The 121896-nt window shown below is 41.1% G+C and overlaps 4 protein-coding genes, 1 long non-coding RNA gene and 1 pseudogene across 8 annotated transcripts in view; 3 read left to right on the plus strand and 3 right to left on the minus strand.

The window, feature by feature from the left end:
* Positions 1-242, plus strand: part of nucks1a (nuclear casein kinase and cyclin-dependent kinase substrate 1a) — a 40023-nt gene extending 39781 nt beyond the window's left edge. The window contains exon 8 of the mRNA XM_088337384.1: positions 1-242. This exon is cut by the window's left edge and continues 2403 nt beyond it. The gene's annotated coding sequence lies outside the window, so the exon portion shown is untranslated.
* LOC148363489 (uncharacterized) overlaps positions 1-15143 on the minus strand; it is a 72702-nt gene extending 57559 nt beyond the window's left edge. Inside the window, exon 1 of the mRNA XM_088337389.1 lies at positions 13366-15143. The gene's annotated coding sequence lies outside the window, so the exon portion shown is untranslated. The remainder of the gene's footprint in view (positions 1-13365) is intronic.
* A 157-nt stretch (positions 15144-15300) lies between these two features.
* pdrg1 (p53 and DNA-damage regulated 1) lies at positions 15301-32093 on the minus strand. Its single transcript, XM_088337388.1, has 5 exons — positions 31744-32093; positions 22122-22194; positions 17483-17557; positions 17124-17204; positions 15301-15739 (listed from the first exon to the last, which is right to left on the minus strand). The coding sequence occupies exons 1-5, from the start codon at positions 31852-31854 to the stop codon at positions 15657-15659; spliced, it is 423 nt and encodes a 140-aa protein (XP_088193514.1). The 5' UTR covers positions 31855-32093; the 3' UTR covers positions 15301-15656.
* Positions 32094-37083: 4990 nt separating this feature from the next.
* smpd4 (sphingomyelin phosphodiesterase 4) lies at positions 37084-98702 on the plus strand. Of its 4 annotated transcripts, none has more exons than XM_088337383.1 (20): positions 37084-37233; positions 39881-39964; positions 40032-40118; positions 48045-48181; positions 48263-48338; positions 50646-50754; positions 50829-50881; positions 52391-52542; positions 52616-52748; positions 52818-52889; positions 64129-64218; positions 64850-65001; positions 72966-73056; positions 73125-73228; positions 73301-73464; positions 84809-85014; positions 85088-85315; positions 90622-90753; positions 92538-92666; positions 98346-98702. In XM_088337383.1, the coding sequence occupies exons 2-20, from the start codon at positions 39926-39928 to the stop codon at positions 98652-98654; spliced, it is 2463 nt and encodes an 820-aa protein (XP_088193509.1). In that variant the 5' UTR covers positions 37084-37233; positions 39881-39925; the 3' UTR covers positions 98655-98702. The 4 variants fall into 4 exon arrangements, with proteins under 4 accessions (XP_088193509.1, XP_088193506.1, XP_088193508.1 ...); XM_088337380.1 differs by having other exon boundaries at positions 37184-37478; XM_088337382.1 differs by lacking the exon at positions 64129-64218 and having other exon boundaries at positions 37185-37478; positions 52818-52883.
* LOC148363493 (uncharacterized) lies at positions 67976-90767 on the minus strand. Its single transcript, XR_015850655.1, has 3 exons — positions 90509-90767; positions 75650-75683; positions 67976-68003 (listed from the first exon to the last, which is right to left on the minus strand). It is a non-coding gene; the product is annotated as an uncharacterized LOC148363493 (long non-coding RNA).
* Positions 98703-100293: 1591 nt separating the features above from the next.
* LOC148363494 (U2 spliceosomal RNA) lies at positions 100294-100411 on the plus strand (annotated as a pseudogene).
* The last annotated feature ends 21485 nt before the right edge of the window (positions 100412-121896 follow it).

A 121896-nucleotide genomic window follows, 5' to 3' on the forward strand; every position in this document is an offset into this window, starting at 1 on the left:
GACTTGCTGGGATTTATTTGCTGTATCATTCCTACCCATGCTCATACCCTGCTCCGTCATGTTACAATTTAATCATTCATTCCAGGCGAACACCACTCAACACGTGTGTGTGTGCGTGCAAAGCATTTCTTCCACCAAATTTGTGGTTTATATTCTTGGTCTCCGTATTCGTTCTATATTGTTTTTTGTAATGTTTGTTTTTTAAGAAACAAAATAAAATGATACCGTGATTTTAAAGATAACTGTTGTAGTCCAATTTTACTCAATTTACTTCCCCTGAAATTGTATTTATTGTATTTATTTATTCAGCCAGTATAAACCCATTAACATGATATATACAGGAAATCATTTGACACGCGAACCTCTCGACGTGACGCGTTGTCTGTTTAGACCCAACTGCTGTGTTGGGAGTCATTCAGTGACCAAACCCCCCAATTCCAACCCTTAATGCTGAGCACCAAGCAGGGAGGCAATGAGTACCAATGTTGTAAGTCTTAGGTATGACTCGGCCGAGGCTTGAACCAGCGAACTCCCAGTCTCGGGCAGGCGCCCTACCATCTAGGCTACCGAGCTGGTTTTTGTATGTGATTAAAAGTTGGGGTGTGTCGTTTGAGGTGTCCTCAAAAAGTTCAACATTTTCTCTTTACTATGTGTAAACAATGATCAACTTTTCAAATAGCCCTTATGCAATTTTGCCCTACGCTTATCGGAGCTACACGAACAGAAATCTAATCCATTTTACAATGTGACGTAATGCCTTCTTGTAATCACAAGACACTGCAGTTTTTTCAAGGATTTATGGACAGCAACCCCAACTAAGCTTCCCAGAAGAGGACACTTTACTAAAATTTAACCACTAAACAATCGTGCCAAAGAGCCCGTGCTGCGCAGACGTCTTTTGAAACGGAATCTGAGTTAGACAAGATTGTATAATCAGTGACAAATAAAACAATGACTGGTGGATAATAAAAAAAATCTGTGAGAGATAAGCTCGGCCCGACCCAAACGAAATGTTTGACGATTTAACCTGGCTTAAGATCTAACGTCTAGGCTGATAGTGGCAAATAAACCCTTTCCTACCTGTGAAATGCCTGCTCGTTTCAGAGGTGTCCGACCTTTCGCTATTAAAACAACACAGTAATATATTTCCCTGTGCTTCTTGGTCTCTTAAGTTTAATGGTTGTTCCCAAAGTCCAAAAGCAAGAGCCTCCAGCCGGTACAAAATGCTGCAGCGAGGCTTTTAACTAAGACGAAAAAGTTTGATCACATTACCCTGATTTTAGCTAACCTGCATTGGCTCCCTGTTAGCTTAAGATGTGATTTGAAGGTTCTGTTGGTATACAAAATTATGCATGGACTTGCTCCCTCATATCTTTCAGATTTAATTTACCCCTATGCTCCGGTCCAAAGCCTTCGCACTGAAAACGCTGGTCTACTAGGATCCTAAGAGCCAAGAAGAGATCCGCTGGTTAGAGAGCGTCCTCCATCCGGGCCTCGATGCTGTGTCAAGTCAAGTCATTTTTATTTGTATAGCCCTAAATCACGAAGAGTCTCACAGGGCTTCACAGATTATTACACTATATTACACTGACTATTTTTCAGCCGACGAGAAGAGTAGGTTATTCATATGCTATGGAGTAGAAGTGAGTTTTAAGCTTAGATTTAAACATTTCCACTGAGGTTGCAGATCGGATCTCAGGGGGAAGAGCATTCCACAGCACCGGTGCCCGGATGGAGAACGCTCTCGAACCAGCAGAACACTTCTTTGCTCTTGGGATCACCAGAAGACCGGCACTCTCAGATCGTAGGCTTCGGACCGAGACATAGGGACAAATCAGATCTGAAAGATAAGAGGGAGCAAGTCCATGTATGATTTTGTATAATACTAAGAGAACCTTGAAATTACATCTTAGGCTAACTGGGAGCTAATGCAGGTTAGCCAAAATCGGTGTTACGTTATCGTACTTTTTTGTCCTAGTTAAAAGCCTCGCTGCGGCATTTTGTACCAGCTGAAGAGACTTGATTCTAGACTTCGGGAGACCAGAGAGTAGTGCATTACAGTAATCGAGACGGGAGGTAACAAACGCATGAATTATAATTTCCGCATCCGACTGAGACAGTATTGAACGGATTTTAGCAATGTTACAAAGATGGAAGAAAGCAGTTCTAGTAATTTTCTTTACATGCATTTCAAAGGATAGATCAGGGTCAAATATGACACCTAAATTTTTAACTGAGTCACTCTGTGTGATGTGACATTTGTCAATGTTTACAGCAGTTTTTGAGAATAAGTCACGGCATTTAGATGGAACAATGACTAACATTTCGGTCTTTTCAGAGTTAAGACGCAAGAAATTGAGTGACATCCACTCTTTTATCTCAATGAGGCAGACCTCCAAATTTACACAGTTTAGTGTGGGAGATTCCTCCAACGGAAGATATAGTTGAGTGTCGTCTGCGTAGCAGTGGAAGCTGATATTGTACTTGCGAATAATATCACCTAATGGAAGCATGTAAATGCTGAAAAGAAGGGGGCCAAGCACTGAACCCTGCGGAACACCACAGGTAACATTAAAGGGCTCAGATGTCATTTCACAATATTTAACACAGTGCGTCCTATCTGAAAGGTAGGATCTGAACCACGAGAGGACGGTTCCTGAGAGACCAATCAATTTTTCCAACCGTTCTAGTAGGAAATTGTGGTGCACTGTGTCAAAAGCAGCACTATGATGCAGCAGCAGCAAAAGTGATGAAGCGCCAGAATCCATTGCCAGTAGGAGATCATTTGTTACCTTGATCAGAGCTGTCTCAGTAGAGTGGTTAGCCCTGAATCCTGATTGCATGGATTCAAAAAGGTTATTCTCGGATATGAAATCATTCAGCTGCTGTGCCACTACTTTTTCAAGTACTTTAGAAAGGAAAGGTAGGTTTGACACAGGTCTATAATTACTTAAGATTTCTGGATCAAGGTTGGGTCGTTTCAGTGTGGGTTTAATAACGGCGGACTTAAAAGCTGTTGGAACTACACCTGAGGAGAGTGATATGTTTATAATATTTAGAACTGAAGGTCCAAGGACGCCAAAAAGACTTTTAATAAGTGAACCTGGGAGCGGGTCGAACTGGCAAGTTGTCGGTTTGGCCGCATTCACCACCTGTTTGAGTTCATCAAGTGACAGTTAACTAAAACTGGACAATTTCCCTGGACAGCCACCCTGTCGTGTATCTTAAGATTTCAGCCCTTTAATATGTGTGGTATTAATAATGTATTTAGCAATTTCTTCCTGTATGCATTGAATCTTCTTAGTAAAGAAGACCATTAAGTCATGAGCAGAGTGCGTCGAACTATCTGCGATAGTCTGTTGCCTTGTAAGCGATGCTACAGTGTCAAAAAGGACTTTGGGATTGTTCTTTTGAGACGCAATCACCTTCGAAAGGTAGGCCGATTTTGCACAGACAAGGGCCGCTTTATACTTTAACAAGCCGTCACACCAGGTTTGATGAAAAACCTCAAGCTTGGTAGCGCGCCATTTTCTTTCCAATTTCCTGCATTCTTGTTTAAGAGTTCTAGTTTCATCAGTAAACCAAGGCGTGCGTCTTTTAGGACGTGATTTTAGCTTTATGGGCGCTATCGAATCCAGGACATTAGTCAGGGTAGTATTGAACTCATTCATGAGTGAGTCAATCGAGCTATTGTATGAAGGAAAGGACGCAACTGCTCCAGGAAGGAGTTCAAAGAGCTCAGAAACTGTGCCAGTGCTTATATTGCGTCCGCTAAATCCTTCAGCTTTTTTAACACTACATTTAGCTAGCACCTCAAATGTAACTAAATAATGATCCAAGATAACGGTAGTACACGGTAACACCATAATGTTTGAGGTTAAAACTTCTCGAGTCAGAACCAAGTCTAGCGTGTTTCCATCTTTATGGGTTGGCAAATCAACCAGTTGATTAAAACCAAATGCATCAATTAGAGACCTAAACGCAATAGTAAGTGAACTGAGTGGGGAGTTCATATGAATGTTAAAGTCCCCCATAATTATAATTTTGTCTGCATAGGTTACTAGTTCAGACAAAAGTTCAGCAAATTCATCTAAGAAAGTTGTGTATGGCCCAGGTGCGTGATAGATAGTTATTACATAAATTGACAATAGAGAGGACCGCATCACAAGAGCCTCAAACGCCTTGTAATTAATAGAGGTACGAGGATTAAATTTGAGCGATTTTCAGAAATGAGCGCGACACCGCCACCCTTTTTCAACGTGCGTGCTACATGGCTACTCGTGTAGTCAGGGGGTGAAGCATAATTTAGCGCTAAATACTCATCCGGGCGTAACCAAGTTTCACAAAGACCGATACAGTTAAGTTTATAATCATGAATAATGTTATCAACAAGTAAAGCTTTAGGAGCAAGCGATCTAATATTTAAAAGACCAAATTTTAGCTTTGCTGAATCATTTGACTTAGCTGAAGTCTTTGTAGAGATCGTCAAAAGATGTCGCCGTTGGGGCCGTTTGTGAGCGTTGAGTGTAAAGCGTCGGTTGTCCGGCGAGGAATGAATGGTGGAATTAGTCACATCCTCGCGTCCTTCTGGCTCCTTAGACTTCGCACGCTTCACACATCTACCCGCACGGCAACCACGCTTCTGTTTTCTGTCTTTACGGCGCCGTTGTCGTCATTTATTAGGAGGAATAGTTGTCCACAAGGATGCCGGATCTCTTTGAAGTTCACTCGGTATATCATAGGCGGTGTAAAAAGTGCCCGAAAAGTCGAAATTTAGACACCCACCCAACCGAATAAGTTCGTCCCTACTGTAAGTATTTTTGGCCACACATGTGTCCAAAAATGAAAGCAAAAATACAAGAGAACGGCAATAAATAGAAGATTAGCTGGAGAGCAACTAGCCGCAACATCAATGCGCGGCGCCATGTGGAATGCTCTTCCCCCTGAGATTCGATCTGCAACCTCAGTGGAAATGTTTAAATCTAAGCTTAAAACACACTTCTATTCTATATCATGTGAATAACCTATATTTTATGTTGGCAATATCTGTGTATTATTTGCCCTCATGTAGGTTTTAGATGAGGGGATGGTGTCATCATAGTCTGTAATAATAGTTTGCAATAGTCTTTGATCTGTGCAGCCCTTTGAGACTCTTTGTGATTAAGGGCTATATAGATAAACACGACTTGACTTGGAGCCATCGGTTTGAGCGCTTAGCGCTGTCGAGCCAATCATCATTTCTGAAATGGTAAGTGGTCTGCATTTATATAGCGCTTTTCAAGTCAATGAAGACATCAAAGCGCTTTACAATGTGCTTCACACTTACCCATTCACACACACACTAACACACCAATAAGGAGTCAGCCATGCAAGGCGCCTACCTGCTTACCAGCTCGGTAGCCTAGATGGTCCCATCTCTGAGACTAGGAGGTCGCTGGTTCAAGCCTCGGCCGAGTCATACCTAAGACTTACAACATTGGTACTCATTGCCTCCCTGCTTGGCGCTCAGCATTAAGGGTTGGAATTGGGGGGTTTGGTCACCTAATGACTAAAATGGCTGCGCCCTGTTTTGATGCGGCTGCATCATCTCGCTACAGTTTAACTTTACGGGTCAGGTGTATCGACATTTCGTTCTGTGTGCATTGTTACAAAGAATGACAATAAAAGTAAATTGTATTCTTCTATTCTATTCTATTACCAGTGACGTTTCCAATGGCCCGCTTGCTGGACACTGATGTTATGGTACACAGCCTTTTTTTGTGAAGGCCTGTGGGTAGATTTCCAATCTTAGCAACAATAATTAATGGCTGAAATGTAATTGCCCTAAATGCTTAAATATGAAAACTTGTCAGGAATCAGCGCAAACAGGGAAAGGCAAGGAAAGGAAGCTGACAGACAGTTTGGAGTTATTTCAGTATTGATGGACAAAGTATAATTAACATCACATGATTCAGTTATTTTTAGGCCAGCACAGAATAAGAGGCGGTGAATTAGTGGTCTTACTTGTCCCCTCTATTTTTTGGGTGTCTTCTTTTGGAATCAGGACACCACCAGTAGCTCAGCTGGTGAGGTACCTGTATTTTAGGATTTGTATGAGTGCATGAAATCCTTAAAACGCTTCAATTGTAATTAAAGGTAAGGAAAATGCTTGAAATTTGGGTGTTAAGTGCTTTAGAACGCTTGAAATCTTTGCGGGATTGGGCCTTCACTCCAGTTTGAATTAGTGACGTTTGGGATCGAACCGGATTGTTTATAAAAAGGTTAAAAATGTTTTGTATTCTTTTTTTGTACATCCGTAAATATTTTAATTTGTTCCATGTGATTTTCATTTATTGTGTTTTACATAAAAAAATGTAAAGTGTATTCTTCATTTGTGTAGTTTATTTGTTGTTGCAATTAATAGTCATTATTTTAACATTTGGTTGTCTGTTTATCAGATATTCTGCGTTACTTGACGTTGAAGTTGCTTAGCATAAACAAGTTCAAAGTTTGAATGAGTTACACAACACAGCAACATCTTGTGGTAGAATGAATATATAAATGCTACTATTATTTAGGACAGGGGACTCCTATATGGTACCCGCGAGCACCAAGGTGCCCGTTAAGGACAGTTGTGGTGCCCACAGACCTTAATTTTTCGGGGGTTGACGGAGTTTTATTAACCCTTCTTCCATAGGAACCTGGTAAAAGCATAGCCACAAAATAGTAATAATAAGTTTTTGTTTTTTAGAAATGTAAATCTAACTGGGTGCCCTTTGCACTAATTAGGAACAAAATGTAGCTCACATCTTGAAAAGGGTTGGAGACCACTGATTGATTTAGCAGAATAACATCCATCCATCCATTATCTGCACCACTTATCCTCAGTAGGGTCGCGGGGGAGCTGTAGCCCATCCCACCTATCTCCGGGCAGCAGGCAGAGGACACCCTGAACTGGTTGCCAGCCAGTCGCAGGGCACACAGGGACAGACAACTCACTCGCTCATTCACACTTAGGGACAATTTGCACCAGCCAATTAGCCTAACATGCATGTTTTTGGAATGTGGGAGGAAACCCGAGTGCCCGGAGGAAACCCACGCAAGCACGGGGAGAACATGCAAACTCCACACAGGAAGGTTTGATCTCACGACCTCAGAACTGTGCCGCACACGCGCTAACCACTGCGCAGCTGTGCTGCCCCCAGAATATCATATTTTTTCTCAATTATTATTTTAGTATTCATTTATACAATAGTTTTTGTGTGCATAATGCTATATATATTTTTTATATATTGATTAAAGCAGGGGTCTCAAATGTGAGGCCTGGGGGCCAACTTGGGCCCCTAGGATGAGAGCTTAATATAAAAGTTGTGTATTTTTGGTCCACAAGATGTTGCTGTATTTTGTTGTGCTACCAAAAATGAGTGCTAAAAGCACAATATAAGAAGACAAGGTATGAAGACTCAAGGTGACCAAAACGCAGCATATCACTTTTGAAAAGAAGGGAAATAAGACATTTTTTAATTTTTTTTTTAAAAGGACGAAAATGTAATGGACAAAAAGTTAAACGAGCAAAAAAGGAAAAAAAAAAATTAAAAAAATATATGAATATATAAATTTAAAAAATTAAAAGAAAAAAAGTGAGAAAATGACCTTTTGTTTCATTTTTTTCTCCTAATTCTGTTTTGATCTTCACTTTTTTCCATATTTTTCTCCATTTTCCTCTTTTTGGCTTTCTTTTCCCTTACTTTTCTTTTTATTAACGTTTTAATTTTTGGACTTTTTTTCTTCTTACTGTTTTTTTTATTCGTTTTATTCTTTTTTCTCCTTTCTTTCCTTGTGAAAGGCTGAGTAAAAATCGGATGGAAAAAAAAGGATGCTTTTTCACTTCCATTCTCCGTAGTTTGTAGTCTTTATTGGACTCATTTTAATTTGCACTGCACCTTACAGCGACAACTATTGCGGAAATATAAAACACTGTCCTTTTAAGAACAGCGGAATGTTTTTATCAGCGCTGCTTTTGTGGAAAACCTCATTTGGCCCAACCTCACCCATATTTTAGATACATATATATATACTGGACTGTCTCAGAAAATTAGAATATTGTGATAAAGTTCTTTATTTTCTGTAATGCAATTAAAAAAACAAAAATGTCATACATTCTGGATTCATTACACATCAACTGAACTATTTCAAGCCTTTTATTAGTTGAATATTGCTGAATTTGGCTTACAGCTTAAGAAAACTCAAAAATCCTATCTCAAAATATTAGAATATCATGAAAAAGTATACAAGTAGGCTATTCAACTAATCACCTGAATCATCTAATTAACTCGAAACACCTTGCGAGGGTTTCCTGAGCCTTAAAAACACTCAGCTTGGTTCAGTAAACTAAATCACTGCTGATCTGACTGCTGTCCAGAGGACCATCATTGATACCCTCCATCAGGAGGGTAAGACACAAAAAGAAATTTCTCAAAGAGCAGGCTGTTCACAGAGTGCAGTTTCAAAGCATATCCACAAAAAGTCTGTTGGAAGGGAAAAATGTGGCCGGAAACGCTGCACAACCAAGAGAGATGACCGCAGCCTTAACAAAATTGTGAAGAAGAGCCGCTTCCAGAATTTGAGGGAGCTTCAAAGACAGTGGGCTGAAGCTGGAGTCCAGGTATCAAAAGCCACAGTTCACAGACGTGTCCGGGAAATGGGCTACAATAGCCGTATTCCCATGGTCAAGCCACTTCTGAACTCAAGACAACGGAAGCAGCGTCTGACTTGGGCTATGGAGAAGAAGCACTGGACAGTTGCAGAGTGGTCCAAAGTCCTCTTTTCAGACGAAAGCAAGTTTTGCATTTCATTTGTAAGTCAAGGCGCCAGAGTCTGGAGAAAGGCTGGAGAAGAGCAAAATCCAAGTTGCTTGAAATCCAGTGTGAAGTTCCCACAGTCAGCAATGGTTTGGGGAGCCATGTCAGCTGCTGGTGTTGGTCCACTGTGTTTCATCAAGTCCAGAGTAAATGCAACTGTGTACCAAGAGATTTTAGAGCACTACATGCTTCCATCTGCTGAAAAGCTCTATGGAGATGAGTATTTCATTTTCCAGCATGATCTGGCACCTGCCCACAGTGCCAAAACCACCAGTAACTGGTGCACTGACCATGGCATCACTGTCCTTGATTGGCCTGCTAATTCCCCTGACCTGAACCCCATCGAGAATTTGTGGGGTATAGTTAAGAAGAAGATGAAAGACACCAGACCTACAAATGCAAATGAGCTGAAGGCCGCTATCGAAGCATCCTGGGCATCAATAACACCTCAGCAATGCCACAGGCTGATTGCCTCCATGCCACGCCGGATTGATGCAGTAATCCGTGCAAAAGGATTCCCAACCAAGTACTGAGTGCATCAATGGACATTTTCAAATGTTTGATTTAGTTTTGCTGTTATAAAATTATTTTTTTTACTTGGTCTGAGGAAGTATTCTAATATTTTGAGATAGGATTTTTGAGTTTTTTTCAGCTGTAAGCCAAAATCAGCAATATTCAAATAATAAAAGGCTTGAAATAGTTCAGTTGATGTGTAATGAATCCAGAATGTATGACATTTTTGTTTTTTTAATTGCATTACAGAAAATAAAGAACTTTATCACAATATTCTAATTTTCTGAGACAGTCCAGTATATATATATATATTTATGTGTAAATGAGGCTTCTCAAGACGACGTGAGCTGTCATGTAGCACGCTCTTTGAAGAAGGGTGGCGGTGTTGCGCCAATTTCTGAAAAAAATACTCAAACGTACTCCCCGTAACTCCAATAATTATAAGGCGTTTGAGGCTCTTGTTATGCAATCCTCTTTAATGTTAATTTATGTAGTAACTATTTATCGCGTACCAGGACCATACACAGTATTCTCAGATGAATTCTCTGAACTGTTGTCTGACTTAGTAACCTATGCAGACAAAATAATATAACATTCATATGAACTCCCCACTCAGTTCACTTAATGTTGCGTTTCGGTCTCTAATTAATACATTTGGTTTTAATCAACTGATTGATTTACTGACTCATAAAGATGAAAACACGCTAGACTTGGTCCTGACTCGAGGAGTTTCAACCTCAAACGTCACGGTGTTACCGTGTACTACCGTTATTTCTGATCATTATTTAGTTACATTTGAGGTGCTGGCTAAATGTTGTATGAAAGAAACTAAAGGATTTAGCGGACGCAATATAAGCACTGGCATGGTTTCTGAGCTCCCTGATCTTTTTTCAGGAGTAGTTGTGTCATTTCCTTTATATAAAGGCTCTATTGACTCACTCATGAATGAGATTAATGCCACCCTGGCTAGTAAAGGATTTTATACATTTGACTATAAAGGACTATATACGATTGACTCAGTTTAATCCAATAGAGATTCACTGAGTGGGCTTTAGTTCAATGCCAGGGCAGGCTGTTTGAAATGCATAATATTTTGTCTACGAAATTTTGATAACAGGTCTCGTGGATTTGCTGATGACAAGGCGCTGTGTTGTGAGATCGTTGGGCGCAAAACAACGCCTTGGCACGCCCATGGGAGGAGCCGAGACGCCATCTTGCAGGGAGACATGGGCCAATAAGAGAAAGCTAAAGGACACCAGAAGGGGGCTTCCCGCACACACTCCAACGTCACTACTTCTTTGGCCGTCTCCTGAGTACACTTAGTTCTTCTGATAGAAAAATAAACTCCTGCCCCCGTGTGAAAGGCCTTCCTGGTCATTTTTTCTCCCTCAAGAAACGAGCAGGCATGATTGTTGGGTGAATGTAGGTTATGTTTGGTTAATGGAGTCAGATAACTAATTCGAATAATTTGGTAATTGGTACATTTCGATAATTAATTTCCAACACTAGTGTCCTGGATTCAGTAGCGCCCCTACGGCTTAAATCACGACCTAAAAGACGCACGACTTGGTTTATTGAGGAAACTACATTGCTTAAAGAAGACTGCAGGAAATCTGAAGGAAAATGGCCGCTACCAAACTTGAGGTTTTCCGTCAAACCTGGTGTGACAGCTTGTTAAAGTATAAAGCAGCGCTTGCCCCTGCAAATACGGGAAGGGCAGTGGTCTTGGCGTCAGCGGCACAGTTATGAGGTCATGAAATCAAACTTTCCTGTGGGAAGTTTGCAGGTTCTCCGCCGTGATTGCGTGGGTTTCCTCCCACATTCCCAAAAAATGCATGTCAGGTTAATTGGCCGGTTAAAATTGTCCCTAAGTGTGAATTAGCGAGCGAGTTGTCCGTCTCTGTGTGCCCGGCGACTGGCTAGTAAGCAGTTCAGGGTGTCCCCTACCCACTGCCCGAGGATAGCTGGTGTGGGCTCCAGCACAGGACCCTACTACTGATAAGCTGTGCGGATAATGGGTGTATAGATAAATATATACTCTCTCTTCTTCACACACACACACACATATATATATATATATTACACACATATTACACACACACATATATATTACACACACATACACACAAACATATATATATATACACACACACATTATATACAGTGCATCCGGAAAGTATTCACAGCGCTTCACTTTTTCCACATTTTGTTGTTACAGCCTCATTCCAAATTGTATTAATTTAATCTCTTATCTCAAATTCTACACAAAATACTCCATTATGACAATGTGAAAAAGTTTTTTTTTTTAAACTTTTTTAATTTATTAAAAAAAGAAAACTAAGAAATCACATTTACATAAGTATTCACAACCTTTGCTTAATACTTTGTTGATCCACCTTTGGCAGCAAATACAGCCTCAAGTCTTTTTGAATATGATCCCACAAGTTTAGCACACCTATCTTTAGGCAGTTTTGCCCATTCTTCTTTGAAATAAATCTCAAGCTTAATCAGGTTGGATGGGAGACGTTTGTGCACAGCCATTTTCAGATCTCTCCAGAGATGTTAGATCGGATTCAAGTCTGGACTCTGGCTGGGCCACTCCAGAACATTCACGGAGTGGTTCTGAAGCCAATCTTTTGAGATCTTGGCTGTGTGCTTTAGGTCGTTGTCCTGGTGTAAAATGAACCTTCGCCCCAGCCTGAGGTCAAGAGCACTCTGGAGCAGGTTTTCATCCAGGATATCTCTATATATTGCTGCATTCATGGATCATAGATAAGGACAGTGCAAAATGGCACAAAGTAAGTGCTAGCAGCAATATACCGACTTTATTTTAGTCATCAAAACTAACCAAAAAAAAGATACTGAAGGTACTGGAAAATGTAAAAGAAAATTGGCCTTGAAGCGCTTCAAAAGTGCTTGAATTAGGCCATGAAAATCATGTAGAAACTCTGTATTAGTTGTCAAAACTCTGCAGTTTATGGTTTTGTTTTACTTTTGCTACAGTTACACATTCCTGCCAGATGTAACTGTTCTGTGTTGTATTTCTTATTGACATTATTACAGTAAGCCACCTGCATCCCCCAGCACACAGGAAGCTGTTCAGGGCATGTTGTGTATGGCCAATCTGTCGTCATCATCGGACAATTTGCAGGAAATGTGTATCAGCAAGCAGTCAACAATTGGGAATCACTCCAAGGGAATTCGACAAATGCCATGCTCAATGACCTTGGAAACGGCCAGCAGAGCGGTTGGCATCGGACGCAACAACAAGCATTCTAACAAACAGCTTGTAAAGAAAACCCAGACGAGCAGGACTATGGACCGTCTTGAATACAATAAACAGGACAAGATGGACGCATGCTTCAAAGACTCAGATTATGGTAAAAATTAAGATTGTTATTATCCATGATTCATGCAGGTGCTTGAAATTCTTGAAAATGCTTAAATTTTAAGGTTATGTTTTCAAGGGTTAAAAAGTGCTTGAATTTTTGGTGAAGTGCTTTTAAATGTTCGAAAATGGTAGACAAGAAATCTGCTTAAAAATGCTTCGTTTTGCCACTGCATTTCTTTTTCCTTCGTGTTATCTACAGCTGGCAAGGGTTTGTACGGCGTTGTCCCATAAAGCATAATCGCCCCCTCGATGGTTTGAGCTCATGACCTCAGAACTGTGCCGCACACACGCTAATCATTGCGCTGCCGTGCTGCCTATATATACAGTGTGTCCGGAAAGTATTCACAGCGCTTCACTTTTTCCACATTTTGTTGTTACAGCCTCATTCCAAATTGTATTAATTTAAGCTCTTATCTCAAAATTCTACACAAAATACTCCATTATGACAATGTGAAAAAGTTTTTTTTTTACTTTTTTGGAATTTATCAAAAAAACAAAACTAAGAAATCACATTTACATAAGTATTCACAGCCTTTGCTTAATAATTTGTTGATCCACCTTTAGCAGCAAATACAGCCTCAAGTCTTTTCGAATATCATCCCACAAGTTTAGCACACCTACCTTTAGGCAGTTTTGCCCATTCTTCTTTGCAATAAGTCTCAAGCTCAATCAGGTTGGATGGGAGACGTTTGTGCACAGCCATTTTCAGATCTCTCCAGAGATGTTCGATCAGATTCAAGTCTGGACTCTGGCTGGGCAACTCCAGGACATTCACAGAGTGGTTCTGAAGCCAATCTTTTGAGATCTTGGCTGTGTTGCTTTGGGTCGTTGTCCTGCTGTAAAATGAACCTTCACCCCAGCCTGAGGTCAAGAGCGCTCTGGAGCAGGTTTTCATCCAGGATATCTCTATATATTGCTGCATTCATTTTTCCTTCTATCCTGATTAGTCTGCCAGTTCCTGCTGCTGAAAAACATCCCCACAGCATGATGCTGCCACCACTATGCTTTACTGTAGGGATGGTATTGGCCTGGTGATGAGCGGTGCCTGGTTTCCTCCAAACATGGCGCCTGGCATTCACACCAAAGAGTTCAATCTTTGTCTATCCAGACCAGAGAATTTTGTTTCTCATGGTCTGAGAGTCATTCAGGTGCTTTTTGGCAAATTCCAGACGGGCTTCCATGTTCCTTTTACGAAGGAGTGGCTTTCGTCTGACCACTCTACCATACAGGCCTGATTGGTGGATTGCTGCAGAGATGGTTGTCCTTCTGGAAGGCTCTCCTCCCTCCACAGAGGAATGCTGGAGCTCTGACAGAGTGACCATCGGGTTCTTGGTCACCTCCCTGACTGAGGCCCTTCTTCCCCGATCGCTCAGTTTAGAAGGCCGGCCAGCTCTAGGAAGAGTCCTGGTGGTTCCAAATGTCTTCCATTTACGAATAATGGAGGCCACTGTGCTCATTGGGACCTTCAAAGCAGCAGAAATTTTTCTGTATCCTTCCCCAGATTTGTGCCTCAAGACAATCCTGTCTGGCAGGTCTACAGAAAGTTCTTTTGACTTCATGCTTGGTGTTTGTGCTCTGACATGCACATTCAACTGTGGGACCTTATAAAGACAGCTGTGTGCCTTTCCAAATCATGTTTTCAGATTTTCCCCCGTCAGCGAAGTAGTTCGCAGTGTATGCTGGGATATACAGCGGCTTGCGAAAGTATTTGGCCCCCGGGGCGGCAGTAGCTCAAGTGCTTCTTTGTGAGTGGTCGGAATGTTAAGGGGTTAATAAGTTTGACTGAACTATCCAACTGTTTGGTTGATTTTCCCACTGTAGCACCTAATAATCCGTTGCGCCTTATGTATGGAAAATACTATTTTTGGGGTGTGTGCGTTATAGTTGTAAAAAATACGGCGCGCGCACACACGCACGCACGCATACACACTGAGTGGATATATATATATATACAGGGGGCTACCAGCCTTCCTGTGTGGTTTACATGTTCCCCATAAGTTTGCATGGGTTTCCTCCAACAACATGCAGGTTAATTGGTGATTCCAAATTGTCCCTAGGGGTGAATGAGCGAGTGACTTGTCTGTGATTTGACGGACGGACAGACGGACGGACAGACGGACGGACGCACGCACGCACACAAACACACACACACACGATTTGACGTAGTGCAATTTAAGCAAAACACTGCGTTTTTTTTCGAGGATTCATTTAGTTTGTTTGTTATTTGAGTGATGAGTGAAGAATAGTCACATTTAGCAGTTAATAGCGCCGGCTAGTCAAAAGCACGCTTTAATGGCACAGACCAATAAAAGCGAGGCGAAGTTTGCATGATGTGTTTTCTCGACTTTGATAGGCTGGTATAAGCTGCCAGTAAGTCAAACGGCCCTTGCACAAATGGCCACCAAAACAAACGGCATACTTTCTTTTTTTGTCCAATGTTTCTTCAATATGAATTAAACTTCAGAGAAATCCATTTGTTTTTGGCTTGCACCCACCTTAAATACATCATGTGTATTGGTGGGATAAAAAATAATGATAACGACACTTAATCAATAATAATGATTAACAATTTACTTTTATTATTTTTAAATGTCTACTATATAAAATATACAGGCGACAAGGTGACTGAGTGGTTTGCGTGTCAGCCCCAGAGGTGGAGGCTTGTGTTTGTCCTTTAGAAGAAACCAAATAATTATCCAGTTTCAATCATTTTATAAAAATTGCCAGGGAGCCACTAGGGGGCACGACAAAGAGCCGCACGCTGCTTCATAGCCGCTGGTTGCTGACCTCTGCACTAATCCTTGTGCTACCAGGCAAAGATTAAACGGGACAGGATCTGTGCAACTCCACCCTATAAGCAGGCCAACCATCCTGCCCAGCTCAGAAATGCATACTTTGAGCAAGGAGTAATGTCACTTTTTGAATAAAGTTGAAATCGCTTTCATTTCATCGGTGGACAATGTTAAAAGATTGTGGGCCCTCAACTCAGGCAATCCTGCAAAAAAAAAAAAAAAAAAACAACACATAATACACAGAAGAAAAAAATGAACTATTCACCCTTGCCTGTAAAATACTATACATAGCCATAATTATTTAGTATATTATTAGCACTCAATACTACAACTCAAACAGCATTTTATTTATATCTGTACATTCAAGGAAACTGTGCGGGTCAGATGTATCGACATTTCGTTCTGTATACACGTGTACTAGAATGACAATAAAGTAGATCTGAACCTGAATCTGAATCTGCATGCGCCGTAACGCTGCCTTCCTTGACGAACGGCAAGGTGTACCCTAATGCACAGCACTGAAATGAACGTTTGAGTCGGAACAAATATCAATCACGACGATAGAAGAATAAAGCCACCACTTTTACCATGGTAATTTGTTCCTGTGCAGTGGCCTGTGCGAAACGGCAAGGTTGTAGCCTTATTTGGCATTTTATCGTACCCCTTTTGATGAAGACTGAAGATAGCGATGTTTGTCTGCAATATAATGGAAGAGCAGCCCTCATAGGTATTCCAGCATTTGGAGCAAGCATTTTTAACAAGGTATGTTTTTCCGGGCAATTTTATGTTATGTAGGCCAAAGACGCTCAATGTAGCTAGTGCTGACTAGCTAACATTATGTGTCTTACTGTTGCCATTTCTCACTATGTGAACAAGCTGCAATTAACCAGCGAATCAAAACAGTAATCTTCCAAATATCAAATGTATTGAAAACTTTTATTTAGACTATTTTAAAGCCTATTACTTCGAAATGAACGTTTAGAAGATAAGACGTCATTTTGCCAAAGTAATTACTTTCAACATGCTCAAAAGTAATTTCTATACAAGGTGCAAATGCCCTGAGAAGTTGTTTTAGTGATGTTTGTGTGAGGGGTGGCATTTCACGCCAGAGGTGCATTTTTCGGCACAACAAAGCACAGCATTGAGTACAAGCTATGAAGAACCTGTAAGCATCCAGACTTTTATACGCTTTTAGATCCGCACCGGTGTATTGGGATACTCCATTTACAATATAGTGGTACAGATGGTGTGGACTTAAGTTAGGCAAAACGGCGATTCAGTTAGATGTGCAAATATGTCGGGAGGAAGAAGGTATGGGTCAGTAGCTAGTCCTACTAGTCTCAGTTTCTCTAAATACAGTAGCGCTCTCTGTGTTTTACAACATGGTGAGCCACCTCATCCGACAGCTGCATAATATTCATTTGACTAGTCGTTGCCAATGTTATTGAATAGAATAGCTTTTTTGTTGTTGTAGTCTACCGTTTACTGGCCTCACCCACTGTCTACTTAGGCTTACTGCTGTCCGTCAAGGTGTCATCACGTGGTTATGTCATGTGTGTGCAAAGGGTCAATAGGTACATGTCTTACCTTGTGTCTCGTTAAGATGAATGACATTTGCTTTTAATTCTTTGTGAAGGTCATTTAACTCCTTGTCGAGCTGTTCTTGGTCTAAACAGTCAGAGTCAAGGTCAAAGTCAGCTTTAATGTCAATTCTGCAGCAAAAACAAGATAATTTAAATAACGATTCTCTCAGCTCTCGGTGTTGAGAAAATAAACACAAAAACACTGTGCCAGGACACACTACACTAAGACACACATGTAGACAATATAACAGATAAATAGACAAAAAGTTCTGAGTTGTGTGACACAAATATCGATCCAAAGAAAAATTTACATTTTAAACGTGGAACAGTTTCCTAAATAATTGGACGAGCAGAAATATTCACCTTTCAAAATCATGTCTTCTGCCTTGGATTTGGAGAATTTGATAAACATATTTGCAAAGCAAACCTTCACCTTTTCTGCATGAAACAGGGAGAGGATAATAATTCAATTGCACATGGAGTAACCTTTTAAGGCAGTGATTCTCAACTGGTAGGTCAAGACTCAAAATGGATTACGGGACTTTTCTTTGGACACATACTGCTTAAAAGAAAAAAAGGAGGTTCAATTACACCCCATAACAGTAAATGATGATAATGCTCATTATTCTACCTTTTCGGTTTGAGAGGGACCACATCTCATTTTATTGTGATTTTGTTGGTATTATTTCTTTCAATTTTTTCTTAAAGCTCGCCATGCAATGACTGCAGTGCGGGTAAACGGGTTAAAGCTTTTATTTGGCTTCTCAGGGTTGTGAATGTTTTTTTTTTGTACTGTGCATAAGTAACTAACAGATGAAGAGCAATCAGACACCATACAGTTGAACAATGATCTTTGACCCTAAATCTAGGCTTAAAAGGCTTTTATTCAATAGCTTATGAATGATGTTGAGGAAACTGTCACCTAAATTTCATGTTTATGATGATGTCTGTTTATTTTCAGTACAGCCCTTTGAATTATTATGATTAAGGGCTGTACAAATAAATATGACTTAAAGGGAAGGAAAAGAAAACAGTGAAATGACGATCTGGCATGATTTTTTTTCACGATTTATTTGTGTGATATAGCTGTAAAAAAAGTATTTGAACACCTGAGAAAATTAATGTTAATATTCGGTACAGTAGCCTTTGTTTGCTATTACAGAGGTCAAATGGTACTACGGACAGACTGAAGAGATCTTTTCTTCCTCATGCCATGAGGCTCTTTAACTCCACCCGGCAGAGTAAAGGCCCACATTAAAACACACCACCTACATTGGATATTACCGAATCTTACTGCAATATGTATTCTGTGTAGCACTATTTAGTTACTCTATATAACACGCTACAGTGGGCATTTGCACGTCACACTGGGTATTTGTATATTGTATTCTTTTGGCTTTATTATTGTACTGTTCTCAGCTCAGGGATGCTGCTGGAAATGTGAATTTCCTTTCGGGGATGAATAAAGTATCTATCTATCTATCTAAATTTTTCCTGTAGTCCTTCACCAGGTTTGGACACACTGCAGGAGGGATCTCGGCCCACTCCTCCACACAGATCTTCTCAAGATCAGTCAAGTTTCTGGGCTGTCGCTGAAAAACACGGAGTTTGGCCTCCCTCCAAAGATCTTTGATTGGGTTCAGGTCTGGAGATGGGTTGGGCCATGCTAGAACCTTGATATGGTTCTTACAGAGCCACTCCTTGGTTTCCTAGCTGTGTGCTTTGGGTGGTTGTCGTGTTGGAAGACCCAGCCATGACCCATCTTAATGCTTAGACTCCAAAATCTCACAATACACGGCCCCAGTCATCCTCTCTTTAATGTAGTGCAGTATTCCATGTGCAGGAAAAACACCCCCAGAGCATGATCCTACAATCCCCATGTTGGTGCTCTTCGGATTGTACTCTTAATTCTTCTTCTTCCAAACAGGCTTAGTGGAATTATGACCAAAAAGTTCCATTTTGGTCTCACCTGACCACAAAGCTTTCTCCCATGACTCCTCTGTATCATTCAAATGGTCATATGCAAACTTTAGATGTGGCTTGACATGTGCTGGTTTAAGCAGGGGAAACTTTCGTGCCAAGCATGATTTCAAATCATGACGTCTTGGTGTATTACCTACAGTAACCTTGGAAACAGTGGTCCCAGCTCTTTTCAGGTCATTGACCAACCCCTATCATGTTGTTCCGGGCTGATTCCTCACCTCTTAGAATCATAGAGACCCCACGAATCAATATCTTGCATGGGGCTCCACTCCAATTGAGATTGACCGTCATGTTTAGCTTCTTCCATCTTGTAATGATTGCTCCAACAGTGGACCTTTTTTTACCAGGCTGCTTGGCAATTGCTCCGTAGCACCTTCCAGCCTTGTGGAGGTATACAATTTTGTCTCTGATGTCCTTGGACAGTTCTTTGGTCTTCGCCATGTTAAAAATTAGTTTTACTGATTGTATGGGGTGGACAGGTGTCTTTATGCTGCTAACGACCTCAAATACGTGCATCTAATTCAGGATAATATATGGAGTGCAGGTGGACTTCTAATGGGCGGACTAACAGGTGTTTCAGGGTCAGAGTGTTAGATGATACGCAGGTGTTCAAATACTTATTTGCAGATGTATAGCACAAATACATCCATAAAAAAACATGCATTTTGTTTTCTGGATTTTTCTTTTTAGTTTACAGACGCTTCCCTACTTAGGAACGAGGGCTGTGTGTGCATGTATGTGTGTTGGGTGGGTGTGACTGTGTGCGCGACAGTGATTGACAGCATACACCAGCCAACAGCTGGGCGGGCGTACGAGGCAATGGGTCCACCAAAAAGAAACTGCGTACAATTGGTCTGAGTACAGACGCTGTCCTACTTACCAACAAGATAGGTTCTGGACGGTTGTTCGAAAGTTGAATTTGTTCGTTAGTGGCTTCAGTGCTATATTTTGTATGTTTAAGGTTTTTATAAGTATATTTAAGGCTTGTATACGTAACCTGTAATATTTTGTATTAAAAAAATAAACATTTTATAAAACAATATGCTCAATAAAGATAAACAAAGTTGATTTTAACTTACTTTTGGAAGATGAGCTTCAAGAGTTCCTCCCCCATGGTAGAGAGTGGACGAAAAAAAGCGATCCAACCATTTTCTCAACTGCATCAAGCTTTCTTATTCCACTTTAATTTAAAAATAAACGTCTCAACTTTCTTTACACCAACCATATTGAATGGATGCGCAAGATATTAAGGCTAATGGTCGTAAGAAGGGGAGCGTCTGTATCCCTCTTACAGTGGACATGCACCTACGAGGAAAATTTCAGACCCCTCCATGATTTCTGAGTGGGAGAAATAGCAAATTAGCAGGGTGTTCTAATATTTATTTACTTCATTGTAAATTATTCAGAATTATATTGGCTAACAGATAGGTCAATCAGTTGAATCACTATTGGCTAAAGTTATCTGAAGGTAAAGCAGGGGTTGGCTTTTTTTTAGAAATGCAGGCTCGTATAGGCTAATACAGGCTGTGGACCTAAACACAAACCAACAGTTGTCCAAAAAAGATGTCAATCAGAAGTTTGAAGGCTAACAGCTTATAGAAAATAATTGCATGAGTCTGTTAATTTGTAAATAGGGAGTATGTGGCTAAACAGACAGCTAGCAACAAGCAACGTCCATCGATGCAGAGATGCTTTTCTGCAGATTTTTCAAATCTGTCGTCATTATACTAGTTTGGTTCAGAGTACCCTAAATTGCATACTATAGAGTGCACATGATTGTAAGCCGCACCCAGTACATTTAAAAAATAAAAATAAAAAAATAAAACATTTGGTACATACATAAGCCGCACCTGACTATAAGCCACATGTTTGTTTTGCTTTTATTGGATTTTTATTGGATTTTCCAGGGTGAACAAATGCTTGAATTTAATTTAAAAGCTGACTATCTACTGTTTGCAAAATAAGACATACTTCAAACATATTGTGTTGTGTGGGTTTGGGAGACTTCAGAGGAATACAACACTTATTAGTCATGTTAGTTGTGTTGAAATTCTAATTTATTTACTGTGAAAGGTTTAAGAGCACTATTAAATTTTTATTTGAATTTATAACAAATATTCTTTGTGTCTTTTTGCATTATTAAAAAATGTTCATGCCAATTTTTAAGCTTTGACAGCAAATAAATAGCAGTCTCAAATGTAGGTTATCGGCCTCCTCTTAATATTAATAGTATCGCTATCGGCCCTGAAAAGCCCATATTGGTTGATCGAAGTGTTTATGAGGTGGGCGTGACTGCATGTGCAAATGTAGGCTGGTGTATGCTATCAGTCAAACACTTAGGTCAATGTCTCCAAACCAAAACACACTGGGAAGCATAGCAACCGCTAGCCTTTAGAATACTGTTATATTGGAAAGAAATCATTAAATTTGACTCGTCAGAAGAGCGCAAAGAAATGCGGATCCGGTGCTCTGGATTATTATCGGGTTGGTTTAGCCACTTAGGTGGCGTCTAGGAGAAGGCAACAGCTATGCGGCATATTGCTACAGCTAAGCTGACAACACTAAAAAGCTGCCCCTGCAGAGACTGTATTTCGCCCACGCCAGGTCCATTACCCATGAAACAGATGACATGCTTAACTAGTTGTCGTTGGTCCCAGTTAACCGCGAAAACCGAGGGATCCCTGTATATTAATCTTAGTTACCTACATAGTTAAATAATTGTCAATGTTTAGGTACACACTTTATTAATATTTTAAATTTCTTTTAGTTAGTTCCTATATTAAACCATTTTTAGGGGGTCGCTTATGTACGATGTGGGCTTTTTTTGGAGGTCCTTTGCTGGTCATTTTGTATTTTGAAAAAAAGGTGAATATATTCTACCATCTCTGCCTTAAACTGCACAATCCTTTATCTGGATTAATTTGAGAAATTGAATTTTTTTTCTTTTCATTAGGAATGGTGGGTCCTAAAGTCAGACCAGTTGAGAAGCAGTGATTTAAAGTATACAGGAATCACTTACCTGAACATGACCCGTTCTTCAGTGCGTTCAATGCTTGTCGGTTCCTATTTCTCTTCATGTCCAAGTCAATTATCTAAGATAAACACACATAAGAGATTTCTGTATGATCAAAAATTGACCAAGAAAAAATATTTGAAGCCAGTGCGTAATAGGGCTGCACGATTAACCAAAATCTAAATCGTGACGTAACAGCAAAACACTACGGTTTTCTCAAGGATTCATAGTTCAAAATTGTTATTTGAGTGATGGAGTGTTTGGTCAACAAGAATTGTCACATTTCATGGTTTAACAGCGCCGGCCAATCGGAATCAGGTTTGAATGCCTCGCCTCTATTGGTTGGTGCCAAAGTTTGCAAGATGTGTGTGCACGACTCTGATAGGCTAGTGTAAGTTGCCAGTGAGTCAAACAATCCTTAGACAAAAAGCCACCAAAATAAAAGCCACCGCTCGTAGTGTTAGTGGCTTGTTAAATTTTAAATAAATTCATTAATTAAATTGGACTCTGCGGAAATTCAGAAAAACGCAATATCTGATCACCAGCGGGTGCTGCCTAAACTTTTATCGCCTTACTGAGATACAAAGATGGATGTCACTTACCGTAAATTCCAGACTATAGAGCGCACCTTATTACAAGCCGCACCCACCACATTATAAGCGGAAAACCGATTTTGTACTTACACAAGCTGCACCTGTATATAAGCCGCATGCGCCCATATTAAAACATGTAACACAATCACAAAATTAGCCCAAACCCGGCATTGAGTCCCGCGATTGTAACTGGATATAAAGTACACAGTCCAAAAACCACAGCCGGCAAAGTGAACAGAAAATGATACCGGTGCTTAAAGTTTGATGCAGACCTGCAGAGTCCGAGTACCCGTTGAAACTATCCAAGGAAAAAAAGTCTATATTTCCAAAGGTAAAGGTGGGAAAAATATATATCCGCTATTGTCCGCCGCGACAACAGGTCTCACTCACCTTTACCCCACTTCCCGTCAGCCCGCGTTTGCTCCGCCCCTCTTTTTTAATTCGCAAAACATATCAGAATAAGTGTCTCAAATAAATACATTACAAAAATATACAGGTGTAAATACATATTATACATCGGTTACACATATTTACAAAGAAAGACGGTACACCGAGAGAGTTTTCAAAGCTTTAATTATAATATTATAACTTTCATCCCAAACCATGCCTGTGAAAGGTAGCAATACGCTACTAGCAACACGCTCGCAACACAGTAAAGGGCCTGTTAAATAAAACATAACGTACTTGTTGAAACCACGGTAAACCGTCCCAATCTTCCTCCTTATTACTGACGTCATCAAAGTCTTCTCCCCCAGTATGGGAAAGAGGCTTTGTCATATAGACGTCGTCCCACGCTCCCTTATTCAAAAGCACGCTAGCAACACGCTCGTAAAGTGAAGTTTACGTACAGTAGCTCTGTTTCCTTCTTTATCGGACTGCTCGTTTGCTTTTAGCTTGAAAGCTACGTCATGTGCCTTTCTTTTTGCAATTTGCATGATGAGGATAAGTCCATGCTAATTTAATTTGTGCACAAGCTAAGAGGTTACTGTCATCCTCGGCGCATAAATTCCACCGGTCTAAATCTTACCTTTTGTACTCAAGCGCCGCTGGCGGCTGTTAGAAAAATTACATAAACTGGCCGCATCACTGAATAAGCCGCAGGGTCGAAGGTTTGGAAAAAAAGTAGCGGCTTATAGTCCAGAATTTACGGTAATTTTTTTGCGCCTAACCCAGAAAACACTGAAATGTTGATTGTTGGTCCAGCTCATTGCTATTTGTTCTCAAACACTGCCCTGAACCTCGACAAATGTAATATCACCCAAAGTGACACGGTCAAAAATCTAGGTGTTATATTTGATCCTAATCTGTCATTTCAGTTACATGTGAAAATTACTACTAGCTTTCTTCCACCGCCGTTATATTGAAGATACGTCCGATGCAGTCTCAATCAGATGCAGGGGTTATAATTCATGCGTTTATTACTTCTCGGCTAGATTACTGTAATGTATTGCTTTGTGGTCTCACGTTGACTAGCATCAAAAGTTTGCAGCTGGTTCAAAATGCGTTAGCGAGACTTTTGACTAAGACAAAAAAGGTCGAGCATATTACTCCTATATTGGCTAACTTGCACTGGCTCCTAGTCTGCTTAAGATGTGACTTTAAGGTTCTAACATACAAATTTTTGCATGGACCTGCACCCTCTCTCTCGGATTTGGTTTACCCCCTATATTACTCCGCTTGAATAAATGCCGGTCTACTTATGACTCCAAGAGCCAAGAAGAAGTCTGTAGGCTTGAGCGCGTTCTCCATCCTGGCCCCGGTGCTGTGGAATGATCTGCCTCCGGAGATAAGATCTGAAACCTTAAGTAGAAGTTTTTTAATCAAGACTTAAGGCCCACTCCTATTCAATAGCTCATGATTGATGCCCACCTCATACTTTTATTTTCCTGTCTTTTTCAGACTGCTGGCCGGTGATGGTTTGAGATGAGTCAGCGGACCAGCATCTTGACCTGAAGAAGCATGTCAACGCCTACATCGACCAGCCAGCAGAGATGAGAAGCTGCGTCACTGCTGTTATGGACTTTTTGGACTATTTTACAGGCTTGAGGCGTCGTTGCTGCCATGCACTTTCTGGACAAATTTCAACATATTACCTTTATTGCTTTATTGATGTTCACTATGTTTTGTGTACTGTTACCCAATGATAAATCTATTGCACCCTGGTCATCCTGGAATTTCCACTTGTGAGTTTTTCCTTGCGCGCATGTTGGTTTAAGATCATGCGACGGTGTAATTGTAAATCCTGTGCAGTACTTTGAGACATCTTGTGATTAAGGCTATACAAATGAATGTGACTTGACTTGACTACCGCGTCCGGGAATTGACTGAGGTGGTGTCAGAAAGGAAAGCTAACAGCTAGGCTAACAACTCTTAAGCCACCACTGGCAAACTCGGCTAGTCACGAATTCCTGATACATTAACCAAGACGAGTTGGAGCTACCACTCGTGGAAAACCGCTACATTTGTGACTCTTGTATTTTAATCATCACAAAGACTGCAGAAGTCGCAGTTACCCAATGCTAGCGTGTAGCTAACTGCTCTCTAAATAGCTTTCTTACACTGAAAGGAGTAGCCCTCCAAGTTCATTTTCCTTTTGTATGATGACAATAAAGACTATTTTACTGCAATTCTGTTTTTATTTGAAGATCTATTGTTATTTTGTTACAGTTGTATACTCTCAATCTCTAAGGACATCATTTCGAGGTAAGTTTACATGTCACTAAGTTTAAGTTCTCCCCAAAACAAAACAAGCACAGGAACGCCCTTTTATTGCAAAATTAAAAAAAAAAAAAATCACATCGAAATAGCAATACAGGTCTGAAAAATCACAATTAGTTTTTTTTTCCCCAAATTTGTGCAGCCTTACTGTGTACTATGTGTTAGTTTATTAAAAAGTGTCACTGAATATGTAATCATAATTACCGTATTTTCCGCACTATAAGGGGCACCTAAAAGCCTTTATTTTTTTCAAAAGCTGATTGGCTAAAAAGGTGAATGTGAATCACACGTTGGGTTGACGGCATAGAGAAAGAATTTTTTCTATTCTGTATTTGTAAATATTTTATTTGCCTGGATTTACTACACTCACGGATATAAGAGGACTGTGGTTGCACATTATTATTGAACACAACGACTTCGGTGAGCTATATATTTTCCCTGTATCTGAATGTTTCTGTTATAAGCGGTGCAGATAATGGATGGAATGGAGTGTCTATTTTTAAATTAAACTCAATTAGAAAATAGATACTAAGGAATGGTTGGCATTTCTTGAATCCCAAGACTTTAACCTTCCGAATGATATTTGGAACGATGCAGTTGAACTATGCATTTGAGTGACATCGTACGGACACCGCATCCGCACGTCTTCTCGACACGTATTTGCTTCTTTGCAAGCTTTCGGAATGTTAAGGGGGTAATAAGTTTGACTGAACTATCTGACTGTTTTGTCGACGTTCCCATTGTAGCGCCTTATAATCCGGTGCGTCTTATGTATGTCAAATATAGGACCAAAAACTATTTTTTCTGGGTGCGCCCTATAACCCGGTGCGCCTTATAGTGCGGAAAATACGGCATATCAGATTTCCAGCAATATTAGTTTTATCATTTAACCATCTCATCATTACTTTGGTAATCATACTATTAATTTAGTTGTTATAAATGCACCTTATGCTTATCCACATATTTGAATTAAGTATTTATTGTCTATATTCATTTGATGTTTCAATGTGTCCCTTCATTTGGTACTTTACCAGTAATGTTTTCAAGTGCCCTTGATTCTGCTAAACTTTATCAGAACACCTGCAAAATACGGTTGTATCCAGTCTGAACAAAGGTTTCTTGTAAAGATGTCTCTCCCCTGTCCTATAAGTGGAAAATTTTCATTTTGCATTTTGTCCAACCCGCACCTTTTTTCCTGTAAGACAGGGGCGAGACTCTCCTAATTAACCGGCCCAGGGTATGCTCCGTTTTGTTTTATTTTGTAACTTTGTAATGAAAGTCCTCCACTTAACTGCTCTCTTCAGCTCTTCATTTCCTTCGTCCAAATACTTGGTCTGGTCTGGAGTTGAAAATGCGGCAAGACACTGGATTTTTTATGTCAGGCATGTCCAAAGTCTGGTCTAAGGGCCAGTTACAGCCAATGATCAAATTTTTACTAGCCTGTGGCCTTTGTCATAAAATTAATAATTTGTGGCCCACCAGCATTGTTGATCACAGTACAAAATATATGTGTAAAAAACAAAACACATCCCCATTTCATCAGATGATTGCAGTAACCCTTTGGCCACCTCGCTATCTGTGAGAATTTTAGCCTGCCCCATTTCAGACCTGGCGACTGTATATATATATATATATATATATATATATATATATATATATATATAAAAAAAAAAAAAAAAGGAAAAAAGCTGACAGTGAGGGCCGTGCTGTAAAAAGGTATAGCAACTGGTAATTGTTTCAACGACAGAGCAGCACTTTTTCGCGACACTCTACGAGTCAAATGAAAATGCTTCAAGGACCACCTATGAGGTCGCAACGCTGATTACCAACCACCGCAAACCTTTCACGGAGGGTAGATTCATTAAAGAGTATTCAAAGAATACCAGGCTGAATATCCGGCCCTAGCAATTTACAGCTTACCAAATCTGGCCCGCTTTCTCAAAGGTTTTGACGCACCTGGTTTACACCGACGTGTCACCACTAGATATGACTGTATAATACATTTAAGCCCAAGTTGTGCATTACAAGAACACATAACATGGTAAACAGGGTTTATACACCCTTTTCATGCCCAAATTCAAGTACTATTCAAGCACTTTAAGGCCAATTTTTCCAGTATGTTAAGTGAAAGAAATCCAACATCGATCAAAAGAACGTTTCTTTTAAGTTGACATTGATGACTCAAATAAAGTTGCTACCATGCTGTTAGTACATACTGTGAGCTATTTTGAGCTATACCCATCCATGATCTACGATCTTTTTGTATCAATAGGCTGCTATAAACTGGCATGAATTCTGACGTTCTACTTCAACAATGGACACAGAGCTTGGCTACGTCACACTTGTTTACAAACTAGCCACATTTCGACTATTTTTAATTATATTGATTGCTCGGAAGCAGAGTTCATTCAATCTTTAAATCTCAAGGACTGCTGATCTTTTGCTTTCTGTTTTACTTATTTTCATATATTTTTGGGGTTTCTAAATTGGTTAAAATACAATTATAAACAATTTGTTTATAATTTATTTATAGCACTGAGGAGTAAATATGTTTAATTTTTATTTTATTTGTTTGCGTTTTAAGGGATTTTGTGTTGTTGTTCGACTTAAAATCTATTCAGTGTTTTGCATCTTCCTATTTTTTGTATTTTAATTCATACTGTATTGTATGTCTTTTTCAGGGATCCCCGTGAACATATGAAATGAGTAATTACTAAATAATTTGGTGCATGTGTTATTTTTATTGATAATATATCATGAAATTTTTTTAATTTTTTTTTGAGGAGCCGTTTGGAGCTGGAAGAGTGTGTTTTCTAGTTTGAGCGGTCCTCTTTGGTGCGATGACATTTCACATAACGACGACGTAATGGCAAGCTACCAGATCATGCGTGTCGAAATAATTTTTATTTTTTTCTTTCTTCTTAATGTATTGTGTGGTCAGTAGAGTTCGTCTGCCAAAAAACATGGCATTAGCAACAATTTCAAGCAATTAACCCAACATGCAAGCATTTTTCTTCCCTTGAAAACACAACAATAAAATTCAAGCATAACCCTAACCCTGGGTAACACATAAAATAATTTACAAGACCACTTCCACATCTTACAATACATGAGCACAAAAAGTCGCTTGGTAAATAATAGGACTAATTATTGCAAGATGAGTTGTACCTCCCTTTTAGTAGCTCCGAGCGCTGTAAAAGTTTAATACTCATCAAATATTTATTCAATTTCTAAAACCACACACACACCTGCCGCCAACTATGCGTACCCTTATCAGAAGCTCAATACGACAGAGTAAAATGGGAAGCGCAGCCTTGTGTGGCCATTATTTTTCACTAACAGAAAAGGACCATGCCAGGTGTCATTAGTGTGGTCCGCTAAAAATTCACCCTACAGAGAGCAACGTGCTGCAACCAAAAATGTTAACAGGTTACTGTTCCTTGACAAGAAGGATAATGTCAGGTGTCATTTGTCTGGTAAAGTGGTCCACTATTGTGGCAAATGCCCAAAAAAAGAAGAAAAAAAAATTCACTTGCAACGAGCTGCAACCAAAAATGTTAACAGGTTATTGTTCATGAATGAATAATATAAATATCCAGTGGGACCTCGCTACTTCACGGTTCGACGTTCGCGGGCCTAAAGAATAATAATAACAAAATAAAATAATTAAAAAATAATAATAAATATATATATGTATATATATATATATATATATATATATATATAATTTTTTTATTTTTTAAAAGCATTTTCAAAGGGGCGTCGCTACTTTGTGGTTCCACGTACGCGAGTTCAGAGCTTCGCAGGTCTAAAAAAAAATAATAATAGAATAAAATAATTAAAAAAAAATAATAATAATATATATATATATATATATATATATATATAAAAAATTTTTATTTTTTATTTTTTTTAAAGCATTTTTGAAGGGGCGTCGCTACTCCGCAGATTTTCACTTTTTGCGGGTGGTTTTGGTCCCCATTAACCGGGTCTAGAAAATAATAATAATTTTAAAAATAATAATAATAATAATAAATAAATAAAAATTAAGGAGCGCCGCAACTTCGCGGATTTTCACTTTCCGTGGGTAGTTTTGGTCCCCATTAACCGCGATAACCGAGGTCCCATAAATGGTAAAGGATAAATGGTATTTCCATTTCGATCTGTATTATATCAGTCTCATTACCATGTATTTATTTGTTTCGGACCCATGCTAAAATTCCCGGTATCACCCACACAAGCAGAGCCTATGCATTTTTTTAACGGCTCATGAGTCACAAGGGAGTTGGGTAAATGCAATTTGAGGAAAAAATAAACTCAAGAAGAAATCTTCAGGTTCCAGAGCGCTCTCCATTCGGGCCCCAGTGCTGTGGATTTCCCTTCCCAGGAATTTGATCTGCAACCTTAGTGGAACTGTTTAAATCTAGGCTTAAAACACACTTCTATTCTATAGAATTTGAATAACCTATATTTTATGTTGACAGTAACTGTGTATTATTTGTTAATGCAACATCCATTGCAGCCTGGTCTTCCTGGAAGGGGCAGTACCTCACGTGCAGTCCCTTCTCAAGGTTTCTTCATTTTCCTCATCTTGAGGTTTTGGAGTTTTTCCTTGCCCTAATGTAGATTTTAGATCAGGGGATGGTGTAATAATAGTCTGAGGTTTGCAATAATCTGTGGTCTGTGCAGCCCTTTGAGACTCTTTGTGATTAAGAGCTATACAAATGTAACGGGTGTAATAATAACTTTTATTTTATTGAAATTCCTGCTAAAATATGTGTATAGTTTTTGGTAAATGTCCTGCAATGCTGAGTCCAACAGTGCCATCTGCTGGTATGGGGTGGGGTTTGGTTTTGGCTTCTAACATGTGACCAGGAGGCGGGGTTTTGTCAGTTTAACCAGAGTACTACAAAGGTAAGACATATCTTTTGGTGCTCCACAAAATAAGTTAATTTTAAACATTATAACCCCAGCTGACAAATCTCTCACCATGCATAGTAATGTGATTGATATTGTCAAGCTGTTTTGATTTATTTTCGTTTTGTTTCTGTTTTACTAAATATTAATTCCCCTTGTAGAGATCAAAGAGATCAAACCCAGCAGAAAAAGCTAATGTTGTGACTCATCCATTTGCAGGTAAATTGTACCCATTTTTATACTCATTATTGTTTTTATTCCTATTTTTTCATATACATTAAAAAAGGATGATGTTGGTTAAAATTCAGAGTAAAGAAAAACATGTTGAATTCATTGTAAACGTTAAAAATCCACTATACGATCTCTTGTTAAAAGTATCTTGTTAAAATGCAAAGATTTATAAATGTATTGTGATATTCTAAAATGTATTTTCTGTAAAGTGAAAAGACAGCTCTTTGATATGCTTTGTTGTCAGTTTAACCAGAGTACTACAAAGAGATCAAAGAGATCAAACCCAGCAGAAAAAGCTAATGTTGTGACTCATCCATTTGCAGAACTGTAATAATAAAAACCTCATCATCCAGTCCAGCGTGAATGTGGATCTTTGGTGGGACACGTACAACGCGGTTACACAAATAAACATGACTTGATTTGAATGATTGTGACATTTGCAAGCAAGACGTATCAGATCAGTATCAATACTACCATGTATTTACTTAAAATTTCCAGTATCCCCCACCATACACATTTCTAAATAGCTCCTTGAGTGACAGGTTAGTCAGGTTAATGCGATTTTTGGGTGAAAAACATAACTTATAAGGGACAGTGTGTACTATTCAGTGCCTCCAAGTGGTACCTAAAACATTTAATTTAGTTTTTAAAAACATTGATTTGAATACTAGGATAAAATACCTGCGCTATTGTACCAATGATAATTTTTATGAGAAAAAAATTCATAGGTTGAGCAATTTAAATTTCTTTTACATAGTGGAATCAATACCTAGCAGTAGCCACCATGGTTGTCTTTTGTCTTGCAAATGAAAAACATTGCAACATAGCAGTGTAGCAGCAAAAGACAACAGTCTACAGGTCTACTATTACATACTGGGGTTTTAAAACTATAACTAATTAATGCAGATACGTATAAACAACAGAATATGAGGAACAGTGTACAGAAAAGGAGCCTAGTAATATAATGTATTAACATTATGAATATGATTGCCAGTAGTGAAATTTAATAATCGGGGTCGCATACAGTTAAGTTCTATTTCAGTAAAGTAGCATCAAACGACAGAAAAATAAGCAGGAAATCCAATGGTGGTGTTTTATTGCAATTACCTTATCAGCTGTAATGTGATTCAACAAAGTAGTATAGCAAATCGTCAATGGAATTTTTGTACCTGTTGTTTAGTCGTAAGGACGTCTTCAGCTGCCTCCTCAACATCTTGAAAATACTTCAAAACATGGTTAGAGTCGGAGTCCAGAGCGGTTTCCAAATTAATGGTCGACATATTTTATGTGACGCATAAAACTTAGTTAACAAAGGCTACAAACTCAGAAAACAAATTATTTAGGATGTCAATTGTCTGAGCAGGGGCTCGTTTTAAGTCTTCACTCCTCCGTTATCATCATTTGAGCACGACCTACTTTTACTGCATGTAATTGGCAAGCATGCACAGAATGGCATCCATTCCAGCTTGTGGAGCTAAAGCAGCTTCTTCTTCGAGTTTAACAGCGGTTGGCATCTATAGCTTTGGTGCATTACCGCTCCCTATCTTTTTTTAGAGAAGCGGCTCTTTGGCTCCCAAGCAGCACTTCATATCGTTTTTCATCCATAAATGACCAATTGTTAGGTAACATTATGCACACAATGACTTTAAAATGTGAAAAGAAAAAAACAAAAGTACTAGAAATAAAAAAAAAGCAAAACAAAAACATAAAGGAATAAAAAATAGGTAAAAGAATTAGAAAAAAGAAACAAAAAAGCATGAAACAAATAAGAAAAAGCAAGAAAAATAAGTAAAGGCTAGGGAATAAAAAAGAGAGAAATAGAAAACTAAGAAATAAAAAAAGGAAATTAAAAAAAGGTAAAAAGCTAGGAAAAAGAAACAGACAAACTGTCAATCCATTCTCTCACCGCTCACCCTCAGTAGGGTCGCGGGGGTGCTGGAGCCCATCTCAGCTGGTCTCCGGCAGTGGGCAGGGGACACCCTGAACTGGTTGCCAGCCAGTAGCAGGGCACACAGAGACAGACAACTCACTTGCTCATTCATAAGAATGACAATACAAAGGAAATTATTATTGTTATTATTATACCTAGGGATAATTTCGACCGGCTAATTAACCTGACATGCATGTTTTTGGAATATGGGCGGAAACAAGAGTGCCCCGAGGAAACCCACGCAAGCACAGGAAGAACATGCAAACTCCACATAGGAAGGACAGAAGAACTAAAACAAAAAAAGGAAATGGAGAACAAAAAAAATATAAAGCAAGAAAAAAGGGAGGTAAAAAGATCGGAAAACAAAACAAAAAAATGAAAAAAAAACAATAATTAAAAAAAAAAAAAAGAAAAAGGAGGAAAATAATGGGAAAAATGCATTTGAAATACTTATGTCGGGTGACGCCAGTGGTTTGACCCGACTAGCCTAGGCTCACAGTAGGCACACCACTCAGTCTTTTTTTTAATCTTTATTGAAAAATAACACATACACACTTCCATACAAAAATCACATCGCAATGTTGGTAACATTATAACCAATTGTACAACGAAACAGAAATGAGCATAACTAAACATGCCAGGTGGGAAAACACCAGTTATATAAAAATACCAAAATGTTTACAAATATTAATATATTAAATGCCCTTATGGTTAGGGGAAAGCTTGATATACAAAATACATTATTTTATTTCACATTGAAAAGTGATGAAATAATTTTTAGTGCCTGTGAATTTACACTTATGAAAGTTAAATTTAGCTGAAATGATAGTAAGATGGGCAGCACTGCAGCTGGGTGCAGAAGTTCAGGGTTCAAGTCCAGCTACAGTAACCTCCATGTGTGGATTTTGCATGTTCTCCCCGTGCTTGCCTGGGTTTAGTCCGGGCACTCCAGTTCTCCCACATTCCAACAACATGTATATCAGGTTAATTGACCGGTCCAAATTGTCCCTAGGTGTGAATGAGCGAGTTGTCCGTTTCTGTGTACCCTGTGACTGGCTGGCAACCAGTTCACGGTGTGAGGCCCAATTGATTTTAAATTATGTACTTAAACTTCCAAAATCAAGAAATTATAAACCCCTATTTGCATAGTCATTAGCAATAGTACCGGTACATTTGTGCGGTTCCTTTCCAGCCATGTTTGTTGATATTGAGAATTCGCATAGCCTTCTGGATAGTCACTTGGCTTCCAGTACCTCACTCGGTCTGAAGTGGTTATGACATGGTTTGAGGGCACTTCTCCCTCGGTCTTGAGAGTATCGGGACACACCCCATTTTCACGTGAACGCGCAAAACCGAGTGACTAGGGCAGATAGCGAGTGAAAGTGCGAAGAATGGGACTCAGCCTTAATCTAAAAAACATTTAATTTCCTTCTCAAGTCTGCGTTCAGGCTCCAAGGGTCTGCACCATACAACACAGTCGGCACAATCAGACTCTCTGTCATGTCCTGCACGGTTGTCATGGCGCCCAGCTGGCCCCGCCCCTTGACACTGGCTGACCTGCATTTTCCTGATTACTCCTATGGGTACTTAAACACGCCTTTTGGAACTGCCCTTTGCCAGATCATTGTTTACCCTTGTTGAAAACCTGTTCATGCCTGTTTGATACCTGTTTATTCTTGTTGTGCTTGTTGGACTTTGTTGCACTTCGGTGTAACATTTTGAGAGATTCCTGCAAATTCTGTTTAATCCCGTTAAATGCCTAGCCTATAGTTTTGCCAGCATTTGAGCCTGCTTTGTTTTGTTTTTGGTCCGTTTGTGTGTTGGACAACTTTTCTTTCTGAATTAGTGACAGATCGTCTACGCAAATGAGTTCCTACTTCCTGCTTCCCGACCCGCTTCGTGACAGAATGATCTGGCCATACAATCAGAACTCGGCGAATGATCCCAACACAATTTGGGGGGAGCTGGAGACTCCCTACGCTCTCCAGCAGTTGGACCAGACAGAGGGCACTGTCCGGCGATTGTCCAGTGGCGTCGCCACCCTTTAACCGCTGTTCCAGAAAAATCTACAAAGCATGCGGCGCCAGCAGGAGCAATTAGATCAGCTGACTGAGCTAATGTCGCGTCGGCTGTTGGCAACAGCCCCGCCTCCCAGGACTCCTTCTCCGGCTGCGTGGTCGCCTTTCCTGTCCACTCCAACCACGGCCCGCCCGTCGTGGAAATTGTTGTGCCTCGAGTGGGGTTTCCGGAAAGACTTGGCGCCGAGCTGTCCGAGGTCCCCGTCGACATCAACGCCAGCCTGTCCGTCCGCCTGTCTTCCCACTGGTCTCGAGGTCCGTCCTTCCGCCTGTCTCGACGCCTGCCTTCCCACCGGTCTCGAGGTCCGTCCTTCCGCCTGTCTCGACGTCCGTCCGTCCGCCTGCCTTCCCACCGGTCTCGAGGTCCGTCCTTCCGCCTGTCTCGACGTCCGCCCATCCGCCTGCCTTCCCACTAGTCTCGAGATCCGTCTGTCCGTCCGCCTGTCCCGAAGTCCGCCTGCCATGCCTGCTTGTCTACCTGTCTGCCTGCCTGATTCACCCGTCCACACGTCCGATTCTTCTGCTCCCCAAAACGACTCGTCTGCCTGCCTTTCCGACTCTTCAACTCACCCGTTCGACTCTCCTGCAACGCTCGATATGTCTGTGGTTCCCGCCTGCTTGCCTGATTCAACCATCCGCCTGTCCGATTCTTCTACCCACCGGTCCGACTCTTCTGATCGCCACCCCGATTCGTCTGTCTGCCATTCCGACTCTTCGACTCACCCGTTCGACTCTCCTGCAACGCCCGACCTGTCTGAGTCTGACTCGTCTGCTCGCCGCTCCTATTCGTCCGCCTGCCGCCCCTGCCTCTCCCCGTTCCTGCGTTTTCGGGGGAGGGAGTGGGGTGACCCTCTTCGGGAGCGTCGACCCATTCTGGGGGGTGTAGTATTTGTTTCTTTTTGGGACCTCAGGAGCTGTTTCTTTTTGAGACCTCAGGAGCTGTCCCTTGAAGGGGGGGTTCTGTCATGTCCTGCACGGTTGTCATGGCGCCCAGCTGGCCCGGTGTAACAGAGTTGAAATTTGATTGATGAAGTTTGAATTTGGGTTTGTCTGTTGGACTCTTTGTGTTTTGTGCCAAAGTTTTCGGGAGACCGTAAATTTTGACCAGCTGTCTGGGGGCCGACGAGGAGGAGTCGACGCGCCATTCTTCCGGGACGGGAGACCAATGGGAGCTTGTGACAACGCGGAGGAGATGCTTAGCTGAGCAACTCGGAAGAAGGAGAAGGTTTTTGGAAGGAGAAGCGTGCAGAGATGTAGTTATTTGTGTGTTAGAAATAAATCCACCCGTGAGTAAAATGCCGGCTTCTGAGAACTTTCTATGCAGAAAAGAGCGCGCAAATTGTTTGGATGAATGGTGATTGGGAAAGGTCACAAATTGGAGTCAGATGATTAATTGAAGTTTGTGTTGATTTAACAAGAAATTCCAAAAATAAGAAGTAAAGTAATACAGCTTGAAACGATGATGCGGCATGTTGAGTCATGACCCGTTTTTTGTATCTTTAATGTTTTAGATTATTGTAGTCGTGAACAGATGCCCTGACTTTTGTATTGTTTTGTTAACTGAATGCAGGTACGTGGGAAAGTTATGTTCATTGTTATTATTAAAGTTTCACTATTAATGTGCTCGCATGTTGTCTGCTTGCCGTAGCTTCAGCTAATTGACATCGCGCTGAAGATTATTGCAGTCGTGAACAGATGCCCTGACTTTTGTATTGTTTTGTTTACTGAATGCAGGCAATAAACCGAGTGACTGTGAAACCTTGTGTCACACATGATTGAGGGTCGTTACACCCGCCCCTTGACACCGGCTGACCTGCATTTTCCTGATTACTCCTATGAGTACTTAAACGCGCCTTTTGGAACTGCCCTTTGCCAGATCATTGTTTACCCTTGTTGAAAATATGTTCATTCCAGTTAGATACCTGTTTTTTCTTGTTGTGCTTGTTGGACTTTGTTGCACGTCGGTGTAACATTCTGAGAGATTCCTGCAAGTTCTGTTTAATCCGTTAAATGCCTAGCCTGTAGTTTTGCCTGCATTTGAGCCTGCTTTGATTTGTTTTCGGTCCGTTTGTGTGTTAGACAACGTTTCTTTCTCAATTAAAGTGACAAATCGTCCACGCAAATGAGTTTCTACTTCCTGCTTCGTGACACTCTCATACAGTCCCCTTTTAACATCCATACTCATGTTGCTCATCCCTCTCCTCAGAGCACCCAAATCCTCGAACTAGGAATGAGTTATTTTGTAATAAACAAGTTAACCCTGAACTTGGCCAGGTACTTTAAGGTAGAACGTACAGAAAATCTGACCAAAACGAATTTCTGAACCGTTCACAAAATCTATTCACCCAACGAAGTAGACGATCATCCCTCCCCACGAGCCTTCTTGATGTGTGGCCAAAGCTTTTGTATATTTTAATGGCCCTCTTCGTCAATCTTCGGTGAAACGGCCGCTTTTGAGTTGTAGGTAGTTGCTCTTTGGGCTGCTTACCACATCTTTGAGTCTGCGCTTGACGAATATTACGATGACTCTTTCCACTCTCGGATTTTCTTGAAGAGGTCGTCCCACCCGATGTATGACGTCGATGGCAGTAGGCAGAATCCTTTGGCAGACGCTAACTAATTGAGCACAAATCGACGTCTATCTTCTCTTGGTAAACATTGAAGCTGCTGGTTCCATCTCTGATCATAGCCTTTTAGCTCGCTGACACTCGCTTTGAGGGACTGGACAAGTATATTTTCTGTTAAGGCCTTTTTGACAGTGATAATCCTCCGTAGTCTCGCGAAACGTCGCGAGATGTTCGTAGCATTCAAGTTAGCGCACAAGCGGAATCAATTGGTTGTAACAGCAGCGCGAGTATCTAACCGTGTTGTTTGCCGCCTGCGCCCGCTCACCGAGGTCAGTCATCGCAATCGGCAACAATTCTAAATAATATATGAGTTTGCGTCTTTTTGGTTATCCACAGGCTGGCTTGGCCACGTTTGGATGCTAACCAATTCATACAAAAGCTAACTATCTTCTTGTTCTAGTCTCGTGTAACTATATTGTCTCCTACATGGAGAAAGACGGCGACGGCGTCACACGTCTATTTCCGAAGTGGCTGTATTAGTTCTTTGTGCGTTCTAGTATTGATTTTAATGCATATTTTAATGCATCTCAAGCGCGTGGCCCAGGGACCAATTCTGGGCCACAGGATGACAGTTTGAGGCCTCCGCCTCAATATGAAAGTTTAAGGGAGAGTGTGTTTTATGACCACTAGATGTCGCTGTATTCTGTTCTGCCACCGAAAGCGAGTGCTAAACGCCTGAAAGAAAACAAACTTTGGAGACTCAACATGACCAAAATGCACCTTATTACTTTTGTAAAGAAGAGAAATAAGAAAATTAAAAGAGGAAATAAAAAATAAAAGAATAACCTATGGCTAGATAGGTTTTGATTTTTTTTTTTTTGTGCCTTAATAAATGGAATCAACATTTTTAAGATGCATTTAGTATTTCCTTAGGTTGTCACTTTTATCATAAAATTGGTTTGATAATCTCAAACCTTTTGTGAGTGATGAATATGCATTAAAAACATGAATCAGGAATAGGGCAAATACTTTTTCACGGCACTGTACATATGTCACTGGCAATATTTCATCATGATTATCTATTTTCTTTATTGATAACTTCTTCATTTATTAAGTCATATTTATGTAACTTCAGTTTTGCTTTATTTCATATAATCATACTTATCTCATCTCATTAGCCGTACCGCTTATCCTCATTAGGGTCACGGGGGGGCTGGAGCCCATCTCCGGGCAGTGGGCAGGGGACACCCTGAACTGGTTGCCAGCCAATCGCAGGGCACACAGGGACAGACAACTCATTCGCTCATTCACACCTAGGGACAATTTGGACCGGCCAATTCACCTGAAATGCATGTTTTTGGAACGTGGGAGGAAACCGGAGTGCCCGGAGGAAACCCACGCAAGCACGGGGAGAACATACAAACTCCGCACAGCAAGTCTGGAGCTGGATTTGAACCCACGACAGGTTCCCATGACATGAACTGTGCCGCACAAGCGCTAACCACTGCGCCGCCGTGCTGCCCAATCTTACTTATTTAAGTGGGAAAACAGTGAAAGATGGAAAACCGCAATTTCAGTTCATAAGGAGATATCTAAACGAGCCCATTTCTTGAGAAGATCACACCAACTAACTTAAGTCCAGCTTTTTTTTTTGTTTGAACAGAATACAATTGATTTCCTAATTAGGGGTTAAGGTACCTTAGTACAATTTTCCCAAAGATGACGAGGTGATCAATCAATCGAAATGTGTTTGTATAGCACTTTTCAGGTAACGGATTGCAATTCAAAGTGCGGTAGTATAACATTTTTTGTTGTATGATTTATAATTGAGATTAATACTTGAAAAACAAAATATGTGCTGTATAACAACAGTTAGCGTTATATCGTTTGCAATTAATAATACAATAGAATAATGTCCATTCAACTGTATATTTAACTTTTAATAGATTTTAAATTTGTTTATGCACTGCCTTTTGTTTCATAAGAATGGCATTAAAACACAAAATAGTGAAACCTAAATCCTTATTATTAGTATTCAAAACAAATAAGCACAAACTCCCCCAAAATATTCAACAGTTGTTTCCCTCTAGAGCAGACACTCATTATCTTTAGAGGATCCATAATCCCCACAAGGAAACAGATGGAACAGGGGTAGCATTTAAAAGCTTTGGCTTCAGCCTACTCCCTCTGGGAATATGTTAAAACGTGAGTTAGGTAATCTAAGGTAATCTAACTCACGCCATCTTCTAGCTGAAATCCTCATTGTAGCTCCTTTTGTTGCGCATGCAAGTATTTGAAATTCCTAAATGCTTTCAAATAAACTCTTCATTTTTAATCTTTTTTGGGGTTCGGGTTGGCACGTGGACTATATTTGAAATGGTCCTTTTCTTACTTCCACCATTTTCAATGTGGAATTAAACTATGACCATGTGCGTGATATCACACTGTCCCGCCTAACCCCCTCGCCTCCTTCCTTTTAGCGTTATGTGCATTGGGGCCGTAACACTGATGATAACAAATATATATATATATAAAGGACATTGTTAACACATATTAGAGAAAATATTTAAATTTAACCCTTTTTAAGAACGCCTCAAACCATGCTCCCAGCTTTTATGCGCCATGCCTATGAATTTTTTGTCCCCTCTCATCATTAAAACAAGTTATGCAGTTATTATTTCAAACCCTGATGAACAGTCATCGTTTGTTTCACTTTTCTGTATGATTGCAGCTCAGGAGACTTTGGGAGCAAAATTGGGCCCCCAGCTGCTGCATTATGGCAGCTCCAAGCTTACATCTACCAGGCGTCCTCCTGGTAGGTCACAATTGTGTCTTCATTTAATGATAGCATTTTTGATAAAGTGACTATATGCTTGTTTTAGGCTAACCTTAAAGTAGACTTGCCCAGCAAGACTTTGGCTCAACGATGCTACGATCTCATCAATATCATTGATGACTACAATGCAAAGGTACAAATGTTGGAACTTATTAGTATTATTCTTTATTTCTGCATATAACTATTCACGATGAATTGAAGACAAATGTCACTTGTGATGGCTTACTCGGGGTGCAACAGATCAGAGCATGCAAATAAAGTGTCAATATACAACAGGGGTCAGGCGCCTATAGTTGGCGAGCCAGATATGGCTCCATATAGGAGTACATCTGGCTCAGAGATAAAATTTAATCCATAACAGTTATTCTCTGTGTCAATCAAAGCTCAAAGCCAGTTAACTCAGTGTCCGAAATAATGTCTGCCCGGACTTCCGGGGCGTGCATTTTTTATGTCGGGCGTACAACTTAACACAACTTTTTCAAGAGAAAAAAATAAATCTTTTTTTATTTTTTTATTTATTTTTTTATTGCTTTATTCCGATTTTGAAATCTTCGTTCGGTTCGGAAATGTATTTTCTTTTGGCAATTTGCATACTCGTAAGTCAATCAGAAGCCTGCATCGAATAATGAATAGCTTCCGGACTTTCCCGAGCTTTATAAGGTCGTGCATTTGCATGTCATTTTCCAAAGTAGACGCACAGAGAACACAAGAAAAATGGATAAGTGGTTAGGAATAAAGCCAAAACATCAGCCCCAGAAGAAAGATTCAAAAGAAGCTAGCAAAATTTATGTCGCTACAAAACGTAAATGTACGATAAAAGCATCGTGGAAAGAGGAGTTCATGTGACTTATAGCAGACGACGCAACGCAAACATTGCATGAATGAAGATGAGTAAATAGTTACATACTGATGGCAGATCGAAAACAGCGATGTCATACACATGCAGTGAATGTTATAAGTAAATTTATAATAAACTTAAATTTAAAATGTGTTTCTGCAATATATTCCGATTATCAATCCTTAATACTTTGCAACAACGGGGTTTTTTTGCGATTAGTCGTCTTATTGCATTTCAAGTTGTGAAAAATGGGGCAGGCAACTTTTCAGAGTTGTCCGCCGTGGTGTCCGGTAACTTTTTGTCATGAGTTTAAGACACTGTTATAGTACATGCGAAGCCAAAGCAACACTGAAATATCCCTTAGTTCGATTCAGTATATACAGAGTTCATTCGTTTTTTGCTGTAAATGGGGACTGCGATAGGTGAAAATCTGTAAAGTAGTGTCGCCCCTTAATAAAAGCCCCCACTGAGAGTATATGACTTTAACAAGATAATAACTATAGATCTACAAATAATAACACACAAGACATAATTGCAAGTTGAATGAATGGTTTCATTTTCATTGTACAAAAGTAAAACGGAATTTACTCGTTTGTATAATAAAGGAATTTTAGAGAGCCACCGGCTAGCTGAACAATAGCTTCGGGTGTCCTCGAATTAAGCCAGATCTCTGCAATGATTAAAATAAAACTGCCCCGAATAGTACTGCCAGGTCGTCCGTTTCATGGCTACTGGAACTGGCGTTGGCAAGATACAGGGTCCACAGGGGTGTCTTAGGAATTTTTTTAGCCTAGCAATAGGCCGGACCAGCAGCACCGCACTTGCCTGCTCACTGATGTCGCTCAAGTCGCTTCTGAAACCTGGTAATAATTCAAGGACCACCCATTGGTGATCTTAGTGCTCTTCTTACTTTCCTCAGCAACCAATTCAATTGATGAATTTATTTTCAATGTAACGAGCCGCTAAAATGTAGCGGCCGCGATGCTTCCCAGTTTTACTGAGTCAGCGCCCGCCCGCTGCAGAAGAGGACATGTGATATCACATGCAATGCGCTCATTTTTGAAGAAGTATTCATGGATGTTACCGGCAAAGTGTTGTCTTCCGCAATATTAAATCCAAAACCTCGCTCTCCCCCCAATGAATGCTCTCTCTGTGTGGTGTGATTTAAATATTGTTGACTACCACTATAGGATACTATTACTCAATCAGACCCACTGTTTTCACGTTGACGTCGAGCAATTAGAAATCCAGTTGTAAGCGATGCGATGTTGGCTGTTTTGTGAGTTCCAAGATAAACAAGTGTTCATCTTCCATGAATGAGTGTTTTTCTCCCGCCATTGTTGAGATTTGTCCGCTTTCTCATGCCTTGTTGAACACCAAATAGGGATGTTTGCCGCCTATCGAGGATTTGCTGATCGCATGAATGCGTCTTGCCAGGTTACACACAAGTCGCATTCCAAAAGATCTGATATGTATTTGATTTAGGACCACATATGAAAGATGCTTGGGTCTGGTGTTAAAAAAACAAAAAAAGGTATGTGCCATTCAGACAGACTTCAACTAATCAGATACAGGTCACGGGAATGCAAAAAAAAAAAAATCTGATTTCCCTGCAGTTTGAACCTAGCCTTTGATTAAAACCCACGAAACAAACCGTAAACTTTCTAAAAACCTAACAAAGCACCTAGAGCATTTTGATTGGAAAAGAAAAAGCAGGGGCGGCAGTAGCTCAGGAGGTAGAGCGCTCGTCTTGGGATCAAGGGATCCCAGTTCGAATCCCGGCTCGTCCGTGTTACATGTCGAAGTGTCCTTGGGTAAGACACTGAACCCCTAATACCCCCAATAAGCAGGTTAGCGCCTTACATGGCTGCAAGGCCGCTATTGGGAAATGTGGAGCACATTGTAAAGCGCTTTGGGAAGTCATTGACTTGAAAAGCGCTATATAAATGCAGATCATTTCATTTCATGGAAAAGCGGGTAGAGATGGTATAAGCTATTGCATACACAGCACACACACAGTCTATTATATATTGGTACTTTTTCTTGCACCAATATTTTGGGGGGAAATCACAGTCAAAATGAGCCTCAACACTCTTAAGTAACTGAGGGAGAAGACTAAGTTTAAGTGGTACATATCTATTGACATGGGACACAAGTTTTGGCATTATGATTTTTTTCATAAATTTGATCAAATCCTCAAATTACACAGTTAAATAAAATACGCTGAAGATTTAGCTTTTGTCTGGAGAGCGGGTTTGGCAGTTTTGTTGAATTTTGTCTTAAAATATATAGTCTGAGTTTATAGAAAAAAAACATTTTGCTTTCACGTCTTTTTGGATCAAAAAGGTTCCCAACTCCTGACGTTACAATAATCCCTTGTTTTTCGTGGAGGTTGTATTTGGAAAAAATCCTGCGATAGTCAAAACCCATGAAGGAGAAACATTTTCTTATTTACTTATTTATTAGATATCATAACACTTAACGCACAAGAAATGCGTGTATTCAAGGAATTTCAGCTCCATGCCCTGAGGAATTCTCGTGCCGGCGTGATGAAGGCGCCTATCGTGGACGAAAAGCCGGAGCTAGCGAAGCGGCTAGCGGCATTATAAGTCTTCGGTACCATCCGTAATCATGGTAAATGCGAACTCACGACCAAATAAGATCATCGAGTGCTTTTGGAAAACATCGAAGCGCACAGGGAGCGCAGTTGCTGTGTTTTGCGGAAACGTGGCTCACGTTTAGCATTCCGGACGCTAACGTGCAGCCACCCGGAGCTACCCGGAGCAATCCGGCTTCAACGCCGCTAAGCAGAGACACGAAAGCCGGGGGGAATCGGAGAGGAGGCGGACTTGCTAACACGAGGTGGTGTATCCCTGGATTTTCGCAAAGAAAAGTTTTCCATCTGCCGCAGGGATGTCGAATTTTTGGACTGGCGTGACGTCATCCACTTCGCTACAAGCACCCCTCGGGCATCATGTTCATCTGTTAATAAACAACAGGGTAGACTGCTGGAAGTGTGAATTTCCCTACGGGGATGAATAAAGTATCTATCTATCTACAATAACATAAAAAGTGTAACAAAATAACAACGATACTCAGCTGAACGAATGGTCTTTATTGTCATTATACAATAGTACAACAAAACTGGAAGGCTTTTCTTTTCAGTGTAAAAAAACGATGTACAGGGGGTAATGGATTGCTCCTCGTTCATGAAAAAAATACTCAGAAAAACTTACGGTCTCTTAGGAGAGAGACAACCGTCAGCACCAGTCTATTGTAAACACACCGAAACCCCCTCCAAAACTTAAACTCTCGCGCTCCCCTACATTTTCGCACCAACTCTCGCCACATTCGTCGCCCTACTGACATCATTCATGTGCACCTCACATTCTACGCCTACACTATCTCCAGCGAGATAAGAACTTTGACATTTCTATTGTTTAAGATCTTGTACATCTATTCAATAAGCTTAAACCGGCTGAAAAAATGTTCGGAACGCTTTTATTCAGCCACTTTTTACCACGGAAGAGGCCTTTTTGAAGCGCATTTCCCAAAAGTAAGTTAAACCTCACTTTTTTTTATCTTTATAGCGCATATTATCTTATGACATGTTAATTTTTTTTTAGCACAAAACAATCCAGGTTACTTATACAAGCCTTGAACATACCTGTATAAACCTTAAACATACAATCCATACAAAATATAGCACTGAAGCGACTTACGAACAAATTCAACGATCGTCTGAAACCTAACTGGTTCATAAGTCGGGCAGCGTCTGTACATTTTGTATTGTGGCCAGCTTTTTCCGAGTTCAGCACACTACCGTAGTGCTTCTTTCGGCTGCTACCGGCGTGTGGCGCTGTAAGAGGTCACCCAGCATCTACCCCGAAGAAGAAATCTGGCTTCCCATTCCTTGTTCATCTGCAAACATTCTATACTGTATCTCCAGCGCGTAAGAACTTTGACATTTTTATTGTCAAATATCCCGTGCATCCATTCCGTATGGATAGTGTAAAGAAGAGGCGAGACATTTCTTTTCTTTTCTTTTTGTAAGAAAGCTTGTTGCGGTTAAGAAAATGGTTAAATTGCTTTTTTTTCGGGCACTTTCTACCACGGAGAGGTAAGTTGCCAAACTCTTGAAGCAAATCTTCCAAAAGTAAGTTAAACCCAACTTTTATTTATCTTTCTAGCTGTTTGCTGGTGCATGCTGTCAATCACTGTCGCGCACATAGTCACCCCCCCCCCCCCCCAACACGCATACACACACACACACACAGCCCTACACCACCTGTACCTGCATTTGCTCTGTGTTGTCTGCAATTCTTCATCGTGCATGTGTTTGGCAGGAAAGTATCAAACCTTGAAAAGAAAACCGCCCTACAGCGAGGGATTACTGTACACCAGTTTATGTTTGCAAAATAATGATGTCACTACAATTTTTTGGTTCCCAGTCTCATTTATTTGGCAGTAAATGGAAAGCATAAAGACACAAGTTAACCATGCCTTCTATATATTGTAGCCAGGTATCTTTTTTTTCAGTGTCATCCTATAAGAGGATTCAGAAACCTATGGTTCGGAGATATAATGCTGCCTGCGCAAATTTCAATACTGATAAGTAATTGCTGATTTCTTTGCATAACCAAAGCAGCGCTGTTATTAATTTTGGTTCGGTACAGTGTATGAAGGGTATCGTTTCAACTACAGTTTACAGTGAAGGTGTCATACAACAGACCCCGTTCTGGCTGTACTTTGCTAAATAATCCTTTATATGTAACCTCATTTGACAATTTATTTTCACTGTTGAGAAACTTTATGATAAAAACCTAGAGAACCATCTATAAACACCAAATGAAAGTCAGCTGAGAACAGAGAGCAATTTGATGAGGTGAGGAGTAGGGGTGGCCAGAACACCCTTCCTCCTTCACACACGCCCACTACGTGAACTTTTCGTTTTCTGTATTTTGTGACCTTTTTTACTAAAAAACTTTTGTGTTAAAACCATTATCTAGGATTAAAATGAATGTCATTAGGATCCTCAATAAACTTACAGTGAAGAAAATACATATTTGAACACCCTGCTATTTTGCTTTTTCTCCCACTTACAAATCATGGAGGGGTCTGAAATTTTCATCGTAGGTGCATGTCCACTGTGACAGAGATAAATTAAAAAGAAAAATCCAGAAATCACAATGCATCATTTTTTAACAATTTATTTGTGTGATAAATAAGTATTTGAACACCTGTGTATCATTTAGAATTCTGGCCCTGAATGACCTGTTAGTCCGCCCATTAGAAGTCCACCTGTACTCCATGTATCATCCTAAATCAGATGCACCTGTTTGAGGTCCTTGGCTGCATGAAGACACTTGTCTATCCCATACAATCAGTAAGACTTAAATTTGTAACATGGCGAGGACCTAAGAGATGTCCAAAGACACCAGAGACAACATTGTACACCTCCACAAAGCTGCAAAGGGCTACGGAGCAATTGCCCAGCAGCTTGGTCAAAAAAGGTCCACTGTCTAATAATTAGAAAATGGAAGAAGCTAAACATGACGGTCAATCTCAATTGGGGTGGAGCCCCATGCAAGATATCACTTCAAGGGGTCTCAATGATTATAAGAAAGGTGAGCTATCAACCTGGAAATACACAACAGGAGTTGGTCAATGACCTGAAAAGAGCTGGGACTACTGTTTCCAAGTTTACTGTAGGTAATACACTAAGACGTCATGATTTAAAATTATTCATAGCACAAATGGTTCCACTGCTTAAACCAGTACATGTCAAGGCCTGTCTTCATTTTTCAAAAGCCCATTTAGATGTTAGAGGTGTATGGGAGAAAGTTTTGCGGTCTGATGAGACCAAAATAAAACTTTTTCGTCATAATTCCACTAAGAGTATTTGGAGGAAGAAGAATGAAGAGTACAATCCGAAGAACACCATCCCTACTGTGAAGCATGGGGGTGGTAGGATAATGCTTTGGGGGTGTTTTCTGCACATGGGACAGGACGCATGCACTGCATTAAAGAGAGTATGACTGAGGCTGTGTATTGTGAGATTTTGGAGAACAACCTCCTTCACTCAGTCAGCGCATTGGGTGGCTGGGTCTTTCAACACGACGAACCGAAGCTCAAAGCCAGGAAAACAAAGGAGGGTCTCTGTAAGAAGCATATCAAGGTTCTAGCATGGCCCAGCCACTCTCCAGACCTGAACCCAATTGAAAATCTTTGGAGGGAGCTGCAGTGTGTGCAAACCTGGTGAAAGACTACTGGAAACATTTGACCTCTAATAGCAAACAAAGGCTACTGTACCAAACATTAACATTCATTTTCTCAGGTGTTCAAATACTCTTTCGCAGCTATATCACATAAATAAATCGTTAAAAAAATCATATTTTGTGATTTCTGGATTTTTCTTTTTAGCTTATCTCTCTCACAGTAGACATGCACCTATGATGGAAATTTCAGACGCCATCCATGATATCTAAGTGGGAGAAATAGCAAAATAGCAGGGTGTTCAAATACCTATTTTCTTGACTGTAGTTGATATGGGACAGAGGCTCTTGTATTATTATTTCGTAATTCTATCAAATCATCGTCGACATCACAAGGTGAAATAAAATGCGCTGAAAAATTAGATTTTTTTCCAAGGTTACTGTAGGTAATACACTAATACGTCATGATTTGAAATTATTCATAGCACGAATGGTTTCCCTGCTTAAACCAGCACATGTCAAGGCCCGTCTTAATTTTTCATATGACCATTTGGATGTTAGAGGAGTAATGGGAGAAAGTTTTGTGGTCGGATGAGACCAAAATAAAACTTTTTGGTCATAATTCCACTAAGAGTATTTGGAGGAAGAAGATTGAAGAGTACAATCCGAAGAACACCATCCCTACTGTGAAGCATAGGGGTGGTAGGATCATGCTTTGGGGGTGTTTTCTGCACATACACGTGTGTCAGTTTTGTTGATTTGTCTTCAAATATATAATATGGCTTTCTCTCTCAAAAAAGTTTCTAATATTTTGCTGTTATGGCTTTTTGGGTCCAAATGGTTCCCAGCCCATGTCCTATAAGGTCAAAAAAATGTACATTGATCAAAATGTAAGAGGAGCGCTTACTTTTTTTTTTCTTTAACCCAAGTCTTGTTTTTTTATTTTCAATTGCAAAAATTCCCTCATCAAAAGAAGCTTTTGAGCATGTTTTGCTTGCCACTTCAGGAGCTCCACGCCATTTTCCCGTGGCTGATAGAAAGCATTTTCGGCAGTCTGGATGGTGTCTTGTTGGGGTGGAACCTTCGCCTTCTCCTTTCGCGTTGTGTTGACTTTCCGCTGGTGGTTGACTTCTTAAAGCCAAGGTGACACGCCAAATTTGCACTTGACACTGACGTATGTATGATAAAATGTTGATTAACGAACCTTTCACTTGTCTTTCTTAGTGGCGCCATGATGAAACTGGTTTATAAACTTCAAGCAGAAGAATACAAATATGAAGTGCCTATCATTCATTTGCCGGTCAGACAGTCTGTTTGTCTATAATTATTTTAAGCTCCGGGGGCCACATAGTAGAAAAAAACACTCCCACATGCATGATAAATCAGGGTTCGTACGGGTGTTTGAAATCCTTGAAAATGTTTGAATGTAAATGTTGTGATTTTAAGGCCAGGATAATGCTTTAATTTTGGTTAAAGTACTTGTAAATGCCTGAAAGTTTTGCCATTTCCATTATAGCTGCATGATTAACCCTAATCTAATATAATGTGACATATTGGAATTGTGTAATCTCATAACAAGTTTTTTTCAAGGATTTATAGACGGCAACCCTAACAAATCTCCCCAGAAGAGGGTGATATTAAGTTGAATTTAACATTTTAATCCTGTATAATTCACTTCAAATTTCAATCAAAGACGTACTCAAAGTAAATTCAATACTGTTTCTTATAGGAAATAATCACTGCAAGTGCTACTAACATTGAACAATCTCAATTGGAACACATAGATATGGTAGGCTTTTATTCTTGCCTGAATTTTTTTTTTCCAATCACTTGCAAGATGAGTGTAGCATGAGCATTTTATCTGGAAAACAGCTGGGACTAGAGGTAAGATCGGGCCTAAAATTTCAGCCTGACCCGAGACGCAGGTATACAAACCCGAATCCGCCCAAACTCGTCAGATTAACTAAATTTGATAAATCTGAAATAAACCCAAAGCTTTAATTTGAATTGAACTAATAGGTTGGTAAGCATTTTCTTCATCTAAATAATGACTTGAGTAAAAGTAAGTGCATGCCCGAGTATGGGCCAGGTTTGGGTTGGCCTCTGACCCGGGCCCAAGATGTTACCTCTGGCTGGGACAAAGCCCTGGTCCAACTAGATCACAACCTGAAAATAAGCATTAGTATTTTGTACATTTCTCCCAGAGGATTTCTAGCATTTCCAAAAGTGGCCAAAAGGACCAGTGACGGGTGACGTCATACAGACACGTCTTTGCTTTTCAACAGTTTGACCGCTCGTAGGCAGGTTAAAGCAAAACTAGCACATGAAATGGATCCTCCTTTGAAAATCGAAATTCGCATTAAAATAGCAATACTCGCCTGGGAAATTGAGTTTTTTTCCTGAACCCGTTCAGCCCTAATTGCCATGTTTCTTGGCAATCTGACCCGATAGACCAGCGATTTTTCAACCACTGTGCCGCGGCACACTAGTGTGCCATGAGAGATTATCCAATGTCACTTTTTAAAATTTAGAATTTTATAAAACATTTATAAATCATTGTCTGCAAATATGTCATGTGTCTGTGCCGTAAAAACTGGGGATATTATAAATTATATTGTAATTAAACATACTGTTCAGTGTCATTTTATAACATTTTTGGTTAGTGGTGTGCGGCAAAAATTTTTCCAATTTAAAAAAACGTGCCCTGGCTCAATTTAAAATGTTCACAGATATCCCCAAAAAGGTAAATGCCAACCGATTTTAGCTGAATACTGAACAGATTTAAAGTCTGAACAACAACACAAAATCCCTGAAAATGCAAAACAATAAAATAAACATTACAAATATTAACTCTTCTGTGCTATAAATAAATGATAAAATGCTAAAAAATCCGTATTTACAATTCTGTTTTAACAGATTCAGACACAGATCCTCTGAAAAACACACAATAAAATATAGACTAAAATAAGTAAAACTAAAAGCAAATGATCAGCAGTCTCTATGATTTAAATATTGAATACTTATTCAGAGCAATTAGTATTAAATGAGGCCAAATTCGGATAACTTTTCTGGTTTTTTGGTAATTTATTTTTTTGTCTTCGGTATTGAACTCTGTTTTTGCCCAACACTTGTAGAGCCTTTTCTGTGTCTGTCAACAAGTGCAACTCATTGAAGCTGCGCATGCATTGTTGAAGCAGAAAGCCAGAATTCATTTCAGTTCATGGCAGCCCATGTAGATTATAAATAGGAACAGTGCGAAACCGCTCAAAGTATGTGCCGGCAGCAAGTTAGCCACTTTATTTTAGTCTTGAAAGTGCTTTAAAAGTGCTTAAATGTTGCCATAAAAAATGAAACCTGAATATAATGTCTGAGTGGTATCTATATAGACTCACTCGTTCAGATATAGCTGACAGGGTTTGATGTTTTTCCTTAAATGTTCTCTGGTTGATTACTGGTAGCTGGCAAATACAGTCTGGCATTAACTAGAACAGTATTCTATTTTGGCTCTGCACATTTGACATCCCTGGTTTGGATGCTTTGTAATTGGGAATTTAATCCACTTGCTTTGGTTGGATTTCTTGAAAGTGGTTTACTATTGCACATGCAGGCACCAGTGAAGACTTCCATCCAAGAAGGTGTACTTCCTGACTGTCCACTCTTTCACAACCGCCAGCACATACCTGTGCCTGGCATGCCATCGCTCAACATAGCCCTGAGTATCCTTGATTTTTTTTTTTTTTGCAGCTGCCACTCACTTGCCATTTCAACATTTTTCCTCAATGTTGTGCAGATCCATTTGAATTCTTAGTGTTCTACTTTGCGTCCTGTCTCACAAGACCAAAGGTGAGATTTTTTTAATGTTGATGCACAAAAGCATGCGTACACACTTAATCCAGATTTTTGATGATTTGAGAATTAGAAAACGGATTTTAATTCCCGGTTGTTTGATTTAATTTCTTCCGTGTACTGTTGCTTTAGCCAAACTGATTTCAACAGCTTTTCATTATGTAAAACAAACCCGCAGTCCATTCCAAACATAATTTCGCTGAAAGACGCAAATTCATTAACGGAAAGGCCATTATGAAATAATCCACATACATCTCAAAATGCCTTTTTGAAATTAAATACAAAAATATTTTTTAAAGGGTAAATCATTTTCATCAAGTAATAAAGACTATCCCAATGGTTCAAATAATATAGAATCCTAGATAATTGTCCATTCTAGAGAAACATAAATTTTCTGCTGTGTATAACTGATTCAGATTCAGATCTACTTTATTGTCATTCTAGTACACGTGTATACAGAACGAAATGTCGATACATCATTGGTAATTTCAAAAGCACCGAAAAGCCTTTCACCTATTTACTTTTCATTAATTGCGGCCTGTGCAGCCTCTCTGTGATTAAAGGCTATACAATTAAATGTGACTTTTTATGTTTGTTTGTTTTTTTTTGCCTAATTAGAAATAGCTGGGATGGACTCCAGCAGCCCGTGACCCTACTGAGGATAAGCGGTGCAGATAATAGATGTATGGAAATGTTTAAATTTAGTGATAAAGCTTTCAATCAGTTTTAGTGCTCACCAAAATAGGTTGCAAAATAGTTTTAACCTGCTGTGATTGCTGGGTGAGGGCAATTGAGGGTGAAATCACTGGCCTCAGTCAGAAAGCAACAAATTACAGCTGGAGCTTGAGTATTTCGGCCTTTAAATTTTTCCTAAAGATGTAATTTTTGTAGCGGCAACTTAGTTTTCTTTTGTCTTAATGCCAGCAGACCATGGAAATTTGTCTTGTTTTGTTTTTTTACGGACCCTCTTCACATACAGTACTGTATGATAACAACAAATCCATAATGTCATTTTAATTAAAAAAATACAATTACAAAAATATTTTTAACATTCAAAAAGTTCAATGTTTTAATAGTCTTTCGGTGTTGCTGTCATGATGTTTCCGTGTTATGGTCAAAAAAATATGTTTACTTATGCTTTCCTTCTATCCTTTTTACTTCCTTAAACATCAAACACACCTCAATTACAACAACCTGAAAGCAGGACTAGCAATTGAAAAGTAATAAAATAAATATCTGAATAAATGTACTTTTGAAAATGAAGTCACTTATTTTTACTTAACATTTACCTCAATGTAAAAAAATCAATACACTTCTATTTGTTTTTAACAGTCATTTTAATATTTGTAACACCTCAAACATATTTGAAAGAATAAAGTGTCGCATGGGCCAAAAGCCACCTTTTCTGGTTTATACTGTTTTTTTTTTGTTTTTGTTTTAGATCTGTAGTTTCACCAGTTTTTCAGAAAAACCATAAATAGTTGATAAGATTGGATGATGTTGCAGAGCTTGCCTGTGGGCCAGCACAGCAGCACCACAGACAGTGCTTACTTTGTGCTGGTGGACATGTACTTAAAGTACTTCCTTCCAATTGCCGGAAGCGTTCCCCCTTCCCCCTTTTCTGACAACAGAGGCTCAGTGAGTGCAGCTAGTCCAAGGTAATGGCCAAAGGGCTTTCCTATTCTGACTTTAAACAGACCAAATATGAGCTCATTTCCTAAATGTGTGTAGGTCTTCCAACATCTCCCTGTCAAGCTACAGCATTCACAGTCCCAGTCTGCTGAAACAGCACATTTTCCATCAGCCGTCCATCAACGCTGACCCGGCAGCCCAGGAAATTTGGAGGTCTGAAACACTGCTGCAGGTATTGCTTTAACCATAGGCAAGTAATGAACAAAATACGTTTTCAAACATCAATACACTTGTGTGACAGATGTTTGTGGAGGTGTGGCTGCATCACTACTCTTTGGAAATGTATCAAAAGCTTCAGAGTCCTCAGGTAAAGGTAAGAGAGGCAAAAGGTACTCTGTTTTGTCCATGTAACATTGCATCCTACCGATTACCCCTTATACCTGTCACATGATGGACTACTCATCCACCTTTCTAATTTGTAGTAACCAACGTTTAAGCAGTTTTAGCTACTCTAGAAAAAAACACCCCATGATTATAACGTGAAAATCATATTTTGGGGCAAAATTTACACAATTTATAAAAAACAAAACGCCACAGTTAACACAGCTTTTGCTCATTATTTTCTTGAAGCACCTACAGCATGAAGTCCTTCACACTTATTTCTGGATAGTTCTGCCCATTCTCCTTTGCAGCACCTCTCAAGTGCCAAATTGGATGGGAAGTGTCATTTTCCAATAATTCCACAAATGTTCAATCAGATTCAAGTTGAGGCTCTGGCGGGGACACTCAACAACATTCAGAGTTACACTTTGGTACAGGCATTAAATTGTCTCACATTTTGGAGAAATTACCCGTTTTGAGGTCTAAAAGAGTGACCTACGTAAACTCTAAATCCAAAGAGAAAATATTTTGGGGCGGAGGGGAGTTTTGGTGGTTGTGAGAATTTGCAGAGAATAAACTGGGCGTTTGAGGCATTGTGTTAGGGTAGTAGCAAAAGTAGTTGCCTGTTGGGCCGTGCAACTTTTGTGTTGAAAGCGTGAGTCACCGCCCAAAGCAATGGATGAATTAAACCAAATTTCTGCGTTTCTAGCCAATCAGGGTGGAGAATGGTCCACTGCAGCCCATGCGTTATGATACAAGTGGAATACAGAAATGCAGGCTGATTCAGCGCAACTTTAACTAATCTGGCCGGCTCATTTTGGCTTAACTGATCACAATTATGCCAAATAAAATTTTATTCTACGTGTTTTTTTTTTTCCTTTTGGGTTTTTTTGATTGGTCTTTCATAATGAACACATTCCTCTCTCTTTGACCAGGGAACAGTTAAATGCGATTTGGACCTATGAGTCCTATAAAACCCTTGACAAAAACTTCATTGATAGCATCTCTGGAGGGTTTTTTGTGTCACTATTTAAAATCTCAAAAACGCCAATATGAATGTACACATTCATCAAAGCTCTGATGGCCATTTAACTGAAATAAAACACCTGGCTATACAATGACTGTTGCAATCACAGCCAACAGAAATTAATGAATTGACACTGACCACTGACCCATTTTCCTGCCTGATTTACATCTTGGCTGTGTGTTTATGGATGTTGTCCTGCCTCAAGTTGAATCGTCACCCCAATCTCACGTGGAGCACTCAGGAGCAGATTTTCATTTAAAATGTCTCTGCACATTTCTGCATTAATATCGCCTTTTATCCTGTTTCGTATCTCAGTTCCTGCCACCGAAAAACATCTCCACAGCATGGCTGTGATGATTTTGGTGAATATGTTGGTATTGGCCTGGTGAATAGCAGTGCCTAGTTTTCTCCCAACATGACCTCTGTTATTCATGCTAAAGAGTTCAATCTTAGTCTCATAAAACTTTGACTGAATGCCGGAGTGGAGGGCCCGCTATAAGCCTTTTGAGGTGGGCTGAAGGGACTTTGCAGGCAGGTCTTTACACTGTGTTCTCGGGCTTTTTAGTATTTGGACTACATTGATGAAGAGCCACCGTTAACATCCTTGGGAGTAGCTGAAAAGGCTTCATACTGGCTCAGGTTGAAGAGGGGGGAAGCTTGGCGTAGTGCGCTACCTGGACACAAGTAGGGGGATTGATCACCCTCAGCTGGGTCGCCTGGGTAAGGGTGTCTATGACCCAAAATACCTGATGACCCTGGGAGAGTCACTGAAAATGTTTCCAGGTTGCACCATAAAGTGTACTGTGTAACAATCATCAAACCGGATTATTTTGTTGACTTTATAGTCGAGAGTCCTTTAGGTGCCTTTCACGAAGTCAAGTCAAGTCACATTTATTTATATAGCCCTTAATCACAAAAATGTCTCAAAGGACTGCACAGGATTACAATTAGACAATTACCTGATCTTAAACCAACATGCGGGCAAGGAACAACTCAAAACCTCAGTGTGAGGAAAAAGAGAAACCTTGAGAAGGGACCTCACAAGTGGTAATCCCCCTTTCAGGATGACCAGGGTGAATTAGATTTAGCATGATAGTACACAAACATAGTAAACACTAGGTAACATGTTGAAAATTTGTCCGGAAAGTGCATGACAGCAACGACGCCCCCAGCCTGTAAACTAGTCCAGAAAGTCTATGACGGCCAGCTTCCCATCTCTGCCAGCTGGTCAATGCAGGCGTTGACATGCTTCAGGTCAGACGCTGGTCCGCTGACTCATCTCAAATAGTCCTTCTCCTTCGTATCATCACCAGGCAGGCAGTCAGAATAAGACAGGACAATACAAAATACGAGGTAGAAGCTTTGGCATAGAAGTGTGTCTTAAGTTTTGATTAAAAAACTTCCATTGAGGTTGCAGATCTTCTCTTCGGAGGCAGGGCATTCCATAGCACCGGGGCCCGGATGGAGAACGCTCTCGAGCCTGCAGACTTCTTGGCTCTCGGAGTCACAAGTAGACCGGCATTTTCCGAGCGGAGACTCCGTGCAGGAACATAGGGGGAAATCAAATCAGAGAGATAAGAGGGTACAAGTCCATGCAAACATTTGTATGTCAATAAGAGAACCTTAAAGTCACAACTTAAGTGGACTGGGAGCCAGTGCAATTTGGCCAATACAGGAGTAATATGCTCAAACTTTTTTGTCTTAGTTAAAATTCTAGCTGCCGCATTCTGAACCACTGCAAACTTTTGATGCTAGACATCGGGAGACCAGAAAGCATTACATTACAGTAATCAAGCCAAGGAGTAATAAACGCATGAATTAAAACTTCTGCATCTGATTGGGACAGCATCGAACGAATCTTCGCAATATTACGGAGTTGGTATTCTAGTAATATTTTTCACGTGTGACTGAAACGACAGATTAGGTTCAAATACAACACCTAGATTTTTGACCGAGTCACTATGGGCGATATCACATTTGTCTAGGTTTAGGGCAGTGTTTGAGAACAACTCACGACAATGAGCTGGACCAATAATCAACATTTCCGTTTTTTCTGGCTTAAGGCGCAAAAAATTAAGTGACATCCATCTGTGAATCTCAGTAAGGCAAGCCTCCAGATTTCTACAACTTAACTGTCCAGTTGTCTCCAGTGGCACATACAGCTGAGTGTCATCTGCATAGCAAACTAATATTATACTTGCGGATAATGTCACCAAAAGGAAGCATATAAATACTAAAAAGAAGGGGGCCAAGTACAGAGCCCTGTGGAACACCACAGGGGACATTAGAGTGTGTAGAGGTCAGATTGCCATAGTTAATACATTGCGTCCTGTCTGACAGGTAGGACCTAAACCACAAGAGTACAGTTCCTGAGATACCAATGCATTCCAGACGAACAAGTAATATGTTGTGGTCGACAGTATCAAAAGCAGCACTGAGATCCAGCAGCAGTAACATTGATGAGGCACCGGAATCTATTGCTAAACAGAGAATATTGGTTACTTTAACCAGGGCTGTCTCAGTAGAGTGATTTGCTCTAAACGCTGACTGGACAGTTTCAAAGAGGTTATTTTCTGACATGAAGTCATTTAGCTGCTGTGCAACGACCTTTTCAAATAATTTTGCAAAAATGGGCAGAATTGACACTGTCCTATAATTACCTAGGCTTTCTGGATCAAGGTTAAAGCGTGGGTTTAATGACAGCAGACTTGAAGGCTACAGGAACTATACCCGAGGATAGCGATATATTAATTATACTTAAAACTGATGGTCCTAAGATCCCAAACAGTTCCTTCACCAATGAAGCTGGAAACGGATCAGGCAGGCAAATAGTTTGTTTGGCCCTACTGACCATCTGTGTTAGACTATCAAGGGACAAATCATTGAAACTGGAGAATGTTTCGGAACAACCGCCGACACGGTCCTTACCTAACACTTTCACATCTTTGAGGTTGAAATTTATGCCTCAGGGGCGCCACAGAATAAAGAACATTAACCAAAGCAGTATTAAAGTTGTTTGTAAGTGAGTCAACAGACCCAGTGTACGAAGGGAAGGCTGCAGTTCTATCTATCTATCTACCTTGGTCATATTCCTCAAGAGGGGTGACCGACAGCAAGACAAACACACACAATAACAAAGAAAATAAAAGGGAAGAAAAAAAAAAAAACATTTTTGGACCATGGCCTACCCAATTGCCCAAACACCCAAACAAGTTAGGCACCTCGGCACCTAAGTTGGTCATACTTTTGTCCCTCCAGATGAAAATGGGACACCAGAAAGCGGCCATGTCACTCGGGTCAGGGTGACACAACACACACTCTTGTTCAACAGCAGGCCCGACAGCTTTCACTGGTTTACCCCTGCCGCATCATACGGGTGCCCAGCCCATCTTTAAGATTCGCGTCCACAATCCCACTATCCTTTCACAAGACCTCTCCACTCCTTCCTATCACCAACAAGAGCTCTACCTTCCATTATATTTAGACCTCTTTCCTGCAGTGCACTCATAACACCATCCATCCACATCAATCGCGGTCTTCTTCCATTGACTTCTGCTCTGTAGATCCTCTTCAACATTCACTCCTCATCCATCCTCTCCATGTGTCCAAACCAACCGAGTACTCTCTTATCAACACGCTTGCTCAGTTCCACGACTACTCCAGTTCTGTTTCTCACAATTTCATTTCTCAATCTATCCAATCTTGTCACTCCTAACATACTCCTCAAACACTTCATCTCAAAAACATTCAATTTTCTTCTTAAATCTGCATTCAGGCTCCAAGTCTCTGCTCCATACAACACAGTTGGCACAATCACACTCTCATACAGTCCCCTCTTAACATCCATACTCATATTCTTTTTACTCATCACTCTCACTTTGTGCAATACCTCGCATTCCATTTCACCAACTGCAGCCAGATCACAACCCAAGTACCTAAAGCTTTCGACTTCTTCCAGTACCTGTCCATGCAACCTTATTTCTAACGTCATGCCCACTCCATCACGTGAACATTTCATCACCTTACTCTTCCCAACATTGACACATAACTTACGCCTATCACATACTCTTCCCAACTCTGTACCAGCCTTCTCAATGTTTCCTCAGAATCAGCCACAAGCGCTGTGTCATCTGCAAACAACAACTGACTTACCTGCCACACTGTTCCACTGTTGTCCATCATCTCTACACCTCTGCCAAATACTCTTGCATTCACCTCTCTCACCACGCCATCCATGTACAAATTAAACAGCCATGGTGACATCACACACCCCTGTCTCACACCAGTCAACACAGGGAACCACTCACCTGTCTCACTCCCTACTCTTACACATGCTCTGCTGTTCATATAAAAACTCTTCAATGCTTCCAACAACTTTCCACCCTCTCCATACATTACCATTACGTGCCTCAACGCCTCTCTATCAACTCTGTCATACGCCTTTTCCAAATCCATGAAAGCCAAATAAACATCCTTACCTTTTGCAAAATGTTTCTCACACACCTGTCGTACTGCAAACACTTGATCCACACATCCTCTACCTTTCCTGAAACCACTCTGCTCCTCCATCACCATCTCGTTCGTTCTTTCTCTCACTCTCTTAATCAAGACTCTTCCATACAGCTTACAGACAACAAACTGATACCTCTCGAATTGCTACATTTATACTTATCACCTTTACCCTTGTACAATGGCACCATACATGCACTACACCAATCAACAGGAACACCACCACTTAAAAAGCATACATTCAACAAGCGTACTAACTAGTCAATCATAGCTGTGCCACCTTTTTTCAGGCATTCAGCAGTACAACCATCCAACCCAGGCGCCTTCCCCCCCTTTCATTTCTTTGACTGCCTGTTGCACCTCCCATGTTTCCACAGGCTTCACATTTAAATCACCCAACACGGGCATTCTCTCCATACCATCGATCGCCTCGACTCTCACTTCTCTCCCATCCTCCACATTTAGCAACTCCTCAAAATACTCTGCCATCTCGTCCTGACTGCACTACCGCTAACCAGCAATCTACCATCCTTATCTTTCACTTTCTCTTCCTTTCCAGACTCACTGTTTTTTACGCTTTTCACTCTTTCCAGAACATTTTTCTCCTTTCCTCAAAGTTCACTCCTATCTTTCGACACCATTCATCATTTGCTTTCCTTTTCGCTGCTTCCACTGCCGCTTTTACCAACCTTTTCTTCATTTTATAGCTTTCATACGCATTGCCACTCCTCAAAGGCACGTCTTTCTGTCACAGCCTCTGATACCTCATCATTCCACCATTCACTTCCTTTCCTAAAACCTCGACCATTTTTTCTCATTCCACACACTTCTTTTGCACTCCTCAACACTGCCTATTTAAACCACCTCCATTCAATTTCCACACTCTCCATTTCTCTTCTACTAATCCGTTCATACTCTTCCCTTGTCCTCTCTTTAAACTCTTTCCTTTTCTGCCTTATTCAACTCTGACAATTTCACCTCGTCCCTCACACTCTTCTTATAACTAGCCCTTCACAATGCATCTATTCTCAGTTTTCCTTCCACATAAAAATGATCAGACATACCACTCATTTCACCGCTGTAAACATGCACATCCAACAATCTACTTAACATCCCTTTCCTAACCACTACATAATCCATCAGTGCTCTGTCCACCATCTTGCCACTATCCACTCTGACAAAGGTATACTTATTCACGTTCCCCTTTTTAAACAATGTATTTCCAATCACCAACTCCTTTTCCAAACATCACTCAATCAATTTCTTCCCACTCTCATTTCTTTCTGGTACTACAAATCTATCAATCACATTTTCAACCCTTTCATAACCCACTCTAGCATTCAGGTCACCTAGTATTACCACTTTCCAAAAAATAAAAAGGTCAAAATTGAACATTAGGTTCTGATATACGCCAGTGGTTTGTTCCAGTTTTAACCAGCAGGGGTCAGTCAGGTGCCTGTTTTAGCAACTCGTTTTCCAGTGAACGTTTAGATTGACTGTAAACAAGAATCCCTATTTTACTTGTCTTTGCGTGCCTTGATGTGTGCTGAAAACGCGCATCAATGTAGACTTTTCATCTATTTGACAATATCTCTAGAGCTACCCAGACATACTTTACAAATGCCCATCAAACAATTCACTCATTTAAAATCCAAATATGTTTCTGGTTCTCTAAATAATGGTCCTGATATACTAAGGCAGTGGTTCCTACCCTGGGTTCGATCAAACCCAAGGGGTTCAGTGAGTCAGTCTCAGGGGTATGGTGGAGCCTCTACCATAGACGTCATGACACATGACTCATCATGTTTATAAGCCAGGGGTGTCTAAACTACGGCCCGCGGGTCAGTCTTCATTGGCCTGCAGCGAATTCTGAAAATATAGTTGAATAGGGCGCTTGAGCTCAACTCTGTTGCACTTCTCAGTTTTAACACTAGATGGAGCCAGTAACGGAAAAGGTGCATCTCTACCCATGCATTTGAGATCCCCTGAACTGGACAACATTGGAATGGTGTTTTCTTTGCTTATTTAATGAACCATCTTGTCATTCATTTGAACTGTCATTGAAATTCAAAGTGTATTACTGTGTAACTTATTCTGACACAAAATAGATTGATTGTAAATTCTAAACCCCATCAGTGCAGATGAACGTAAATTTTGCTACTAAAAATAGGTTAACAACAAAATTAGAGTAGATGACCGGCTATCAAACTGAAAAATAAATCAAACATCCACCCATCCATTATCTGCACCGCTTATCATCAGTAAGGTCGCGGGGGTGCTGGAGCCCATCCCAGCTGTCCTCAAGCAGTGGGAAGGGTACACCCCGAACTGGTTGCCAGACAGTCGCAGGGCACACAGGGACAGACAACTCACTCGTTCATTCACACCTAGGGACAGTTTGGACCGGCCAATTGACCTGACATGCAAATTTTTGGAATGTGGAAGGAAGCCTAAGTGCCCGCAGGAAACCCACGCAACCCACGGTGAGAACATGCAAACTCCACGCAGGAAGGTTCGATCTCATGACCTCAGAACTGTCCCGCACACGCGCTAACCACTGCCCCGCCATGCTGCCCGAAATTAAACATATTTAACAAAATAAATATTACCACTCCTCAAACCAGGAGCAAGTCCATTAGCTTTTCTTTCCTCTGTCTAACAGCATAGGAGCTACACTCAAGTATTGCTGAAGTTTGTGTTCGAGACTGTATCGCTATATACAAAAAATGTAATCAACATTTTTTTCTCCTCCTGGCCCTTTCAAAAAATGTTTAAGCTAATGCGGCCCGCGACTCAAACATTTTTCACACCCCTGCTATAAGCAATCATATGCCCTACTTTCCACTTTTACTTCTCTGAAGATGGAAAAGCCGCTCATGTTTTATTTTAAAGCAGCAGAAGTTCATGCTGAAAATTTCGGGAAAAAAAAAATCTGACCCTAACAAACCCCGAATTCCAAATATTGTGTTGAGCTACAAAAGCCTCTTTTCCACTCTAATGGTTCTGCACATCGGTGTCTATTGTACCTAGATACAGTCTTTACTTTTTCCCTTTTGGGTCCTGGAAATCTCTAACGGACCTCCCCCAAGGTTCTGTCCTGGCTGCTCCCTTGCACTTAACGGCGCCCATTGTGAATGTAGACAAAATTGTTGTAAAAGCTAAGTTGGGATATTTGAGTTTTGCATTCTGCAGTAGCAGGGTGATTGGTAAACTTGGCTATTTTTGTGGTCTAATGCAAAGGTTTGAGTGTTTTTAAACATTGTAGGTGAGGATGAAATCCATCAGCTTTTTTAAAGAGTTGAGCAGAATTAATGAGTTACCGACATGGCGTCTTTTCCCCCATCCCGAAGTCCTTGCCTATATCCCTTTTTGTGCAAAAGTATAAAAAGTAAGTAAATGTATCCCATCTTTCTTTCATGTAAAAAAAGGCAACATACAAATAGGCAATCAAAATATGTTACATTTGGTTTGTGTTTGCATTCATTTAATGCAAGTGTTGTAGAACCGAAATGATAAGCCAATGCAATGTGCAAGCCGTCCCCCATTCCTCTTAGTTAAGGAGTTTGCCCTGAACGCCTGTCCAGCTAAGATAATAACTTATCGGCAAGGTTAAAAAAAAGCTCATAAGGACTCTTTGAACTCAGTTGTGCATTGTGAACACATTCAAAAAAGAAAATATTAAACTTTTTTAAAGACACCGCAAATTATGCACTCCACTTTTAAGCCCTTTACAATTTGGGAGTGGCCCGTATTAACACAAATTGAGATGAATTTTTAAATTTGCGCATGAGGCGATCAATCAGGTGCACTATGAGGTCCAGAATTTATGGTAATCATTTTCTTGTGTCTTACTTTAGTATACCTAAATTTTGTCAATGGTCCAATTGAAATTGAACTATTGCCGGAATCGGGGTTATGTTAAGCCAAGCTGGCGCACACAAAAATCTGATGGTCATAGTCCAACTACAAATGGCCGGATTGAAAGTGTTTGTTTTGCCCTTTCATTTTCATGTTGCTTGTTAATGGAAACCCATTCGACCTATTGTAAGCATTACTGTTCAAGCGTATTTTATACATTTGGGATCTATATTCATTCTTTGGTGTCACAAAGAACTGTGGATTAATGGTACAGAGAAGCATGATACACGCTAACTCGTTAAACAAACTATTTGAATTGGATGATATCTACGGCATATGTAATTTTTAGTTTCTCTACCCCCTGTGAAGATTCCACATTTATATCCATGCATAAATGTCCATGTTATCGTCAAGAGCAAACACACAAGAAGATCAGTAGCGCAAACCTTTGAAGTGAGGAGGATTCAAGTGCTATACTTCGTTGACTGTGGTGAATGACGTGAATTAAATCTTTTTATTTAATATAAAAAGTTAAACTCAGAAACATCAATTTGCGCTAGGACATTGTTAATGCTTATCTACTTCAATCTGATTATTTGAAAGGTCATGTATACATGGCTGTTTGTTTATCACCATATATTTAAGCTAGGGTCTGGGTGAGTGGGCTAAATCGGGTTTTTTTATACTAAATAAGATCTGAAGATGAAAATAATAAGAATTCATATGAAAATCCATCCATCTTTGGGCAGTGGGCAGATGACACCCCGAACTGGTTGCCAGCCAATAGCAAGGTAAACAGAGACCGACAATTCATTTGCCCATTCACACCTAGGGACAATTTGGACCAGCCAATTAACCTAAAATGCATGTTTTTGGAATGTGGGAGGAAACCCACGCAAGCACAAGGAAAATATGCAAACTCCGCACTGTACGGAAGGCAGGTAGCTGGATTTGAACCCATGACCTCAGAACTGTTTTGCGCATGCGCTAACCACTCTACTGTGCCGCCCCATGTAAAAATGTATCCATAATACGCTAGGGCTGCACTTAAAAGGACATTGATTATTGTTCATCCCTCCTAGGGGTAAAAATGTCGCTCATTACAAAAAAGGAATATTGATTATTAGAAAAAAATACTTGAACAATCAAAGATGTGCATTTTTTAAATACTTTTAAGTTGAGATATGGGCAGTCAATTTATATCACATGTGCCTTACCTATAGGGAGCTGACATAATTGTCCGCCATCTTATTGCTAATGGTACCAAAAAATACAAATCTGGCGAAAAGCTAGGCAAAAAGATAAAAGAACAATGTCACTTTGAGTCTTTGTAAATTTGATTCTTACTAAAAACTTTTAACACTCATTTTAGGTTGCACTGCAGAATACAACATGTAGTGGTCAAATAATGGACACTTTCTCTTTAACTCTCTCATTGGGGCGAGGGCCTCAAACTATCTTCTTGAGGGCCGCTAGTTTGAGACAGCTGATTCAAACAACTCATTTCAGAGTGGTCCAAGCAACCGAATTGAGATCTCAGACTATTCCTTGCATATGTTACCCAATGTTTTTGACGTGAGATAAAAAAGATAGTAGGTGATAGTGTCAAATAACACACTAATGCTTTTGAATAAAAAGGCTTTGGTGTCTGTGTCAATATTTCAGTATTTTTTACCCACTTTATTTGTTGTTCACATGACATTTTTTTATTTGTTGGCTCCCCCCTCTTCATCTCCCCTGTGTTTCTCAACCTCACTGATCCACTTTGTCTTCGTTCTCTCTCTATGCGGTATGTTCTGTCCTGTTCTTTCCCTTTTGGTGGTTTGCGGGTCAACAGCTGGCGCTGCTCCAGTACCACCTGAGTATGTCCAGCATGCCGTGCCAACCTCACATCCCACCAGGCTCAGGGACCCTCCACAACTACCAAGTACTTGTAACGTTTGCGTTTAGCTTCGGCCGCCTGCCTTCTTGCCGCACCATTGCTTCTCATCCTGTTCAGGGGTACTTGGGAAGGGATCGCGAGGTCTTGGACAAGGCTACTCCTTAGATGGATAGCTGTGACGTTGGACTTTCTACCGACAACTCCTCCTTCTAAGTTCTCTTGATCCAACAGTCTTCCTCGGATAATCTTTGTTGTGCGTGTGTGCGTGCGTGCGTGCGTGCGTGCGTGCGTGTGTGCGTGCGTGCGTGTGTGCGCGCGTGTGTGTGTGTGTGTGTGTGTGTGTGTGTGTGTGTGTGTGTGTGTGAGAAAATGTAAACAAAATGTGCAAAGAACAATAATAACTTCACGTTTCTTCTTTGCTGTTATCTGAGCTTAAGAGATGGTGTTGCTGCTCAGAGTGCTGAGGTCCTATCCCCCATGTTTATTAGTTTCTGCATTTCAATTTCCCATACCAAAGTTTGGAGTTTTTGATGAGCCTATCCCGAGCAAGCAGTGTGCTCATCAAAAAGGAAATCACACGGGACCTCGGTTCTCCTTTGCTTTGCACGGCCTTTACTGCTTGATTGGCTGCTCCTGGTTTAGATTGCCATTTAACTTGTCTGGGCCTATTTCGCAGGAACAGTACAACCCAAGTGAAGAGCACGTCCTGACTGTGCGTCTGCTGATCAAACACCTGCACGCTTTCTCAAACAGCGTAAAGCCAGAGCAGCCTTCGGCCTCCACGACCCACTCGCACAACCATGCCAGCCCCCTAGAGGAGTTAAAAAGGTAATCATCTGTACAGGCGTTCAGAGTCATAAGGCTGTCAGACCAGAGTTGGTTTTGGTAGGCAGTAAGGTATCACCTATGCCATATCTGGTGTTACTTTTGACCTGCGGGTTAGAGCAGGGGTTAATGTCGCTACTACTAAAACGCTAAAAACTTGTTCAGGTTCAGTCAGGCCTGACCCCTTAATGTTCTGACGGCCCGCCGGAACGCCAATACCATTCTTTTTTTACACCGTCCACAGCCCGCATTAGCCAATACGGGCCTGTTTTATAAAACGGAGATTGTCTCCCGTAGCTCTGAATATCTTTAGCAAGTAGTGACCGATTCGAATTATGTTTGACATATGGTTAGCGAATGAAATTCCCAACATAATTTTACGCCATTTTCCGGGGCGAAAATAAAAGTGCGTGATTAATTTCTGCACACTTTTATTATGTGCAAGTTTACACCATCATTGATTGACTTCTGGAAAGAGAAGTCAAAACTTTACAACCCTCAATGTTTAAAAAAAATGGCCAAATTAAGTAAACATTTGCAAAAGGTTTTAGTGTTGTAAACTGGTCACCTCCAAATGGCCACTTTTGGAAACGCCTAAACCTACCCTTACAAAAATTTGTAGAATCAAATGTTTAGCTTTTCAGATTGTGATAAAATTTGACAAGGTACCAGGTAAGGCTTCAAGTTTTTGTCTCAGCTGTTTTCCAGCTAAGATGCCCATGCTACACTCATCTGCAGGCATTTAGTGGCAAAAGAAAAATCAGACGAGAATTAAAACTTTCTATTTTTTTTGTGTTCCAACTTAGATTAATCAATTTTAGTAGCACTTGCTGTGATTATTTTGGGACAAAACTTGAGAGTCTTACCTTTCAAAACAGACCCAAACTGTGCATATTCTCTAAATCATTCAAGAACAGCATTCAATTTACTTTAGGTAGGTCTTGTATATGGATTTTAGGAGAATTTCAGACGGTCGGGGTTGTCATCTGCACTGCTGCTACCCTTGCAAGAATAAGTGTTTGAGATATTTTAGCTAATAGACATAGTTTGAAATTTTTGCACATTAAACCCAAGAAAAGGGTAATCTATTTCATGTAATGGAGGCACCCGGCCATTGTTTTTTGGTTAAAAGCAGCTGCTGCCTAACTAATCAGACCCTTGTGACGTTTGACAACAAAACAGAAGCAAAGACTGTCAAGTTGTGGAAGCAAAAGAGGCATGATGAACACACTTGGCTAAAATGCATAAAATGACATGCAGGTTGCGTCCTCTTTTTAGGCTTCAGTTAAACACAGGTGACCTGTTTTGTGAGTAACGTGTTACAAAGGAACACGTTCCAATATCAACCGTAGTTTCAACAAGAGAATTACTTCACTACATTTTAAAAGCAGATCTTAAATTATTCTGTTTTCTGTTTTTTTTTGACAGCGCTGGCTTGCCACCTAAATACAGTATTCTAGATTGGTGTACGTGTTCATGTCTAACTTAAAAATACAACAGAGTACAGTCATGTCTCGAGCACAAAGAACAAGGGCCTGTGATTTCTCCCTACATTACTATCATACTCACATCCATTTCATTTACAACTATAAAATAAAACACTTGAGATTTGCAAATGCATATATTTTTTACCTGCAGCACTAATTCTGATCGCATTTTTCAGCTCAATTCACATTTATCCATATAGCCCATAACAGAGTCTCAAAGGGCCATACAGTCCCACAATGATTGCAGTTGTAATTGATCTCAAACCTAAATGAGAACAAGCAAAAACTATAAAATAAATTAATACATTTATAAAAACAGCATAAGGAAAAATGAGAAACATTTAGACGACGCATGCGGTAACAACAACCACGCTGCAATATATTTTTGTGTGAGCACCAATAAACAAAATGTTGTCAACATCAACAATAAACATAGTAAATAAATGAAACTGAGTTTGTGAGAGAATTTATTGCAATTTTCGTGTGAGCACCAATAAACAAAATGTTGTCAACATCAACAATAAACATAATAAATAAATGAAACTGAGTTTTTGAGAGAATTTATTGCAATTTCGAGTCTTGCCTAACTGTTAAGCAAAAAAGTAGCATCTAAGGTACATAAATGTTGTGAGCCACACTAAATATTAAACTCATTTTCAGGCGAGAGCTTCAAGAAATATGTTCTCAAGCTTGTTTTCTTCTCTTGTTCTAAATACACAAATTTTAAAACCATTTCAAGATTCAGGATTCAAAGATTCAAAGTGTTTATTGTCATATGCACAGTTAAGAACCACGATTCCCTGCACAATGAAATTTACTATGCTGTCAACACAGTTGCCAGCGTAATAAATCTAAGAAACAATATACATGTCTACAAAAAAGAATATTAAGAATATCAAAAAGATAAAAAGACAAGATTAACCCTAGATTAGTTATAAGGCAATAAGATAAAAATAGGATAAAACACAGTTGAGAGTAACTGTAGTGCAAGAATAGTCCAAGTATGGTCCAGTTTAAAGTGTCTGTAGTGTGCTGAACATGTCAAAGGTGTATTGTTCGATCAGCAGCCGTTATGAGTCTGATAACAGAAGGGTAAAAATATTTATTTAGACGGGTTGTCCTGCATTTCAAACTCCTTTAGGGCAGGAGTGTATACAGTCTGTGTTGTGGGTGGGTGGGGTTCTTAATGATGGAAGCAGCCCTCCTGTGGACTCAGCACTGGTATATGCTCTGCAGAGAGGGCAGTGGAGTCCTGGTGATCCTCTGAGCGTTCTTAACCACTCTCTGCAGGCGTTTGCGCTCCATGGCTGTGATACTTCCGTACCAAACAATGATGCAGCTGGTCAGGATACTCTCCATGATGCAGCTATAGAAGTTGCTGAGGATCCTGCTTGACATTGTCCACTATCAATCCCTTTGTCTCGTCCATATCGAGAGTGAGTTTGTTGTCCTCGCACCATGTCACCAGACTCGCCACTTCCTTCCTGTAGGCCGCTTGTTCTCTTGCAGTGATGCGACCTATCACTGCAGTGTCATCGATTTTGCCAGACATTTTACCTGCCAAAATCTGACTCCCCTGCTAAAATGGACCCTATTTGAGATTCAGACTTGTGACTTCTAGGGTAACCTTCTCTGACATAAATATGTCAGCACAGTGATTTTGAAGAGATTCAGACGTTTCTCATAATATTACTATTATTAGTAATAATGGTAATAAAAAAAAACAATCTAGATTTTTGAAACACCTATTCAGTAACACATCACAAAGTGGATCCCGAAGCTGAAAAAACATAATAAGTTTAAAGTGTGTCTTATTTTGCAAACAGTATAGGCAGGGAAGTCCGATTTTGAATAAAAAAAAAAACAGATTTGTTTACACCGCGGGATTCAATGCAACCAGGGTTTCATTCACAATAAAAATACATTACATATGGCTATTATAGTACATCAAATAAAGGCTATTTGTGTACAATTAGTTGTGATCGTGGATATCATAGCATACATTGATTCGTCTCCGGTGTTGGTGACTTTAGCATCTGCATTAACAAACGCATTTTGTAGAATACGATTGCGCTTTATTGTTTTAATAAATGCGTTATATAGACTACGATCGCATAATTGTTTTAATTAGCTCGCTTTATTGTTTTAATAAACTTATTATATAGAGTACGATCGCCTTTGTCGGAAGCACAGCAGAATGCGCGTTCACGCGAGGTGGGAGGATTTTGCAGCGGAGTCGGATTCAGGCACTACACGTACCTGGACACTGTGCGTTTTAATGTATTAGACTCGTCCTTGAATTCATGTTCATGTTTCATCTTGTAATGACGTTTAACACTTGACGTGCGAGGTACAACGCTCTCGAGGCATAATGCACAAACAGCACGGCCATTTTTTTCACAAAGCCCCAATCATCTGTCCTCACTGGCTGAAAAGAACGAGATTCGTTCATTTATCGCGCGCCGGTGTTTCTGTGGGAGGGTTAAAACACTTCTCTCCTCTGCGAGGCACCGCGCGGACACACACTCACCGTAAATCCGCTAAACAACATAGCAAGCAATGAAAATGTCAAAATTTCAGGTAAAAATGCGCATTTAAAAAAAAAATATATTACTTTACCGTGGGCTCGCGTGCCACTGGTTAACCCCTCACGTGCCAGTGCTGGCACGCGTGTCATAGGTTGCCAACCCCTGGTGTAGAGGATTGGGCTGAGGACCCATCCCTGTTCCTATGTTGGTGATGATGCTGGCTGACGTCCTATTTCCAATTCTTACTGACTGGGGTCTGCCAGTTAAAGTCCAGGAGCCAGTCGCAGAGGGTGGGTTGCAAACTGATTGTGGATAGTTTGTGCGTGAGTTCATGTGGTATGACCGTGTTGAAGGCAGAGCTGATGTAAAATGCATCCTGATGTAGGAGTCTTTGTTTTCCTAGTGGGACAGGGAATTATGAAGAACAGCTGTGATGACATCCAACAGAAGTGGATCTGTTGGTCCTGTAGGCATACTGTACGGCAGGGGTGTCAAACTCATTTAAACTCGGGGGCCACACGGTAGAACAAACATTCTGTCGGGGCCGGACTAGTAGATTAGAGAGAAAGGCAAAGAGAGAGAAAGAAATAAGAGAAAGATGGAGGGAAAAGGAGAGCGGGTGGGATAAAGAAAGAGAAAGAGGGAGAGGGAGAGAGCGTGAGAAACAAAAGATAAAAAGTCGTGAGAGAGGGGGGAAAAGAAAGGGAGAGGAAGAAAGAAATCCAAAGAGAAATAGAAAGACAGAAGGAGAGAGAAGAGAAAAGAAAGCGCGAAGGGTAGGAAGAGAGAAAGAGAAAAGAGAGAAAATGAAAAAAAGAAGTTAGAGCAAAAGAGTTTAAAAGACACAGAGAGAGAGAAAGAGACAAAGAGCAACAAAGGAAGGGAAAAAGAGAGACACAGAGAGTGAAAGAGACAGAGTGGGAGAAAAGGGGTGAGAAAGAAAGAGAGAGAGAAAAAAAGAGGGTGAGAGATAGAGAGGGTGATAGAGAGAGAGAGAGGGAAAGAGGGGGTGAAAGAGAAAGAGAGCGAGAGAAAGAGGGAGAGGGAGAGAGAGGGGGGAAGAGGGGGAGAGAAAGGGGGCGCAAGAGAGGGGGAGTGTGAGAGGGGGAGAGAGGGAGAGAAAGAGAAAGGGAGAGAGTGGTAGAAAAGAGAGGGAAAGGGGGAGAAAGAGGGTGAAAGAGATACAGAAAGAGGGAAAGAAAGAGGGTGAAAGAAAGAGTTTATCTCTCTTTGGAGAAAGATGGAGAGAGAGAGACAGGGAAAGAGAGAGAGGAGGGGAGTGGGAGGGAAAGAGAGAGAGAAGGAGAGAGAGAGAGAGAAATAAATAAATACACGTACAGTGTCTTTGTTCGAGGCATCTGGCTTTGGCAACATCAAGTTGAAATATTTCAACCTGCAGCTTGTTTTTCTCTTGCGCTTCTCTGAGTGTTGTTTCGCGGGCCGGATTCAATCCCTTAGCTTGCCTGATCTGGCCCGCGGGCCACCTGTTTGACACCTGTGCTGTACGGGGTCCAGGTTGTCTGTAATGCTGCTCTGGATACGGGCTAGAACTTCTTTCTCAAAGCACTTCATAATACATTGGAACCTCGGTTTTCGAACGCCTCTCAGTTCGAACAAATCGGTATTCGGCCAAAAATTTTAGAGAAATTCTTGCTTTGCTGTTCGGTCAAAAATTCGGAGTTCGAACGCCGGTAATGCCTGAGTGCGTACGCTAGAGTGCGATGCTGAGCGGCGTACGGGTGTAGATTCCCCCCACCCCTCGTGATCAACTGTTATCACGTGCGCACTTGCCTCTTTTTGCTTTCGCTTTTAATATCGGTGAACGGAGTGTTTTAGCCCCTAACTATGCCTCCGAAGAAGGTCGGTGCAAGCAGGACAGGTGAAAAAAGAAAAGTTGTTCGTACAACTATTGCCTTTAAGAAAGACATAATAGCTAAATATGAAAGAGGTGTGCGAGTTTCCGATTAGTAGGGAATACAGCATGCGCCTTCTGCTGACCACCACAAAGGTAAGAAATCCTATTCAAAATTCTTTTCTTTATCTTTTTTTTTTACACGTTCCTGTTAGCGTAATCTTTCGTACGGAAGATTACGATAACGCGAACGTACGATTAGCCTGGGTTAGCTGTATGATTACGTTGAACATTCAGGTAAACATTCAGGGTGTTGTAACGGAGCCCAAAATTCAGGGTGTTATAACGGAGCCGCCTTTCCAATGAAGCGCTAGCCACTTGTGGTGCTAAATGACTTGTAAACGACCTGATTTTTTTATTTTTACACGTTCATGTTAGCGTAATATTTCGTACGGAAGATAACGCGAACGTACGATTAGCCTGGGTTAGCTTCATGTTTACGTTAAACATTCATGGTTAACATTCAGGGTGTTGGAACGGATTAAAACGATTTACATTATTTTTAATGGGAAAAATGATTTCGGTGATTGAACAAATCGGTTCTCAAACAGGGTTTTGGAACGGATTATGGTCGAGAACCGAGGTTCCACTGTAATTGGAGTGAGTGCTATCGGTCTGTTCAGGCAGTTGGGTGGGGTCTTCTTAGGGAGGGGGACAATGATTGTGGTCTTAAAACAAGAGGTAACTTTGCTTTGGCTGAGGAGAAGGTTGAAGATGGAGGTAAAACATTTGCCAGCTCATTGGCCCATACCCTGAGAGCATGGCCAGAGATGTTTTCTGGTCCTGCTGCTTTGTGGGGGTTGATTTTCTTCAGGAATCTGAGTACTTGACCTGATGAAACTATTGGTGGATGGTGAGAGGGGTCTGGTGGTCCAGGTGTGGCCTCAAATTGGGTGTAGTATGCATTGAGGTCTGGCAGGCTGTCTGCAGAGATGATTCTGGTAGTGGTCTTGTAGTCTGTGATGTGCTTATAAGCCTCTCCACATCCGCCCAGAGTCAGTAGTGGAGTAGAAGCCATCAAGTTTCTCTCTGTACTGTCTCTTTGCCGCAGTAAGGGTTTTCTTCAGTCTGTACCTCGCAGCTTTGTACTCGATGCCTGATGTGTGTGCAATACATCGAGCATGCGACTGACCTGATAATTTATCCATGGCTTCTGGTTTGGAAACCTCCTGACTCGTATGGTGGGTACGATGTGTTGATTTACCCAGTCATATACTCAGCATATTTTTGTATACTTAAGCTTTAAAAGCATCACAGTCTGTTGTGGCAAAACAGTCTTGCAGAGTGCACTCAGTCTCTGAATTCCAGAGCTTGATTTGTTTTATGGTAGGGTTTGTTTGTTTCAGTTTTTGACTGTAGGCCGGGTACGTAAAAAGAGAGATATGATCAGAGGGTCCAAAGAGACTGTTAATTTTGATAAATAAAAAATTAAAATTCTAATATAATTATCTTAGACTCAATATTGTTCTGTTTGCTCAAATTAGTATATAAATAACTTCGAATGGCCAACACATTCATAACATTCAGTCTCTAATTCTCTCTGCCTCTCCCTTTCACTCACACTTGCACGTGAATTATTAAATATATGCACACACCCATATAAGTACAGATATACTTTCATGCACACATGACAGGAATGTAATACATCTTAATATTTTAAATCATGGCCTACTGGTAGAAGCTCTTATTAGTGTGTTTTGACTAGTCAGGCTCTTAACGGCCTAGCTTTAGCAAGTCTCGTGGCTGTCTAACTACTGGAGGGAGATAACAGTTAGCGCAGGTTACACATTTTAAAGATAAAGCGAATTAATTTTACTAAGCAAGAAGAATTTTAGATAATTTTCAAATTGCGTGGTCACTTAGCAGGCTCTTTTTGTGACTTACAGGCCACATCTGTATATTGCCATGCATTTGTGACTACAGTTAGGTGTACAAATTATTTTTACAGTATTTGTGGATTCAAGTATGTGTTTGTGAATTGTTTTTTTTTTCATGGTATTGGCCCCATGCTCATTGCTATGTGTGCTCTTTGTCCTGTAGAGTAGTGGTGCAGCGCTTTATGCAACAGAAGCTATTCTTGTTCCTGCAGCACTGTTTTGGCCATTGGCCCCTGGACACCTCCTTCCGAGCGGTAAGTCTTAGTTTTAGGTTTCCTGCCTGCAACTGTTTTCCCTGACCTCATTATTATTATTGTGGTAGGTGCTGGAGACGTGGCTGAGCTTCATCCAGCCTTGGAGGTACACCGACGGCAAGAATATCAACCTTCCAGGAGATATTGGTAGCATAACCAATTTAGAGAGATGGTAGGTCGTGGGACTGCTGGTGTTCGTCTGTGTCAATGCTAACTATTTTGCCATAATGTTGCAAATTGGCAGGGAGCCGTTTGTTCAGGAGAACCTGCTGGTTTACACCAAGCTCTTCCAGGTTTTTCTGAACAGAGCAGTGCGCATGGATCTTGTCAACGCCAAAAACGCGTTGATGCTGTTTCGAGTGGCCAAAGTCTTCTCCCAGCCGGACCTAGCAGACCTCATCCACAAGGGTGAGATTAGCCCCGGCTCATTACCAAAGCAAAGCAGGACTGATTCCTTTTTACCAATATGTATATGTGCCGTCATCAATATCACAATGTGCCCCAATATATATAGATATATGTATATGTGAATATATATATATATATATATATATATATATATATATATATATATATATTTTTTTTTTACAAAAGGCTTGGCGCTGCCCACCTGTAAGCATCAAGCCTCCAAGAATGATTTTAGTATATGATAAATCACCATTAGATGGCAGGAATGGCTTTGATCATATCTTTGTCCACACATTGAGAAAGCACTATTACCTGGTGTTGGTTCCTTTTCTTCTGTAAATGAGTGTGTGTGAGCCAAGAGTCGGGAACTTATAGCTTATGAGCCATATGTGGCTCTTTTCATGACTACATCTGGTTCAGAGATAACATTTAACTCGTATATAAGCTTTCTGTGTCGTTCTAACTATGGAACATGCGAAGCCAGTTTGACACGTGCGAAGCCGGGGCAATATTAAGTTGCCAACGGGTTCAGTCCACTATATATATGTCAACAGTCTCAATTACAGTCAAGGTGTCACACCAACGGACCCTATTTTGGCTATACGTCGCCAAAGAACCCTTTAATGTAAAAACAGTCTAGTCCAGGCCAGTTTTTTAAGAAGTGGTTGCACCGTAGCTCAGGAGGTAGAGCGGTCGTCTTGGGATCAAGAGATCCCAGTTCGAATCCCGGCTTGTCCGTGTTACATGTCGAAGTGTCCTTGGGTAAGACACTGAACCCCTAATACCCCCAATAAGCAGATTAGCGCCTCACATGGCTGCAAGGCCGCTATTGGGAAATGTGGAGCAATTGTAAAGCGCTTAGGTAAGTCATTGACTTGAAAAGCGCTATATAAATGCAAATCATTTCATTTCATTTACTGCATGTTTAAAACTTGTGGTGACAAAAACCAGAAGAAGGACACCTGGTAATAATGGCCAGAACTGACTGCCCAATACTGGGAAAAATAAGTAGAGATGAAATCACGCAGGAAATGTAAAGGCTTCATATGGCCAACAACTTCTAAAAACGACAAAGTCAGAGGCTTAAACTTATCAAACACGGTTCTATCGGCAGAAACGGAGACGGCCATTGTAATAAGAACTTTGCTAATAAAAAAGTGGAGAAAGCTATTACAAATTTCAGTTGATGCTTCCAAACAGGCAGGCTGTGGGGCATTAAGAACAGAGCCAATCGTTTTACAAAGCACTCGTAGGTTGTGGTGATTAGACACAATAATATCTGATAGGTGCTCTCTTTTAGCCTCCTTAAGTCTTTTGGTAATGTTACCGGCAGTCCTTTAGCATTAAAAGTGAAACTTGCAGCTTTTCATTCCCGCCCCGCACTCAGCTCTGCGGCACTCCCTTTGAGCCACATGAGATCTATTGTCAAACCAGGGCTCAGGTTTAGCTTTAGGCTGCACAGTTTTTGAGGGACCCATTGAGTCCAATATACATGTAGTTCGACAGGAGGAGTGAAACCATGAAAGGAATTCCTCTGTATCCATGTAGGTTGAATCGGAGGGAACGCAGAGCTGGTCAAAAGCCAACTGGGCGCTAGATTCAAATGCAGTAGGGCAAATCCAACATCGAACAAAACGCGCAAATGATCCAAGAGTAGATTATTACAGATTTAAAGGTTGCAAAAAGACAAACCATGGGCGAGAACCAGTTCAGCACCAAGTTAAGAGTCAATAATGCTTAAAGGGATTACAAAACACCCATTTTTCCCCAATTAAGCACAGAACGTGTAGTGTTCCTCCCCACAATCATGCAAATATGTTTGAAAATATTCCACGCGCCATGGATCTTGAGGGATTAATTTTCAAAGTAGATAAAGTGGAACCTCGGTTCTCGACCATAATCCGTTCCATTTCTTTGTACGAAAACCGATTTGTATGATCACCGAAGTCGTTTTTTTCCCATTAAAAGTAATGTAAAATTGTTTTAATCCGTTCCAACACCCTAAATGTTTACCACGAAAGTAAACATGAAGCTAACCCAGGCTAATAGTACGTTCGCGTTAGCGTAATCTTCCGTACGAAAGATTACGCTAACATGTAAAAATAAAAAAATCAGGTCGTTTACACGTCATTTAGTGGTGAGCAGTTAAAGGATAAAGAAAAGAATTATGAGTAGGATTTCTTACCTTGGCGGTTGTCTGCAGAAGCCATGCTGTATTCCTGAAAGAAGGGAAAGTCGCACACCTTCATATTTTGATATTATTTCTTTCTTAAATGCAATAGTTGTACGCACTACTCCTCTTTTTTCACCTGTAGCAACTTTGCTGCTTCCACCAACCTTCTTCCGAGGCATAATTAGGAGTTAAAACACTCCCTTCACCGCTTTTGAAAAACGAAAGCAGAGAAGGAGTGCGCGTTGCCGTGACAACAGTTCTTCACGAGGGGCGGGGGCAATCTACACTCGTACGCCGCTCAGCAACTCCGATTTTTTTGAACGAAAAGCGAAGCAAAAATTTCTCTAAATTTTTGGTCGAGAACCGACTTGTTCGACCTGAGAGGCGTTCGAAAACAGAGGTTCCACTGTAGTTAAATCTCATATCCCCTAGAGCTGTGACATAATCTCAAGCTTCATGCGTTAAGTTTACCTGCTGTCTTGTACAGCCTGCATTTATCTATAGCCTTTGCCTACTCTTAGGTTTGTGATTGTGACATTTCTTTCTTTTTCACGGCGTGTTTTACAATTAATATAATATTGTCCAGATAGCTCCTTGTTAGCATGCGGATCTACTGAAAGTTCCAGCGTCCTAAGAACTTTGACATTCTTATTGTTTAATATCTCGCGCATCCATTCAATCTGGTCAGTGGAAAGAAGAGGCGAGCCGTTTCTTTTGAAATTAAAGTGGAATAAGAAAGCTTGATGCGGTTGAGAAAATTGTTGGATCGCTTTTTTCGCCCACTTTCTAGCACAGAGAAGGAAGGCCCCTAACTCTTGAAGCTCATCTTCCAAAAACAAGTCAAACTTAACTATTTATCTATACAGAGCATATTATTTTATTAAATGTTTATTTATTTAGGACAAAACAATACAGGTTACTTATATTACTTATACAAGCCTTAAACATACTTATATACATTTCAAACATACATTCCATACATAACATAGCAATGAAGCAACTTACTAACAAATTCAACTTACAAACGTTTGTAAGTAGGGCAGTGTTTGTATGTTAAAATCCCAAACAATGAGGACACGGTCATAGTTGGGCATAATTCCCACAAGAAAATCATTTACAAAGTCCTTATTGTATTTTGGGGGTCGGTAGATGACGGCGCACAACACTGGATCAGAGCCACCCACCACAGAGTCATTTCAAAACTAGAACAAGACGGTAATGCGGCACACTTACATTTAAAGTATTTTTTTTTTAAAACAGTCGCCGTTCCTCTTTGCGTCCCGACGTCCTTGGAGAGTTTAAATAAGAATAGGCATCCGTTACAACTTCAATGAGAGTGCTAGCAAAGCACTCAGAGCAATTTGATTGGTTGAGCGGTGGGGATGGGCAGAGCTATTCCTACAGCGCAAGCACTCTCTTTTCGCCCATCGATGTCTACGCCGAAGGTAAATATGTCGGTATCTTTCTGGTTTGCAGTAGTTTGTGACATTTTTACAAAAGAATTTTGCTGGCACCTTGTTTTATAAAAATTATTTAGTACTAAAATGAATTGAATAAGCCTTAACACTCTTAAGTAACTTTAGGAGTAAGACATAGTTTAAGTGGTATATCTATATCGATATGGGCAACTATCGGGAACCTATTTTACCCAAAGAGCCAGTAAAGCAAAACTATTATCATTATTATTATTATTATTTTTAGAACCACGCCATCTATTATAAGATAAATAACACACTCACACGCAACAACTGTCAATAACTGAACTGGTTGCACTACTGCAGTATACAATCATTACTCATCACTTTTTCCATCATACTTGGAGGGAATGATGATCGACACAATTGCACTTTAACATTGATTTAATTATGCTGCTATTGAGTTTTTATAATGCCACGTCTGCACTTTTAATGTTCATATTGGGTATTATTGATTTATTCTGGATATTATGTGGATCTTTACATTTTCTTTTAACTGTGAATGAATAGCTGGATGTTCCCAAGCTTTTTTGCTCTTTGTCAATGACAATAAGTATTCTGAATCCGGCACATTTGTAACTCTGCAGTGGTGAGAGCTTTAAAGAGATGCGTCCTTAGTGGTGGATCCGTGAACTACTTAAAAAAAAAAAAAAAAAAAAATTCACTCTGGTCAGGGTGACACAACACACTCTTCTGTTCAACAGCAGGGCCCGACAGCTTTCACTGTATTACCCCTGCCGCATCATACAGGTGCCCTGCCCATCCTTTCACAAACAAGAGCTCTAGCTTCCACTATATTTAGACCTCTTTCCTGCAGTGCACTCATAAAACATCACTGCCTTCCTCTTGGTCTCCTTCCATTTACTTCAGCTTTGTAGATCCTCTTCAACATTCGCTCCTCATCCATCCTCTTCATGTGTCCAAACCAACCGAGTACTCTCTTACCCACACGCTTGCTCGGTTCCACTACTACTCCAGTTGTGTCTCTCACGATTTCATTTCTCAATCCATCCAATCGTGTCACTCCTAACATACTCCTCAAACACTTTCTCTCAAAAACATTTAATTTCCTTCTCAAATCTGTGTTCTGGCTCCAAGTCTCTACACCATACAACACAGTCGGCACAATCACACTCTCATACAGTCCCCATTTAACATCCATACTCATACTCTTGTTGCTCATCCCTCTCCTCAGAGAATTCAAAATTTTGCTTTTTTGATTCACTCTGTGCAATACCTCACACTTCATTCCACCAACTGCAGCCACACCACAACCCAAGTACCTAAAGCTTTCAACTTCTTCCAGCACCTGTCCATGCAACCTTATTTCTAACACCATGCCCACTCCATCACATGAACACTTCATCACCTTACTCTTCCCAACATTCACACATAACTTACACCTATCACATACTCTTCCAAACTCCATTATCAACCTTCTCAATGTTTTCCCAGAATCAGCCACAAGCGCTGTGTCATCTGCAAACAACAACTGACTTACCTGCCACACCGTTCCACTGTTATCGATCATCTCTACACCTCTGCCAAATACTCTTGCATTCACCTCTCTCACAACGCCATCCATGTACATATTAAACAGTCTCGGTGACATCACACACACCCATCTCACGATGGTCAACACAGGGAACCCACTCACTTGTCTCACTCCCTACTCTTACACATGCTCTGCTGCTCACATACAAACTCTTCAACGCTTGCAACAACTTTCCACCCACTCCATACATTACCATCACCTTCCACAACGCCTCTATCAATTCTGTCATATGCCTTTTTCAAGTCCTTGAAAACCAAATGAACATCCTTACCTTTTGCAAAATATTTCTCACACACTGTCGTACTGCAAACACCTGATCCACACATCCTCTTCCTTTCCTGAAACCTCTCTGCTCCTCCATCACCACCTCATTCGCTTTTCCTCTCATTCTCTTAATCAAGACTCTTCCATACAGCTCTACAGACAACAAACTGATAACTCTCGAATTGCTACATTCATACTTATCACCTTTACCCTTATACAATGGCACCACACATGCACTACACCAATCAACAGGAACCACACCACTTAAAAAGCATACATCCAACAAGCGTACTAACCAGTCAATCATAGCTGTGCCACCTTTTTTCAAGCATTCAGCAGTACTACCATCCAACCCAGGCGCCTTCCCCCTTTAATTTCTTTGACTGCCTGTTGCACCTCCCATGTTTCCACAGGCTTCACATTTAAATCACCCAACACGGGCATTCTCTCCATACCATTGATCGCCTCGACTCTCACTTCTCTTCCATCCTCCACATTTAGCAACTCCTCAAAATACTCTGCCCATCTTGTCCTGACAGCACGACCGCTAACCAGCAATCTACCGTCCTTATCTTTCACTCTCTTCCTTTCCAGATCTTTCTTATTCTTTTCACTTCCTTCCAGAACACTCCTATCTTTCGACACCATTCATCATTTGCTTTCCTTTTCGCTGCTTCCACTGACACTTTTACCAACCTTTTCTTCACTTAATACCTTTCATACACAGCACCACTCTTATCTTGCAGCCACTCCTCAAATGCTTGTCTCTTCTCTGTCACAGCCTCTGAGACCTCATCGTTCCACCATTCACTTCTTTCCTAATACCTCGACCAACTTTTCTCATTCCACATACTTCTTTCGCACTCTTCAACACTGCCTCTTTAAACCACTTCCATTCCATTTCCACACTTTCCACTTCTCTTCTACTAATCCGTTCATACTCTTCCCCTATCCTCTTTAAACTCTTTCCTTTACTGCCTTATTTAACATTTTCACCTCTTCCCTCACACTCTTCTTATAACTAGCCCTCTGTTAGGTTTAAGTCCCCAACATTTATGATAAAACGCTCTGAAATAAAAAGACAATAGAGAATCTGATCAGTTTAGATATCTTGCAAGGAGAGCGATCGAAGAGATCGTATACCGCCAATCTCCCAAATCACTCTGAAGAAATCTTTGATCTCTCTCCTCTTTTTATTAGGGTTCGCCCTATCGTACATAAGTCTCAACTTCTCTAAAGGGAGGAGTTCTATCTAACTGGTTGAGACCGCATTCTAACTGTTGCTACGCAGAGTTAATCTTCTTTCGCACGCCTTGCTTCCCGCCCGGTGATCACAGCTGGTTTCTGTTTGGATGCCTCCTTTCTTCTTTCAAGGCTTTCGGTGAAAAACAACTTGAGTTATTGCATGCATAGAAGGAAAATTATTACACAGATTATTCCAGGGCATTTTGCACTTATTGGTATGTGAGATAAAGGGACAGACAGTACAAAAAACAACTCATGGCCTTGAAGAACAGCTTACGGGCTGAAAACTCTTCAAAAAGGGCTGAGAACACTTATAACATATTAATGTCAACTGTAGGATAAATATATGTATATAATTCCAACACCCTCTAAGATCCATCTATTCTCAGTTTTCCTTCCACATAAATATGATCAGACATACCACTCATTTCACCTCTGTAAACATGCACATCCAACAATCTACTTAACATCCTTTTCCTAACCACTACATAATCCATCAGTGCTCTGTCCACCATCCTCTCTGACAAAGGTATACTTATTCACGTCCCTCTTTTTAAACAATGTATTTCCAATCACCAACTCATTTTCCACACATTACTCAATCAATTTCTTCCCACTCTCATTTCTTCCTGGTAATCCATATCTACCAATCACATTTTCAACCGTACCATCACCCACTCTATCATTCAGGTCTCCTAGTACCACCACTTTCCACCCTTCTTTCGCACTTGCCGCACAGTCTTATAAATCCCTCCAGAACTCCTCTCTCTCCTCAGCACTTCTTTCTGAACCAGGTCCTTATGCACTTGTAAACATCCATACTTCTACACCCCACTTTAACCTCACCTACATCAATCTGGAAGATATCTCTTTCCACTCCACCAGTCTTTCTTTTGTTTCTCACTCACAAGCACAGCCACTCCTTCTCTAGCATGTTCCCCCGTAACTCCAGACTTTATACCATACATACCTCCAAGCTGTAATTCACCCTTTGGCGGACAATAATGGATATATATTTTCCCCACCCTTTGAAAATATACACTTTTTTTCCTTGGATTACTATCAACGGGCACCCAGAATCTGCAGGTTTGCAACTAATTTTAAGTACTTATATCATTTTACATTCATTTTGGCAGCTGTGATTTTTGGACTGTGTGCTTCAATGAAGGACATTTAGTTTCAATAGCAGCTTGAAGTTTGGCTTGGATTAAATTCGTGTTTGTTTGATGTCGGTGCATGCGGCTTATATACAGATGCGGCTTGTGTATGGACAAAATCGGTTTTCCTCTTAAAATGTGATGGGTGCGGCTTATAATCAGGTGCGCTCTATAGTCCGGAATTTACGGTAGTCATCATCGTTCCGATCTCCTCTTTCTTCCACTCAGTCGCTTTACTTCCACATCCTCTCACACCTTTCAGTCTACTGCCCCCCTTTCTTTGCCTTGCTGTCTCTTAGGGAGTAGAGATAGACAGGAGAGGATCCCCAGACCCCTCGCTCCCTCCACTTTAGTCGCCTCTTACGTCACGGAGCGGACCAAGGTGGGAGAATTCTCACACCTCAGACGAGGAGAGGGCCCCTCACCACAAGGATAGAAGAGCTGCTATTCGAAAAAGACGTCATTCCCATCACTATGAGCTCATTTGAGTGTAAGAGGCTATCTGTAAAGGCAATTAACTGCTGAATTCTGCAAACAGGTACCATAACACCCATCTAGGGACACACAGATGACAGACAAAAAGTACAAGATAAGTGAAATGAATGTTAGCAGTCCTTCTTTTAACTTTTTTCTTTCCCTTTTCCTAGCTTTTTCACTTCCATGCCACCCAGCACCTTTCTGCCTTCCATCGTACCTGACTCGTATCAATTACGCTGTCCTGTGCTTATTTTAATGTTACGGAAAAGAAAAATGGTAGTGGGCCAAAACAACAAACAATCCCTTCAGATGGTAAAACTCATCTCATCTGCTACGATTTTGGGGGTTGCGCTGAATGTGACTAAAAAGCAGACTAGAGAATGAATGGGCGTGTAAGATTAGATAGTGCAAGTGACAAATTATTTTTCTTGTTCAGCCAGCCCAAACTCCACCTTGACATAAGCCAGCCCTTCGGGAAATATCCCATTCTTCTCAATTAGTCACTTCCGGCATTGCTCTCACGGAATGTGAAGTCAAAAGTGGAAGGTAACCTGCTGATCGGGGCATTGGGGTCCAGTGTCTTGCCCAGGACATTTCAACATTTTACTTGGAGTAGCCAGGAATCCAACCTACGACCTCTTTGGTGTCAAAACACAAATAACAAATAAATCCTCACAACATGAACATAAAAGAAAATAGCCGGTATTATTCAGGCACCATAAGTAGTACTATATTACCAAAAGTGGGCTAAATTTACTTCAAAGAAAAAAATAATGGCAGTTTTGCTCATTGCTCAACTGAAATATATTTTTTAACATTGGATTGAAATTCGTTAAATGGAATGCAAAAATATATGAACTAGTAACCATACATGTCTGTTTTCATGGTTCCCAAAAATTATAGCATTGCACATATACAGTGAAGAAAATAAATATTTTAACACCCTGCTATTTTGCTATTTCTCCTACTTAGAAATCATGGAGAGGTCTGAAATTTTCACTGTAGGTGCATGTCCACTGTGAGAAATATAAACTAAAAAGAAAAAAAATCCAGAAATCGCAATGCATGATTTTTTTTTAACAATTTATTTGTGTGATATAGCTCCAAATCGGTATTTGAGAAAATGGATGTTAATATTTGGTACTGTAGCCTTTGTTTGCTATTACAGAGGTCAAATGTAATCCTTCACCACGTTTGCACACACTGCAGGAGGGATCTTGGCCAATTCCTCCACATGGATCTTCTCTAGATCAGTCAAGTTTCTGGGCTGTCGCTGAAAAACACAGAGTTTGAGCTTCCTCCAGAGATTTTCCATTGGGTTCAGGCCTGGAGGCTAGCTGCGCCATGTTAGAACCTTGATATGCTTCTTACTGAGCCACTCCTTGGTTTTACTGGTTGTGTGCTTCGGGTCGTTGTGTTGAACTACCCACTCACGACCCATCTTCAATGTTCTGACTGAGGGAACCACAAAATCTCAGTAAACGGCCCCAGTCATCCTCTCATTAATGCAGGGCACTTTTCCTGTCCCATGTTCAGAAAAGCACCCCCATGCTTCACAGTAGGGATGGTGTTCTTCAGATTGTACTCTTCAATCTTCTTCCTCCAAACACGCTTAGTGGAATTATGACCAAAAAGGCCTATTTTGATGTCATATGATCACAAAACTTTCTCCCATGACTCCTCTGTATCATCCTAATGGTCATATGCAAACTTAAGACAGGCATTGTCATGTGCTGATTTAAGCAGGGAAACCTTTTGTGCCATGCATGATTTCAAACCATGACGTCTTAGTGTATTATCTACAGTAACCTTTGGAAACGGTGGTACGAGCTCTTTTCAGGTCATTGACCAACTCTTGTCGTGTGGTTCCGGGCTGATTCTTCACCTTTCTTAGAATATTTGAGACCCCACGAGGTGATATCTTGCACGGGGGTCCTCTCCAATAGAGATTGACCGTCATGTTTAGCTTCTTCCATTTTCGAAAGATTGCTCCAACAGTGGACCTTTTTTCACCAGGCTGCTTGGCAATTGCTCCGTAGCTCTTTTCAGCCTTGTGGAGATGTACAATTGTACATTGTGATTTGTGGATTTTTGTTTTTTAGTGTGTCTCTCTCACAGTGGACATGCACCTACGATGAAAATTTCAGACCCCTCCATGATTTCTAAGTGGGAGAAATGGCAAAATAGCTGGGTGTTTGAATACTTATTTTCTACTGTATCTGGCATTCCAGAGTCGAGTGATTTCATCCCAAAATTTTTACATTCAAAGCCGATGTAATACTCGTAAAGTTAATTATTCAGTCCAATAGGGTACATTTTCAACTACAGTTTACACTGTGTGTCACACCAATATACCCGGTTTTGGCAATAGGTCGCCAAGAAACCCTTTTTAGTGGAAGCTCATTAAACTATGTATGTTCACTGTTGAGATTCTTTATGATGAAAATCCCCTGATGAAACTAAAAATCAAAAGTGCCGAAAGTAAATACAACCATATCCTTATTATTTGCAGTATTTTGTGATATTTTTACAAAATAAATTTGCCAGCATCTTAGTTTTGAAACTATTATTTAGGACAAAAATGACGGTCAAAATGAGACTCATCACTCTTTAGTAATTGCGGAGGCAGACAAATATTAAGGGGTATATTGATAGGGGACACATTATTATTTGAAAGATTTGATCAAATCATCAAATGTCACACAGGAAGATTAAGTGTGCTGAACAATTAGCTTTTGCCTGGGGAGAGCAGGTTTGACGTTCTTGTTGAATTTAGTCACAAGATATATGATGTGGCTCGCTCAACTTTTAAAAAAAATATTTTTGCTTCCATGGTTCTTTGAATAAAAAAAGATTCCAGACCCCTGCAATAGTGAATCAAGATAATCTCAGAGGCCCTAGAAAACCTCAGTGGGTGGATATGGCCTTGACCTTGAGATGTATTTATATAGGAATCAATTTCCATTGGAGCCTCTTTGAAAGACTAAACTTTTTGCAGCCGAGCAACTGTTCCTGGAGCCTGAGCTGGTACCCCATCACCGGCAGCCGCGAGGCTACCTGACGCCAGGCCAGGGAGGTAGTTTCCTGTCGGCACAGCAACGTACCTTCACAGATGCTGTCTTCCGGGTCAAAGGCCACGTGTACGCCATGGAAGGCCAGGAATGCCAGTACAGGCAGATGTTCGGGGTCGAGGTCAGAACCACGGTAAGGACCAGTCTTATTCTTACTTTACAACTTAGGTTGCATTTGGATCAACCATAAGTTATGTGCTCTGTAGGTGGTGAATTTGATCCAAATTGTTGCACAAGCCAGACAGACTGCCAAACAGATTTCGGACCGCTCAAGCCAAGTGGCATCCAACAAGTCTTTCCTGTCGTGGTTTGCGTTGCCTTCCTTTGATGCCAATGACGGACTTGGTGACATTGAACCAGAGAGCAGCGAATGTCAAAGGAAAACTCCAGAGTTCCTGGACAGAGCGCTGGACAACCTATGTGTCATTTTCAAGGTTTGTCTAAAGATTAACTCAATCAGTGCCAGACAGTTTTCTCAAATTACCAGGCAATTTTTGCCATTTTGATTAATTTTTGAAGACTTACAGGAAATTTAGTTCTGTAGCTATATAGGCATAGGGCATGTAAAAATATATATAAACCCTCATCTTTTATCAGAATAAAGTATGTTTCTAGCTTTTATTTAGTATGCAACAGTTGATCATTGCTAAGTTTCTTGAAAGTACTTGTTTCCAAGAAAACTTCTGAAAATGGCTTTTTTGAAACAACGCATTCCAAGCAGTACTTTCACTTTGTTTTTTCATTTTTTTGTATTTGTGATACTTCCACAATACCTATATACAGTGTCCGGAAAGTATTCACAGCGCTTCACCTTTTCCAAATTTTTTTATGTTACAGCCTCATTCCAAATTGTATTAATTTAATCTCTTATCTCAAAATTCTACACAAAATACTCCATTATGACAATGTGAAAAAGTTTTTTTTTTACCTTTTTTTTTATTTATTAAAAATAGAAAACTAAGAAATCACATTTACATAAGTATTCACAGCCTTTGCCATGAAGCTTAAAATTGAGCTCAGGTGCATCTTTTTTCCACTGATCATCGTTGAGATCTTTCTACAGCTTAATTGGAGTCCACCTGCAGTAAATTCAGTTGATTGGACATGATTTGGAAAGCCACACACCTGTTTATATAAGGTGCCAGAGTTGAGTGTGCATGTCAGAGCACAAACACCAAGCATGAAGTCAAAAGAACTGTCTGTAGACCTGCGAGACAGATTGTCTTGAGGCACAAATCTGGGGAAGGATACAGAAAAAAATCTGCTGCTTTGAAGGTCCCAATGAGCACAGTGGCCTCCATTATTCGTAAATGAAAGACATTTGGAACCACCAGGACTCTTCCTAGAGCTGGCCGGCCTTCTAAACTGAGCGATCGGGGAAGAAGGGCCGTAGTCGGAGGGGGGTGACCAAGAACCCGATGGTCACTCTGTCAGAGCTCCAGCGTTCCTCTGTGGAGAGAGGAGAGCCTTCCAGAAGGACAACCATCTCTGCAGCAATCCACCAATCGGGCCTGTATGGTAGAGTGGCCAGACGAAAGCCACTCCTTAGTAAAAGGAACATGGAAGCCCGTCTGGAATTTGCCAAAAAGCACCTGAATGACTCTCAGACCATGAGAAACAAAATTCTCTGGTCTGATGAGACAAAGATTGAACTCTTTGGTGTGAATGCCAGGCGCCATGTTTGGAGGAAACCAGGCACCGCTCATCACCAGGCCAATACCATCCCTACAGTGAAGCATGGTGGTGGCAGCATCATGCTGTGGGGATGTTTTTCAGCAGCAGGAACTGGCAGACTAATCAGGATAGAAGGAAAAATGAATGCAGCAATATATAGAGATATCCTGGATGAAAACCTGCTCCAGAGCGCTCTTGACCTCAGGCTGGGGCGAAGGTTCATTTTTTAGCAGAACAACGACCCAAAGCACACAGCCAAGATCTCTAAAGATTGGCTTCAGAACCACTCCGTGAATGTCCTGGAGTGGCCCAGCCAAAGTCCAGACTTGACCGAACATCTCTAGAGAGATCTGAAAATGGCTGTGCACAAACGTCTTCCATCCAACCTGATTGAGCTTGAGACTTATTGCAAAGAAGAATGAGCAAAACTGCCTAACGATAGGTGTGCTAAACTTGTGGGATCATATTCATAAAGACTTGAGGCTGTATTTGCTGCCAAAGGTGGATCAACAAAGTATTAAGCAAAGGCTGTGAATACTTATGTAAATGTGATTTCTTAGTTTTCTATTTTTAATTCAAAAAAAAAAAAAAAAACTTTTTCACATAATGGAGTATTTTGTGTAGAATTTTGAGATGAGATTAAATTAATACAATTTGGATTGAGGCTGTAACATAACAAAATGTGGAAAAAGTGAAGCGCTGTGAATACTTTCCGGATGCGCTGTATCTACAATGCTTTCCATAAACACAAGGGCACTTTGCTTTCAAAACAAAATTTAGTTACAAGAACACTGAACTGATGCATGAAGATTGCAAAAACTTTAACATGATTCTGGTCCCATGGCTATCGTATTCCTTCCGGCAACCACGTTCCTGAAGACGTTCAGGAAACATCATCCCTCTCTGCCCTGTTGATGACAAGGACTTCTGCGGCGCGGCGGCTGGTCTGGGTTCAATTTCAGCTACCAAGGCCTCCCCGTGCAGAGTTTGCATGTTCTCCCCATGCCTGCGTGCGTTTCCTCCGGCGCTCCGGTTTCCTCCCACGTTCCGAAAATATGCATCTCAAGTTGATTGACTCTAGGTGTGAGTAAGCGAATGAGTTTTTTGTCTTTGTGTGCCCTGCGACTGGCCGGCAACATGTTTTGGGGATCCCCTGCCCAGTGTCGAAGAGGGATGGATGTGCTACAATACCCTCCGCGACTCTAGTGAAGATAAGCGGTGCAGAAGATAGATAGATGGATGGTTCAGAATCTAATTCAGTTGTTACAGATATGGCCAGCAGGTGGTTCCCACATAAAAGCCTTGTACTGTGTCTAGCATTTATCATGAAGGAAGCAATACGGTAAACATGTATTTTCAGCTGTAAATTATCGATTTTGCACTTTAGTGATATGGATAATGATTAATGAGTTCAGAAGGAAAATAATTTCGACACACAAAAAAAATTGCACGTGGTTTGATTCTAACAAATTACTTTTCATTCACATGGCAAGGAAAAATGGATCAAACGACCAAAGCACATTGTTGATACAAGCCCTCGCGGTGTTGGCAAGAGGAGAGGGGGAAGAAATAAGTAGCAATAATGAAACTACTAATCAATAAACCCGCTTTTAAGATAACCCATTTAATTAAGCAGGAATTATTTTTGTGGTGTGTCAAAATGAAATATTTGCCCTAACCCCCAGAAACAGTATGTTGCGTTAGCGTCTTTTGCTTACCTCTAAAAAAAATAAAAATAAAAAAGTCAGCCATGAGGGGTATGTAAGTGGCAGCACATGGCCTTAAAGGAAGATGAAAGCCAGGGTTCTATCTCTTTTGGCGATGGACTTAACGACGGTTGTTCTCTCCAAGCCACGTGGGTCTGGGGCAATGTTCCCTCTAATCTTCCACGGGTCTGAGCGTTCACACAAAGTCCGTGAGCAACGCTTGAAACAATAGTGAGCAACCGCAATCCCAAGTGTGGCACTAAGTCATTATCAAACATGTCCACAACTTAACATCAAGTTACATTTTGCTGAGTTTCCGGCAATGGAAATAATTTTTTCACTTTTGAATGAATTGACTAATGTACTATTGCAAATGTTGTACAGCCTACAGACGTCATTTGTTTTTACAATTCTTTCACAAGATTTCCATTTCTTTTTTTTCCTGGTATCTTTTGTGGCATAATACTCACATTTTTGGGGGATTATTTAGTCCGTTGCACGATACAGAACTGTAATTACATTTTTTAGATAGAGATAGATAGATAGATACTTTATTCATCCCCGAAGGGTAATTCACATTTCCAGCAGCATCCCTGAGCTGAGAACAATACAATAATAAAGCAAAAAGAATACAATATACAAATACCCAGTGTGACGTGCAAATGCCCACTGTAGCGTGTTATATAGAATAACTAAATAGTGCTACACAGAATACATATTGCAATAAGATTCGGTAATATGCAATGTAGGTGGTGTGGTTTACTGTGGGCTTTTACTCTGCCAGGTAGAGTTAAAGAGCCTCAAGGCATGAGGAAGAAAAGATCTCTTCAGTCTGTCCGTAGTAAAAGACAGTGACAGCAGTCTGTCGCTGAAACTGCTCTTCTGTCTGGAGATAATGCTGTGTAGTGGATGCGATGGATTGTCCATGATTGACCGCAGCTTTTCCAGTGCCCGTCTCTCAGCTACTGTTGTTAGGCTGTCCAGCTCTTTGCCCACAACAGAGCTCGCTTTCCTAGCCAGTTTATTGAGACGAGAGGCATCCTTCTTTCTTTTAGTGGAAGTACAAGATTGGTGTTCAGGTGCAAGTGGTTAGCGTCGCTCCATTGGACAAAGTCCTGAATCAATTTCCTGTACTCCTCCTCCTGCGCACTTCTGATAATTCCCACGATAGCATCCATAATCCAAAGTTCTGAGTTACTTGCAAGTACATTCTTTTTTGTTCTATTCTCCCCTTCCTTTAAGTCATTTTGTGCATAATTTTACATAATATTTGGTCATGTTGGGATTAAAGAAGCAAAAACAACCTGAAGAGCCATTTAGGACCCAAAAGAGACGGTTCCTTTTGGTGAGCCGAGCCGAAGAAAAACTCTACTGACTTTACTCAACTTCGTTCTACTTCGACATTGACTTCAAAATACCGCATTTGGAACACAGCGTCAGGGGAACCCGTTTATTTTTACCTTCATGCACTGTAACTTTGACTTAATTTAGCAATTTCGAGCCCTGATTTTTGTAAACTGGCTAGATTTTCTTGTGCGCGGAAATGCTCTGGGCAGTGCGCAATTGCGCATACACGCAGCTTAGAGGGAACATCGGTCTGGGGTGGCCAGGCCACAGTCCTGGGGAACTCGGTCAGTCACCTTAGTCCTGGTCTGGGGTTTAAATTTTTTATTATATAGCTGGAGAGTCTGGTCACTTCCTGTGAATAGATTGTGTCTTTCAAGGTGTTGGCATAGTCAGTGGTTGAAAAAAAGTTAAGGGGGGATGGGAGGTCGGTGGTTCGCGCCCCGGCCGAGTCATTCCTAAGACTTAAAAAGTGGTCGGCGGCGCCCTCTGTTGGCTGCGGCTGCATCGGCTCGCTACAACGGGTCAGGTGCAATCGACATTTCGTTCTGTGTACATTGTTACACAGAATGACAATACAAGGAAATTATTATTATTATTATTATTATTTGTGGCTGTGTATTTCCTCAACAGTAGACTAAGATCTGATCAAGCCACTCATGCCATGTAATGGTGATTTATCATACTAAAATCATTCCCAGAGGTTTGATACTTACTGATGAGCAGTGCCAAACACTGAATAATATATTTTTTATATGAAAGCAAAATGTATTTTTATGTTTTGGAGCTCAGAGACAATGCTTTTGAAAACATTTATATGTGGCATTTAATGAGTTAAATGTCTTGTCATTGTCAAAGAGTTTGAGGTGTGTATGTGGACTCTTCTGTCTGTTGTGTGTTTACCTGGCTGACTTTGTCCTTCTACTGTAATTTAATGAGTGGCTCCTTTAGGTGGCCTGATAAAGTATCGCATGGTCCAGTGTGACAGCATGTTAACTCTCTTTCTCTTTTTGCAGCTTAACCAGGGTCAGTTGACTCAGCTCATAGGCCACGTGATATCTTCAGATGATGATGGCAAGTATAAGCAGGTTCCTGATTGCATCATGGGAAATGGTGGCCTTATCCTCACTGACTTGGGAAGAAAGCAGGTGCTTGCCTTTTACTCAGTTCTGTCATTTTAGGTTTCAGTCTTGATTATTCTTACGTAGTTGTCATGGAGATGGGACTCTGACATCACAATTTGATTACGATGCATGCGTGACTATTCAATTTTAAAACTAGATCTGATGCAATTGTAACACTTGAGTTTTATATTTATGTCGATTAGGATATGTGCAGCAGTAAATTGTCCGGTCATATTTATTTGTTTAGCCCTTAATCATAGTGTCTCAAAGGGCTGCACAGGCCACAATGATGGTATTTGTAACATTCCCTGATTTCAAACCTACATCAGAGCAAAGAAAAATAAGATTAGGTACGACCAGGGTGTAATGAATGTTGCTTAGGCATCAATAGACACAACAAAGTCAACGTATTGCAAAATCCAATGCAGCCTGGTCCTCCTGGAAGGAGGATTACCTCTTATGCGGTCCCTTCTCAAGGTTTCTTCATTTTCCTCATGCTGAGGTTTTTTAGTTTTTCCTTGCCCTCATGTAGGTTTTAGATCAGGTGATCATGTGAAAATAATCTGTAGTCTGTAATAGTCCATGGTCTGTACAGCCCTTTGAGACCTCTTGTGAATTAAGGGCTATACAAATAAACATGACTTACTTGACTTTGATATCAACATTAAACACGATAGCTTCTAATCTCAATCAGCCAGTCACTGCTTCAGGTCCAGGTGCCACGGATTCAGAATGCATTAGAGGTAAGAGCTTATAACCAAAACTGAACGGATCGGGCCTCGAATGTCAGCGATTTTTTGGGCTTGCATCATCAGCCAGGGCATCTCTCGTTGACTTGGAAGAAAAAAAAATCACGCTTAGCGCAGGTCTGTAATTGTTCTTAGATTATTATTTTTTTGTGTAGGGTCCGCACAGTTGATCTCCTCCCCCTGTTGCACCATTTTCATGGCCAATTGTTTAAGATCTTTTGCAGGGGATCTCTACAAAGTCGAACAACAACTAAAAATCCCTGAAAATACATAACAATAAAATAAAAATATTAACTCTTCAGGGCAATAAATAAATCATACAATGCAAAACATTTGCAATATTATTTAAGTCATTTAGACACAGATCTTCTAAAAAACACACACGAAATTAAAAAAGGAAAAACTAAAGCAAAAGATCAACAGTCTCTACGGTTGAAAGATTGTATGCACCTTGCTTCGAAGCCATCAATATAATTAAAATTAATCAAAATGTGGTTCATTTTTCTGCTTTGTATACATGCAGTGCTTTCTTTTTTTGTCTCTCGTAATGAACTGTGTTATTGCCCAACACCTGTAGAGCCTATTCCGTGTTTGTAAACAAGTGTTGCGTATTGCAGCTGTGTGTTCATTGTTGAAGCAGAATGGCAATTTTATGTCAGTTTATAGCAGCCCATTGACACAATAAGATCGTAGATAGAAACAGTGCAAAACAGCACAAAGTATGCGCTAGCAGAAAAATAGCAACTTTATTTTAGTCATCAATGCCAACAAACAAAACAACTTTCTTTTGATCAGCGCTGGTTTCTTCCTTGAAAAATTAAGAAATTGGCCTTGAAAGTGATTCAATCTGGCATGAAAAAGGTGTACGAACTCTGCATGTTGGAAACCCCTCATTTAATGGGTATCCTTTTGAACAAAGTCCCTCTCTCAAATTTAAAACTGTTTCTGAGTCAGGAAGTTAACCCTGTCCTGCTTTAGTTTGCAACAGCATTAACATTTATGATCCATGTGTGCAGTAGCAGAAAGCCATCATTGAAACCTGCTATTTATTTTGTGCAGATTATCAATGGGCTGCGCAGGTTCGACATTCAGTACCAAGGTGACCCAGAGCTGCATCCAATTCGAGACTACGAAAATGCATTTCTGGTCAGGTTTTTCTACAGCATGTCATTACTGCTCAATACCAAAGTAAGGTTCTCGTCCACATGGTAGCATTTGTTCATCTAACAATCACCTTTTGGCAAAATAGGCCATTATGAATTCCCAAAGGTTGACCTATGTGAATTTTGGAGATCCGATGAGAACATTTTTTGAGGGAAAGGTGGTGGGGGTGGGGGTCCTTGCAGGGAATGAACCAGGCGTTTGAATTAAAATATTTGTTGTTTGTGCAGGCCGAAGTACCTTAATATCTGGACTAGAGAGCGCATCTGATCATAAGCCGCATTCAATGCTATTTTTCAAGGAACATTTTTTTATTCTAGATTTATAAGCTGTACCTGACTAAAAGCCATGTGCCCACATTGAAACATTAAACATCCACAAAGAAATACTGTACACAGAAATAGTTTTAATAATTTACACTATCATAGCCTCTTAACATGCCGAATAGGCTGCCAGACTATTGATAACAAATACGTGTCTGTACGATGTCACAAGTAACTGAAACAAGTCATTCAACATATCATTGGAAGGCTTAAACTCCTGGGACTCAGGACATGATGATCATCTCATCTCATTAGCTGCACCGCTTATCCTCAGTAGGGTCGCGGGGATGATGATCATTTCAAAGTATAATCATCAGAGAAACATCACGATCAGTCTAAAAGAAGATAACCGAAAAACTAAAGCCAGCGTAACTTACCATTACATCCCTTGGCCGTCTTCAAGTTCTTTGAATGTCCGCAAAAATGGTTTCGTTACATCAAGGATGATCCATAGAATCCAAACGTGTAAAATATTTACTCCAAATTAAACGATAATGCAAAGAGATAAATACAAATCTGCCCAAAACATTTCTGCTTCGTTGGACATTGGTTCTTGTAATCAGTTTGTTTCGCCACATTATTTTCGTTTACAAATAAACAGACTCGTAAAATTATTCCCAATATGTTAGTTAGCCTTCTCCTTTTGGTTGACTCCTTTTCTATGATGAGGGTCTGTTCATGCTAATTTTATTCATGCACAAAGCGCAAAGTTACAATAAACTTGCGACTTCCTCGACACATGTATTCCTCGACACCTGTCTCACTCTTACTGCTCAGGCGCTCCTTGCGGCAGTTAGTAAAAATGCATAAATTAGCCGTGTAGGGAGTTTTCTAGTTTTAATTTAGAAAATTATTACGATTGAAACGAATTATTCTTCACTGCAGTCGGTAAATGAATTTGCCTCAAGTTGTTGCTCGTGCTCCACCATAAAGCTTTTTATTCTCTGAAGGATGCTAGAATTTCCTACACTGGTAAAAAATTTAACTTATCACTTTAATTTCTTTTGAGTTCTGATATGAATTACTAATCCCAAGAAAATTGATTCAATGAACCAGGCTAATTAAATGAGCACAAATATAGTAATTGTTTGCTGATGACACTGCTATCGTGGGAATTATCAGAAGTGCGCAGGAGGAGGAGTACAGGAAATTGATTCAGGACTTTGTCCAATGGAGCGACGCTAACCACTTGCACCTGAACACCACCAAGACCAGGGAGATGGTGGTGGACTTCAGGAGAACTACAACTCACCTGTAACTATCAAAGGAGAATGTGTAGTTTGTCCAGACCTACAAATACCTGGGTGTGCAGCTGGACAATAAACCGGACTGGACTACCAACACAGAAGCTCTGTGCAGGAAAGGACAAAACGGACTGTACGTCCTCATAAGGCTGGCGTCCTTCAATATCTGCAAAAAGCTCCTGCAAATGTTCTATGAGACTGTTGTGGCAAGCAAGGAGGAGAAAAAGGGCGATCTATCGATCGGCTCCCCTTTATATATGTACCAGTGACGCTTGACCAGGTCATGCCTCTTTGGGTGGGGTCTTAGACATCCGAGACCACCAGAATTCGGATGAAGGTGATTGAAGTTGCTAAACTTGTTAGAAAGCCAATGAAGTGGAATTTGCGTTATGTTCTGTACTTGAGAATGCCACTCCATCGACATAATTACGTATAGTGAGAACATTAATTTATCAATACATAGCCTTGGATGTTTTTACATTTAGACTTCATGTTATCAGATTTCATTATGGTACATGGTGAATTGGTACTTTCAGGAAATGTCCAAAAGGGAAGGCAGTCGTTCCATCCATAATCCAAAGTTCTGAGTTACTTGCAAGTACATTTTGTGCTGGGCTTATTTGCTCTACAGCCACATCATTGCATAAGCCGCAGGGTTGAAAGCTTGGGGGAAAGCCGCGGCATATAGTCTGAATTTCATGCTACTCACACGTGTTTTTATTTTTGCTTTATTTATCCTTCATTAAAAACAAATTCTTTCTTTGACGAGGAAACAGATGAAAGGGAATTTGACGTTTTACACACAGCCCTCATTGCTACCATCTTTGCAAGTTTTTGCGTCACTTTTTAGAATCTTGAAAACGGCTATAACATACATATCTAACAAAAGGTCTTGTAGTAAAACATATTGCCTGAAAGCAATACTTCTATAAAATCATGTTTTCAATTATACAGTCAAGAGTTTAACCCCTTAACGCTCCTGTAGGATTCGCTTAAAATATCAATCCAAAACGTACCTAGTAAATTAAATGGTGTTCTTCATCGTTTGGAGAATATGGATGTTTTTTTGTTTCTGTTTAAACCAAGGACTATAAGTTTTGTCCAAAACTGAAATAATCACTGTAATGCAACTAACATTTCTTAATCTAAAGTCGAACACCCAAAAAAAAAGGTTTTTGTTCTCGCCTGGATTTTTTTTTGCAATCAACTGTCTGCAGATGAGTGTAGCATGGGCATCTTCGCTTAAAAACAGACAATAGCCTGAAGCCTTATCTGGTACCTTGTCAAATTTGATCACAATCCAAAAAACTAAACATAGTATTTTACACATTTTTCTAATGGTAGGTTTAGGTGTTTCCAAAAGTGCTGATTTGGAGACGACCAGTTCACAGCCCTAAAAACTTTGTATTTGTGTATTTTACTTTGGCCAATTTTTAGACATATTGAGAGAGTTGTAAATGTTTGACGTGTTTTTCCAACAATTAAACACTGTGCACACTTGCGCGTAATAAATAACATATATACAAATACAAATGAACCCAGGTTTGCCTTTGTACATGTTTTTTTTTTTTTTTCCGGCTCTGATTTCAATACAGCTCATAAAATTTTACAAAAATATGTTGGTAATTGTAATGGCTAATCATTATGTCAATCCACATTTGAATCGGTCGGTGTTGGCTAAAGAATTTTGAAGCCGAATTGGTCATGATGGTTTTTTCAATACAGGCGCATATAGGTTATCAGGGGCTAAAAACAAAAAACTAACTTGCAATTTGTCAGGAGTGGTCTCAATCAAAAGGTCAGAAGCTAGCGGCTATATTGGAAGTCTTCTGATGAGTGTTTATTATTAATGGGGAGTTTTGAGACAAACAGACAGATTACGCCGAAGCTCGTCAAATGATGCAGGGATGCTTGTAGGCGATTTTTAAAAAATTATTATCTGTCAGCATTATCTTGTGCTTTGTCGTAAAAAAATTACACTCATAAATTCATTAAACTTTCAGGATTATTACCACACCATATTTAAGGGAATTTGTGTCATGAGTAGAATTTCCCAGAACTCTTAGGTGAGCTTTCCCATCTACGGGCATCTTGTTACAGACTGACCGTGGTATTTATGTGAAGAGTACATTTTGAAATGGTCGGCAAACTTTCCATTGATGTGTAGCTTGACATTTCAGTGTCTGGTGTCAGGGTTGATGACATGACAATAGAGCCTAAATGAAAAGTTCTAATGCTGGGTAATTAAAACAATGCAATATATGTAGAAAATCCATGCAAATGCTCCAAAACCCATTACATTTTAACCTGATATGAAGTAGTAGTGCCTGGTGTATCTGGGGATAATCTTAGCCTGGTTGTTAGCCTTGTCCGGACCAGGCTAGCTGAATTTATTACTATAATAACTGAGCCAAGGTGAATTGAACCTGCTGTCATGCAACCGACTAAAGCAGGGATGGCCAACCTGTGGCTCTTAAACCAGTTTCATGCGGCTCTTTAGGAGCTGTTTTAAACTAGTTTAAAGTGGCTCTTTGGGAACTGTAACATGTCATGCATCAAAAATATTTTAGCCGGTACTGTCATTTGCCTTCCCTACAGCTATATGGCACACCGACAATGTAAGCCTGTTTGAGTGACGTCAAACGAGCAACGAGAAAATATTTGCTTGACAAAACGTATTGCAGTCAATTTTCATGAAATTACCTCTTGAAATGGCAGCTTTTGGATGCAGTGAAACTGTTCATGGAAGAGAAGGACAAGGACTATCCCGAGCTCTTAGACCTCAAGTGGATTATGGATCTTAGTCGACATCGTAAGCCACCTGAACAGACTGAACCTGCAGGGGAAGTTAAAAATTCTGCCTGACCTGATGCAAAGTGTGTTTGCATTTGTTTATAATCTAAAGCTGTTTAAGGGGAATATTGAAAAGGGAGATTTAACACATTTTCAAACTCTTCTAAAAGCCAGTGAGCAAGTCACCACAAATAAGAAAAGAGACAGATACGCAACACTGATTGAAAACCTGAAAGTGTTCAACCCGGTTTTGTGACCCGGTTAACTGTCAAAAATTATTGATATCATGTTGGTGTGGTTATTTTTATCAGATCTAGCCGAGTAGAGATTTGTTTATGCATGTATACATGATTAAAAGATTGTTTATATGTACCCACGTGTATAATGTGGCTTTTTTGTAACAAAGGAAAAAGAAAAAGAATCGACTCGCCCCCGTCGACAACTATGATGTGGCTCTTGCAGCCCTTTGAGACTCTTTGTGACTAAGGGCTATATAAATAAAAATGACTTGACTTGACTTTGTAGTAACACAGACGAAAATTTGGCTATTAGTAGCTGAATGGTTGGCCAACCCTGGACTAGAGGCTAAACTGTCAGATATAACGAAATTGGGAATATGCTTAATTGCTGCTAAAATTATCGAGAAAAATTGTTCAAACCTCACATTGTTTATTTGCTGTTAATAGTGTCAATAAAATTGTTCAAACCAAACCACTGAAACACAGTGTGGTCTGACCAAGCCTAATTTTTTGTTGGGTTTTACTGTGTACCGCAGGGGTTGCGAACCTTTTTGACTTGGAGCCATAAAAAGCAATAATATATTGATTTTTTTTCCTTAGAGAGCTACACATATTTTAAGATTCAACATAACCGCCAAATCCACTCTCGAAACAAAAGCTAATAATTCCGATTTTTCTATTTTACTGTGTGAGGTTTTGTTGATATGTTCACATTTATGAAATAATAATGCTAGAGCCTGTGTCCGATATAAAAATAAATATCCCGCTTAAAGTTTGCCTCCCTCCTGCAGTTATCTAGGAGTGTTGAGGCTCATTTTGACGGTCAATTTTGACCTAAAAAAGGGTTTCAAGACAAGGTTCAAGCAAAGTTATTTTAGAACAATGTCATGAAATACTGCAAGCAAGATATTTTCAGTGCAGACTGTGCTTAGTGAGGAGTGGGCGCGTCCTGTCCTGAATATAGCTCGGCCCATACCTACTGTGCACCCAATCATATTGCTCTAGGTGCTCTGCTAGATCTTCTGGGTGAAATGTTTGTTTTGCGGCTTTACATTATAAAGTGTCACACCTTTTTAATCTCTTTCATGCCTGTATGTGCATCCTCAGTTTGAAGGTCCCATGACGGAGTTGTGCTCACGGAGGGATTTGGCCGGCAGCCTGGGTCGCTACTACCTGACCTATCCCGAGCCTGAGGCAGTCGTGGCCCGGTGTCCCGCATCCCCTCAGTTCCTGAACAGGAGCGGTCGAGTTGGTATCAGCTTGCGTCCGCTGGCCAGCTACAGGACCATTCTACTCCTCGGCCTAGCTTATGGCACAGGTGCCATCTTGTCGTTCAACCCTGTTTTCAGCACCCTCATCATCCTCATTGCCGTATTGCTGCAAGGAGTGGCCGCCGTGCTCCTCGCAGATATTTGAAAGACACATTAGGTCTCTCAATTTTAATAAAGTCTGCTTTTATTTTGAGTATTTGTCAGATTTTTTTACGGGCTTGAAATCCTTGCAAAAGCTTGAACTTTGATCTTATATTTTCAAGGATGGAAAAGTGCTTGCATTTTGGGTGAAGTGCTTAAAAATGCCTGAAATTTTTGTGTTTTTCAACAAGTCTGCTTAAAAAGCAGGCTGAAACGGCTATTTACTTTGCCACTGCATTTCTACACTCATGGTTAACGGCGGCTGGCATTAATTTATAGGTCTTTGTCCTATAAAATGACATCGCCACCGCCCCCTACTGGTGGGACTGATAAGCATAACAATTGTGCACAAAATGAAAAAAAAGGCATGAAACTTTTAAAGTTTGTTCTTCAGGGCATAAGCTTTAATTTGAGATGTGGAGCTCAGTTCTCAGTTTGACCACTGGGGACAGATTCTGGTCACAACCTCCATTATATGACATTTCTTTGCATTGAATTGAAATTTCTGTAAATTAACACCCAGATGTGGTAGAAATGTAAATTAAAGGTTGTTCACCATATACCTGGGCATGACAACATCATATTTAATGACGATATGATGGTAAAGCAGTGATACAGATTCTGCGGAATTTCCATTTTCCTGTGTTTAGCCCATTATTTCTCAATAGTGTAAAGTGGGGCAGCGGGTGTGGTTTTCCCGCACTGGGGACCTTCAAAACCTGTGTTATGCTATCGTCTCACTCTCTCAATACTGTCCAGCTGCATGGGAAATTAAACAGTGGATTCAGTAGTACAAGTGCACACTTGTGTGTTTTCTCTTTTCTTTCAAATATTAAAATAGAAGTAAGGTTTATTTTAAATTGTTGAGAACTTTAATTGTTAACTTAAATGGCATACTAGCTGTGCGCTAACTCTTTGATACACAATGCCAAAACGCCATATGCTGGTTGACATAACCAAATATCACTTACAAAAACCACCCAAATCACAAACTGATTGGGATTTTTGTGCTCCGTGCCAGTTGCACACTAGTGAGGCATTGCAATGTCCTGCAAAAGCTACCAAGAAACCTGCTGGTGTTGGTTATGTTTCATCATCTAAGGATCTTTTGGCGTTCAAACAACTTTGTGTTTTGCCCATGGGTATTGATATTGCTAGACAAGGTGAGGGCACTGGTGTGGAGGGTACACTGTTAGCTAACCCTGCAAATTTGCACAAGTCTTGTTAATTTAAATTTAACCATAAGGAAATCAACAACTATAAAGGGTTTATGCAGAATGAGATACCACCATGCACTGCCAAACATCACACTTGTTCGGCTGACCGCAAACTTGTGCAAACTGGCCAACCTGTTTGTTTCTCTTGCTACTTCATGCAGTTTTTCTTACCCAGTTTCATTGCAACAGACAGATGGATGCAAATGTTCCCAAATACGCTATACAGTTGGACACAGAGGGACTTGCAAAACTATCTCCTGGAGAGGATTTGCTTTGAAGCAAAGTACCATCTTACTTGCCTAACAAAGCTCTACAACAAGGCAAACGATTTACGTCATTTAAGATGATGAGGGTCGCTTTATTAGTCTTGCCTTCACTGAGCTGGTTGCTTTCATGGATGATGAATGTGACAGTGAATATGTTCCAATATCTTGTTTCTCTTCATTTCGAATAAATCTTTCGCTTGAGATGGAATAAGAGCTTGCTCTGTCCACTACACGCATCGGCCCGGTATTGCAGTACCTCCGGGAACGGTGCATTGGCAATGATCGCAGCAAGGCTTTAAGGCTAGGACCTTAGCTTGGCCTTTTGGCTGAGAGTAAGTGTCCCGGCTCCTAGGCTTTGCAGCGTATTATGAACTAACCGATAACGGTTAATGGATAATGAATAAAGAAGACAGAACAATAACCCTTAACCCCCACCCAACCCCCCAATAATCAAATTAGCTGACTTGGGTGACATGTATTGAAAACCACTAGAGCAACTAGGTGTATGTGTAAATAGCCATGTTCACACCACCAGACTAAAGAATCTATTTGCAGTCCTGCCTGATCTACAGGCAAACATTCAGGGAAGGGGCACTCTGCTCCCATTTAAACAGAATGTTGAGAATGTTCTCCTGAAAGCATCAAAATATGACTATGAAGCACTGTGCTAAGTCAGCGCTGCACAGCTATTCGCAGGATTTTGTTTGGCAAAAAGGGTGCGTTTGCTGGAACCTTTTACCCCTTGACTTTTATCATTATCGCACTGGAAGGACGCAGTATAAAATATCAAACCCAGATGCAACATTCAGTTGTGTCATTTTCAACTCATCAACTTGTCTTCAACAGTGTGAAAAACGCAAGGACAAATAGAGCAACACAAACATTGCGTCATAGCTGCGAACAAGAAATTCCACTTTCTATGTACATTGCACTGAGGATTCATGATGTAACTCACAACAAAGGTCTCATCAATACTGTACAGTCTGGGTTTGAGTGTTTCTTATAGCCGCTTATTGAAAGTTTTAACTGACATGGCCAATGGTGTCCGTCAGCAATTTCATATTGAGGATGTAATATGCCCTTGTAATTGCGCCAATCTGTTCACAATGGCACCTGTGGAAAACAAAGACCACAATCCTAGCTCAGCCACAGCAAAGGATTCTTTTCATGGCACATCCATCTCCCACATTCAGCATCCTTCACATGTTTTCCAAGGTGTAGATCGTGCAGGGGTGCTTAAACCAGACACTTCATTGAGATCAATAGCACCATTGCCTTTTCAGTACATTAATGTTACTCCAGCTTTGGAGGCCAATGCAATCGTTCAACCATGCAGTTGTAGCAGCCAAAAAGGAAGAATATCAATGACCGAACACTGTTATGGCAGAATTTTAAAAAGCATCTGGAACTAGAGAGTGGGTTTCTTGGTCAGCTTATGCTGAAACGGAGGCATGTGATTCCTACTCCAGCCATCATTTCCTTCATTGCACTGTTTATGGTAAACTCACATTCCGTTGTCTTGATCCGTCATACAATGGATGTCTTAAAGCAGCTTTGCAACAAACTCAATCTACAACAGATACCTGTTGTAGATCTACCACTGTATGTTATAGCCAAACAAACACAGTGGACATGGCCTGAAAGCCATGGAGAATCAGAGTTTAACATCAGGTTTGGAGGTCTCTGTATCAAGATGGCAATCCTGAAAATTCTTGGGGAGTGGTTGGATGAAAGTGATTGGACCCAAGCACATGTTCAAGCTGGCATAGCAAGCGCTGGGACTGCAGATTTTCATTTTCATTAAAACTCGTCATGTTCAGCAAGTGACTGCTGCTAGGTCTTTGGGATCCGCTCCAACAGGCCTATCAACAAAGCACACTGGAAGTTACGGTTCCATTTGAGGAATGGTGTCTAAAACAAGCTGAGGAAAGTGTCCACCTACTGGCTGAAAGGCCTGACCTTGGAGATCTATATGCTGATGTTTGTTCTTTAACACACCTCTAATGCCAGGTGACTCACAGTCAATTGTAAAGACATTATTCATCTGTGTAAGAATCATCCTTAAACCTATTCTGAGTTCATGTCTGGACCTTTGTTGTTCAGAAGAGTAGCAACCATTTTTCTGCCATTGCAATTGGCCACTTTACAAAAAAAGGTTCTGGAGGGGCCCTTGGATTGATTGAAAACCCTGCTGCATTGCGTACGTAGATGGATGGTTGCTACCCTGAAATAACAAAGGCATTTTGAACACTTGGGATTTGATCAGAATGCTTTGTTAAGAATACTTTGTTTATATTTTCACCTGGGGTGCCATTGGCTCAGGAGGTAAAGCGCTTGTCCTGGGATCAAAAGGTCGCAGGTCCGTTTCCCAAGATCCCGATAGCAGGTAGTTGCCTTACATGGCTGACGCTGCAATCCGTTAGTGTGTAAAAGGGAAAAGTGTGAAGAATATTGTAAAGAGCTTTGGGAGCTCTTCATTGACTTAAAAAGCGCTATATAAATGCAGACCATTCATTCAAGAGAGGGTGATCTTGATCAGTTCTTCAGCCATGAGAATCAAACAGTTCCCCCATCTTCATCTCAAGGAGGCATGTTAAAAGGAACAAAGTTAGATCTGGTAGAACTGTCTTAAGTCAATGGATTGATTTTTCAGAAACCACTATTGGCTATGTAGAATCTGTGTCTATTGATGGCGCTGCAGCTGTGCAAATGTTGAAACCAGGTACTACTAAAACTTTCCAGGCATATGCTGATAATGTTTTTGTACCATACATCCGATCACAGTTGACAGGAAAAAAATAGCATTGACATTGTTTGGGATGTGTACCAAAAATAGTCTGAAAGCAATGACAAGACAGGAGCAGAGTGGGGATCCAACGCAGGGTTGAACCAGGTACTCGAATGCCCCAAAAAATGGAAAGACTTCTTGTTAACCAGCTTGGTAGCCTAGATGGTAGGGCGCCCGCTCCAAACTGGGAGGTCGCTGTTCAAGTCTCGGCCGAGTCATATCGAAGACTTACAACATTGGTACTCATTGCCTCCCTGCTTGGCGCTCGGCATTAAGGGTTGGAATTGGGGGGTCTGGTCACCTAATGACTCCCAACACAGCAGTTGGATTTGAAATGGCAGCGTCCTGTTTGGCTGCGGCTGCATCCGCTCGCTACAGTTTAACTGTACGGGTCAGGTGTATCGACATTTTGTTCTGTGTGCATGGTTACAAAGAATGACAATAAAAGTAAATTCTTCTTCAATTCTTCTTCTTTGTGGAGAGAACTAAGGCGGAATTATTTGAATTTCTCTCACCTCACATTTAAAAAAATACAAACACTTCTCGGGAAAGAAGTCCATGTCACAAAAGGCAACACGGTCATCTGTTTACCTGTGGGATGTAATATCAGCCTCCTGGTTCGTTTTACTTACGAGAAAGCACTCGCCTGTTTATGTGGCAGAAGCAGCCAACAAGGGAGCTGTCATGGTCGCCTTGGCGACCGGTCTGCCCCACCCCCTGGGCACCAGCTGAAGCAGTTCAACTAATTGCGTGTCTGCTATTTAAGGCTGGATTGTGGGTTTTGCGGGTGCTGGCTCATTATATACCTTTTCTGTTCTGTATTAACTTGTCCTGTTTAGTTGAGTTGGAAGAAACCTGTGTTTGCACGTTTTTGTTCAGCCTGTTTGTTCTGTCTTGTCCCTGAGTTTTGGACAACTTTTATTTTGGTAAATAAAAGTTTTTGATCGTCACGCAATTGAGTTCTCCCTTCCTGCCTCCTGCCTCCGTTCTGGTCCGGTCACCCCTTCCACTCCCTGACAGGATTGTGCAAACTGTTGACTCTGATGTGGTTTGGTGCTGATAGCAATTTATCTGATACAGTAAGACCTCGGTTATCGCTGTTAACGGGGACCAAAATCCGCGAAGTAGCGGCGCACCTTCCAAAAAAAAAAAAAATATATATATATATTATTATTATTTTAATTATTATTCTTTTAGACCTGGTTAATGGGGAACAAAACCACCCGCAAAAAGTGAAAATCTGCGAAGTAGCGACGACCCTCCAAAATGAAGAATTTTTTTTTTTTTTTTTTTTTTTAGACCCGGTTAATTGGGAGCAAACCAGCCGCTAAAAGTGAAAATCTGCGAAGTAGCGACGCCCCTTCAAAAAAAATAACTCGCTCCGGCGCGCGGCCCGGGAGTTTCTTTTTTTTTTTTTGACCATTACAGACCGCGAAGCTCTGAAGCCGCGAACGTCGAACCGCGAAGTAGCGAGGTCCCACTGTATAGCCATTCACAAGGTTGCTTCTGCATTGGTTCCCACCACTTGTTCAACACTTCTGGCATTTCATTCTTTCACCGACTGTGACACAATATCTTCATTCTGTGGTCGTGGTAAAAAGACTGCCTGGGATACATGGCGTGTATACCCAGAGGTCACAGAGGCTTTCCATGAAATGTTGCAGATGCCACAAGAGTTGAATGACCACTCAACTTCTGCACTGGTGCGATTTGTCGTGCTTATCTATGACAGAAATAGTCCCTGGCAAAGTCGTTCTGAGACCTCCTCGACCGACTCACCCCGTAAAGCACGTACTGTGCATCAGGGACCTCCCCTGCTGGCAAGTCCGGGAACTTTCCTAGTTGGTCGGCCATTGTCCACAAGTCCTCGGCAGCGTTGCACTCACAAAAAAGGTGCCTCACCGACTCCTGGGCACCACAGCCAGGTCGAGGGCATGTCGAAGTCGCTGACATTCCTCGGTGGTGCATTACGGCTCTGACTGGGAGAACCTCATGAGCCACCATCCATGACAAGTCTCGTAGTCTGTTTGGGAGGGCAGGATGATTCACGTTGCTCCAAACCGTTGTAGGTTCGCCAAACGCAAGCCCCCGCACAGGACTTACTGTTGCTCGCCCTTGCACAATAGCAATAAGGGCCCTGTGGTTTTGTAAAGTGTGACATTCTTGTGTTTCCAAATCAAACTTCTTTAAAAAATCTCGAATAAAGAGATGTGTTGGTGGCAAGTTAAATGAAACTGGAATCAAACGATTGTTTGGTTCAAGCTTTAGCTTCCGCAAATATGAACCCATCCAAAACCGGGTCATCGCTCGACTTTTCGGGTTGTTGGGTGGGCCCACAGCGTTTTGGAAGTGGAGAGAGACATATTTGCTTCCCAGGAAAAGCTGGAGGTCAGGCACTCCTTTCCCCCCTTTTTCTTTTTCATTGTATCTCTTTTTATCCTTTCCCACTTTGAGCACCAGACAAAGCGAAAGATGGCTCGGTCCAGTTGTAACAGCACGTTTCTTTTGGGCATAAAAACTAAACTGATTGACAAAAGCAGTGGGAGGATGATCGCTTTGATGATTAGGACCTTCCCCTCTATTGTCAGTTTTCTTAGTGATCAAAAAACAAGTCTTTGCTTAACTTTCCTTGTCACGTCATCCCAGTTGGTCTCGCCTCCTCTTACTCAACTTCGTTCTACTTCGACCTTGACTTCAAAATACCACATCTAGAACACAGCGTCAGGGGAACACGTGTATTTTTACCTTCATGCAGTGTAACTTTGACTTAATTCACTTCTTAATTAGCAATTTTGAGCCCTGATTTTTGTGAGATTTTCTTGTGCGCGGAAAAGCTCTGTGTAGTGCGCAATTGCGCACACACGCAGCTTAGAGGGAACATTGCGCTGGATAGATTTTCTTGTGTGCTAAGAATGTGCGGGCAGTGCGCAATTGCGCACGCGCGCAGCTTAGAGGGAACATTGATTGCAACCACCATGAGTTGTTTCGTTGATGCACTGACTTGATTGTCAAACAAAGCGAGTGTAACCGTTTCTGGTGTCAGATACCACAGGTGTTTGGAAATTTTCTGAAGGGAAGCCTTAGATATTTCAGCAGTTATGTTTGAATATTCCACCAAAGACTTTAAAAGCTGCAAATCAATGCGAGGGCACTTGCATCAAGAGGTGCCATGATTCAGGCCTTTACGTAGATCCTCACAGTGAAGGAACACACCCCTTTCTTCCCTTTGCTCTTTGAGCCAACAAAACTCTTAGTCTTCTGGAATTGTCATAATGTTGAGAGCATTAGCATGAGCAATGTCATACAAGTCATCATGTTCTTCTTTGAACTAATTTTCCTTGGCTTTTTGTGTTGCTGTTTGTCGTCCTTTGTTCTTTTTTAGCAAACGCCATCTTGAAAATGTTTTTCAAGATTAGTCTGTCAATTTTGTGGATCTCGAATTGGAATTCTTGCTTTATTCCAAAATGATAATATTTCTTTCACTGTCACTGCGAAAGACACTTTTAGGGGGTTGCAATTCCAAGTGTTGATAGAGAAAGAAACACAGATACACTTCTTTCTTTGATCGAGTTGAAACCATGTTGTTCATGGGAAGTCCGCCTGCAATATGGATGAACATTGATTTAGAGAGTCTCGCCATTATGTTCCTTGACTATTCATGGAGATGTAATATCAAACTGTATTATCGTGTGACAAATGTATTTTATGCAAGCTGTGATCAGGAAGATTATGTAAGTGAGAAATGTTTGTACTGAATATTTACCTGATGCTGATCTTTGAATGTCAATCACTTCTTGGAAGACAAAGAAGGTCTGCCGGCCTTGTCTTCAAAAGTAGGTCAAGGGAAATTGTACTAGTTGAATTAGACTGATCTTGCTGAGCAATGACTTGTGGGTAATAGTTGTTTGAGATATAAACTTAACACATATGTGGCTTATCCCAGCATCTCGAGAACTCCCATTTAAGAAAACTGATAGAAAACACCAAACTCAGCAATTGAGCTACCTCTAAAATTTATTTTATTCAGACTAAACTGCACAGCGATTGTTCTTTTGTGTAATGGAACACAATTAGGGCGTAAAAAAGTGACTTTTTGCAACTTTGAAAATAAGCTCCACCCCACTGTAGACGTCTGCAGTTCATCCAGAGTGATCATGGGCCTCTTGGCTGCATCTCTGATCAGTTTTCTCCTTGAATGAGCTGAAAGTTTAGGGTTTTAGATTTGCAGTGGTCTGATACTCCTTCCATTTCAATATTATTGCTTGCACAGTGCTCCTTCGGATGTTTAAAGCCTGGGAAATCTTTTTGTATCCAAATCCAGCTTTAAACTTCTCCACAACAGTATCTCGGACCTGCCTGGTGTGTTCCCTGTTCTTCATGTTGCTCTCTGTGCTTTAAACAGACCTCTGAGACTATCACAGTGCAGGTGCATTTATACAGAGATTGCAGATTACACACAGTTGGATTCCATTTGTTATCGTCAGTCATTTAGATCAACATTGAATCATTCAGAGATCCTCACTGAACTTCTGGACAGAGTTTGCTGCACTGAAAGTAAAGGGGCTAAATAATTTTGCACAGCCACTTTTTTTGTTTTTTATTTGTTAAAAACGTTTAAAATATCCAATAAAGTGTGTTCCACTTCATGATTGTGTTTCACCTATTGTTGACGCTTCACAAGAAATTACAGTTTTATATCTTGATGTTTGAAGTCTGAAATGTGGCAAAAGGTCACAAAGTTCAAGGGGGCCAAATAGTTTTGCAAGCCACTGTAAATGAATAGTGTAACCAGGTCCGCTGAGGTGCATTAAATGTCCCACCTCGTGCAAAAAACACTCAATTGACCTCATATTTAGTTTTTGGGGGAATTGAACAGTAAAGCAAGGAGCATTTGAAGCCTGTATACCTTGTAAAAATCTTTTTTGAGCAAGTTTTATTACGCCAAACAATGCTTTGCTCAGCAATGATGCATGTTAAATAGCAGCAGCAACTCCATCTGTTTCACAATAAGGTTTTTTTTTAGTTTATTCTTGTACTTTATAGTTCTTTTGTTGTGGCACTGAAGATATGGAAATTTTGAGGGTTTTTTTCAGAGTTGCTTGACTTTAAAGTTGTTAAGTATAAAATAGTTTAAATGAGTTAAACATTTACAGGAGAGTGAAAAAGATAAATACTTTTGTAATTTGGTAGAATCATAGATTTTCTTTTTGTGCCTAATAATGGGTTATTATTGTTAATATACCTATCAAAGGACCACTCTTTTGCTCCTGCTTGATTCTTTTTTACTTTTTATTTTTACTTTTGTTTTTTTCCTACCATTTTACTTTTTTTCCTGCTTTTTCTCTTTGTGTGTTCTCTATGACCGTTTTTTCTTTTTTATCTTTTTTTTCTTATTTTGTTTTCTTTTTTCCTTGCTTTTTACTTTTTTTCTTGCCCCCACTTCTTTCCTTTATTTTTTCTTCTTTTGTTCATTATTGGGTTTTTTTGCTTTTTTGCTTTATTTACCACTTTTAAACAACACCAAAAACAAAAGTACCGTATTTTCCGCACTATAAGGCGCACCTAAAAGTCTTAATTTTTTTCAAAAGCTGACCATGCGCCTTATAATACAGTGCACCTTATATATGGCTCAATATTAAATCGCAAGGTCTCGCAACTTACGCAACAGCCGCCGACTCAATTTTCCCCCGAACGTGGAGTAGTCCGCGGTGTATGCTGGGATTTATATACCGGCGTTTCATTGGCCAACCAATGTGTCAATCATCATTTGAATCGATCGCTATTGGCTAAAGTTATTCGGAGCCTCGGATAGGCTAGAGGGCCGAAACAAACCCTGCAATTGGCCGAAAAAGATGTGTCAATCATCCGTTATATCGATCTCTATTGGCTGAAGTTATTCGGAGCCACGGATAGGCTAGAGGGCCGAAACAAACCCTGCAATTGGCCGAAAAAGATGACTGAATAGCAAGCTTGCTAAACTACGCCATTAAGAAACATGTTTCATTAGTCTGTATTTGTAAATATTTTACTCTCCTGGATTTACTACACTCACGGTTGTAAGAAGACCATGATTGCGTATCATTATTGAACGTGAGAACTTAGGTGAGCTATGCGGCTTTATATTATATCTTGTTTTAGAACGATCTTGATGTTGCTGTGATGAGTTGAGTGAATTAAACTAAATTCCAAGTGTTTATTGTCATATGCACAGTAAAGTTGCGAGTAAAAAAGAAAATAGAAACTAAGGAATGGTTGGCATTTCTTTAATCCCAAGACTTTAACCTTCCGAATGATATTTGAAATGATGCATTTGAGTGACATCGTACTGTCACCGCATCCGCACGTGTCTACGACACGTATTTGCTTCTTTGCAAGCTTTGGGAATGTTAAGGGGGTAATCAGTTTGACTGAATCATCTGACTGTTTTGTCGACGTTCCCATTGTAGCGCCTTATAATCCGGTGCGCCTTATCTATGAAAGATATAGGACCAAAAACTATTTTTTGGCGGTGCGCCATATAACCTGGTGCGCCATATAGTGCGGAAAATACGGTAATCCACCGAGTGAGACGATGCCCCATCGTCAGCCTCAGAGGGCGGCACCAGGAGTCCAAAAAGAACAACAACACCAAAAACAAAAAGTAATCCACCGAGTGAGCCAATGCCCCATCCTCAGCATCAGAGGGCAGCTCCAGGAGTCCCCCCCCAAAAAAAACCAAATACCAAAAAACAAAAAGTAATCCACCGAGTTAGCCGATGCCCCATCATCCGAATCAGGGGGCGGCTCCAGGAGTCCCAAAAAAAGGAAAAACCAAAAATCAAAATGCCCCCTGATGCTCCATCGTCAACATCAGGGGGCATGGCAGAGGCAGGATCCAGAGGAGACTGGGCCGACGAACGGGTGCCCCCTGGGCGACCTAGGCGGAGAGCAAGCTGGTCGGGATGCTGCCGGTGGAACTCCGTTATCAGGGAACGATCCAGAATTTGCAGGGTAGGGATCCAGGATCTTCCTTGGGCCGTAACCCTCCCAATCAACCAGGTACCGAAGACCCCGACCCCTCCGCCGGGAGCAGAGAAGGCGTCGCACCGTGTAGACAGGATCCCCGTCCAGTAGGCATGGGGCCGGAGGAGGTGCTTCCGGTACCAGCGGGCTCTGCCGGACGGGTTTGTTACGAGACACGTGGAACGTTGTGTGCACACTCATGGTGCTGGGCAGGCGGAGCCGAACTGCCGACGGGCTGATGACCTTGTCCACGGGGAACGGACCCAGGAACCGGGGAGCCAGCTTCCGAGACTCCACTTGAAGAGGAAGGTCCTTAGAAGACAGCCAGACCCTTTGGCCCACCTGGTAGACGGGACCAGGGGGCCTCCCACGATTGGCCCCGACTGAATATGCGTAGAGCGGCACGAGCCCGGGCACAAGTGCGGCGACAGCGACGGGCGTTTGCCAGTGCCAATGGGCAGGAGACCTCTTCCTCCTGGCTGGGAAACAAAGTGGGTTGATAGCTGTACACACAATGGAGATATGCCGGTAGATGAGCTGACCAGCGAGTTATGGGCATATTCCACCTACACCAGTGCAGAGCCCAGGAAAGAGGTTACCGGGAGACCATTCAGCGTAGGGCCGTCTCCAGTTCCTGGTTTGTCCGCTCAGACTGGCTGTTCAACTGGGGGTGAAATCCAGATGAGAGGCTAACTGAGGCCCCCAGAAGCCGACAGAACTCCTTCCAAAAGCCGGATGAAAATTGGGGACCTCGGTCCGAAACAATGTCCTTTGGAATGCCATGGAGCCTGAAGACATAAAGCTGGACTGCCTGCTGTTTCCTTGGTGGAGGGGAGTTTGGGTAGGGGCACGAAGTGGACCATCTTACTAAATCGATCCACAATAGTGAGAATTATCGTCATCCCCTCTAAAGCACGCAGCCCAGTCACAAAATCCATAGAGATGTGAGACTCTTGGGAACAGGCAAGGGCTGAAGCAGGCCGGCGGGAGGTTGATTAGATGACTTGTTCATGGCGCAGGTCTGACAGGCCTTAACATACTCTCGAGCATCCTTCGCCAAGGATGGCCACCAGAAGCGTCATGAAAGGAAACTAAAGGTCCGAGCTTCCCCCGGGTGGCAGGACAGGCGGAAGTCATGCCCCCAATGGAGAACCTCCGATCGAAGGCCCTCCGGGATGAACAGATGCCCTTCAGGACATGTACTGGGATCTGCTTGATCCCGGAGCGCCTCCCTGACCCAGTCCTATATGTCCCAGGTAAGCGTAGCAACCACGCGGGAAGCAGGTAGGATGGCAGCCGGACCCCGGGGTTGACTGTCCTCCTTCTGGAACTGACGGGAGAGGGGATCTGGCTTGACATTTCGGGACCCTAGGCGGTAGGAGAGGGTGAAGTTGAACAGGGCGAAGTACAAGGACCAACGGGATTGTCGTGGCACTTAGCCGAGCGGATGTATTGTAAGTTCTTGTGATCAGAATGGAACCGGAACCACCTCCAGCCAGTGCCGCCATTCCTCCAATGCCATTTTTACGGCCAACAGTTCTCGGTCTCCCACGTCGTAGTTACACTCAGCAGGGGACAAGCGACACGAAAAGAAGGCGCATGGGTGCATCTTGTGGTCCTCGGCCTACCTCTGTGATAAAAGCACACCAACCCCAACATCCGAGCCATCCACTTCTACCACGAGTTGACGTTCGGGGTCAGGCACCTGGAGAATGGGAGCCGTGGAAAAGTGGGCCTTGAGGGCGGTGAAGTCGCATTGGCCACTGTAGACCATCGAAACGGCTCCTTGGGATTAGTGAAAGCCGTGAGAGGGGCTGCCACTGAACTATAGGTCCTAATAAACCGGCGGTAGAAGTTGGCAAACCCGAGGAACTGCTGGAGTTTCTTGCGGCAGTCGGGGACGGGCCAGGAGGTGACTGCCGATACCTTGCTGGGGTCCATTTGACTCTTCCCCTCCGCCACGATATATCCCAAGAAGGCCACTGTCTTGGTGTGGAACTCACACTTTTTTGCCTTGAAAAAGAGCGAGTTCTCCAGGAGGCGACGAAGGACGAGCTGGACGTGCTGCGTGTGTTCTTCCAGGGACTTGGAGAAAATTAGGATGTCATCCAGGTAAACGAAAATGAACCAGTTAAGCACGTTGTTGATGAGGGACTGGAAGACGGCGGAGACATTGGTCAAGCTGGAGGGAATGACTACTCGTAATGCCCCGTAGGGATGTTGAATGCCATCTTCCACTCGTCGCCCTCCTGGATATGAACCAGATTATAAGCGTTGCGGAGGTCCAGTTTGAAGCAGTTTGAAGGCGGAGGAGAGCAGAGGTAAGGGGTACCGATTTTTAACCGTGATCTCATTCAGACCACGGTAATCGATGCAGGGGCGTAAGGATCCGTTCTTCTTCCCTAAGAAGAAGAACCCCGCTCCTGCCGGCGACGACGACGGCCGCATGATGCCTGCTGCCAAAGCGTCAGAGATATATTCCTCCATGACCTGTCTCTCGGGTGCTGGGAGAGAGTAGAGACGGCCCCGGGGAGGAGTTGAGCCCGGTAGGAGGTCTATAGCGCAATCATAGAGTCGATGTTGAGGCAGAGAGGTGAAGACCCCCTGCAAGTGGTGTTAGCAGGGGGAAAACCTTAGATAGGTCTGGTGGAGTCTTCGAGGGCACAGGTCGGTCAGGATGAGATGTGGCGCACAGACAGGCCCCAGTGACACTCGACCCCTCATTTCAGAACGACCCCTTGAACACCAGTCGAGGTGGGGATTGTGCTGCACCAACCATGGGACGAGAAGTTGACCGGGGGAAGGGAGCAGATGGAAGCGTATCCGCTCGCGGGGGTTCCCGGACAGCCTTATCTTCACTGGCTCCGTAATTTGCGCGACCGTGCCCAACAGATGACCGTCCAGAGCTCGGGCAGATACCGGGGTCAGCAGAGGAGCAAGTTGTATACCCAGCTTTTGGGCAAGAGCAATGTCTAGGATATTGGCCTCTGCGCCGGAATGCACCAGCCCCAACAGAGTCTGGGGGAGCTGGGGATCAGGAGGCTAGGTCTCTGGGTTCTGGAGGTCGGGATAAGGGCTGAGCTCAATCGGACGCCTTCAATGTCTGACGAGCTTTCCCTTTTCCTTGAAGAGACCCGGTGTCCTTTTCCTCCACAATACAGGCAGAGGCCCTCGGAAAATCCCCGCTGACGCTCCTCGACGGATAGCGACGCACGATCCACTTCCATGGCCTCGTGGTGGGTCGCAGCCATTGGCCGGAATGTCGGGGAACTAACCGTAACTCTAACCCGCCTCTCGGGACAAGCCGGCAGATGGCAGGCCCGCACGTCCTCTCTCCTGGCGTTGCGATCGATCCGAGACGTCAATGCAACGGCCTCGTCGAGATTGGTCGGCGGAGCGTGGGACACCAACTCATCCTTCATATAATCTGCCAAGTTGTGGAGGTGGGCGTCCACTAATGCCTCCGAGTTCCTGTTACTCTGGCTTGCTAGGGTCCGAAAGTCGATCGAAAAATCGGCAATCGTGCGCTTTCCCTGACGTATGTTCATCAGCTATCTCGATGCGTCGGCTGATGGGCATCACGTACCGAACACCTTGAGGATCTCCTGGGCCTAACTCTAACACGGCGCCGATCCCTGTTCAAATTCTGTCGTTCCCCAGAGTCGAGCCCTCCCGGACGGGTGGTTGATGGTAAGGCCACCTTATGATGCGAAGTTTCGGGGTTGCAGGTCGAAAATGAGTTGGCAGTTTACACGGAATGCGCGTACCTGAGCAGGATCGCCCAAAAACTTCTCCGGCGCGCCCACTCGCGGCTCGCCGCTCTGATGGCGGGCGCGTTTGTGAACGGAACGGGCGAGGAGCGGGGTGGCACGCTCGGAAGGGAATTACTGGGGGGTGGAGCCGATGACGTGACTTGTCTTGACAAAAGCTCAGACAGCTTCACCACTTGCTGGTGCTGTTGTTCTAAGAGATGTTTCATCTGCTGGACTCGTTGCAGGAGAGTGGCGACATCACTCGAGACCCGTTGGACCGCGCCCTCGGCCGAATGCAGGCCGTTGCAAGGCAGAGGGAGTTTCCGCGTTTCCCTGATCCCCGCTTGGGGAAACGTCCGCTGGGTCCATTGCTGGTCAGTCTGTACTGTCAGGAACAGAACGAAGACAGGACCCACTTGCATGCGTTTCTCTTACAGTGAGACCTCGCTACTTCGCAGTTCGACGTTCGCGGATTCAGAGCTTCGCAGTCTGTAATGGTAAAAAAAAATTTAAAAAAAAAAAATTAAGGGGCGTCGCTACTTTTTGCGGGAATCCCCCTCGGCTGACGACCCTAGCACGGCGCACCGTTCTCGTTTCCCGGTGTTGTGCCCAAATCCGACTCCCGTACAAATTCTGCGCTTCCGACAGGCCGGCCTCCGCGCGGAGAGCCCGACCCGCTCAGCTTGTCGCGGCGTCGTGCGTATCGCGCCCGAAAGTACCCGCGCCGCGGATTAGGGGCTCGCTCGCGAATAATAAGGATAAGCGGTGCAGATAATGAGATGAGATTTTTTTTTCCTTTTGAAGGGGCGTCGCTACTTCGCTGATTTTCCATTTTTTGGGTGGTTTTGCTCCCCATTAATCGGGTCTAAAAAATATTAATTAAAAAAAAAATATATATACATATATATATATATATATATATATATATATATATGTATATATATATATAGATATATATTTTTTTTCTTTTTGAAGTGGCGTTGCTACTTCGCAGATTTTAAGTTTTTGCGGGTGGTTTTGGTCCCCATTAACCGGGTCCAAAAAATAATAATTTTAAAAAAAAAAAAAGAAATTTTTTTGGGAAGGTGCTCCGCTACTTCGCGGATTTTCACTTTTCGCGGGTGGTTTTGGTCCCCATTAACCGCGATAACCGAGGTCTTACTGTATTTGGAAGAAGGGATAGGATAGGATACACGCTCTGTAGATCGCTAGTCGTGGGGAGCAGGTTGCTCAGACGCGGAAGTGGTATTTCCGTGGCGAGCGATGGCAGTGTCAAGAGCGGGAAAAAAACAGATCGGTGGCTGGGAGGGGGGGGAGCAAAAACGTAGTCAAGTACAGAAAATGGGTCGGAGCCGGGAATTAAACAGGAATCAGAACAGGAGAGAGTCAGGGTCGGAAGGCTTGCCTAGCGTAGCTGAGGTTTGCAGACAGACTGACAACCAGTGACAGGAAGACGGGGGTTTAAAAAGTGACAGGCAGCCAATCAGCATCCGAGGCAGTTGGCGCCAAAGGAGCAGACTCAGGTGCCCCGCATCAGTAATCATGACAGTATGAACTCTGTTCATGTTCCTAGTATTCAAATCATTGTTATTTCCATTACTGAAATTATTTTGTATTACTGGGAGGCATGAATTATTACACACTGAAATATAAATTTTCCAAAATTTCCCCAACATCTGTGATGTTTCTCTCTGTCTCAAATGTCAGTGTTTAAAATTATGACGCACACAATTAGTCTAACAGCGCCTCTATGAATAGTGAGTCACATGTGAATGAATGCATGAAGTGAATGAAGGAATGCTATTAGATTATTTTTAAATTGCTTTTTAAGCACTTTCTATCTTATTTTCCAATTTCTCCAATACCAGGCTTATTGGTCACTTCACCTGTCCTCTTGGGCGCAAAGCGTAAATGGCAATGACTCTTTACATTACTATACCATCAAACTAATGCCAGCTGCCAAGATTAACCTAGACTAAACAAAACTGGAATCCTTTGGGAGCCCGCACACTAACGGGAAAGGTTTCTGGACAATTTTAAATTGATTCCAATACACGCAGCGAAAACACAAAAAGAAAAGTCAAATACTTAAAGTCAAGTAAAGTCACATCTATTTATATAGTCCTTAATCACAAAAATGTCTCAAAGGACTGCACAGGATTACAATTACACAATTGCCTGCTCTTAAACCAACGTGCGGGCAAGGAACAACTCAAAACCTCAGTGTGAGGAAAAAGAGAAACCTTGAGAATGGACCTCACAAGTGGTAATCCCCCTTTCAGGATGACCAGGGTTAATTAGATTTAGAATTACAGTACACAAACATAGTAAACACTAGGTAACATGTTGAAAATTTGTCCGGAAAGTGCATGACAGCAACGACGCCCCCATCCTGTAAACTAGTCCAGAAAGTCTATGACGGCCACGACGCAGCTTCCCATCTCTGCCAGCTGGTAAATGCAGGCATTGACATGCTTCAGGTCAGACACTGGTCCGCTGACTCATCTCAGATCGTCCTTCTTCGTATCACCACCAGGCAGGCAGTCGGAAAAAGACAGGACAATACAAAATATGAGGTGGGCATCAATCATAAGCATTGGAATAGAAGTGTGTCTTAAGTCCTGATTTAAAACCTTCCATTGAGGTTGCAGATCTTATCACCAGAGGCAGGGCATTCCATAGCACCGGGGCCCGGATGGAGAACGCTCTCAAGCCTGCAGACTTCTTGGCTCTCGGAGTCACAAGTAGACCGGCATTTTCCGAGCGGAGACTCCGTGCAGGTACATAGGGGGAAATCAAATCAGAGAGATAAGAGGGTTCAATTCAAGTCCATGCAAACATTTGTATGTTAATAAGAGAACCTTAAAGTCACAACTTAAGTGGACTGGGAGCCAGTGCAAGTTGGCCATTACAGGAGTAATATGCTCAAACTTTTTTTTCTTGGTCAATAGTCTAGCTGCCGCATTCTGAACCAGCTGCAAACTTTTAAAGCTAGACATCGAGAGACCAGAAAGCAATTCATTACAGTAATCAAGCCGAGAAGTAATAAACGCATGAATTAAAACCTCTGCATCTGATTGGGACAGCATAAAAGAAGGTGAAGGCAAAAATGTTTTTTCAACCAGTGTGCCGGGGCACACTAGTGTGCCGTTGGCCTTGTCTAGTGTGCCGCTGGAATTTGTCAAATTTTATCTTTCCAAAAAATCAGGCCATTATTCACTATCTTTGCTATCTTCAGACGAGGAACTGTAATAATCATCCATATCTGTAAGTGGCAGTAGATTTGTATATACTTTTTGTATACTAATTATATGTTCATGAGGTTGCACCGTACATTTAATAACTTAATTTGTTTAACAAAGCGGTTTAAGATTGCACTGTAAAAAATAAAAACATAAATACAGCACATCATTATTTTGTATATTAAGTATTAATTTCTTCTTTTTATATACTAATTACCTACTTATAAGGTAGTACAGTAAAATATTTGACGTAACTTCATTTTCAATGGAGGGTGTGCCCCGGAACTTTTTTTATAAATGAAAGTGTACCTTGGTTCAAAAAGGGTGGAAAAACACTGCTCTACACGACAGCAGGTAAACTTACCCCAAGCAGCTTTTAAAGGTCAATGCACGCAACTCGATCAAAACTTTCAGAAATTCCCCAGCAACACGGTAAGCAAAGTTCCAATTACTCAAAGTGGAAGTTAAGGCTATGCATCTGCTGATTACTATGGTCAACCCCGAGGTCCGGCTGCCATCCTACCTGCGTCCCGCATGGTAGCTACGCTCACCTGGGACATAAAGGACCGGGTCAGGGAGGCGCTCCGGGATCCACCATTGTTTTGAATCCTTGTCATTCAATGATGTCCCAGCTCTAAGGGGTATGAGGTTTAACTGTCAACTTTGGAAATAACTTTCTCGATCCATGGCGCGTGAAAAATTATGGAACATAATATCTGCATGTTTGTGGGGAGGAAACCTTCACGTTCTGTGCCTAATTGAAAAAAAGGTTTTGTCCCTTCAACTCAAGGTGCATTGTATTTAATAATTGTTACTGCTCAGGATCCTAGAAGAACCGGAACACATAGATTGGGAGAATAAAATGTAGCAATGCCAAAGCCTTGCAGAAATCTAAAATTCAAAGCCGGATGGATGTGTCAAACTCACCCCGTTTTAAAAACAGTAACTCAGGAGGTAGAGCGGTTGTTTTGACACCAAAAAGGTCGCTGCTGTTATTCCTGGCTACTCCAAGGTAATTGTTGAAGTGTTGTGGGGCAAAACATGGAATCTTTAATGCCTCAAAAAGCAATACTTACTCTGCTATTGGTGTGTGTGTGTGTGTGTGTGTGTGTGTGTGTGTGTGTGTGTGTGTGTGTGTGTGTGTGTGTGTGTGTGTGTGTGTGTGTGTGTGTGTGTGTGTGTGTGTGTGTGTGTGTGTGTGTGTGAATGAGTAAAGTGTGAAATGTATTGTAAAGCACTTTGGAGATCCTCAGTGACTGGTTGAAATGTTTATAAATGCAGTCTATTTGCCATTAAATAAAAAATTGGACACCTTTTTCATGGCCAAATTCAAGCACTTTTTTGTCCTTCATTAATATTTTTCATATTTTCCATTACTTTTAAAAGAAGAACTCAAATTCAATTTTTTTATATTTTGCAGATCTACAATTCATATATGCAATTTTTAAATGATACTAAATTCTTGCACTAATACACGTTTCATAGTGTCCTGTTTAGGTGTTAGGTTGTGCGGTAAATTTGCAGTAATTTTGAAACCATAACACCTATACAGGACCCTTAAAATGAGGGTGCTTTTCAGTCCACCATAGTATTGAAAAGAGGAAAAAGTTTGTGTTCCATTCAAATAATTTCCAATTATACCAAGTCAATCTTGTTGCCAACATTGTACTTACACTAAAAAATGTGTTTACCGTATTTTACGCACTATAGGGCGCACTGGGTTATAGGGCGCACCGGGTTATAGGGCGCACCCCCAAAAATAGCTTTTGGTCCTATATCTTCCATACATAAAGCGCACCGGATTATAAGGCGCTACAATGGGAACGTGGACAAAACAGTCAGATAGTTCAGTCCAACTTATTACCCCCTTAACATTCCAAAAGCTTGCAAAGAAGCAAATACGTGTTGTAGACACGTGTGGGTGCGGTGTCCGTACGATGTCATCGTTCCAAATATCATTCGGAAGGTTAAAGTCTTGGGATTCAAGAAATGCCAACCATTCCTTAGTTTCTATTTTCTTTTTCGCTCGCAACTTTACTGTGCATATGACAATAAACACTTTGATTTGTGTTTAATTTAAAAAAAGACCCATCACAGAAACATCTATATCACTCTGAAGCAAGATACTGGGAAAATATATAGCCGGAGTAGCTCACCGAAGTTGTTGCGTTCAATAATAATGTGCAACCATGGTCCTCTTACATCCGTGAGTGTAGTAAATCCAGGAGAGTAAAATATTTACAAATACAGAATGGTAAAACATGTTTCCTCTATGCCGTAGTTCTACCTAACATGCTATTCACATTCATATTTTTCAGCCAATTGCAGGCTTTGTTTTGTCCCTTTAGCCTATGCGAGCCTGTAAATGATAAAAAGGATCCGCCCCCTTTACATCTGAATAACTTTAGCTAATAGTGATCGATTCAACTGATGATTGACACATTTTTTTCGGCCAATTGCAGGGTTTGTTTCGCCCGTTTAGCCTATGCGAGCCTGTAAATGATAAAAAGGATCCGCCCCCTTTACCTCCGAATAACTTTAGCCAAAAGTGATCGATTCAAATGTTGATTGACACATTGATTAGCTAATGAAACGCCGGTATATAAATACCAGCATTCACCGCGGACTACTTTGCGTTCGGGGGAAAGTCTAGTCGGCGGCTGCTTGCATTAGTTGCAAGACTTTGCGACTTAATATTGATCCATATATAAGGCGCAGCGTATTATAAGGCGCATGGTCAGCTTTTGAAGAAAAAAAAAGACTTTTAGGTGCGCCTTATAGTGCGGAAAATACGGTAAATACAGTTGTGTAACGTGGAACCGACTAAATAAGCCCCCAAAAATGTTAGTATTATGCGACAAAACATACCAGGAGAAAAAAGAAATGGAAATCTTGTGAAATAATTTTTGTAAAAACAAATGACGTTTGTAGGCCGTACAACCTTTGCAATAATACATTAGTCAATTCATTCAAAAGTGAATTTTTTTTTTGCATTGCCGGAATTGTAACTTGATGTTAAGTTTTGGACATGTTTGATAATGGATTAGTTGCCAAACTTGGGATTGCTGTTGCTCACTGTTGTTTCAAGCGTTGCTCACAGACTTTGTGTGAACGCTTAGACCCATGGAAAATTAGAGGGAACATTGGTTGAAAAATAAGGCCAACATAGATGAAATTGCTGAACAGGATTTTCAAAAGAGGATATTTGTGGATTTATACACTGTTACTAGCAAATGTCTAGAAGTTTGTGTCCTCTCGATCTAGCACTTTCTTTAAAATCATTAACCTTCCTGTTGGCTATCTTGATGTTGAACCACTTCAAACAAGGTTTGGAAACTGTTCAGGTAGTCAGTGTGGTCAATGATCTTGCAGAACGAGGTGTAGCGCTGATTCAGAAATACTGTGGTCAAATCACAGAAGATGAAACTGATCTGCAGCATCTGCTGCAAATTGCTGAAAAACACCGCAAAACTTTTCCTGACAGCCGTAAAGAGACTCTAATAAAGGAATGATATTTTTGGAATGTTTGTATTATGTACCTAAGCCACCATTATTTTCTGTGTGTAACCGGCTTACTGGGCGCTAATCCAAATTTATGCAGTGATTGTGCCACCTGTAAATATCAAATTACATGACTGAAATTTCTGCTGTGTAGTTTTGGTGGAAGTGGAACATTTTTGTGGGGTAAGATTAAAGAATACAATAAATAAATAAATATTGGTCATATACGCTCCACCATAGTTTACAGCTGAGGTGGGAGAATCTATCAATAGGACAACAATTAGTCATATACTGCACAAATCTGGCCTTTATGGAAGAGTGGCAAGAAGGAAGCCCTTTCTTAAAGATATTCATAAAAAGTGTCGTTTAAAGTTTACCACAAACCTTCTGGGAGACACACCAAACATGTGGAAGAACGTGCTCTGGTCAGATGAGACCAAAATCCAACTTTTTGGCAACAATGCAAGACGTTATGTTTGGCGTAAAAGCGCACAACTCATCACTCTCAACACACCATCTTCACAGTCAAAAATGGTGGTGGCAGCATCATGGTTTGGGCCTGCTTTTCTTCAGCAGGGACAGGGAAGTTGGTTAAAATTGATGGGAAGATAGATGGAGCCAAATACAGGACCATTCCGGAAGAAAGCCTGATGGAGTCCGCAAAAGACCTGAGACTGGGAAGGAGATTTGTCTTCCAACAAGACAATGATCCAGAACATAAAGCAAAAGCTACAATGGAATGGTTCACCAAAAAACATATCACGGTGTTAGAATAGCCAAGTCAAAGTCCAGACCTCAATCTAATTGAGAATCTGTGGAAAGAACTGAAAACTGCTGTTCACAAACGCTTTCCATCTAACCTCACTGAGGGCGAGCTGTTTTGCAAGGAGGAATGGGCAAAAATATCAGTTTCTTGATGTGCAAAACTGATAGAGACATACCCCAAGCGACTTGCAGCTGTAATCGCAGCAAAAGGAGGCGCTACAGAGTATTAACTCAATGGGGCTGAATAATTTTCCACACCCACTTTTTCGTTTTTTATTTGTTAAAAAGTTTAAAATATGTAATAAAGTATGTTCCACTTCATGATTGTGTCCCACTTATTGTTGATTCTTCACAAGAAATTACAGTTTTATATCTTAATGTTTGAAGTCTGAAATGTGGCAAAAGGTCTCAAAGTTCAAGGGGGCCAAATAGTTTTGCAGGCCACTGTATCTTATAGAATAATTGTCATTGTATTTATATTTAGTTCATTTTGTCTTTTACTATTACATTTGAAATTGGGGTTATCCAAAAGTATTTGAAAGTAATCAATTTGCATTACTTTAATATTATAGTATTTGGAATACATTACTGATGACATTTTTCAACGAGTAACTAGAGACTGTTTCAAATTACGCCAGACCTGAGTCTCGTTGGGGGCATATAAGATGTAAGGGGTGAGGCACAACTACCGTAATATTACCACCAGAGGTGGG

The sequence above is a fragment of the Urocampus carinirostris genome, chromosome 6 (genome assembly GCF_059441175.1).
Source record: "Urocampus carinirostris isolate Australia breed hairy pipefish chromosome 6, RoL_Ucar_1.0, whole genome shotgun sequence".
NCBI lineage: Eukaryota > Metazoa > Chordata > Actinopteri > Syngnathiformes > Syngnathidae > Urocampus > Urocampus carinirostris.

Excerpts from the sequence above, each read along its gene's own strand:
- pdrg1 (XM_088337388.1), bottom strand. The coding sequence starts at position 31,854 with ATGTCGACCATTAATTTGGAAACCGCTCTGGACTCCGACTCTAACCAT. Across the intron at positions 17,558-22,121 it reads GAAGAACGGGTCATGTTCAG|AAAAGGTGAAGGTTTGCTTT; the intron begins GTAAGTGATTCC and ends TGTTTCATGCAG. Across the intron at positions 15,740-17,123 it reads TCATCTTAACGAGACACAAG|GATTGCCTGAGTTGAGGGCC; the intron begins GTAAGACATGTA and ends TTTTTTTTGCAG.
- smpd4 (XM_088337380.1), top strand. The coding sequence starts at position 37,377 with ATGTTCGTAGCATTCAAGTTAGCGCACAAGCGGAATCAATTGGTTGTA. Across the intron at positions 52,543-52,615 it reads GTGAGTGCAGCTAGTCCAAG|GTCTTCCAACATCTCCCTGT; the intron begins GTAATGGCCAAA and ends AAATGTGTGTAG. Across the intron at positions 92,667-98,345 it reads CATTACTGCTCAATACCAAA|TTTGAAGGTCCCATGACGGA; the intron begins GTAAGGTTCTCG and ends GTGCATCCTCAG.